At 38.1% G+C, this 130,226-nt stretch overlaps 1 long non-coding RNA gene across 1 annotated transcript; it reads right to left on the bottom strand.

Moving 5' to 3' along the window:
- Positions 1-8,813: 8,813 nt before the first annotated feature.
- Positions 8,814-99,281, bottom strand: LOC129145505 (uncharacterized). The gene is made up of 3 exons (XR_008551174.1): positions 98,956-99,281; positions 12,081-12,399; positions 8,814-9,015 (listed from the first exon to the last, which is right to left on the bottom strand). It is a non-coding gene; the product is annotated as an uncharacterized LOC129145505 (long non-coding RNA).
- Between the last annotated feature and the right edge of the window lie 30,945 nt (positions 99,282-130,226).

The following is a 130,226-nucleotide window of genomic DNA, read 5'->3' as shown; positions in this document are numbered from 1 at the left end:
CCTTTACCCTCTCCCAATCATGGTGGGTCTTCACTTTTGGCTTGGGAGTGACAGAGTTAGCTGTTCTTCCTCTAGGGACCTAGGCTTTTCCTTCTTAGGGAAGAGGGTGTGGGTGATGTTTCATAAGGCATCGGCCTATACCATCCAGACATGCTGTCCTTGGTTCCCAGCTCTCATGAGCATCCAGCAGGTGTTCCAAGTGAAGCATATCTGTGTGGGTGATAATCCTCTAGTGTGTGGCCCCCAGAGGATCTAGCATTCCTTGTAGCCTACACTTGGCCTCTAAAAATTTGTTAAAATATACTAGCCCCCTTCTTACACATAAGTGGGTAGCCCCACCTTCCTTCTGTGCCTTGTCAGGGGACTTAGTAATGTCACCTCACTCTGACACTCCTCACTCAGTGTTCATGTTCTGTCTCTGCTGAGAGGACCCTTCTCCAGTTTAAGTCAGACTAGCATTGGTGAGAACTGAGCCAGTCTTACCCTAGATCTCGTACTTCTCTTATAAAGCAAGATATATTTTATTTTATTTTTTTAAAGATTTATTTATTTATTTATTTATACAAGCACTGGGTACAGTCAGAAGTGCGGGAGGGTGAGAAAATTCACCAGAGCCAGAGCGGAGAACAGAACAGGTAGACTGATGAAGTACATTGCTGAGGGGAGCAGCGGGCGGCAGGAGAGGTCTGTGCGCCATGTGGGACCCTCCTCCGGTGGCCAGGGAGCAGCCGGGGATCGAACTGGCGCTGCAGAGGCTGCGGCAGCTTCGCAACCCAGCGCTCAACCGCTGCGCCACCAGGGAGGCCCTATTTTATTTTTTAATTTAAATTTTATTTTTATATTCCCTATACAATTACAACCCTCTTATTTTGACCCCAATTCCCCTTTCCCTGCCCTCCACCCACATAGAGTGTCTCTGGTTCATAGTTGTTTGTTGATTTTGATATTTTCTTTCTTTTTTTTTTATTTTTTTTTTTATTAAATTTTATTTTTATATTCCCCCATACAATTGCAAACACCCCATTCTGACCCCAATCCTTCCCTCCCGCCCCCCACCCCCCAAAAGTGTCTCTGGTTCATAGTTTTTTGTTGATTTTGATTTTCACTTTCTTATATTCATTTTCCTGGTCCCTTATTTAAGTTTTCTAGATTCCTGCTATGAGTGAGACCATCCGGTATTTTCTTTTTCTTTTTGGCTTATTTCGCTGAGCATGATCCCTTCCAGTGCCATCCATGTTGCTGCAAATTGCATGTGTTTATCTTTTTTGAATGCTGAGTAATATTCCATGGTATATATGTACCACATCTTCTTGATCCAGTCATCTATTTTTGGGCATTTGGGTTGTTTCCAAAGCTTAGCTATTGTAAACAGTGCTGCTATAAACATAGGAGTGCAGGTGCTCTTTGGAATTGATGTTTCTGTGTCCTTTGGGTAAATACCTAGGAGTGGAATTGCTGGATCATATGGAAGCTCTATGTTTAGTAGGTCCAGAAATCTCCACACAGCTCTCCATAGTGGTTGGACCAGTTTGCACTCCCACCAACAGTGCACAAGAGTTCCTTTTTCTCCACATCCTCGCCAACATTTGTTGTTGCTAGTTTTTTTAATATGTGCCATTCTCACTGGTGTGAGATGGTATCTCATGGTAGTTTTGATTTGCATTTCCCTGATTACAAGTGATGTTGAACATTTTTTCATATGTCTGTTGGCCATTTGCATTTCCTCTTCAGAGAAGTTTCTTTTTAGCTCTTCTGCCCATTTTTGACTGGATTATTTTCTTTGTTGTTGCTGAGTCTCATCAGCTCTTTGCAGATTTTTGTGATCAGTCCTTTATCATTAGTGTTGGGTGCAAAAATGTTCTCCCAGTTGGTGGGGTTTCTCTTTGTTTTTGTTATTGTCTCTTTTGCTGTGCAGAAGCTCTTTAATTTGATGTAGTCCCAGCTGTTTATCTTTCTCTTCACTATCACTGCTTTGGGTGATGTGTCTGTAAAGATGTCTTTGATGTGCAAATCACGTAGTGTTTCGCCTATATTTCCTTCTATGTATTTTATGGTTTCAGGTCTTATGTCTAGTTCTTTAATCCATTTTGAGTTGATTTTTGTGTATGGTGTGAGGTAGTGGTCAAGCTTCATTCTTTTGCATGTAGCGACCCAGTTTTCCCAGCACCATCTATTGAACAAACTTTCTTTGCTCCAATGCATAGTCTTCGCTCCTTTGTCAAAGATTAGTTGACCATAAATCTGTGGGTTTATTTCTGGATTTTCTATTCGATTCCATTGGTCTGTATGTCTGTTCTTGTTCCAATACCATGCAGTTTTGATGATTATGGCTTTGTAGTATAGTTTGAAGTCTGGGAGTGTGATGCCTCCATTTCCTTCTTTTTTTTTCAGTAGAGCTTTGGCTATTCGGGGTTTTTGGTGATTCCATATGAATTTCATCAATAATTGTTCTATTTCTTTGAAGAATGCCATTGAGATTTTGATTGGAATAGCATTGAATCTGTATATTGCTTTTGGTAGGATGGCCATTTTAATAATGTTTATTCTTCCAATCCATGAGCAGGGGATGTCTTTCCATTTCTTTGTGTCTTCTTCTATTTCTTTTAACAGTGTTTTATAGTTTTCTTTGTATAGGTCCTTTACCTCTTTTGTTAGATTTATTCCCAAATATTTGATTTTTTTTTGTTTCGATAATAAAAGGGGTGGTTTTTTTGATTTCTTCTTCTTCAGATTTATTGTTTGTGTATAGGAAGGCTACTGACTTTTGCGTGTTGATTTTGTATCCTGCCACTTTACTGAATTGATTGATGAGTTGAATTAGTTTTTCTGTGGAGATTTTGGGGTTCTCTATGTATATTATCATATCATCTGCAAATAGTGATAGTTTGACTTCTTCTTTTCCTATTTGGATTCCTTGGATGTCTTTCTCTTGTCTTATTGCTCTGGCTAGGACTTCCAGTATTATATTGAAAAGCAGTGGTGAGAGTGGACATCCTTGTCTTGTTCCAGATCTTAATGGAATTGCTTTCAGTTTTTCACCATTGAGAATGATACTGGCTGTTGGCTTGTCATAGATGGCCTTTATGATGTTGAGGTATGTTCCTTGTATCCCAAGAATTTCAAGGGCTTTTATCATGAATGGGTGTTGCACTTTGTCGAAAGCTTTCTCAGCATCTATTGATATTATCATATGGTTTTTTATATTTCTTTTTGTTGATGTGTTGGATAACGTTGATTGATTTTCGGATGTTAAACCATCCTTGTGCCCATGGAATGAATCCAACTTGGTCGTGGTGAATTATCTTATGGATACATTGTTGGATTCTGATAGCTAAAATTTTATTGAGGATTTTTGCATCAGTGTTCATTAGGGAGATTGGCCTATAGTTTTCCTTTTTTGTGTTGTCCTTATTCGGTTTTGGTATTAGTGTAATATTGGCTTCATAGAACGTGTTTGGTATTGTCCCTTCCTTCTCAATTTTTGGAAGAGTTTGTGAAGGATAGGCACTAATTCGTCTCTGAATGTTTGGTAGAATTCATTTGTAAATCCATCAGGTCCTGGGCTTTTGTTTTTGGGGAGGTTTTTAATTACCATTTCAATTTCGCTGCTTGTAATTGGTCTGTTTAGGTGTTCTATTTCTTCTTTAACTAGCTTTGGGTGATTGTAGAGTTGTAGGAATTTGTCCATCTCCTCTAGATTGTTGAACTTGTTTCCATATAACTCTTCATAGTAGTTACTGATTATTCTTTTGATTTCTGCTGTGTCCGTTGTGATTTCTCCTCTTTCATTTATGATTCTGTGTATTTGTGCTTTCTCCCTTTTTTCCTTTGTGAGCCTGGCTAGGGGTTTGTCTATTTTATTTATTTTTTCAAAGAACCAGCTCTTGGTTTCATTGATCTTTTGGATTGTTTTTTTAGTTTCAATTTCATTTATTTCTGCTTTGGTTTTTATTATTTCTTTTCTTCTACTGGTTCTGGGGTTTTTTTGTTGTTCTTTTTCTAGATCTTTGAGCTTCGAGATTAGGTTGTTTCTTTGAGTTCTTTCTTGTTTTTTGATGTGAGCTTCTATTGCTATATATTTTCCTCTTATTACTGCTTTTGCTGCATCCCATACATTTAGGGTATTGGTGTCCTCCTTGTCATTCAATTCAAAGAATTTTTTAATTTCTTCTTTGATCTCCTCGTTAGTCCAGTGGTCTTCCAGTAGTGTGGCTTTTAATCTCCATGAGGTAGGATAGTTCCTTGCCTTCTTTTATGATTTATTTCTAGTTGATGCCTTCGTGGTCAGAAAAGATGGTTGGTATGATTTCAATCTTGGTGTATCTGTTGATGTTTGTCTTGTGCCCCAGTATGTGATCGATCCTGGAGAATGATCCATGTGCGCTTGAGAAAAATGTGTACTCCGTTTTTTTTGGGTTTAGTGTTCTATAGATGTCTGTTAAGCCCAATTGCTCTAGGTCCTTATTTAGAGCTTTAGTTTCTTTACTTATTTTTTGTCTTGTTGATCTATCCATTGTTGATAGTGGTGTGTTGAAGTCTCCCACTACATATGTGTTTTCTCTGATGTCTGTTTTCAGAGAGGACAACAGTTGTCTGATATATTTTGGTGCTCTTTCATTTGGTGAGTATATGTTAATGAGTGTTATTTCTTCTTGAAGTATTGTCCCCTTAATCATAATGTAGTGACCATTGGGGTCTCTTTTTATTTTTTTGAGTTTGAAGTCTGTTTTATCTGATATAAGTATAGCTGTTCCTGCTTTCTTTTTGGCCCATTTGCTTGTAGGATTGTTTTCCATCCTTTGACTTTGAGCCTATTTTTATCTTTTGTAGCTAAATGTGTTTCCTGCAGACAGCAAAAGGTTGGGTTTTGTTTCTTAATCCAGGCTGCAACTCTGTGTCTTTTTATTGAAGAGTTTAGTCCATTTACATTTAGAGTTAATATTGATATGTTAGCATCTGTATTTGCCATTATGTTTGTCTTTCCTTTGATTTTATTTATTTATTCTTTTAATAACTTTTTTTTTTTTTTTTGCTCTTCTTTCGTTGTTATTCGTCCCTTTGAGGTTCTGGCTTTAGGATTCCTTGTAGTATTTTTTGGAGTGGGGGTTTAGTCGCAATGAAATTCCGGAGTTTCTCTTTGTCTGGGAAGGTCCATATTCTTTCTTCATGGAGGAAAGAGAGCTTTGCGGGATAGAGTATTCTTGGTTGGCATCTGTTTTCTTGGAGTCTGTTGACTATGTCCCTCCACTCTCTCCTTGCCCATAGTGTTTCTTCAGAGAAGTCTGATGTCAGCCTGATTGGTTTTCCTTTGAATGTTATCTGTTTCTTCCCTCTTGTCAGCTTCATTATTTTTTCCTTGTCCTGGATTCTTGGGAGCTTTACTATTATGTGTCTTGCTGTGTTTTTCCTTTCGTCGTGGAAGTTTGGTGTTCTTCTTGCTTCTTGTATATCAATTTTCAGCTCCTTCTTCTCATTTGGGAAGTTCTCTTCAATTATATCCATGAATATTTTCTCTGTTCCTACATCTCTCTCCTCTCCTTCTGGAATTCCTATAACTCTTATATTTCCTTTCCTCATGGAGTCAGATAGTTCCCGAAGTCTTTCTTCATTCTTTTCCTTCGTACTTCTCTTTCCTTTTCTGTTTTGGTTCTTTTTATTTCTGTGTCTTCAAGATTACTTATTCGTTCTTCCATTTCATCTATTCTGCTTTCATTGCTTTTCCCAGAGTTCTTTAGTTCCTCCATTAATTCTTTGATCTCCTGCATTTCTCTTACTTCCCTCTTTAGGGACTCAATTTCCTTCTTCTGATCTATCACTTTTTTAATCATGGCAATTTTAAATTCTCTTTCTGGAAGGCTCGAAGTTCTTCCAAGTTGCTGTCGTTGCAATCTGGGGAGTGGTTTTCTTTTTGTGGTGTGCTTCTTTCCTGAGGAGTTTTTAGGTTGCGTGTGGTTCTTCTACTCCCTACTGTCTGTTTTCTAATTTGTCGTATGCGTTGGGACACTGTGTTGCTCGGACTGACTGGCATCTTGGGTGAACTTCTCCGCTCCCCTCTGGCTCTTCCAGGAGCCATCTCTGTCTTCTGGGGGAGCTTTCTGCTGGTTTTAGGCAGTTTTTACTGAAGAAATGTCCCTGTTCTCAAATGGCGAAGCGGGATGCAGTCCCTGCGCCTCCGGTTTCAGGCACACTCTTCTGCGCACCCGGTCTGCCCCGGACGTGGGTGCCTGCTCCCTCTGTGGGCTCAGACTGCTGGTCGGAAGGGGCCTGGCGTGGAATAACTTCCCGGCTGGCCACTGGGTCCTCCAGAAACCTTCTGCCCTTTTCAAGCAGTCTTAAGAAATGTCCTGTTTTATAGGGTGTTAGTGACTTTTTTTTTTCCTGGTCGCTAGGTGGCGCCAGAGATCTCTCCTATTGTCCTTGGGGGGCTGTTTTTCGCCTCCCCCCACCCCGTGGGACAGAGAACAGAGCGGGAATGGTAGGGTACACCTCAACAGCTTTGGGGTGCTGTGTCTGCCTTGTGCCCCACCGTCGTGGAGAACCCACGCCCCGAATTTTCGTGCCCCGGGTCTCAGTTCAAAGCCCTCAGTTCCAGGACGTGGGCTGTAGCCCAGTTCAGTGGCGCGGGAATGGCGCCTTTTGCACAGCTCCCATGCCTGGGCGCCTGGTTCCTGCTCACTCAGGGAGGGACCTTCACCTCAGTGAGGACCTCCGTGCGTCTCCCCGCAAGCCTAAGTCGTCTCCCCGCAAGCCTAGGTCGCAGGCGCGGGGACCTGGGCAGCAGCGATCCAGGTCTGCACTTGCTTTTCAAGCTCCCCTAGCGTGCCGCGTTTCCGCGCCCGCTTACCGGCAGCCCGGGCTGTGTGCGCGTCTCCCGGGGTCTTTGTTCTTCTCTAATGGCGCCCGGAGCCGTTCGCTCACCGCCGCGCGGATCCTGCAGGGTTCGCCTCAGCTCCCGTTCACGGGGTGTGGTGGCTGCAATAGTTCCTTTCCACTCCCAGTCCAGCTTGCTGCGTCGTTTGTTCTTGTGGGCCGTTTTGGTTTGTTGTTTCCTCCTCTCTGCCGGTCGGAGAGTGCCGCCTCTGTGGGCGGGGGAGGGGAGCAGGGTTCTGCGCTTCCCTCCCCTCTAGTCCTCTTTTATGGCCACTTTCTTCTTCGGGCAGTTCGCTGGCGTCACCCGTTTATCTTCCGTGTCCCAGTTCTCACTGGGACCTGCCGCTTTTCCTCCCTATTCACTTTTTTTAATGGGAGATCTTACTCGCAGTGTCTCCTCGCCGCCATGTTGCTCCGCCCCCTAGAGACTTGTTTTTGATATTTTCTTTCTTATAGTTATTCTTTTTCCTGGTCCCTTATTTAAGTTTTCTAGATTCCTGCTATGAGTGAGACCATCTGGCATTTTTCTTTTTCTTTCTGGCTTTATTTCGCTGAGCATGATCCCTTCCAGCTCCATCCATGTTGCTGCAAATTGCATGTGTTTATCTTTTTGAACGCTGAGTAATATTCTATAGTGTATATGTACCACATTTTCTTGATCCAGTCATCTATTTTTGGGCATTTGGGTTGTTTCCAAAGCTTAGCTATTGTAAATAGTGCTGCTATAAACATAAAACTGCATGGTATTGGAACAAGAACAGCCACACAGACCAATGGAATCAAATAGAAAATCCAGAAATAAACCCACAGATTTATGGTCAACTAATCTTTGACAAAGGAGCAAAGAATATGCACTGGAGCAAAGAAAGTCTGTTCAATAAATGGTGCTGGGAAAACTGGGTCGCTACATGCAAAAGAATGAAGCTTGACTACTACCTAACACCATGCACAAAAACCAACTCAAAATGGATTAAAGAACTAGACATAAGACCTGAAACCATAAAATACGTAGAAGGAAATATAGGCAAAACACTACATGATATGTACAACAAAGACATCTTTACAGACACATCACCCAAAGCAGTGATAGTGAAGGCAAAGATGAACAGCTGGGACTACATCAAATTAAAGAGCTTCTGCACAGCAAAAGAGACAATAACAAAAACAAAGAGAAACCCCACCAACTGGGAGAACATTTTTGCACACAACACTAATGATAAAGGACTGATCACAAAAATCTACAAAAAGCAAGATGTATTTTAGCCTCTGTGCAGGAAAATTGGGGGAATTTCAGGAAAAGCACACCCAAGAGAACCAATAAGGTACATTTCTTTTTTAAAATTCAAATTCTGAGAATACATATTGTGCAACCTTACTAGGCTCATAGGTTCACTGTTCATTCAGACAAACAGAGAAGAATCTTGTAGACTTCAGGATCTCTAACATGTCTTTAATGCTCAATCAGGGGACTGGATTCATGGGCAGACCAGGAGGAAGGGAGTCAGCAACTGAGCTCCCTAACCTCCCTTTTATTCTTTGTTTCTTGGCCCAGGCGTCTGTAATCATAGGTGTGCATGCCCCACGCTCATGCTCCCACATGCTTTTTGCATTAACATGATATCAAATGGGGGTAACACAACCTGAGAGGAAAGCAAGGCCACCCACAGGTGGCAGCTGTAGAGGCTGGTGTTGGGAGGTGAAAAATAACCTAAGTACCCCATATTCCTTCCAATTCTTTAGCAGAATTTCAACAGATATGTTGAATGAATCAAGAGGAGCCTAATATGCTGACTTAAATACTTGGAAAATAAAGTAGTAGAATGGTTAAGAATTCCTATCTCTGAAGACAGAAAAGCATGGATGGGGCTTGCAGGATCCTGGTTGGGTGATCTTGGGTAAATTATTTAACCTTCCAAGCCTCACTTTCTGCTGTGTGCTAGGGCTCTTTTCAATAGTTATCTCACCTGGTTGTTCTGAAGATCAAGAGTTCCTGGTGTCTGGAAGTGCTGAGCGCCATGCCGGGCATCCAGCAAGGACTCAATCAATGGAGTTATTGTCATTCACTCTCCCGCTTCTGACAGCAGCATCTTCTCACTGTTTGTTGGTCTTCATAGATTCTATAGCTGTCCTTCGTGGAGTGGAGGCCTAAGAGTGAGCAGGAAGGACTGAGTCAATGACCAGTGATGGCCCCAGGACCCAAAGCAAATTATGCTGTCTTAAAACTGTACTAGATTTTGTGCCTGCCCAATTAATTTGCTCTTTTCCTGGCAGAATGTGGCACAAATATAGGAATAGATGGCATTGGCTGTGGAAGTCAGGGGTTAATATTCCATCAAATCTCCAATATTCTCTAAGTCAGAGTTCATTTGATTGCTGAACATGACTCCAAGGCTAACTTAACTAAACCTCTTGTGGAAGAGAAATTCAGGAGAATTAATACAAGGTTCAGACGCTCATGTCAGAGGGAGAAAGATGTAGGGAAACAAAGGAATGTAAAAAACATTTCATGGCCACGGTTGATCAATCACTGTGACCTGGTCTCCCAGAAAGACCACAGAGAAAGTCAGACAATGAATTTGCTAGCATAGGTGTGATCACAATTGCTTTTAATAACAAACCTGCTTTGCAAATCATTTCATGTCAACCAGTTTAATATTCTACTGTGACGGATTGATGGACTACTCTATAGATAAAATAAATAGTAAACATAGCCTATCTTATCATCAATAAGACAGGTGACTCTGAGTAGCAGCAATCTTCTAACAAGTTTGGAAAAAACATTTTCTTGTGATGTGGATGCTAATCACGATCAGAGCAGTCCTGGTTGTGCAGTGTGCTTGTGTGATGGCTGTGGTCACAGCTTGAAGGCGTTGCTAAGAGTGCATGCTTCTCCCTCCAGTGAAGCTTGAGTTATACGGAATGACTAACATCTTGCAGAATAAAATTAGAATTCTGAATAACCTTGACAAATTGAAGAACTAGTCATAAACTGATGAAGCCCCAGACATGTAAGGTCACAATAGTTTATGTAAGAGAATACCTTCATAAATGAATGCCTGAGGAAAAACTACATTAACAATGACTATGTACCTTTTATGGGAAGGTATAGAAGGAACTTTCTTTAGAAGCTGTTTAAAGACTACAGGCTTGGCAGTCAGATAGACCTGAACTGAATTAAGAGTTTCCACTTTGAGATGTGCTTTCTGAGAAAAGTCCTTACCTCTACCACCCATGGTTTCCTCTTCAGTTAAAAAGGAGATCATGGCCCTTACTTTACACCATTTTTAAAGATACATAAAGAAAATCCCGAGTGGTAGACACCGTTGTTTGGCTGCCCAATACTCATTTCCTCCTTCCTAGGTGTTAACAGAAACTTTAAATGCTCATAGGTGACCGCATGCCCTATGGCATGGTAATGCTATCCCAGCACAGGGGTAAATTCTGATGAGCCCTGGCAAACAATTGCTGGAGTCTCCTGTCTATAGATATCTTGATGTGTGTGAAATAGTAAATGTTCTTATTATGTAAATCAGGGCTGTTCTTGTATTATTGCCAAAAATTCCTCATTGAAAGAGATGTGAAGTGCCTGATATAAGACTGCTACTCAAAAGCCAGGTTAGTCATACATTTTAATTATTCATTTCTCTATAGCATTTGACCCTGTTTCTGCCTTTTTATGCAAGTTTATCCTCTTTTGCCTTAGGTGACACTACTTTCTTCTAGTTTTTTTAAAATTTTTTCAAAGATTTACTTATTTATGCATACAAGAGCTGGGGTACAGGCCAGATGTGTGTGGGGGTGGGTGAGAGAATTCACCAGAGACAGAGTGGGGAAAAGAACAGGTAGACTGACTGAAATACACTGCTGAGCAGAGCAGCGGGCAAGTCAGGAGAGGTCTGCTGCACCCTGTGGGCAGGTCCCTGGCCTGGGCTTGAACTCGTGCTGCAGTGGCGGCGGATAGCTTCATATGTTGCGTCTTCACCCCTTGCACCACCAGGGAGGCCCACTTTCTTCTAGTTTTTTACTCAAGTCTCTGGTTGCTGGTTCCTTTTTTTTTTTTTTTTTTTTTAAAGATTTATTTATTTATTTATACAAGCACTGGGTACAGTCAGAAGCGCGGGAGGGTGAGAGAATTCACCAGAGCCAGAGCGGGAAGCAGAGCAGGCAGAAGGACCAAAGAACACTGCTGAGGGGAGCAGTGGGCAGCAGGAGAGGTCTGTGCGCCATGTGGGACCCTCCTCCAGTGGCCGGGGAGCAGCTGGGAATCGAACCAGCACTACAGAGGCTGCGGGCAGCTTTACAACCCAGCGCTCAACCGCTGCGCCACCGGGGAGGCCCTGGTTGCTGGTTCTTAGTCTTAGAGGACAGCTTCCCTTTGCCTGCCCAACCCATGAACACCATTCTCTTCAGGTTTCTATCCTGAACTTTCTTTGTTGACTTCATCTGCTCCTTTGGCTTTGTGATTCTTAAGCAGTTATCTCTAGCTCTCTCTCTTTCTAGATCTTGATCATATAATTCCGTTGTCCATTATTGGACATCTCTGCTTGGATGTTCTTCCCAACCAGAACTCCTATATTCACCATTTCCCCTGTCACCCCTACCTACCTCTCCCCCTGCATCTCCTTTTGTGAGGAATCACACCACCAGCCCCCAATATTTCAAGTTAGAAACTTTCAGTCATCACCTGTAGCTTTTCCCTCTCTTTTGTATTTCACATGCAATTATTCTATTGCTTTGATATCTCCAAATCTGTCCTATTCCCCATATTTTCACTGCTCATGTTTTGGTTCAGTATTTCTAACATTCAGCAACTCTAATATGGATTATTATAATGATCTCTTTGCCTGATTCCTGCTTTCCAGTTTCTTTTATTCTCCACCATCTTCTAGGCTGTAACAGTAGAATAATATTGCTAAAACACAAAGCTCAGCAGGCCACTGCCGTGTTTAAATATCCCTTGATCTTTTCAAAACAAAATGTACTTAACATAGTCAACAAGGCCCTTTCGTGATTGAGTCTAGCAGTTCTCATCCTGACATTTTGGAATCACCCAGAGTAATTTAGAAAATACCAATGTGGAAGGGTTAAGAAGATACGCCCTAAATATTTAACCTTCTATTGATTCTGTTTTACCCATTTACAGACTATGTAATCAGGGCCAAGAACTACTACAGACAGTTAATTCTCCAGTTTCAACTTGAACTACTTACCTCTTAGCATTTGTACTAATTAATTAATTAATTTGCATATTGTCAAGTTGGTGATATTCTCTCAAATTTTTGCTCTTCATAGTTGCTGCAGGGACCGTTCTTCATGCTTCATCACTAGACTTGCCAGTCCATCAGCTCTTGTTTCTGATGTCAGTCCCTCTCGCAGGGATAGGCTGTGTGCCTTTCCATGTTTCCCATGGGCCGCCTCTTTTCTTCCATCACATCATTTATTCAGTTGTATATGATTGTCCCATCCATCTCCACTCATGAGCTGAGGCCATGTATCTTAGTCTTCTCATTCTTGTGTCTAGAATAGTCCCTGCAATAAATATTTGAAAGAAATAATGACATCTTGCCTGAAGAAGGCACAATACTCATCTATTTTACTCTCCCTTTTTCACCACTAACTAGTCATGCAGGCAACCTCTAAGATGATTTCCTGTGACCCATCTCCAAGCATCCCTGTCCCTCTGTCATCTACCCCCTCAAAGGTGGCTAGATTTCCTGACTCCTCTCTAATGAATTGCAGAAGGGGTGGGAGCCACTTTCAAGACTAGGTTGTGGCTAATCTTGTGACTGGCTCTGTGCTGGGTATTCCATTCATACACTTTCTCACTTGTTCACTCTGAAGGAAGCCAGCTGCCACGTTGGGATTGTCCTGTGGAGACATCCATAGGCCAAGGAATGAGAGACACAGTTGGCAAACCTAGTGAGGAACAGAGACCCTTCATCTATAGCCTGCAAATAACTAAATTCTGCCAATAACCACAGTGAAATTGGAGGCCAGTTCCTCCTCCAGCTGATCCCTTAGCAACAGCTTAACTGCAGCCCCTAGAGAGGCTGGGAGCATAAGGTACCCAGCTCAGCAGCATCCTGATTCTTGACCTACAGAAACAGGGGAGGTAATAAATGTGGTTTTTAAACTGTTAAGGTTTGGGGTCATTTGTTACACAGCAGTAGATAACAAATACATCATGTGGATAGCCTCAAGCCATGATTTAATTCATCACACTGTTGTTCCTTCATTGTAAAAATGGGATAATACCACCCACTCCACCCGGCTGTTATGAGACTGAAATTATATGATACAAATAAAAGCTGTTTGCATAAAGTGTGAACATAAAAGTAAAATACCTTCTCCAGAAATATTAGAGGCCTTTTCAGTTTTAATTGTTTAATATAAAGTTTCATGAGCTTCTAGAATTAATGAGTTAAAGGTGTCTGGCTCACGAACGTCATTATATCTTCTGTGATGGGATGACACTGGAGTGTCCAGCTGTGCATTTAATTAATTTAACACTAAATGTCTGTAAACACGTCTCTTTTTCCATATGTCAGCTGATAATTAACCCCTGTAAAAAATTACAGCATCCTCCTTGCTTGTTTTAGCTCTCTATTTACGTTAAACCCAAGGACTGCTTCTTTTCCCAAAAGAATTCAAAAATGTAGAAAGGAGGAGAGGTGCTATATTCAAAGACATAACAGATGTCTCTGCCCAGATCCCAGGCCATGGCATGGGTAGAGCCATTTGGCCATTTGGTGAGTACCTTGCCATACGTTATTACCCCAACCTGTGAGACGGTGAAGAAGGTGGACTCAGCTCCCAGGGAGTCACCATGGAATGGGGGTGATGGAACCTTGAAAGTTTCATGTGCAGTGGGACTAATATGTGTTATCTGGACAATGGATCCTGTAATCCTTAAGAAGTAAAATAGATAACTAGGATGAGCCCCAGGATTTGAGATCTATTTTCTCTGAATAATACTGAGTTTGAACCCATGAATAATACTTAGTTTTTAATCTGCTTTTGATACCGATACTGAGATGGTGTCAGCTTGTACTTGGGGGACCCATTTGGGCCTGGGCTGCATCTGTCATATAGTCACATGTCACCTTGGGCAAGCCGGGAATCTCTTTGAGACCATTCCTGTAAATTTACATGATCATATGTAACTAACAGTTTTGTTAGAACTACAAAGTGAGATTTTATTTACAAAAATTTATAACTCTTTAGATATTTTTTAAGGGTAGTTTTTGTCATTAATAAGATTTAGACTTTCAGCATGTTGTAGAACATACGCCTTGAGATTGGAAGGACTTTCAGATGCCTCATAACCTTATGTAGGAATCTTCTTGCTTTGCCAGTGAACAGTACTTTGGAAAAAATGCACAGACTTCAGTCTTTTCATGAGCACAGCTCTCATGAGGAAAATTTTGTCCAGTGAAACTTCACATCCAGCTTGGCAGTACGGCAAGATCTAAAACACATTATACGACCCTCCTAGATAATATTCCACCTTGTGCTCTTGAAATCCTCCTAAAGTTCTGGACATCTTATAGCCAGATCAAAAATCAAAGACCAGCACAAAGACTTGAGAATGACCGAGAGTGTCTAGCTTTTTTCCCTCTTGAACTAACAGAGGCATGAAGAGACAGTCAGTGTAGCCTCTGGGTCCTCCTTAAAGTTTAGGGCTCTTCAGCTGTGGAATCCAAATTACTCGTCTGGATGCTCGCCCAGAGCAAGGCTCTGGCTTCGAATTCTCTGGACAGCAGCCATGCCGAAGACGTTAGCCAGGCCAGCATGTAGAGGAGAAACATGGGACACACTTCTCGGGTAAGGACACAGGGGAGGTTTCTAGAATATCTCTGGAGGGGGCTTAGTCACCAGCTTTGCAGACTAGAGAGCCATAGCCTCCACTCCCCAACTTGAGTAATAATTATCAGTCCTGCAGAATGGAAAAGTGCTTCAGGAGGCTGGAGAACAGCAATGGCTGAATTCTGATCAGGGGAAGTCTTTTCTTCTAACAGGAAACTGCCAGCCTTCACATTAAACTTTTCCCCATTTGGAAAGAGAAATTAGTGGGTTTGATTATGACAGTGTCTGAAGCTAAATTATGAGGTTATTGAAAATGTCAATGAAGCTGCCCTATTTAAAACACTAAAGCACAGTATTTGAACATTGATTGAAGTATTTAAGGCTGGCATAGCTGAGCATGTATAGTAATACTGAGATACTTCATCAGATATGTGATATCTGTAGAGAACTATAGAATAAAACAACTTTTAAGATTAAGTCTCTTAGAAAAAGTTGTGGAGGAAAGTCTCACAGACCATTCAACATGATAAGTGATTCAATGAAATTACAGTCCGGTTGGTTTTAATTTTTTTAAATATCTGACTGTTTTTGAGTATTCAATGTTACCATGTTTCAAGCATAATAATCAGTAGAACTAGCAAAAATACCATGTTTTCTACATTTGGAATTTAACTTGTTTGTCACTTGTACAGAGATTTTTGTAACAGCTCTATTTAGCTCCTGAAAAATAAGTGGGAAAAAATCCAAATACTTAAACAATGGGAGAATTTTTAGCAACTTTGTAAATATAATGAAATGCTTATTGCAAAATCTTTTAAAAGAAGTAAGCAGAATATATCAATATATAACAATGGCTCTACAAAAGAGTATTGAGTATAAATCACAAAATAGAAAAATGAAATACATACACAAATTACAAATGCATAAAAATATGTTCCTGTGTTCAGCGAGAGAATTGGAATTTAGCCAAATGGAATTTGTTGTATGTTTTTTATCTGTGAGGTTATGATACAAATATTTTTAATAATAAAAAATTTTTCTGTTGCAATTTCAAGAAACCACATGCATGTATAGAGAGTTTATGAAAATTCAGGGACTTTCATCATTCTCAGAGAGTGGATAGAGAGAGCATGAAAGGAAAAGTAGTATCTTGAAGAGTCATCTGGATGAGGGGTCAGCAAACCACAGCCTGAGTTATTGAGCCTGCTGCCTATGTTTTTAAGTGAAGATGTACTAGAAGATAGTCATGCCCATTTATTTAAGCCCTGACTACATCTGCTTTTCAGTTACAAGGATGAAGTTGAGTACTTCTAACAGAGACCATTTGGCTGGAAAAACTTAAATATTTAACTATGTGGACCTTTACCAAAAAGGGTTTTGACTCCTAATCTAGATTATTGCTTCAGGAGATATGAATCTATTTTCATTCATGGGATTTCCATTTAAATAACAGATATGGGTAAAAACCCCAAACTGCCTCAAATTATTTATTTATTTATTAATTTTATTTTTATATTCCCCATACAATTGCAACCCCTTTATTTTGACCCCAAGCCCTCCCCTCCCCGCCCTCCACCCCTCATAGAGTGTCTCTGGTTCATAGTTGTTTGTTGATTGTGATTTTTACTTTCTTACAGTTATTCATTTTCCTGGTACCTTATTTAAGTTTTCTAGATTCCTGCTATGAGTGAGACCATCCAGTATTTTTCCTTTTCTTTCTGGCTTATTTCGCTGAGCATGATCCCTTCCAGCACCATCCATGTTGCTGCAAACTGCATGTGTTTATCTTTTTTGAATGCTGAGTAATATTCCATGGTGTATATGTACCACATCTTCTTGATCCAGTCATCTATTTTTGGGCATTTGGGTTGTTTCCAAAGCTTAGCTATTGTAAACAGTGCTGCTATAAACATAGGGGTGCAGGTGCTCTTTGGAGTTGATGTTTCTGTGTCCTTTGGATAAATACCTAGGAGTGGAATTGCTGGATTACATGGAAGCTCTATGTTTAGTAGGTCCAGAAATCTCCACACAGCTCTCCATAGTGGTTGGGCCAGTTTGCACTCCCACCAACAGTGCAGAAGAGTTCCTTTTTCTCCACACCCTCGCCAACATTTGTTGTTGCTAGTATTTTTAATATGTGCCATTCTCACTGGTGTGAGATGGTATCTTATGGTAGTTTTGATTTGCATTTCCCTGATTACAAGTGATGTTGAACATTTTTTCGTATGCCTGCTGGCCATTTGCATTTCCTCTTCAGAGAAGTTTCTTTTTAGCTCTTCTGCCCATTTTTTGACAGGATTATTTTCTTTGTTGTTGAGTCTCATCAGCTCTTTGAAGATTTTTGTGATCAGTCCTTTATCATTAGTGTTGGGTGCAAAAATGTTCTCCCCGTTGGTGGGGTTTCTCTTTGTTTTTGTTATTGTCTCTTTTGCTGTGCAGAAGCTCTTTAATTTGATGTAGTCCCAACTGTTCATCTTTGCCTTCACTATCACTGCTTTGGGTGATGTGTCTGTAAAGATGTCTTTGATGTGCATTTCATGTAGTGTTTTGCCTATATTTCCTTCTATGTATTTTATGGTTTCAGGTCTTATGTCTAGTTCTTTAATCCATTTTGAGTTGGTTTTTGTGCATGGTGTTAGGTAGTAGTCAAGCTTCATTCTTTTGCATGTAGCGACCCAGTTTTCCCAGCACCATTTATTGAACAAACTTTCTTTGCTCCAATGCATATTCTTTGCTCCTTTGTCAAAGATTAGTTGACCATAAATCTGTGGGTTTATTTCTGGATTTTCTATTTGATTCCATTGGTCTGTGTGGCTGTTCTTGTTCCAATACCATGCAGTTTTGATGATTATGGTTTTGTAGTATAGTTTGAAATCTGGGAGTATGATGCCTCCATTCCCTTCTTTTTTTTAAGGAGCCTTCCTATACACAAACAATAAATCTGAAGAAGAAGAAATGAAAAAAAAATCCCTTTTATTATCGAAACAAAAAAAAATCAAATACTTGGGAATAAATCTAACAAAAGAGGTAAAGGACCTATACAAAGAAAACTATAAAACACTGTTAAAAGAAATAGAAGAAGATACAAAGAAATGGAAAGACATCCCCTGCTCATGGATTGGAAGAATAAACATTATTAAAATGGCCATCCTACCAAAAGCAATATACAGATTCAATGCTATTCCAGTGAAAATTTCAATGTTATTCTTCAAAGAAATAGAACAATTATTGATGAAATTCATATGGAATCACCAAAAACCCTGAATAGCCTCAAATTATTTATGTCCAAGTGTGCATATGAGGGCAAGTGATTGATTAGAATCCAAGAGGGCTTGGGAAACAACCACATTATATGCAGGGTTGAGAAACTTTTGAACATAAGCTTTTATTCTAAACACAACAGTCAATGGCAAGGGGAGCAGAGCTTTGAGATCTGAGTGTGGGGAAAGTGAAGGGAGCAGATAACCAGGGCCACTTGGGCCCCTGCAGGTTCCTTGAGAAGCTCCTTTTGCAAGGCTGTACTGCAGGAGGTGTTTGATTTCTAACATAGGTATATGGGATTTTTATGATGGCATCAAATTAAAAAAGAAAGATTTGATATAAGAATTTCATGATGGTATAGAGCAAGAACGAGTCTCAGGAGAAGCTAACAAGCAGGAAGAGGGCGATGGCAAATTCCACTTCCATGGACAATCTCTTACTTTCTCTTGCAGGTTGTGCTTCTGCTACATCATCCATGTCCTCCCCACCTTCCTCTTCGTCATTCCTGGAGAGATGTCTTTCTTTCTTGGGCTGTGGGTAAGTGCCTGTTCCAAGTGGGTTTATAGTCTACACCCTGGAATAGGCCATTCAGAAACTTCACACCTGACTGACTGTCCCTTTGTTTTAGAATCTGTCATCCTGCTTCCAGAACAACATGTAACTATTTTGAGGTCACCTCTGTGAATACAATTTTAATTTTTTGTGAGAGAAATTATGTTTATCGCTTTAGTAGCTGAGAAGAGAATTAGCAGTTTTTAGTAGTTTCTGCAGTGAGACAAAAGACACTTTCTCAGCTCTTCCTTTTTACAGATGTTCCCCCCAAATGTTCACAGGTGAACTTGTATTCATACGAGACAGAATTCTAGAATGCTTCTTATGTACTATATGCTAGAATACTAGAAGACAGGATACTTACTAGACACATTCTCTCTCTCTCACTCTCCCTCTCACTCCCCACCCCATCCACACACCCAAGGTTAATGATGTCCCTCGAAAATATGGCACTGAAGACAAGAGCAAAGGGATCCGAGAGGAGTGACTGGGGTGGACTGGTTGTAGTGAGGATGTTTAATGTCTCTTCTTCCCTTTCTTTGACTGTCCTTTGACTGGACAGAATAAATGTTCCCAGAGGGACCATCACTGGGCAGATGAAGCTCCTTAGGGGAACTCCAGTGAAGAGAAAGCAGGAGGGAGCTGGAAAGTGAAGAACCTGCTAGGGAGAAGGTTCTGGGAGTCGGGACTGGTTCAGAGACAAACCCTAAAATGAAATTTGTTTGCAGACCTTGCCATTCTTAAGCTTTACTGATCCCTTAGGCTGGGAGGGAATTCCTCCCCAGTGCTACCATTGACTTAGCCCCCCTTGTTCCAGACCTTTCTTCATTGCTGCCTTCAAAAAGATGCCTATTCTGCTATAGTGGTTACTGGAAAGTAAGGGGGAACAGGGTATGTTGGGTAAAAGAGGTCAATTGTATGGTGATGATGGAAACTAGTCTTTTGGTAATGAGTATGATGTGGTATATAAGGACATTTTTTATATATAAACCTGCCCAATTGAGCCAATATAGTGTTATAAACCAATATTACTTCAATTAAAGAGAAGATAGCTGTTCTGTGATCATCTTCACCATCTGTTTTTCTTTCTCCATTCACCTTTCTTTCTTTCTCTTTTTCTCAGATCCTAACTCTTTCTTTAAGAAAATAATCTGTTTGTGACTTTAACAAATAATAATGAATTAATTAGTTGAATTTCTTAAATAAAATATTTGCATTTTGAGAGGAACCAAAGAAAAGGTAGAATTTCAGATAAAACTAAAAATCACTGCCCGCTCCCAAAGTGTACCAAAAGGAAGTTCTGACCCTAAGCCCATCTTGCTTAGAAGTATTCCCTGCTCTTCCTTTCAAGAATCTGTTTAGGGACCACAATGATTTAAGGTGATAGAATTACAAATTGTCTTTGTAATTGTCTTTGTGTATGTTTATGTGGTACTCATTTGTGCCAGAAGAAGTTGAATTTTAAATTTATAAATAACATTAGAGTTATATTTTTAATAACAATGAGTGATACTTTGGTTTTGGCTTTGTTTTTTGCTTTGGATCTTTGATTCAAATTCTTTAAATATGCAGTTACCTGAGTTGGTTGGGAACAAGACTAAGAGATACATAAAGGGGCCTCCCCGGTGGCGCAGCGGTTGAGCGCTGGGTTGCGAAGCTGCCCGCGGCCTCTGCGGCGCCGGTTCGATCCCCGGCTGCTCCCCGTCCACCGGCGAGGGTCCCACATGGTGCGCAGACCTCTCCTGCCGCCCGCTGCTCCCCTTAGCAGTGTACCTCGGTCCTTCTGCCTGCTCTGCTCCCCGCTCTGGCTCTGGTGAATTCTCTCACCCTCCCGCGCTTCTGACTGTACCCAGTGCATGTATAAACAAAACAAACAAACAAACCAGCAAAACAAATAAATAAAGCATGCCTCTATAAAAAAAAAAAAAAAAAAAAAAAAAAAAAAAAAAAAGAGATACATAAAGGATGGTTGAGTTTACTTAACAAGTCTCCTGCACCAGAGTTTGAGGGAATAAATTACGTCATTTGCTGTTACTTAATACAGATGGCTTGTTAGACAAAGCTTATAAAGACTGTTTCTTTTCTCCTAGTTACCACTATCCTCTTGATGGCAACCACTATAATTGCAGGAGTTTTTCCCATGAAGAAGTGAACACAGTAATTGCGAACACATTGGGTAAAAAGTTGTTTTTTCTATAACAGTTGGAAGAGCTTCCAGATGGGAAAAAGTTAGCTTGGAACCTTTTTTCCTCATACCAAATCTGAGAATTTTGTACCAAATCTCCACACACATGCCCATGGAGGGAGATACTATAAACTGTTGAGATTTATTTAGAAGAAAACTAAAGTTATTTTGAGAGGGGAAAAAAGTTAGACAATAATTTGTAGAGCTTGTTTTATATTTATAAGAGTAATAGAAATATACATGAAGAGGCTTGCATCTGTGTTTCTGGCCCTTTGCACTCTGCCCTCTTGTCAGTAATACCTTGTTTCATATTAGGTCATCAGTGGTCCTCAGCCTCTGAGCTGGGCCACATGAAGCCCTCCCAGTTGACAACACAATTGAATAACCAGTTCCTCACTGTATGGTGTGAAGTCAGGGTACACTAGCAAATTAGAAAGTGTGCTTAATATACTGGGAACATTTTTCACTAGAAGATAAAACAAACCTTTGTTGATTTTCCACATGACCTAAGATTTCTGATTATTTCTCTGTACTTTCCTTCCAGTTTCAATCTCCAGAACTGTCCCACTGTGAAATCAAGTCAATATTTACCTCCATTCCATGCTTGGTGCCCTGAAGCTCACACGTTGACAAAGTGGAGAGATGAGTTATTACCGTCAATCTATTTTTTTCAGGAGCAGACATAGTAATAAGACCAGCAAGTTCTCCACTTAGAGAGTAGAGAAAACCTTAACCTTATTAAACATCAAACATTTTTTGATTGCTCCTAAAAACCTTCTGGAGTCAAACCATCTACAAAAGGACAAGAGGCCTGCTTTCTTTGAAAGCTGTGTCTTGACAAAGGAATTTGTCACCTGCTTGTGGAGGTCACTGAGTTCTGTCATACAACTTCTTCATCAAAAGCATGCCTTTTCTCATTAGCACAGACTGTAAAGATATTTCCTTTGATGTAGTCACTTCTCTTTGCAACTTGTTTCAATTTTATAGTCTCTATTTGCTGTTTTTTTTTTTTTTCATAGCAGCAAAGTAAATCTAATGGCTGTGTATGTATAATCTCTAGATTGTTGGATTAATTCATGCATCTTTTCAACAATTCATTCAATAAATATTGATTAAAACCACACTTGTGGCACATGCTATGATGACAAAAATACAAAAAATTGAACAAGATATGTCTGGTAACAACTGCAGAACACTGAATGTAACAAAAGTCACTGAATTGTATATTTTAAATGGTTAAAATGGAAATGTTTACATTACATCTATTTTATTGTGATAGTAAAAATGTCTTATAAAAATTGAATAAGATAGTGTTGGTTCTCTCGTAGCTCAGAATCTAGTAGGAAAAACTGACACCTGCAACAAAATGTCATCGGTGAGAAGATAAGGAGGTAAATGCCTCCGTGAATTCGAAGGAGGAAGCTGTGATCCACATTTAACTTTTTATTTGTTTTTGTTTTCAGTGGCGTGTTGGTCGGGTGGTGGTGATGGGGGGCTTCTAGAGCTGAGCTTTCAGAGAAATGCAAATCTTCCCCAAAGCCAAAAGCTCAGGATTCTGTCAAATACTGAATTCAGACATGCAGCAGAAACATTTGAATAATAGTAGAAATCTGCGGTACTTTAGTCTTACATTCAGTACTTATTTTTATTTTCATTAACATACCTTAGCCAGCCTCTAGATTGGAGTGAGACAAGAGAGGTTCTTGGATGCAAAGTTTAAGGAGACACTCACTGTCAGGAGCAGACAAGTGCTGACTCTGGGCTTGCATGACCCTGAGAAGGAGGATGCCCTTAAACACCCACAGCTCCACCACAGTGCTTACCCTGTGCTACAGTCCCCTGCCTACTTGCCTGCCTTCCTATACAGCCTTTAAGCTTCTCCTATACATCTTCATGACTCCCAGGGCTTGTAAAAAGTATGGCATGTAGCAACCACTAACTAAATGTAGCATGCTCTGGAAAACATTTTTTTTAGAGATTTATTTATTTATTTATACAAGAACTGGAGTACAGACCAGATGCGTGGGAGGGTGAGAGGATTCACCAGAGACAGAGCAGGGACAGAACAGGCAGACTGACGAAATACACTGCTGAGGGGAGCAGCGGGCAAGACAGGAGATGTCTGCTTTGCCATGTGGGATTCTCTCTGGCTAGCCGGGATCGAACCCACGCTGTGGAGGCTGCGGACAGCTTCACAGGGAGGTGCTCAACTGCCTGTGCCACCAGTGGAGGCCTGGAAAACATTTTTAAAATAAACAAATGAAAGGACACAACATACCACATAGCCTGGGGACAAGCTCTTCAGCCCGTGTCTTCTCGGTTCCTCGGTTCCCATTTCTGACTTGTGGCCAGCATTTGTTCAAGGTTCATGATTCCAGAAAGCATCCCAGTTGATAGTTCTCAGTGACTCTGGAATCTTTCACCCTCACCTTTACCCAGTTTTATTCCTCCTTCCCTGTGATTGATTTTGAGCAGTTGCTGTGTCTTCAAACCCAACAAGCTTCCCTTAAGTGTGCAATCCATACTAAATCTCACTCAGAGTTTCATTTTGAATATTGCATTTTTCATCTTTAGACGTACCACTTGGGTTTTTTTTTTTTTTTTGACATGTTCTATTAATCTCACTCTGTATTTTCTTTACATCCTTGAGCAGATTCAGCATATTTATTAAAATCTTCCAATGTCCTCATTTTCTAAGTTTATCAGCTCTGTCATTTCTCTACTAGTTGATGTTTCTCTAAGTCATGAGTCACATTTGCTTACTTCCTCGGGCTGTAATAGAAGACAATCTTCACTATTTCCTTCATATACTCTCTTCGACCTTGTTCTTTTAAAGCACATCTGACTCCCTCTTCATGAAAGAATTTTCCTCCCCCCCAAAGTGTGTCCTTTTCTCCATCCATTCCTCTCCCAGCACCAGGAGGAGGGGTTAAAATTGACTTTGCCACAGGAGACTGCGGATAGTGCACGGGTGCCTTGGGGAAGGAAATTCTATGGGGACTCAATCTGAGGGAGGGGGAAGCAAACATTGTCTAAAAATGTAAAAAAAAATTGATAAATGTTAAAAAAATAAAAAAATTAAAAATAAAGAAATGAAAGTGACCCAAATCAGAAAGAAAAAAATAATTGACTTTGCCACACTGTTGTCTCTGGTTTAGGATTCACCAGCAATTTTCCATTTGACCTGCACAAAGTGTACTTCCGACACACTCTCCTTTTCTCTTTGATGTCTCTGCCTCCCGGACACTCCATCTTCCTTCCTTGCATTTAGCATCTGATTTATTCCTGATTCCTGCTTCCTTTCCTACTCCTTTCTTGACAAGCTCCAATGCTAATGTCAGCCTCTTTTGCACAGGGATCCTTTCAGTATCCTGGGACCACATCCTCTCTCTAATAAATCCCAGAGTTTATCCTCAGATATCCTTTTAGTTGTTTAAGATGGGAATTCATTGCAGTGGTTGTGGCACCCAGGCTGAAGCATGCATTCCCCAATGGCTGGAATGTTCCTGGCAAACAGTCCCAAGCTATCAAACCTCTTCAGAATGGCCCGAGATGAGGAGAGCTGTGTTGGCAAAGGGTCATGTTGCTTTCTGGGGCAGACCTCATTCAATAAATGAATGACACAGAAGTGCAAAATTCTCCCCAAAACTTGGACTCAGTCTGAAGGCCTCCTCAACTTCAGAGTGACCAGCAGGGATTCACTGAGACTGTACAAGAGCACATCTCCTTCTGTCAAATCCTGCTCCCTCTTCTTCCCTAGGCATTAATGCCTAGAGCTTACCTTCATACACCTCCTGCACACTAATCGATGCCCCAGAGTCTGGTTCCTGGAAAATCCAACCTCCCATGGTCATCATAGACATCTCAATTTCATGTCCTTCCTTATCCAATTGAATAGCAAGTCTTATAGTATCCATAAATCTGCCTATTCAATAATAAATCTATATTCTGCTTTGAATTTATTTCCCAGTCATTCCCTCTGACATTTCTTTACTTCAGACTCTCATGTAATTCTCGGTGGCACAACTCTTATAGCCTTCTATCCCTCCTCTCAGGCTCCTTGCCTCTGGTGACCATCTTGCAATTTATCATCCAAGACTGCGCCCAGCAGAATCTTTTAGAATATAACTGTAATCTAGCAAATTATTGACTTTGTAAGTACTTTCAATGGTTCTCCATGGCATTCATTTATTCATTCAGTCAGCATTTGTTGAATGTCCACCATGTGCCAGGCACTGAGTAAGTTCTGGGGAAAAGTTCCAACAAAATAAACAGAGTCGGGCCTCCCTGGTGGCCCAACGGTTGAGCGCTGGTTTGCGAAGCTGCCCACAGCCTCTGCAGCACCGGTTCGATCCCCGGCCACCAGGTGAGGGTCCCACATGGCGCGCAGACCTCTTCTGCCACCCACTGCTCCCCTCAGCAGTGTACTTTGTCCGTCTGCCTGTTCTGCTCTCTGCTCTGACTCTGGTGAATTCTCTCATCCTCCTGCACTTCTGACTGTACCCAGTGCTTGAATAGATAGATAGATAGATAGATAGATAGATAGATAGATAGATAGATAGATCTTTAAAAATAAATAAACAGGGTCCCTACACTCATAGAGCTTACAATAAAAGAAACATCATAAACAAAGGCATTTGAGACAGATAAGCAGAGGTACATAGAGCTTGCAACCGGGAGAAGAGGAAAGACACAAATCAAACAATTGATCATTTAGGTAAACCAAAATAATGTACCTGCAATACACTCCACACATAGAAAATAGGTTCATGGTGCTATAGGCACTTAAAAGAGATGTTTTACCTGAGCACAGGAGCCAGGGAGACCTTTCCAAAGAACATTCTTTTTGGGTAAATTTTAAGGGATTTAGACTGAAACAAAAAACTCTTCGTGAACTTGTCCCTTTGTTTATAATACTGCCTTCCCTGTCATTTTCTTTCTCATTCTGCTCCAAATCCATTTAAAAAAAATTAAAAATAAATTTGTATAGATTTACAACTGTTTCACAATTATATATAACTTTGGGGAGTATTAATATATAAGTTTGGGGAGTATAGCTTCACACCTCAATATGTGTATATGCTTTACCACATCCACCACCATAGTGCCATCCTCACTATTAAATTAGACCCTTGCCCCATCCCTCCTACCCTCTTCCATTCCATGCTGGTAAGTACCACATTTTCTCAGAATCCAAGAGTTATTTTTTTGTTTCTACCACCTTCTTAAATCCAGCTATCTCCTACTCATCCTTTAAAAAAAAAATCAGTATAGGGCCTCCCACGTGGCACAGCGGTTGAGCGCTGGGCACGGCCTCTGCAGCGCAGGTTCGATCCCCGGAGGGTCCCACATGGCATGACAGACCTTTCCTGCCGCCCGCTGCTCCCCTCAGCAGTGTATTTCATCAGTCTGTTCTGCTCCCTGCTCTGGCTCTGGTGAATTCTCTCACCCTTCCCCACTTCTGACTGTACCCAGTGCTTGTATAAATAAATAAATAAATAAATCTAAAAAAAAAAAAAATCAGTATAGCCATTACTTCTCTAGGAAGCATTTCTTAATTCCTCAGTATGATTTTGATATTGTTCCTCAGTGACATTTCTTTTCCATATTGATGCTATTTTCAAGTTTATCATGACACAATGCTATGTATGTGACCTTCCACTTATTTTAGTTTCTTGAGATATAGGGTTATATTTGAGTAGATTCTCCTTACCTAATGTGATGTGTGGCAAATAATAGGAAAAAAATTGTGACTGAATAAATGAAGTGATGAATGAAAGAAATACATACACATATATGGCCTCACATGTCCCTTTATAAACTTAATCTAAAATTAAGTACTAAATTAGTTACACATCATGTATGATAAAGTCTTTACATAAGCAGGCTTCAGGCATCCTTTAATCATTTAACTAAGAACTGATTATGTAGTATTAAATTCAATTTAGTCAGTTAGATAGTCAAAAAAAGATGAACTATCCATTTTCCAGTCTGGTTGTTTTGGACACCTCATCTAATGGCTATTTGATGATTCTTTCTATTTCTGCAGTGTACCAGCCAGCAGTTAATCCAGGGACTTATTGCAGTAGAGTCAAGGTTCATGTTTCCATTTTCTATGGATCACAACTTAATGGGATCCCAGCTGCTGCATCTCAGCCACAAAATGATGTTAATTTTAAGCAGAAGGGAAAATATAATCTACATACTGTTTGGTGCTCAGTTAGAAAAAAGAGTGGGAATAAACAGAATTCTCTAGATCAAATTGTCAAATGAAATGTAGATAAATCACTAAACATAGATGGAATTCACCCAAGAATTCAATTGTGACTGGAACTCTTTGGATATGTAGCATTAAGGCATTTTGGGTCTGTGGGATGAACTCACACAAACCCATTATGTTTTCTTCAGCCTGTGGATTGTTTGCATGACTGAGAGTCTCCCTTCTGGGGTTAGACACAAGTGGTTATTTCCTTGGCATATTTTCATAGTATCCTGCAGGCATATAGAATATTTCACTGAAGCATAGGGTTTAAGAACAGGTATAGAGTAGCAAATCTGATTTCTCCCAATTGTACATTTTCCTTACTTATCTCTCTCTCTCTCTCTCTGTGGGGGGCGGGGGGCTATGTGTGTAAATGGTAAGTATACAAGAACATAATTTGGGCAGCTCTGTGACTAATGCAACTTTACTTATGTTTTCCCTTTTTTGTTTTCATTGAGAAGACTCTTTGTGCCTCTCACTCACATTCTCATCTCTCTCTCTCTCTTTTCTCCTTCCTTCTTATCCCGTCCTCTCCGGCACCCACTCTGTCATAAAAATGATGCTTTCAAGTACCTGTCTCCATTATTTGCAAAGAGAAAATGTCTGGTCTGTTTCCACTAACCATGTACCATGCACAGTGGTTGCTATGGAAATACTCAAAGAAAACACCTGAAAAGAGATATCACAGTGAAAAAATAATCTTTTGTTCAAGCAAAGTGTATGGGAATGAAATCAGTTAATTTATGAAGCAATGCTTTACAAGGTGCTAGAATTGTATAGTAAGTCATCAGTTAATGTCATAGGTGGGTTCTTGGAAACTGCAACTTTGAGCAAAACAACATAATGAAAGCAGATTGTCAAATAATATTTCAGATAATGCCCCACCATAGGCTGGGATTGCTGCTGGGACTGTATTTTTTTTTTCTAATTGACTTATAACAAAACAACATCAAATGAAATGATCTTATTTGAAGACCTGCTGTATAGCAGAAATATTGGATTTTCTAACCATTCCAGCAAAATGCCTGCAGACTGGCAACTGTACTTTGTGAATTCCTATTTCTACTTCCTGATCACACCCTGAATGTACAATGGAGAGTAGGACATGAACAGCAACGCTATATACTAAATTTCTCACAATGTTCAAAGAGAGGGAAATAAATAGGACTTATGGTACTAAGAACAATTGAGATTTATTTCTTGAAAAAAAATACTACTGAAGTAAATGTGAAAATCGTTAGCATTTAAAAGTTGTTGATTATATGAGTACTTATATTATTCTTGGTTCTCTTTAGTATTTTTCAATTAAAAAATAGTTTGTCCCTTATACCTATGAGAATGGCTCATATCAAAGACCAAAAACATCAAGTGATGGTGTGAAGAAAAAGAAACCACTTACACAGTTGGAAGCAATGTAAACTGGCCCAGCCCCTATGAAAACTGTGTGGTAGTTTCTCAAAAAAGACTAAAAATGGATCTGCCATATGACCCAGTTTTTCTACTCCTAGGAATCTACCCAAAAGACACAAAAACACTAGTTTGAAAGGAATCTTGTGCTATTTGTTCATTGAAGTGCTATTTGCAAGGCATTGAAACAACCTAAGTGCCCTGAAACAGATGAGTAAAAAAGATGTGGTACATGTATATACAATGGAATCTTATTCAGCGATCAAAAAAGTAAATCAATAATCTCATACCATTTTCAGCAACATAAATGAAGCTGGAAGGGATTATGCTAAGCAAAATAAGCCAGAGGGAGAAATGTTACCAGATTGTGTTACTTATGCGTGGAATATAGAGAAACCAAACAAAAGGCCAAAGACTTACTTTTAAGCCAACACTTGAACACTGACCATAGATCTCACTGACATCTGGAGGGGGAGGTAGAGGGGCAACAATGGGGTAGGGAGAGAGCACCATGGACTATGGTGTAGGACTATGGGTGCTTTGGTGGTAGGTGCAAAACAGGAACTACCTGAAGGGGGAGATACTATAATATAGTATCTATAATATAGTATAATATATAATAATATAATAATATAGTATAATACAGTATGTTATAATACTATATTATACTATAATATAATAGTATAATACTATTATACAATAATACTATAATACAGTATAGTATATTATAGTATATTATATATACTATAATTATATAATATACTATAATATAATAATAATATACTTATACTATATAACATAATACTTATAATAATATAATATAATATAATACTTATATTATATATCATAATATACTTATAATATAATATAATACTTATAATAATATATTTATAAATAAATATAATATAATTATAATATTATATAATTATAATATACTATATAATATATTATATAATATACTATAATATAATAATATACTTATAGTAATATAATATAATACTTATATTATATATTATAATGTACTTATAAAAATATGATATAATACTTATAATAATATAATTATAAATAAATATAATACAATTATAATATTATATAATTATAATATACTATATTATATAATATAGTATATTATAGTATAGTATAATATGGTATTATAGTATTATATAATATAGTATAGTATATAGTATAATATAGTATTTTATATAATACAGTATATTATATAATATATAATATAGTATCTATAATATAGTATAATATAGTATAATATAATATATTATCAAAACACTAGCAAGGAGAGTGCTAACTAACGTACCTTCCAATTTCCAATCCAGTTTTCATAGTGACACAGAATTCTATTGCTAAAACACAATTCTATGAAAAGGATTTCTGCGGTTAAATCCCTCCCTAGCTTTTCACTCTTTGAGGTGAAATTCAGCCTCTCACAACCAATGTACGAGAGGCCTGATACTCTGGATCCATCCTGACACTTCTCTCCTTATCGCATGCTCTTCTCCTAAATACAATAGTCCCTATCTCCTCTGTGGGCTTTTGTATTTGTTCTCTCTGACCCATTCATGTCTTACCATTTCCTAACCTATACCTCAATAACTGCTAATTTATTTCTCAGGTCTTCTCTTAGCTGACATTCTTTTGAAGTCTTAACCCCTTACAACTGGCTTATTGTCCCTCACAAGGCAACACAACTATCTTGCCCACATCTTGTCATTGAATCATTTATCTCTATGTCATCCTAGGTAATAAACATATTTTAAAACAAAGTTTGCATCATGTCTAACACTGTATTTTCCAACATCTTGCACTGTCTGCCTTATAACAAGCATTTAGGAAATGGTTTGCTAACTAAATGAATAAATGAAAATTTTGCAGAAGATAAAATTGATGTCCGAAGTCCCCCACCAAGTAAATAAATGGTAAATCTTAGTCTTGAGTTCCCTTCCCTCCCTTCATTTCTTCTTCTCCCCATAATCTCTTACCCTGGGAAATTTCATCCACATGACCAGCCATCTATATGACGAGTCACAAATGTATGTTTAGTTAATCCTCAGCTCTTTTAATGGCTCCAGAGTCACATCCTAGAGTCTAGTCAACACTTCTTGAAGGGATAATGGGAATTTGAAGCTTAAAACCATCTGATTAATTCAGAATGTAGGTTCAAAACCTCATATAATATCTCATTGGCTCAACATGAGTCAGGTAGCCATTCTTATTGCTCAGAAGTATGTTCTGTGCCAAGTAGAGTGAGTACAGAATGATGAAAACATGAGCAAAAGGGCCAAACTCTGCTACAAAGGGCAGATAAAACCTCCTAAATATGTTATACAAAGGGGCAATGTTTCCTTCCATCTTTGAAACTAGAAAGTCAGTTGGTCAATTAAGAGTGTCATCCCCTCCTTGGTTGGAAAAGACCCCTGACTTTCAATGTAAATATCTGACATTCCAATTTAGACTCCTCCACAAAAGCTGGACTGTCATCCTCTGCTGGGTCCTGGCTCAGTCCCTCTGCTGCAAGTCCTGACTCCAAAACCCTGTGGAATCATAAAAATACAAAATCATAGCTTGAAAATAGAGTGTGCATCTGGTGTGGATTGTTGTTTGGGTTTAATTAGGACTTGCTGTTTCCTGAATTCCTATAATCTCATTTGATGAACTGTGTTCGTTTCTTGCTCTGCAGGCTTTGAACATGTGGCACTTATCAGGGGTAATGAATCTCTTTTTCCCCTTTGAAAATCATTTTTGGAGCAGGAAAAAAAGCAAATATGTTTTTGTTTTGGAAGGTTTTTTTTTTTTTTTTTTTTTTAATGGGGAGGGAACTATCTATAGAATTACAAATGCTGTGATAGACAATTGCTTCTCTGCAGGAAGAAGGGTCTCCAGGCTTCAGAATGCATTCAGCACATTCAGTTCAACACATCCTAATATACAGGTGTGCAAGTACAGTGGGTGCTTGAGTAAAAGTCTACTCTCCCAGGCTTTCTCAAACCATATTTGACGACAAATCCCCTGGCAAGTAAGTGCAATGCTAGGCAGACCAAGATAAGAGCCATAATAGAGATAATAGAGATAATTATCCCCTTCATTTGTTTACAAAGTTTACAGAGAAATTCCACATACATTCCCTCATTCCAGCCTCTATGAGATAGGTGTTATTATCCTCATTTTAGAGTTATAGATAACCAACGCTCAAAGAGATTAAATGTTTTATCCGTGTTCCCAGACCTGGAGATCTTTTACTGGAAAGGGCAAAGCGGGGACAAAATAATTGAGTCTGAAGTAATATGGGAAGATCTTTTGGAGGTGGGGTGATCTGAATTTCACCTCTACCTTCTGGAAAAGAGGGGAAGGAATAGGAAAGGAATTCCAGAGAGAGAAGAAATATCCAAGTAAAGAAACCGGAGGAAGTGGGAGAACAAAAATGTGTCTGTGTATCTATGAACCTCCAGTTGATAGCACAAAATTTAATGAAATAAATATAAATTGAGTACTCTATTAATTACTTTTCATAATTCAAAAGGAAACTGTACTTGCTATGAGGATGATACAGGTTGGGAGAAAACATAAACACAAAACAAATGAGATTAATACAAAAGCATATCTAAATAGTAGCCTGGCTGTTAGGTTCAGTATAAGCACTGTAGGAGCAGGGCTTTGATTTTTATTTATATATTATTTTATTGATACATTGACCACAAGTAGGTAGTTAAAAAAATGTGGAGATTAAATTGCTTTAAAGAAATCAATGATTTAGGGAGACATTAGACATTAAGTTGGGCCATGAGAGTGAGAAATATTTAAAAGTTCTGAGTAAGCCAGAGTTGGCTGCCACACTTGGTGCTTTGCGAATGTTCCATGCTGGATGTGGGGGTGATCCTGCTGCCTAGTGATGCTTGTTGGACTTGAAAAGGGATTGATGGATTTAAGGGAAATGAGGTGAACTCTTTGTGTGAGGTGCTGAGCTATGCTGACTCATCCCACTCTGAAATAAAGTGAACCCCTTGCAGGAAAGAGGAAGAGAGAAACTGGAGGAAGATTGTGTCTCAGAAGCCAAAGCAGGCAGAAGTGCACATTGGATATTGACTGTCTAATGCATTCCTGGCAGGGTGCTGGCACACAAAGAGACATGACTTCACTTAATTCTTACATCATATTTTGAAATAGGTCAAACAGGTATCACAAATGAATCTTACAGGGAGTAAACATTCTTAACACAATTAAACTACTCAAAGTGACAAGATCTGGGGTGCAGAGAGAGCTGGAATTCAAATCAAGTCTGTTTGATAGTTAATGCATCAACTGTGTATTGACAAGAGTAAACACATCATATAATTTTTCATCACAGTTCATTAGTTTAATAAATAATGTGGCAGCGATATCATGTCCAAATTTTAAAAGTTTGGAGAATTATATGTCCTCTTGACAAAAGGACTCCTTTATTTGGAAATGGAACTTTTCATCCTTACTAATATTCATTTCTCTGAATTCTAGTATGTCTTATGCTAGTAAAGTCACCCCAGTTTTCTTTGGAGCAGTAGATAAGATATAGTCTTTTACTTTGAACTTGTTCTAGTCCTTAAGTTTAAAGTGGATTTCATATAGGAAACACAAAGCTAAATCTTGCTTTTTATTACAAACTGACAATCTCTGTTTCTTAATCAGGGTGTTGATGTCATTTACATTTAAAGTGATTATTGACAAGGTTGGTTTTAATTCTAATATAGTGCTATTTGATTTCTTTTTGTATGATTTGCCTTTTTTCCCCTTTCTCTATTTTTTCTGTCTTCCTTTAGATTGATATTTTATGATTCTATTTTATCTAACTTGTTGCTAATTAGCTGTAACTATTTGCTGTTTTTTTAATTGGTTGCTTTAGGGCTTACAATGTACATAGAATAAATGATAAAAGTATATATTCAAGTAATATTATACCTTTTCATTTGGAGTCTTAAAGTAAAACCATACTTCCACTTCTCCCTTTCCCATCTTTGTTCCGTTTTATTTTGTACTATAAAGATTGGCTCTACTATTTTTTCACTTACATTGTTTCCAAATAGAAATCTGCTGTCCTTCTTATCTTTGTTTCTCTACACATAATATGACCCCCTGCCTGTGCATATCACTGGTTTGAAGCAATTTGATGGTTAGGACTTCAAGCAGAGAGGAAGTCTGTGAACAGGGAGCCTTGATAAGAGGCTGTCCATGATGCAGTCCCTATGTGACACAATGAAGGTCACAGTGGTCATGTGGAAAAAATGACAAATGCTGCCAGCAAAGATTTGGAATAAGATCTGTCATAAGGACAAGGATAATGAAAACAGAAAAAGGAAATGGAGAATTATTTTTTCTCTCCAAAATATAGAAATACTGATGTTTCAGTTCTTTGTTATGTCAGCAGTACAAACATGAAAACAATATGCATAAAATCAAGATGGATTTTCATTTTATACAGAGAATAAGTTCTTAATAATCAGTGTGATAAAATGTTAGCTAAGCTCTTGGTACCTAAAACTTTCAACATGGAAATGAGTCACTTTGATGGATTTGCAAATATTCACTTTCCAGGATATGTGGATTATATAAAGTTAAACTTTTCTCTCTGAAAATCTATCAACTTGGAAAGACAAATACATATGAAAAAATATTTCTTAGTGTACTTTGGATGCTCTTGAAAGTTGATATAAACTTATATAGAAAGTGAGTTTCAGGAGAATAAGATCACAGGTATCAAAATACAAAGGATTTTCATTTCAGTTCCACTACAGTCTATCTTTGTGAACTTGAGAAAGTCAATTAACCTTTGAAGGCTTACTTCAACTATAGAATGAATGTAATAAAATTACTGCCCCTTATCCAACTAATTAAAGTATTACAAGTACCAGATAACATAATGGCTGTAAAAGTACATAGTCAACTATAAAGGACTGTGCAGCTGTCAATTTTAATTTTTCTTAAATAATTTCATATGATTGAAGGGGAACTGAATGCTTATGAAGGCACTGAATTTATACACACACACACACACACACGCACACATAAAACAGAAAGGAATTAAAAGAGAAGTAGAAAGGATTGAGTTAACTGCAGTTTTTAGGTGGCAATCTATTTAAACCATCCCACAAATGGATATAGTCTGAATTGCCAATGATACCATCACCCATTTCTGGTAAGAGTGGAAACAGAACATAGCATAGAAGGAAAACCACTTTCTTGAAAAAGTTTGACATATTTCTACTCCACCAATTATGAAAGGAGACTGGTTGACTATGTAATCCACACACAAAGAGCAGCAATTTTTATGGAAACCATGAAGGAAATAAAAGTGTTTCCTTAGGTTGGCAATGCCATTGCCACAACATACAGTTTATATAAAAGTTTGACCCCAGTGGAATATACAGGCATAAAATTTTAGCTATAAATAAAGGCAGACTTGATGAATGCCAAGAAGTTTGGAAGGAGATCCACTTTGGGACAACGTATACGTCACTTTATTTGCAACTGAAGAGTTTTCATAAACTTACTTGGTGATACTGTCTGTTGTTTTCTGTGGGTTACTCTTAGTATCCTCTGCAAGACCAATGTAAAATATCTTCAAGTTTATTAATTTCTTGGCATTCTTCCTGTTCTGTATGCCAACCACTATTCTGTACTCTTTCATGTATTAACTCATTTAATCATTAAATCAATCATTCACTGATGAATCATTTAATTATTCCAATAACATTGGTAAGGTTTATACTGTTCTTATAATATTACAAAACTCTGTGTTTGTTTTAAAAGTCATTTCCTCAAGGAACTCATAGTAAATTTGATGAAATAGACATATAACAAAATGAGTTAGAGTTATCCATCTAAAAGCAGTGATTAAATATGCAGAAAGAAGTACAGAATTGTCAAGGAATAGGGAATGGGGTAGGTGTCAGGGAAAACCTCCTTTAGAAAAAGTTCATGAACAAATAGTCTTAAGTGCAAGTTAATTGGTGAAGCAGGACTGAAGGTTGGGGGAGAATGAGCCAGTAGAGGAGGTTGGGGCTGAGGTCACAGAGAGGACATTCCAGGCAGAGGGGAGAGCAGTAACAAATGCACAGAAGTGATATATAATATGCTATGGAGGGAACCACAACCAGCTAAGAGCTGCTGAAGAAGACTAAGACAGACAGTACAAATGATGAGACTGAAGATATGGACAGGGCTAAGTGAAGACATTTAGTCCTTGACTTGTATGGACAATGGAAGCTCAATGAAGAATCATCATCAGGAAAATAAGAGGCCAGATTTATATTTTATATAGTTCACATAGTTTAGATAGTCTGGTGGCAATAAGGTAAACACAACTGCTAATATACATCTAGTATCGGCCCTATTAGAATTATAAATATAAGCCCAATAAATAACCATTTTATCAGTGTAATAAGTGACTGTATAACTTTCTATAGTGTACTTGAGTATATATTAGTAGTGAATCAACTCTACCAAAGAAAATTTCACGTTTAAAAAAAAAAATCTCCATTAAATTTAAAAATTTTCTCCTTTTTTATCTACTAGAACAGAACCTGGTTAGGCCAATTTCTGGTTGGAAAGAGTCAAACTTTCTCTCTCCTAGTCTTTCTAGCCATTGGAACAAATCTGTTTCCTCAACCATAATACAAATGGATTGGAATAGATGGTACTTAAGTTCCATTTAAATTCAAAAGTTCTATGAAGCAATTTTTATTCTTTGTAACATTTTCTTAATCTTCAAAGAGAACTGGAGACAGATACATCTTTTCTCTCTGAGTTTATGGGTAGGACAAGTAGTGTGAATACATATGATAATTAAACCTCACAGATCTGCAACATGAAATTCGTACATTTAAACACACATACGGTACTCATACTAAATAGTACATAATACATTCCTGTATGTGCCAGGATACTAAACTAACTATCCAGCACACCCTTATGTGCCAACATAATCAAGTCTAATTTTTTTAACTTTAAATTTTTTTAATCCCTTCTTTACTTATTCTTGAAAGCTGCTCTGATTAAACAAGTTATTTGGGATATGAGGGAAATTATCTAAAGGCTTTAAACAAGAAAAAGTTCAGATTTTTCAAACTAAAAATTCTATAAACATTTAAATGGTCAATAACAACCTCTTGAAATATTCAGTTGGGTCATTTCTATAAAATGACACAGTGTTTCAGGAGTGTATCTAATTTTTATGACTTCAAATTTTCTAGTAGGCAGTAAGAGTTAGGATGTACTTTACTTTGCTAAAAACTGGTTGGCACAGAAATGCAAGAACTTGCTGAAGCCAACAAATGATAAACTTTTATATTGAAATGTAAATAAGTCCCTGATTTTTTATCTATTTTGAAGGATCTACTTACTTTACCTAGATGGTAGAACCAGGCCATCTACAATGCTCATAGTCTTCGGCCATGCTATTGGATGATTTCAGCTCAGCCAACTATCTCTATCTACCACCCAAATCACTAAAATGGACCAAGTAAATGATTAACCATGACACTGTCTTATGAACAGGGATGTGCTTTCTTGTCAATGACTTGGTGTATATGTTCATCTTATAAGGGGAATTCAATTATTTCATCACCAATTATCTAGGTTGTCCATGTGCCTAAAGTAAATATATAATCATTGTTTTCTAGGTGTCAACTGAAACTTAAAAGCAATTTTTTCTTGAATAACAAGAATGTATGTAAGCACATATGGTCTGACGCACACTTACACTATCTCCATGGGCAAAGGGTGAAATCCACATGAGGAAACCATGGAGGGAAATGGTAAAGTAACATGGACTGATGTCATAAGACTGCCAGGATCTTGCAGGTGATCAAGGGGGAAAGCTTGCCTGAGAGAGAATGCCTTGCAAGGTTCAAAGCATTGCTCCTGTGAGGGGTAATTTTTATATTGCAGTTGGCAGGGATGGATACTTATTCAAATCATTCAAAAGCCTTACAAAAGGCTTGGCATATCCTGGACTTGGCACAAGCTAGTTGGGACTGTGGCACTTATAATTTTCCAGTGCTTTAAAATGTCGTGATGCCTCCCTGTGTCCAGTCTCAGACTGACCACTACAGCTGGTTGCTTTCAGATCATTGTGGCAGGAGTAGAGTGTAGTGGTTTTGTGTCTGGTAAGGCAAGGCAGGCAGTAATCAGAGACTGAAACACAATGGGAAACTGGACAGAGAGGCAGTCTCCAGTTGAATAGTTTCTACAGCACACATTGCTATGCTCAAGGGGTTCTCAAGTGGGGTACCTGCACTTGAGAGGTGCAGGATGATATTATTATAATGCTATATACATTCATTTATATTTAATTTGTTAGTGTATTGTTGATAAAATATTACTATATTACTATCACTGTATATATGCATACATTTAGTTATAAATAAATACATTTAGTTATAAATACATACATTTATTGGCAGCACAACATCAAACACTTTTATAAGAGGGATACATAGTCAAACTTGGAGATCACTGGGGTTTGTTATCAGGTTAATGCATGCATTTCTTGAAGAGGGTGTTTCTTTGCCTCTAAGATAGTTCTTTGGATTCTGGAGTCCTGTTTTTTTAGCCACCCTTCCTCATTGCTACTGATCGTCTGTTTGTAAAGATATGCAAGTATTCTGGATATGTACAAGTATTCTATAATCTGTCACTGTTTTTCTAGGAACTATTCACATGTTTAGTTTAAAATGATATAAAGAAAGGTACAATTTAGCTGAGGCTCTTAGTGCATATGGATAACATTAAGAATTTATGTGGGAAGTGAAGAATGATAGGTATTGCAGGGTGCAGTAGTTTTTGGACTATATTAAGGGACTTTATTTGATCTATATGAGCTGTAAATATAAAATCAAAAATGAGATGAGAATATGTGAGTATGTATAGAATAGTTGGGTAGTCTTCAGAATTAAAAAGTAAACAAAGCAAGCAAGCAAACAAATCAAAACCACTCAAAGCAAATAAATACAAACTCTCATTAACTGGTACTATTTTGGGTGAAAGTTATATCAGGACAATGACTCTTCTATTTATTGAAATTACTTAAACAGAATAATGTTCCAATGAAATTCAGTTCTATTTACCTGTAATGTTAGCTACAAATACCTCTATGGCTTTGTGCTGCAACCTGCCACACTTTTCCCCAAAGGCCTCTCTTAGTTGTCAGTGCAGTGAGGAGTCCTACAGTTTAAAAATATCCTAATCAATAACCAGTGCATGTATAAACAAACAAACAAACAAACAAATAAATAAATAAAATGCGTGCCTCTTAAAAATAAATAAATAAAAATAATTTAAACAAAAAATATCCTAATCTATAACTTCATATAAAAGTTGGAATGGAGTGTGGAAAAAGACATTTTAATACAGTGATAAGATTATGCATATTTTTGAGTATGCCATTAAAGTAGTTTGACCAAATAAAAAAAGCAAGAAAGTTGAGATCCTTGAGGTACAAATTATATCCTTAGGGTCAGACTTTAATCCTTATGGTAAAGGGAAGACATTCCTTACAGTAACTAGGCCATTAACATATCCTATGGAAACCTGTATCTAAAGTAATTATAAGTGATGATTATGTGTTTTAGAAATAGACAAGTCTCTTGGTCTTTCTGTTTACTGAGATTTCTTCTGGCAATAAAACCAGAAATTAGATGATTTTAGTAATTAGAAATTTCACCACCTTTCATCAGGAGTAACTGCCAATTAATGGAGCTAATCCCATATATGAGGCACAGGAATACTCCAGGGAGACTCTGAAATTTCTCCTGGGGTTATCGACTCTACACCTGGTACTCCAATAAATATCTCCAGCTCAACAAGTCCAAAAAGGAACTCTCAGTGTTGCCCACTCCCCCACAAATGTGCTGTGTCAAGGCCTTCCTCTTTTCACTTTTGATAACTTCATCTTTCCAGATGGATGAGCCAAAACCGTGAAGTCATCCTTAATTCCCCTTTGTTTCTCACACTTCAGTCATTCACCCTATGGAATCTAATGTCAAAGCACATTCAAACTCTGACTTCTTACCACCTCCAGCTACCAACCCTCTGATTCACCAGCATTGATTGTTGGGAAACCTAAAATTGCCTACCAACCATTCCTGCTGCTTCCTTTTCTTCTGTATAGTCTCAACAAAGTAGTAGCAGTAATTGTTTAACAGTGTAAATCAGATCATGTCAACCCCCAAATACAACCTTCACTGGGTCTGCTCTTTACTCAGAAGGAAAGACAGTCCTTGCCATGGCCTGCAGCCCTATATGATCTTCCGTACCATCAACTGAAGGACTCTTCCATTATTCTCTCCTTGCTGTCCTACTCCATCAACTCTCACTTCTTTCTTTGTCTCAAAAATGGATGCACAATTGCTCCCTCCTTAGGAACTTTGTATTAGCTCCTCCAGAAACCTTTTCCTAAGATATGTACTTGGATCCTCCTTTTTCTGACCTGCTAAGTAAACTCTGACATAGCCACCAAGTTATACTACAAATGGTCACCCAACCTCCCTCTATCCCTCTGTACATCCAGGTCCTTATCCTGCTCTATTATTTTTCGCCTTATGTATGGTGGATTGATTGATTGATTATATTGTGTATTGTCTGGATCCCCCAGCTAGAATGTAAGCTCCAATAGAGTAGAGTTCATTGTTGGTGTCATTCTCTAGTATATTATAAGAGCCTGAGAAGTGTCTTTCATGTAGCATATGTACCATATTTGCTGAATGAACGAATGAATAATGAAACCCTATAACCAAAGGCTTTATTTCACCCCACCTCACATCCATAATCTATAAAGGTGGGAGTTTAAATAGAAAATATTCAGTAAATTGATTAGTTCTGAATGGTTTTCAGGATTCTAATTATTAGGGATATTTTCCAACATTTGGCTTACTGTTTTGTATTTCTGAAACCTTCTTGTTAAAATGCAAATGGCAATGGAGAGGTGACACATTTAGGCACAACTGTTCCTTAATTTGCTTTTCACTCTCAGGGAACTGCAAGTTCCTGTGCAAAGAAGTTGGGGAGAGAGAGTAAGGATGGTGTATTTATTGTTTTTGATGCTGTTGTATGCGGGACTGCTTTCTTAATTTCTCTTTTAGGTAGTTCACTGTTAATGTGTGCAGACACATGGCTTCAATATATTGATTTTGTATCCCTCAGTTTTACTAAATTGGTTGATTAGTTCTAACAGTTTTGTGGTAGAACCCTTTGGATTTTCTATTTATAAGATCCTGGCATCTGCAAAGAGAAAATTTAATTTTTCCATTTTGATTCAGATGCCTTTGATTTCTTTTTCTTGCCTAATTGCTCTGAGTAGGGCTTCCAAAATTCTAAGAGGGTAGAAAGGTAGATCCAGAATCTGAAACTCAATTCAGAATAAGTGAGAAAATAATGAGACACTGTTGGGAAAAGCAAGTCTCAATGAGAGAACAGTCATTCATGTACACATTCACTTGCTCATTCAAATAACTCCTGTGGGCTTGCTTATTGGTTACCTCTCAAGAAATATAAGGAATGCACAAACCAGGGAAGAGCCACAAGTAAATAATGTTCCAATCTGCAGTGAGCACTACAATTCTAGATGCTGTGACTGTCAGTTGGAGGGGACATGCTTACTTGAAGGGGAGCAGTGGGGGTCAGTCTATCTGGGGAGGGAAAGGCATGAAGGGTAAGCTACAAGGAAAATATCACTGATCTTACAATTTTGCTTTTAGCTTTCCAGACTTGTCGATAAACATCCTCATGGCAGGCGACTTCTTCATGCTATATGAGGGGGCTGGGGAGTTCTGTCACATGCAGACATAATCAGAGATCACTAGAGACTGAAGAAGCTTCAGAATCCAACTGTGTTAGACTTTCATTCCAAGGGTTTTGTACTAGGAATAAAAGGCTCCATTAGGGTCCTGTCTTTTTTATCCGGGGCCAAGTGCAATGCCTGGTCCCTCTCCTTTTGAAAGGTTTCAGTGCTCAAACATCCAAACGGGAAGGAAGAATTTTTTCATGTCCAATCAGACCTTCACAACACAGTTTGTACCTTGTTTTTCTCATCTTGTTCTGTAAAGACTCGGAACAAATAACAGATTTCTTGCCACCCTACACACATCAGCAAGGAAGGGGGATTAAATCATCCACTCTTTCCAAATGAACACCTGCAGGGTTTTAACTCTCCTTGGCAGAGCTTAGTATTTATTTCCTAAATTATTATCACTGCTGGTTGAATTAACTCCTTCAAACTGAACTTTAAAATTATTTGTAGCTGTAGAATTTATTGCAATTGAAAATAATTGCTGATTTTGCCACAAAGCCATATTTCAGAAGAGTCTTCTCTATGTAAATTTGCGGATAATGTTAGGGTGTCTTATCACTTGAAAAATTCTGGTTTAGACCTTTTAGTGATTCACAGATTTAAAAATAATACATATTTCCTTATGCAGACAGAGGGTTAGCCTTCTTTAAAAACCCATTTACTGTAAGATAGAATTTGCCAAACAAATGACCCAGCTGAAAGAAGAACATTTAATTTATATGCAGCTCCCTGAAACCTCTTCCTTTAAATACAGAATGCTTCCTTCATGTTAACAATTAATTTTACACCTTGATTTTTCAGGGGCATAGTGACTGAACAGACGCACAGGATCATGGTCTTCTCACTCTTTTCCCCCTTGGACTCTGTTTATCACCATCTACCTAGAAATAAATTCCTTTTTATATTCTTCATTACAAAACCATATTCCTTTTTTCCTACCAATATCTATGTAGCACCTGAGGGCTCATTTTATTTTTCCTTTCATTTGAGAAACATTCATCATTTTCTTCCCTGTAACTCTGTGCATTTGTTTACAGGCATAAAATTCACTGTTCATGTTTGTCTTGCTCAAGAAAAACAAGCTAATCGCTCCTCTTTATCCATGGGATCAATGGATGAGTGAGGTTTTTGTAACCCAGTTTGGAGTATTGATAAATTGAGAACTGTCATCTTGTGCTGTGTGTGAAGAAGACAGTGAAGGTTTTCCCAGCTTCATAATCAGTGCCATTACCATCTGCTTCTCAGCTTTGAAATATAATGCAATTAAAAGTAAAAAAGCCTGATATGGCCAATGTTTATTGACCAGCTACATTAACACTGGCTCCAAGGCTAGACACTCTCACATTTTAATTAGAGTTTAACCCTCACAAATATTCTGGGGGATGCCCACAGGGTCTTGTGGCAGAGACAAGACTCAAACCCAGAACCTCTGACTGCAAGTCCAAAGTGCCTGGTATCCTGTCACATGCTGCCTGTAAATCTCCAACCCAGACTGGCTTTCTATGCTTTTCAGAGACCCTCAGGCAAGGCTCCCAGCTGGCCTATTGATAGAGCTAAGTTAATACACATCATTTACTTAGGCGTGGCCTCAGGGGCTGCCTGCCTCAGATGAAGACTTTCTTGTCATATACCTTAAATAATTGGATGTCATTTCCCCTCCTCAGGGCTCTCAGGTTGCACTAAATAGGGAACTTACTCACTTGCATTCACTAGTGCATCTTTCATTCACGTCCATGCTCAGAAGACATCTGCCTGCTTTAGGCTTCAAATTTTCCCAAAGTTGATTTAGGATCATGGACAACAGTTATGAGAAGCAGAAATGTTTCAGTACAGGAAGTTTGGTACAGTCCTGTGTCATTTAAATACAAGGATACTTTTCTGAGAAATGTGTTCACAAAGTGACTTCATCACTGTGCAAATGACATAGAATATAACTACACAAACCTAGGTGGTCTAAGCCTACTATGCCCAGGCCACATCAGGACCACCATCATATATGTGGTGTGTCCTTGACCAAATGTTAAGTAAAACATGATAGTAATACCACTGAATACAGTATAAGTACATCAAACCTATACAAATACTAAGCTAAATGAATGAATTTAGTAAATGAATTATGTTAATTATATAATTACTTCTTTAGTTATATTATTACTCTATAAATTACGTAAACAATATCTTAATAATCTTAATAAGCCAGCTGCTAGCAAGGCTAAGAAGTAATAATTTGTACATCACAAGTGTTTGTTATTCCATTTTATTATTTTAGAGAGTGGGCCTATTTGAAGCATTTAAAGCTGGTATTGAGTTCTGAGAATCTTAGGCCTTCCAAAGTAGGATCCAGAAGTAACCATAACCCCCCAAATAAGTCAATAATCAGAATATTCAAAATCTGTTCTCATGGAGATTTCATCTTGCTAGGGTAAAGACATATAATAATGAAAATGAATATATAAGTCATATATTTATACAATAATTTATAATCTGTACATATGCACACATGGTGCGTTAGAAGGTAAGAAGTTCTATGGAGGGAAATAAAGTATGGATGGAGAAAAGGAGTACTAGGGGCATAGCATCTGAGTCAATCGTAAGAAAATTTGTATTTGTGGGCCTCCCTGGTGGCGCAAGGGGTTAAGACACAACCTATGAAGCAATCCACAGCCTCTGCAGCATGAGTTCGATCCCCAGCCAGGAAGCTACCCACATGGCGCAGCAGACCTCTCCTGTCTCGCCTGCTGCTCCCCTCAGCAGTGTATTTTAGTCAGTCTGCCTGTTCTGTTCCCCACTCTGGCTCTGGTGAATCCTCTCACCCCCAGCATCTCTGGCCTGTACCCCAGCTCTTGTATGCATAAATAAACAAATCTTTAAAAAAAAGAAAATTTGTATTTTGAAGACAAATTTTGGTGATTTTTTAACAGATAATCATTCATTTTATCTGGATATTTAGATTTATTATGATGTCAGTGTGGTCAGAGAGGGGAAAGACTTGGGAAGAGAGGAAGCATGGGGCAGATTTTTACAACTTATTTATCAATCTATATAGATTCCCTTATTGCATCAGTTCTCCTAATTACTAGTTAAGTTGCCCATGTCCATGGAATCTGATAATGAGGTAGAGCCACAATTCAAGTTGGCTCTTAACATTGTCTACATCATACCGATTTCTTGAGGTACTCCTGTCATTTTATATCTCCCTTCAATCATAACTGAGTAGAAATAAAAATTGGGAGAAAATGATTCTCTTTTATTTAGTCATAAATATCCAGTTATTTGGGTGCAGGGATGCTCAGTACTCTGCTCTCCATTCATGGGAAGTAGTTACAAATTCTGTTAGCATTTATGGGAGACAGGGAAGTAGTAGAGAGTAAGTCATCAACACTATCTTTGAAGTTATGGCTGTTAGTGACACTTTATTATTTTTTCAGTCAGTAAACATACCAAATGCATCCTTCTTTGAAAGCATCATAGATATGACCTGTCTTCAGGTCATATATATGTACACATAAATTTTATTAGGTGGTAAATATTATAGCACCTCTTTGAAAGCAGGCACTTGGTATTAGGGATCCTTTGGGAAGCCTCAGTCATAACACCCCCCTCCATGATGCTCTACCCCCTTGCTTGCTTCTGTGCTTTGTGGTCACAAGATAACAAATGTGTTCTGTCTGTTTCCTTTGCTCTGGAAACTAGGAAGATAGGTGTCTGTCTCTCCCATTATTCTATAAAGTCTTTGCAGAGATGAACTGTAATTTATTAATCTTTGCAGCATAGAGTCTAGGAATAACAAATAAATGAATGGATGGATGGATGGATGGATGGATGGATGGATGGATGGGTAAGTGAATGTGAAACCATTTTGGAGATTCTTGCATTATCATCTCTGGCTTGATTGGACTAAGGCAGGGAAAGACACTGCAGAGTGAAACTCCTTAGAAAGTCACTAAGGAATATTTTCTATCAAAAAGGAGAATAAAATAAAAAGTAAGGTGGGGGCAGAGATTTAGTATCCAAGAGGCAAGATCCAGCTTAGGAAAAAGACAAATGATATTTTTAGTATAATGATGAAAAGAAGAGCCAAGAAAACAGCTATTTTGTAGGTTAGAGGACAACCAGCACAGACAGAAGCCTAAGAACAGATGTTTCCAGAGGGAATGTCTTCAAGAAAAAAAGAGAAAGAATGAATAGATTTTGTGATATTCTTGGCTATGAGGAGAGGAGTCTTATAGATCTGATAGAGTTTAGAAGTAAATTAGTGTGAGAAGAGTAAACTCTAAGCAAATAACTGCAAAAGCGATGATTAATTCCACTGACATAGGAAAACTGGATGAGATGTATAATGTGATGACTCCATGTGGCCCAGCTGTGAAGTCTATTAATATAATCATATTACTGCAAGTCCTGAATATTGATAAAATCAAATCTGTGACATAAATATATATGGAATGACAGGGAAGGGAAGTAAGAAAGTTAGATTCTCATTTTCTGTTGTTGGAAACCAGCTAAGTAAGACTGAAAAATCAAGAAATAGCAATGCAAGTATTTATCTAGCATGATGGAGGTAAACAAAAGAAAGAACTGAAAGGATTAAATGGCTACATCCTTGGTGTAGTAATCAGGAAAGGCAAGAAATGTAATTAAGAGTTACTATTTTCTATTTTAAACACTGCAGCATTGCTTGAATTTTTAAATTATGTATACATGTCATTTTGACACATGTTTAAAAAATTTAAAATTGTGTAGCAAATCAAATACATTATTAAATACTTTATATACTTATATGTCTTATATAAATACATGTTATGTATCTATATTTATATATACTTGAAATACACCTAATTTTCTTTCTTTTGTTAAAAATATCATAAATCATGATCCTTTCTTTCTTTGCCTAGTGGGATATTTTTGATGATTCTACTAAATGCTTAGCTTGGGAAACCAGAACATCAAAGCCCTCCTGTTGGCAAGCATCAGGATATGAATCATCAACATAGGAGCAGAATGTTCTGAGCTAACCCTACCTCTCCACGAGCATTTAGCATTCATTGATGTCATCACCACCGCCAAAATGACTATAACCAAGAGATTACATTAACCCAGAGCAAAATTAAGGATTACTTGGTATGTTTTAATTAGATTTATTGACTAGAGACAACAAAATTTCTACCTATTCTGTTAGCACATTTTCTCAGGGCATGTCTGTTGAAAGGTAATCAGGAAAAGAAGGCCATTTCTTGCATTGCTACATTTCTGAGTTTCATATGTTCCTTGGGAATCTTGGGAAAAGAGGAGAAATAAGAGGCCAACAATGAAAATAATCTATCAAACTAATTTTCTAGAGAACTAGAAGAAAGTACTCCTAGATTAACCCAGTACCTCTGTAACCCAGTACCGCTGTTGTACATTTATGTTGAAAACAAGTGGATGTTGTTATTGTCTGAGGACTTTGTCTCAAATTGGTAGAGCAAAAGGAAAACATGCTGGGAGACTGAAGAAAAAAAGGGTGAATGAAGGGCCTCCCCGGTGGCGCAGCGGTTGAGCGCTGGGTTGCGAAGCTGCCCGCGGCCTCTGCGGCGCCGGTTCGATCCCCGGCTGCTCCCCGGCCACCGGCGGAGGATCCCACATGGCGCGCAGACCTCTCCTGCTGCCCGCTGTTCCCCTCAGCAGTGTACTTTGGTCCTTCTGCCTGCTCTGCTCCCCGCTCTGGCTCTGGTGAATTCTCTCACCCTCCTGCATGCTTGACTGTACCCAGTGCTTGTATAAATAAATAAATAAATCTTAAAAAAAAAAAAAAAAGGTGAGGGAAGAGTAATGCAGAAGGAAGAGAGAAATAACAGGACTACTAAAGGAAGAAAGAATGAAAGGGTGGGGTGGGGAGAGATACAGGGTGAAACTTGTACAGTATGTGTGACCATGTCATCCAGCTCCTATGTTACTTAACAACCCCAAAACTCCTTCTAAATGGTTCCTAGTCTGTAGTTACTGGGCCAAAGCAATCTAGCTCCACTTTAGACCTTGATCTCTTTACCTACTGCCAGAAGATTCTTTTTCTAGAACTCTAAGAACCTTTACTACCTGACCCCGGGCCAAAGGACCTGGATTTCCAGGCTGATTGGGCTCCCAGCTTCATCTATTCTTCAATAAATAAGTGGTTATGGTCTTCTATTTTCATGCTAGGGAAAAAAGAAAATATACAATGAACTCTGTTCCTTCTAGATGAATCCGTGTGCCTAATGAGTACCCATGCTCTAGGCCATGTATGGGGATGAGGAGGAAGTAAGTAAATGTGGACAGGTGTGGTGTGGTGTGTGCATGTGTGTCTGTATGTGTCTCTCTAAATTCTGAATAGTCTCTAAAACCTGGTGGTCCTTGGTTATGAGTTCAGCCATAAGGTGAGGCTCTAGTAAGCCAATTTGGGGCTCTTTGCTTGCGCAAAACTTGCAAGTCTGTGGACCTCACTCACAGGGTGACCAGACTAGAACATGATGTTTCTTTGTGAGAACTAATCGCTCCCAAAGATGTCTGTGTCCTAATTCTGAACCTGTGACTACATTAGGCTACATAAGAAGATGAAAACTTAAGGTTGTAGGTGAAATTAAGGTTGTTAATCAGATGACATTAAAATAGGGAGATTATTCTGGATTATCTGAGTGGGCCCAATGTAGTCACAGGGATCCTTTTTTCTTTTCTTTCCTTAACTTTTTAATTTTCTTATACCATTGTTCATTTTTGTACAGTATTTGATTTCTCCCCTCAGGTGTAATCCCCATAAATCTCCAACCACCACATCACCTGTGATCTGTCACCATGGTCCCTTGTGCTCTTCTCTCTCCTGTTTTGACCTTTTGTTTGGTTTCCCTATATTCCTCCCCTGTATTCCTATGAATCCCAATATTCCTTCCCCTATATTCCTATGAAAAAAAATCATTATTTTTCTTTTTCCTTCTGAATTATTTCACTGAGCATAATCCCTTGTAGCTCCACTCATGCTGATGCAAATGGAATGAGCTTATCTTTTTTGATTACCAAGTAATATTCCATTGTGATTATATGCTACATCTTCTTGGGATCCTTAAAAGTGGAACAGGGAATTGGAAGAGAGGACCAGACAGAACTTGAGGACTTGGTCTGAAACTGCTGGCTTTGAAGATGAAAGAAGAGGGCCTCAAGCTAACGAATGCTGTGAGCATGTGGGAAAAGGCAAAGAAACATCTTATCTTCTTGAGTCTCCATAAAACCAGCACCTTGAGTTTAGCCCAGTAAAAACTATTTTGAACTACTAACCGGAACTGTAAGATAATTTTTATTGTCTTAAATTGCTAAATTTGTAGTAATTTGTTATAGCAGCTTTGGACACCAATACCCATAGTGGCATGCAAAGTGTTTTTCTTCTGCCCAGAATTTTCTCCAAAGAGGAGAGAAAATAATTTTGACTTCTTAAAAACTCGGAACCAAGTAAGGAAAGGAAGCAGGGTGTCTCACTATCTAGTTTCTAGGTTTTTCTTTCAGCCCCAGGTTTTGCAAGGTATGTGCGCTCCATGACTCCCAGGAGGCTCATAGTCAATCTCTTGCAATGCTTATGTCAGATGTATCTGATACTTTCAATCCTGAGGCTTCCTAGGTAAGTGTAAATAAGGGTGAAGATAAATCAATTTGCTTACTGTTGATTTTCTTCACCCCTGTCCTACTTTGGAGTATTATTTTGGCTTGGTTATATCAAATCAGCTATTCATGAATCCATGGTCCATCACCGAAATTGTATTGACATTTCTAATCCGCTGTCACTGACCTTAAAGATTTTTAGATTATAATTTTTTTACATTTTATCCTTATTCTACTAAGATTTCAGATAGGAACAGAGTCAAATCATTCAATTCATTTTGCTTAACTGGAATTATTTTTATCTCTATTTTATATTTTGAGATAATGAGTAGCTAAGCAATTTGTGAGGTTTTTAAATATAGTCCTGACTGACTCCCAAGTCTGTGTTCATCTAAATGTATGGCTTGAAGCAGCTGGCATCTGAAAAGCAATTGGAGCTGAGCCTTCCAGACTGGCCAATTGCAGCTCTACAGAATTGCTGTGTACAAGAAAACTGTACAAAGTTACCCCAATTTGTTCAAAATGAATTTTATTAAATCATTAGGCACAGAAATCTCCTGTATCACAAACCAGACTTCCCAATTCTCCTCTGCTTCTACCTCAGTAGTTCCAAGTGACTGATTGATATCAATGGAACATGAACAGCAGTGAGGTATCTTTAGGCTGAAGAGATTGAGAAACAGGGTGGCTTTCTGTCTTTCTCCATCTGCCTTTTTGAGGTTGATGAGTAAGTAAATTTAATGTCAACTCAAGGCCAACATTTATTGTAATAAGCCACTGGTAATTTTGAGCTTGTTTGTTCCAGCAACTAGTATTAGTTTAATTATCACTTCTGTGCTTATTATGCAGAAAGCACAGACCTGGCTTAGGGCAACATCTCTTCAGAGTGTCTTTTTGTTTCTGCTGGCCAAGTTCTCAACATTGGGCTAATCTATTCAATGATGGATCATTTTATTTTGTCAAGTTGCAAAAAGGTGATATATAGATTATGGTGCCCTTGAGGAGTTGGCCATCAGTTATTCTCCATGAATGAGAATATTTAGTAAGTGTAAACAATATGCCTCTCTTCTTTTGGCCTATCATCCACAGTATAACAAATTGGATTGTTGAAACAGTTCATTATAATATTCAAAAAATGAATTTGATCATTAGACAAATCAGTGATGTTTTGACATCAGAAAAATGGTTTAAACTAGTGGTTTCAATGTGAGAAAGCAAGGTTTCCCATTCCCTTGTTTAAAAGCTAATTTTCTGATAAAACACTCAAGAGCCAGGAAATGAATCTGGTCACAAACCAAAGCTAAATTTTTCATCCTGATGTAATTCTTCCAAGAAAAGTACAAAGCCATGGGGAAATAAGGAATGGCTTATTGACAGAAAATTCAATTAGCCTTTTGCAAACTGAGTTTACTTACATGTTTTAAGCTAAATTTAGTTTTTATTTATCCTTTCTCCCTCTTATCCAAAAGTATGGTCTGCTGGCTACATGGCTAAGACACAACTTCATATGGTCCTTTTTTAAACTGTGAATTGACCTGTTGGATGCTCAATGGATACTAGAAAACATTACAACGTACAGGGAGATTATAAAGAAAATGAGGAGGAAAAAAGGAAGAACTGAAGAGAAGGAGGCTGAGCTATGAGTCTATGACTTGCCCAAGTTTAATGGAATGCCCTGCCTGAGAATACAGTTGATTTTAGTGATATATATAATAGGGTCATAATTAATCTTTGCTTGACTGATCTAGGGGCTGTATTCCCACAATCAGGCTGTTGGTTCAGTTTTCAGAGTTAATACTACTTAGAGAAGGAAGTTAGAATTGATTGATAAGGGCTCTTCCAAACCTAAGACTCAATATCAAAACGCCCCCAGCATGTCTCTTACATCTGGAGACCCAAATTGGCAGACAAATTTTCTGAGTTTTGGCAAGTAAACCCACAGGGTTTACTATATCTATATCTATATCTATATCTATATCTATATCTATATCTATATCTATATCTATATCTATATCAATACATACACACACACACAGTATAGAAGATGGAAAACTTCCTATTTAATATGCAATCTGACTGCGATGGAAGCACAAGAGGTTCTTTGATTTAAAACAGTAATTACTTGGCTTGCCCACATCAGGCTGTCAGCCTCTGAGCTCTGTTGCTGCTGTGTCATTGTCAGAATCAAATTACTAAAAAGGTCAGATTCATTAATATGTGGTTTGAAAGGAGTGAAAATGCCAGAGAGAAAATCTGTTTCTGGTGCCTTCACTGAAAAGCTCTGCACTGGTTCATTTTCTTGTTATTGTTATTTGCCCCAAGGTGTACAGACCAAAGATCATAAGTCTACAACTGCCTGTGGATACTTACAAATCATTGATCATTAACCCTCTTGTTCTGGATGGAAATCCCTCCCTGCCGCCCTCCCCACCCTGAGACTCTTCCCAGGTAGAGGAACCTCCTTGTTGGGAGAGATCCTCACTCTTGGGATCTCAGATTGCAGTTACAGAAGAATGGTCATAAATACTTGATCATGAATTAATTTGCTAGTTTAAAACTTAGGCACAGGTAGGAATGTGTACGAAAATCATTTCCCACTAAAGAACTCCTGGGGCTCAGGATGAAGACTTAAGGATAAGATGAACAACCTGAGTCCTGATCCTAGGTGAGCCACTGACACTTTGTTTGACTTTAAACTAGTCACTAGACTCCTAGATTTTCTATTTTGTAAAATGAAATTGCCTTCTCATTGACATAACTCAAGAACAAATTGTAATATATAATAGGTTCATGTTTAATATTCAGGATTTTTTCCTTCATATAATGAGTCCCATTATAATAGTTGGACATTAGTTCTTAATTAAAGATTAAATTATCTCAGAACAACAGATAAGTGATGATTCTTAAAATTGTTAAGAACTCTCACTTACACATCAAAAGAACCGCATTTTAGTTTCATGTAATTTGGTGTTACTAGCTTGCTCCTAGCTTAATTCACTGACTTTGGATAAGTTCTGTTTACTTGAATAGTTGCTTACTTGTTTTATTTTTTTTATTTTATCTATTTTTTAATATTTTATTTTATATAATTCTTACATCTTTTTTCATCTTTGCACAATGTATGCATTTTCGTTTTGGTTATATTCCCCATACAATTACACCTCCCCCTTATTTTGACTCTAGTCCTTCCTTTACCCGCCCCTCCCATCCCCCCCTCCTGCCCCCGTAGGGTGTCTCTGGTTTATAGTAGCTTGTTGATTTTGATTTTTACTTTGTATTGATTAGTCTTTTTCCTGGTCTCTTATTTAGGTTTTCTAAATTCCTGCTATGAGTGAGACCATCCGGTCTTTTTCTTTTTCTTTCTGACTTATTTTGCTGAGCATGATCCCTTCTATCTCCATACATGTTGCTACAAACTGCATGTGTTTATCTTTTTTGAATGCTGAGTAATATTCCATTGTGTATATGTACCACATCTTCTTGATCCAGTCATCTATTTTTGGGCATTTGGGTTGTTTCCATAGCTTAGCTATTGTAAATAGTGCTGCTATAAACATAGGGGTGCAGGTGTCCTTTGGAATTACTGTTTCTGTACCATCTGGGTAAATATCTAGGAATGGAATTGCTGCATCATATGGAAGCTCTATGTGTAGTAGTTCAAGAAATCTCCACACAACTCTCCATAGTGGTTGGACCAGTTTGCATATAGGCGAAACACTACATGACATGCACATCAAAGACATCTTTACAGACACTTCACCCAAAGCAGTGATAGTGAAGGCAAAGATAAACAGCTGGGACTACATCAAATTAAAGAGCTTCTGCACAGAAAAAGAGACAATAACAAAAACAAAAAGAAACCCCACCGACCGGGAGAACATTTTTGTGCACAACACTAATGATAAAGGACTGATCACAAAAATCTACAAAGAGCTGATGAGACTCAACAAAAACAAAGAAAATAATCCAGTCAAAAAATGGGCAGAAGAGCTAAAAAGAAACTTCTCTGAAGAAGAAATGCAAATGGCCAACGGACATATGAAAAAATGTTCATCACTTGTAATCAGGGAAATGCAAATCAAAACTACAATGAGATACCATCTCACACCAGTGAGAATGGCACATATTAAAAAAAAATAGCAACAACCAATGTTGGCGAGGTTGTGGAGTAAAAGGAACTCTCCTGTGCTGCTGGTGGGAGTGCTTACTTGTTTTAAATCTCTCTAAGCCTTAGTTTCCTTATTTTAATAAGAGAATACCAGACTAGGTTATTTCCAATATGCCTTTCAGCTTTAAAATTCCATGACTCCAAAGGAGACAGTGTACATGTAACAGCATGTAATATATTTTGACTACCAGCTTGTTATGGTGACAAATGCCTGCTATTCACATCAATGCATGTGCCCATGAGTTTCAGATTGGTTCCATGCTACCATTTTTAAAGATGTACCAACAGAGGAAGACAACTTACAACAATATCACTTTTAGCCATTTTCATCACTGTATTAGCTCTGGATTAGCAAATAGGGAGCTGGAACCTAAGAATGGTCTATATTAACGTAAATACAGTTGACTCTTGAAAAATGTGTTATGGATGTCATCAGCTCCCAGACAGTTGAAAATCTGTGCTTAACCCTTAACTCTCTAAAAACTTTATTAATAGTCTACTGTCAACCAGAGAACTTACCAATGACATAAACAGTCAATTAACACATACTTTGTATGCTATATGTATTACATGCTGTGTTCTTATAATAAAGTAAGCTAGGGAAAAGAAAATGCTATTAAGAAAACCATAAGGAAGAGAAAATACATTTATTGTACCATGCTGTTTATTGATACCATAAGTTTACATTATCTGTTCACAAGATGATTCACCTATCAGTACCTATATCAATATTGTCTTATATGATATAAAACACTATAGATGCTATCCATATTACCAACACTAGACATCAAAAGTAAAAAAGTAATGTGAAAAAGAAATTTATATTTATTTACAGATAAAACAATTTGTGCTTTGATGACCTATATAGAAAAAAAAAAAATCCACCTGTAAGTGGATCTTTACAGTTCAAACCTGCATTGTTCAAGGGTCAAGTGTATTGTGCTCCAGAATGGAGGTATTGCCTTCGAAAGAAATGCTAATACAAACTCTCCTTGCTTCATTGTTTTGTCTAGAGCGGCCTTGGTTCTCAAGTTTACTTGAAAATGTCTCTGAAATCTTCACAGCATTTTGTTTATACCAATATTTAACACTTTGTTTATACTCAAGGCATGTGTTAATGCTCTAATTTGATTAGGATGCACTTGTTTGCCTACTTTACTACTTTAGTGCAAGCCTGATACTACACTTTGGACATAATAGGTGCTCAATAAGTATTTGGAAAATGAAAATGAAGGCAGTAATTACTCCCTATTTAGTGCATTAGGCAATGAGGACAAATACTATTATCTCTAAAATTATAATGTAATCGAATGAAAAAAATACAATTTGTTCTATCAAAATTCAATTACATAAGACCTTTGGGGATAGTGTTGGTTGCATGCACATTAGTAATATGAATAAATAATTACATCTCTTTAAAAATATACTTAGGGCCTCCCCTGGTGGCGCAGGCGGTTGAGCACCGCTTTGTGAAGCTGTCCGCAGCCTTTGCAGCGCAGGTTCGATCCTGGCCAGTGAGGATCCATATGGCACGGCAGACCTCTCCTGTCGTGCCCACTGCTCCCCTCAGCAGCGTATTTCATCAGTCTGCCTGTTCTGTTCCCTGCTCTGTCTCTGGTGAGTCCTCTCACCCTCCCACACATCTGGCCTGTACCCTGGTTCTTGTGTAAATGAATAAATAAATCTTTAAAAAAATAAAAATATACTTAGGTTAATTCAGGCAAAATAGCAATCTGGGCCCACTAATACTGATACTCTAGCATTAGCTACATCATTGCCCTGTGAATCAAATGTTCTCAAGATAGCCGAGGAGCTGCTTCCAGAGGCAAAGTCTTGTCATATGAAGTTATCATTTCCTTATCATGTGAAAACTCTCTCCTCTCTCCTGCCAGTCTCCTTAACTCCACTTCTTAGTTCAGGATTTATACTCTTTTCTCCATTCCAAGGATGGGCCATGCATAATCACTGCAGCTCTGATGAATGCACATTATTAAATTGATTTTCCCTTTGCTATCCCATCTGATGCTGTTTTGATTACTCATCCAGCTGGAGAAGAACCCAGAGGAGTTGGGGGAATCCCCTCTGTACCCAACAGTGCATGTCTCAGCTATAAGAGGGACAGCAGGAAGAGGCAAGAGGCCTTCCCCACCTGTTCAGGTAGGGATAAAATATCCTGCTCTCCACAGGCTGGACTCAGAGCATGGTGCCCCACAGGATGATGGTATGAGGGAAGAAGCAGCTTTCCTCCAGTAATACCTTGGTGGAAAAGGCCTGTTGTCCCCAGTCCCCATGCTAGGAGCCAAGCCTGCATCTATACACAGTTTCTGGTGCATGGTAAGTGCCTTGCAGATGCTTGTGAAATTAAATGAATATACCATTATAATTTTCATAGTTATTTTGAAGTATTTGGCATAAACTCGTACATCTAAATCAGGCAGTAGCTCGAAGCTGTTTTTTCCTCCTATGGACTCAATGGGAAAAGTTGTTTTGTTTTGTTTTTTTACTGGCAGTGATTGCCATGGCAGCATAGAAACTAGTTTCTGTGTTCTTACCATCAAACCATAGAACTTGTGATAGACAAGATCTAAACAACATAATCTCTGGTGACATTGCTAGACAAAAACAGCAAAGTAAAGCTTTGGGAAATCCAAAACAAGAGGCAAGTCAGCCTAAAAGATGGCTGCAATGAATTAGTATTTTCCTTTGAAAAGCATTACAATTTTACACATATTCCACTGATGTTTTCATCTGCCATTTACTGTCACTGCTTCTGGCAAGTTGGGATTAGATTGTTTCTTCATTAAACAAATCCGAGGGCAAACTAAATGTCCAGGAGGGGGCGTGGTGCTGCACTCAGACCTTCTGCATCCCTTGCAGAACGAAAGTCTATGGAGAGACAAAGTTGCAGGCCTATGATGGTGACACATGTGGGGAACAGGGCAGCCCAGAAGAATGGGGATCAGTTGTCCATAAAGGTGGGGGTGGGGGAGAATTGGGAAGTGCTACAGGTATCATGTGACACTTTCATGACCTGCATCTTGAATGAAGTTTGTTTCCTTTGAGGACATGTGCAAACATAGGCCAGACTTACCCTTTTCAGGGAGTTTTTAATATGGTGGGAGTGGAGGATGTGGGGGAGAGTAATGTGGAGATGGATCCAGCAAGAGAAGAGACTGTAGAATTAATCAGCAGGGTTATCACTTCTCAAATATTCATAAAGTAGTCATGCAATACTGTTGTTCTGGATGAGTTTACCAAGTACATTCCCTGTCTTTATTTGGTTACAGTAAACATTTTATGAATAAATCAACGTTTCTGCTGGAAGAATAAACAAATGGGTGCATATGTGTGATCTATAAATATGTATGCATGTACATACAAACACATGGACAAATATACACCTATGTACCAATATACATCGTATTGTAACAAGTCAGTAGATGTAATTGCTACAGAAACTAGATAGATTTCAACAAAAGGATTTTATGTTTTTAAAGTTTGGTAGGGGTTTTACTCACTATAAATATTAACATGCTTTTATATTATAAAAAGTTAGAAAAAGCAGAAAGATAAATAGAACAAAGGGAAATAAAGTGTGTCTATTTCCCAGATAGTTATTAATATTCTGGTTATTTCCTTCCAGAATTTTTGATTATGCACAAGGTTTATAAGTTCATTTATTAACCAAAGCTTAAGTGTGAATAATCTTTAGAAAGTAGAGAAGGAAATGATTTGATGGGATGTCACCTCAAGTACATATATCATCATATAGATCATTTAACAATATTTATTGATTCTCTATTTCATGTCAGGCACTGTACTGAGTCCTTCAGTAGGGCAGTAAACACAATAGGCACAGTCTCCTATGCAGATGACTCTGGAAATGTGAAGACCTGAAGGGAAAATGGGGTGTTATGGGGTCATGCAGAAACTGACCAGACTTTTGTTTCTCTTTGCAAAATCATCCCCACTACATTCATTTTACCCCTTGTTTTCATAGTCATGAAATCACTGAGTGGTCCCTTTGGAAGGATATTTGGGCCCCTCTATTCCAAATAATATTACCTGTGAGTTGAAGCAAATAGGGCATGTTTATGGCTGGCCTTTTTTCCTCCTAACTCCTGGACAGAACTTTATTGACTTCTTTAAGCTCCCCTTCCTCTGGCAATCATTGCCCCCCCCCCCCCCCCGCCACCTGGCCCCTGCCATGGTGGCAGCCCAAAGAACAGGAAACCGGAGGTGGCACTGCCAAATTCCTCAACCCCAGCAGGTTTCTTCCTTCCTGCCACAGGGGTGAGAAACCTAAGGCAAAGCCATCACCTCCTTCCTCACCAAAACAGTATCCCAGCATGGAACACAAGCACAGTCAGTTACTTCTGATGTTGGGGGGGGCCAGGATTGTGTGTGCAAGGAGTAAGTGGCTTCTAATCCCCCACTATCCCCCACAAATAGTGTTTCTCCCCTTGGGCAGCACAAGATCTCAAATTGTACCTTTAGAAAACCATCTCTTCTGGTTAAAGAATTGTAGTTTTTATAATTCCCACACTAAGATGGGGTAAACACTGCCTCCATTAAGTCACCTCCAACAATTATTAATCATCTATCAGATCATGGTATCATTCACCAGATTCCTCTGCAACATGATAAGTATCGTTACAAGCACCAGGCAGTGCTGGTTGTTATCACAATCGGGATTTTGAGAAACAGAGACAGCACAGGGAGCCCTAAAAGGTTTGAGGGAAAATATTATAAAAGCAAGCTTTCCTTACTTCCCTATTTTGCACCGTGTACACCCTGATAAATCAAGGTTATTCTCACAGTAACTGGTAAGCCTGTGAACTTGAGAGTCCATCCAGGCAATCACCTTTCTCCGTTGGCTGTACTAAATGTCTTTGAAGCTAGGAAATTCCTTTAGTTCGGGTTAAACATTATATAACACATGCCTGGTTTGAATGGGCAAACCATAAACTGTACAGCACAGGATGGGAGAAGGACCTTGTGCTTGAAGTCACAATCTATGAGGTGAGTCATTTGTAACGGCCTGACCTTGAGTAAGCTCTGTGTCTCTGAAATTTAGTATCATTTAAAATTATACTTGATTATAATCTTCAATATAAAATATTCCCTAGCTCTTCTTTCTACCAGCTCCAGACAGAATTAGTTCCCTCCTTCTGTGATCTTGCTGTACTTTGCACAGATTTAGATCATGGAGATACAGATACATATCATTTTTATCTCTCTCACTAAACTGCATTTCCTGTGGCACTGACAGCTTTGATCCCCCAAGGTCTGCCCAGCATTTGGCTGATATACATGCACAATAAATGATCACCACACTTGCCTGATGAACTACAAATCAGAGGTCATAATAAACACTTAATAAACACTTCTTTTGAGGCTCTTTGGAGGCTCAAAAGAGAAAGAAACAAAGCAAATGTTCACAAACTATGCAACTCTGTGTAATTCTAAGGTGTGGTCACTATTTGTGTAGCAATATTCTTTTGAGGTAGGACATTTTTTGAAAATCAAGGAAACAAAGGAAAGAAAATCAGAAGCCATTAACAATAATTAACTCTGGAAGGGATCATGCTCAGCGAAATAAGCCAGAAAGAAAAAGAAAAATACTGGATGGTCTCACTCATAGCAGGAATCTAGAAAGCCTAAATAAGGGACCAGGAAAAAGAATAACTATAAGAAAGAAAAAATCAAAATCAACAAACAACTATGAACCAGAGACACTCTATGGGGGGAGGGGGGAAAGGGGAATTGGGGTCAAAATAAGGGGGGTGCAATTAATGGGGAATATAAAAATAAAAAAAGGTAAAAAAAAATAAAGTGTCAGTTTGAAAATTAAAAAAAGAAATTAACTCTGGGGAAGGCACTGAGAAGCAATAGGGAAGGTGGAGAGGAGGGTGGGCAGGAGACTTTACATTTTTACTTTATACCAAGTTTCAAAGTTAAAAATAGGATTTTTATATTAATATGTTTTACAAATTAGAAAAATAAGTGGGTACAATACCAGTCAGTTCCTTCAGTTTTTATCCATGGATGTACATCAAATGTTAACTAAAACCAAAGCCTGCTATGCTGTTTATTATATTATTTTGATAAGAATAAGACTTTTCTCACTTTTCTACTGCATTTTAAGCATGCTGAGATTTTTTTTTTACTTGATTCTTACAACAATTCCAATACTATTAGGGTAACCATTATTAACTGCATTGAATGACTAGACAATCTGAGACCAGGAAGATTTAATAAGTTGTCCAAGATTTATGTCCAATAAATTGTCCAAATCTTTGTCCAAGATTACAAACTACAACAAGAATTCAAGAGACCGCCGACGAAACCCTGGATCAAGAAGATGTGGTACATATACACAATGGAATATTACTCAGCATTCAAAAAAGATAAGCACATGCAATTTGCAGCAACATGGATGGCGCTGGAAGGGATCATGCTCAGCGAAATAAGCCAAAAAGAAAAAGAAAAATACCGGATGGTCTCACTCATAGCAGGAATCTAGAAAACTTAAATAAGGGACCAGGAAAATGAATAACTATAAGAAAGTGAAAATCAGAATCAACAAACAACTATGAAACAGAGACACTTTTGGGGGGTGGGGGGCGGGAGGGGAGGGATTGGGATCAGAAAGGGGGGTTGCAACTGTATGGGGAATATAAAAATAAAATTTATTATTAAAAAAATGCAAAAAAAAAATAAAAAAAAGACAATCTAAAAAAAAAAAAAAGAATCCATAGAACGGCCTACGAAGATTGTTTCTGTACTCTCTGTCCTTGGCAAGGACTGTTATCTACAAAGAGATGGCTTCTGATATCTTCTCCACTGCTACTCATTGTATCATTCACTGAGTTCCAATGAGTGGCAGAAAAAAACACTGAATTTGTGATCAGCGCACCTGTTAGCTTGAATCTGTATCCTGTCATCAAATGAGTTGTGTGACTTTGAGCAAAGTCACTTAACCTTCTGAGAGTGAGCCTCCTTCCTACAAGTGGGAGTCACACCACCCCTGCTCTTGGAGATGTTGCGGCCAGCTAATGAGATAATGTATGTGAAATTACTCTGTAAACTGTAAAACATTTTGTAAATGTCGGCTATGTTATTTGCTTACAAGTTTTTGAAGGTTACTTGCAGAAATACATTTTCCCAAGGCCACTAGGAAAATAAGAAAATCTAGGAATAAGTGGATAAAATCATTCTCAAGAGGAGAAAAGAAATAGTCCCATTCTGTGAGCCACCTCAGTCTGCAGAAATTGGATCCCAGAGTTTCTTTACTGTCTATTTACTTTCCCTCCTAGAACAGTGTTGTTTCCCTCCTGCGTCTCACCCCCGCTGACAGCCATACATTCAATCAGAACAGCTCTGGGAGCAAATAAATTTCACTTTCCCGGTCCTTTGCCTGAAGCTTCCCAGTAGGATACAATGTGTTGTAAATGCCTCCATCTTTAGCTGCTAAAGAGAAACATGAAAATATTGAGCTTTTGACTAAATTTGGTAAAATTTCTTTCACTGAAGAATATAGGAACCTAAAATCCTCCAGCGTGTTGACTAAAAGCATGGACTAATGAGACACGAAATTCTGCTATTTACTTGATAGTGACTTAAAATATAGCCAGTAGCCCACACTGCCATGACATCATCTATCTGTAAGTAAAAGTACAGGGAGAGCTGTATTGTGGAAAGATACAATTCTGACCCTAAAAGAATCTATCACAGAAAATGGTGGACTCAGAGCAACAAAGCAAATGTAGGTCTGGAGTAGAAATGGGTGGTATGGGAGGTGTTGTGGTCTTTCCACACTCACATAATGAAACCCGCAACTTGAAAACTGCTGCCTCATCCTCCAATAAATGTCCTAATATTGACCTTTACATAATAAAGTATGTCAAATATTTGTCCTAATCTTGTCTGCAGATTAGAAAATGTTGTTTTCCCCAAAGTGATCCTTAATTCTTCCTATTTCATTTTCTTATCTCTTCATATTGCTTAAGATCTCCAGTGCAATCAAGGATCAAAACAATATGAGGCAACCATGTTGTATTTTCTGACTTTATAGAAGTGTGGTATTCATTTTATATATTTGTTCAATTCTCTTAATCAAGTTAAGAATCTTCCCTTTATTTTTATAGTTTGCTCAGTATTGTATTTAACCAGACAGCAGTCAAATTTTTATCCAGTGTCTTCTATTTGTTGCTTATTTGATTTTTCTCTTTTAATATTAGTAGTTGCATTATAGGTTTTTGAAATGTTAATATTTCCCTGGATTTTTAGAATAAATCCATTTTGATCATAATGGACTTTTACAAACACAGCAAAATAAGTAAATAAATAAAATAATAAATAGGTTTCATTTCATTGTATTTTATAAAAATTTTCATTTCTTCTCATCATAATTGAGAATTTGCCTTGAATTATCATTTCTGGCATGGTTATTTTCTTGATTTGCTATCATAGTGAAGATAGCTTCATAAATTGTGTTGAAAAGTTTTGTCTTGTTACCTTTTCCCTGGAAAAGTGCTTAGAAGAAAGAATGAATTCTCTATTTGATGGATGAAGTAGTTCTATACTTGTTCATTAAATCACACTTTCAGTTCTAATATTTAAATGTTTTTCTCTTCACCAGCTATTTGCCTGGTTTTGTATTTGTCAGTTTCTCTTTGTAATATGTAATGATTATATTTTCCTAATGAATTATTCTTGTAATCACTAAGAAAGAATTCATTTTATAATTATTAATGGACAAACCTAGATTTGCCTGATATTATCAACTGCAGCTTTGTATTATTTTGATATTTCTATTATTTTAATCATAAATTCATCTTTACTCTGGTGTTTTTCAGCAGAGATTCTACTGTATTGAATCTTATGATTGGCATTTTTTCCCAACCCAGTGGATCATTAATTTCTTATAGGTTCCTTAGGTTAGTATATGTAGTTTTTCTAATCCCTTTCCATGGATGGTACATGTTTTCAACAGGCTCCACAATATCTAGGACTCCATTGGAGCTACTCATTTCATGTGGCCTCAGAGTTCATAGCTAATCCTCTCTGAAGATGAAAAACACAATATCCATCTTGTAAAACTTACATCCAAGACAAGTTGTGACATGAGCCACATGCTTCAAGCACTCACTCCCCTTCTTAATTTTGAAGTTCTCTGTCTTTTGCTACTTGTGGATTTTTCCTTCTATTTTACTTCAGCACCATATTTAATTTTTGTTTGCATATTTTATCCATTTTTTGGTGTGTATTTGGAGAATGAAGTTCCCTCAACTGAATTTTTGTCTTCACAGTAGAGTTTGGACAGCACTCTACATCAGTGCCTTTGTATACATAGTAAATATACCCATACATAGTAAATATATCCATTTCACAGCAATTCTACAAACTAAATATGTACAGTTGCTATGAAATGGGTATATTTACTATGTAGGAAGATGTTCTACTTGATTTACTTTGTATATTTATTGAGCCTATGCTTTAGGAAGACATTGTATTTATGTTTAGTGAATAAAAATACAAGGCACTAATTGATATTAAATTTGAATTTCAGATGAACAATATTATTATTGTAAGCATAGCCTATGCAATGTTTGGCCAACACAATATTTGGTGCATCATGATATTAGAAGATCATGTTTATCTGAAATTCAAATGTAATTGGCATTCTCCATTTTATTTGGCAAAACTACTTTGGATCTGTTACTAGAGCCTGGGTCTGGCTGCTCACTGCTTGAAAACCAAAACTCAAGACATAAGAGTTGGTGGGAAGAAAGCAGGTTTAATGAAGAGCTGGCAACCTGAGGAGATGGTGGACTACCTTCTCAAAGGCCAGCATCTTGAACTGGGGTAAAGCAGTGGCTTGTGGGGGTGGGAGGGAGAGGCTATTGGGTCTGCATCAGCAGAATTTCAGAAAGTTAGGCAGGGGTTTCTAAAAATTGCATCAAGGAAGTTTTGATCTTAACTAATCTGTCATGGCACTGGTGTGTATGCTTTTTATTATGGTTATGAGGTTGTACCTTAACCCTTGCCTTCCTTCTACTTCCATCTTAGTCTCAGACAGTCTCGCCTGGATTTTTGTTTTTATGTGAGAAAAGGTAAACAGGACAAACAGGGTGAGGACAAGGAACTTACAGTCATACCAAGTCAGTGACAGATCCTCCTACTCTAATTTAAACAATAATGGTCATTTGTGAAAGGCCTTCCCACACATGTGTTCCAATTTTGCCAGTGTCCTATTTAAAACCAGAAAGAAAAGCTCAGCTATATTTTTACATAGAAATCCTTGCTCAAGGCATAGGGATTTTTTTACTACATAGTTTATTCCTGCAATTAAATTCCAAACATTATTTTGGAATTCCAAGCAGTATTTGTTCCTCCTTTGGATGTAATCAACCATGCTTGCAATGACATCAGCAGAGTATAGGATTTTCAGACATCCTATAAATCATCTGAGTTGAAAATGACTGGGCTTTCAGCACATGGTAAATATTCAGAGGTCATTTTGTGGTCTGTTTTCTGACAATCTGTGGTCTCTGGTGGTTACAGATTTTAAGTTACAGATATGTTTTTCAGATGAAAAGCCCTGAAAAATAATTTTCTCCTTCAAGGGTCTGTTTCCTTTCATAACATCTATGAGTAATCTTTCCCACCCACTTCAGGGATTGCAGTCCTGGGAAATAGAACAATGCTCTACATACAATAGGTGGTTCTCTAGGACCATAATTGAAACAACAAAGATTCCCAAAATAAAAAGCAGATCTGGAACATGCACCACCAGACAAATTGAGCTGAGTCTGTACCCTCTTGTAGGATCCTGAAGTGGTCTTTCTCAGTCTGAAAATGAGAGTACGGTCCGACTACTCATTAAGGTCTCCACCAAACACACACCCCCTTCCTTTGTTCCCTCATCCAGACCCACTGAGGGGAACATTTCATGACTCCCCACTCTTGTCCCTTGTCAATAGGAAGTGCCACTTCTTTAAGGCCAAGGCCAGAGGTGCTATGCTCTTCACATAAACAGGAAATCATGTTTCCCTATAGGTTTTTCCATTTCTGGTGTTCACATCACTGCATCCCTGTGGAGCTGCTACCCATTAGCAGAAACAAATTAAATTTCTAGAACATGAGAGAGAAATGACAGAAAACCATTTCCTGCTTGGCTTTTCTTTCCTTTATTTTCTTACTTTTGGTAACTAGAAAATATCAATACTGAACTTAATCATAAAACTGAATACAACTCAGTTGAGACACCATGGTTCCCAGAGAAAAGCAACAGAACTGGAGAAAGGGGGACAGAAAAGAGGGAGGAAAAAATTTCTCTATGAAATTTCCCTTATTTGGGAACTACAGTGGATTTTCATAGAACCGCCTTGTTTTACGTTATAAGCAAACTTAAAAAGTTGTGAATAATGAAATGCTTAGAAAAATGACTTGCATCTCACTGCTATTACAATTGAAGCAACATGGGTTCAACATGGGTTCTTCATTTGTGTTTTCATTTACAGTGACCCCTGGTGCTTGGTATTTCTCTGTCATGGTATTTAAAATGAATTCTTTTAATAATGAGTCTACCCATTATTTCTGCCTCCCAACCTCCCAACATTTTCCATCCTTGGTGGCAATTGTACAAAGTGGGGAAAGACACCCAAGGACAGATTGCTTAGCCATTCTATGCATTCAAGTCCCCCATACATGGGAGAATAATAGTAATGACCTGAAGATTATGTTCTTCTGCTGCATGTTCCTGTGGCAATCCATATTTCCCTTTCATTACACCCATCACTCTTGCAATGACTAGAGTAGAGCTCCCACACTCCATGAACTATAAACCCCTTGAGAGAAGGAACTGTGTATGTGTCTGTCTCTCTCACCATTGTATCACTCACACTAGCACAATGCCTGATATATAGTATACAGCAGTTTAATGTAGCTTTGATTAAGAGTATTGTCTAGGGGCCTCCCTGGTGGTGCAGGTGGTGAAGCAGTCCACAGCCTCTGTGAATATGTACACAGCCTCTGCAGCATGGGTTTGATCCCCAGCTGTCCAGGGAGATACCCACATGGTGCAGCAGACCTCTCCTGTCTCGCCTGCTCCTCCCCTCAGCAGTGTATTTCAGTCAGTCTGCATGTTCTGTTCCCCACTCTGTCTCTAGTGAATCCTCTCACCCTCCTGCACCTCTGGTCTGTACCCCAGTTCCTGTATGCATAATTAATCTTTAAAAAAAGAGTATTGTCTAGCATAGTTTTTGCCCCATAGTATTTCCTAGGATAAAAGATGTTACCATATTTTAGCATTCATTAATTGTACCCAAGTTATTTAGATGTGTTATTGATTTCAATCTTATGAAATATTGAAGGCAAAGACCATGTTCTTTTTACCTCTGAATTTCTCAATAACTCCAGCATTAATTTTTACACACAGGTGATCAGCATTTACTTTAAAAAAGTGAATTCAATTGTTTTTCTGTTAGTCACTCCAGGGCTGAAAGAGAACAAAGGTAAAGGAGGGATCCCCAAAACTGCATACCCTCTCAACTATCCAACCAGATTATCTCTTCTCAACAGAGCCAAGATGCCTGGGCTTCTGATTTTCGCAACTCCCCACTCTCAAGACAAGAATAGAATGGTCCACACAGCAGAAATGAAGATTTGCCCTTTGTAAAACATGAGATCAAATATTAAGTCCTTTCCTTATTGAAAATTCCTGCTAAACTAGTTCTCTTGGCTGCACATAATCCTTTCACTTTGGGAGGAATAAGTTCAGGAAATTAAATGTTAGTCATTCAAAATGTCCTCCCTCCGGCCTTCATCTGGGTGATGGTATCATGTGGCCCTGGGTCTTTCTGGATCATGAGCTCAGCCTTCTGAGTATAGTGGCTTTGACCTCCAGGGGACACTTGCTAGAGGATGGCAGAGGACTTTCCCTAGAAGATTTCAACCATATTGCTTGGACCTATTTGTGTCAATGCAGATGTTTATGTTCTTGGTCTGTTTTTTCTCTCATTTGGCAACTGTGAGAGGTGGAGTGAGTGGGGAAATTGGTTCAAGTAGACATGAACAATATTACCAAGAAACTCTTCTAGATGCTTAATTATATCACAGAGCAATGCCTCTGGGCTAATAAGAAATTATCTCTAAAATACTCCCATATAAATGCAAGTAAGAAATGAGACACTCAGCTAAAGCAACTGAGCCCTCAGGTGTGACTTGTGGAATTAGCTTCACTGCTTTCCAGCTGGTAGGTTATCTAGACTGCAGAAAAAGACATCAGTCCATAAAAACATGGATTTTTTTTAGGCATACAAGGTGGCACTGGAAAGGATGATCATCAGCTCTATAGCACACAAGCAAACCTTAAGAATGTCTAAGTTTGCCTGATATTCATTCATGAATATGTCAATGCTCATGAAGATGTCACTCTTCATCTCAAGGGACTGATTTCCAAAGAGCCATATTTCCAGAACTATTAAGCGACTTTAATCACAAGATAGTTCAGTCTAAAAATTAAACCTTTGTTGGGCCTCCCCTGGTGGCGCAGCGGTTAAGCACTGGGCTGCGAAGCTGCCTGCAGCCTCTGCAGTGCCAGTTCGATCCCCCCACCAGCGAGGGTCCCACATGGTGCACAGACCTCTCCTGCCGCCCGCTGCTCCCCTCAGTAGTGTATTCATCAGTCTGCCTGTTCTGTTCTCTGCTCTGGCTCTGGTGAATTCTCTCATCCTCCCGCACTTCTGACTGTACCCAGTGCTTGCATAGATAGATAGATAGATAGATAGATAGATAGATAGATAGATAGATCTTTGGGGAAAAAAAAATTAAACCTTTGTCAATATAAAAGCTGAGCCCCAGAGGAGACAATCATGAGTTACCCAAAGGCTCGCAGGATGTCAGATACCCCAATATCCAAACCTGCATTTTCCCCAGCATTCCTCCCAGGCTTGTATGCCAGACAGTCTGTTGCTGACTCTGTACTATTTTTCTCCTGCTTCCTGCTGCCCACCTCTATTTCCCTCTCCCCACTCCCCAGAGTCTGGAAGCCTGAAATCTACGTTGCTCAGAATTCCAATCAGTGAGGTTCTAGGTTGGTTCCAACAATAAGAGACAAGTGCAAACTTTGGAAAGCAGAGAAACAGAGCCATCAGGATTCCTGCAGCAAGAGTGAGTTGTGTGAATGTCAGAAGATAATAGTAGAAGCTATCCAGAAACTTCCAGCTGCCTCTCCAAACCATGCCCTTGTGCAGCAGCAACTGGGCATACCAGCAGTGATTTCCTGCAGTTTAAGCTTTCTGATTTCTGGAACTCCAAAGTTAGCTTTCCCTGACCTTTGTTCTTTCCAGGCCGGCACCTATTTCCTATATAAAATTACTTCCTATGTGAAAGACCTAGAATGTTTTCAGACTCATGGCTTTCCTGCCCAATATTTAATTCTATAGGGTTGTTTCTAAATGATTAATAACACACGTGACTTTCAAAATCAATTAACAAAGTGAAGAAAGTGTTCCAAGTGATGGTATCCATAGCCAAAGCTCCTTCAAAAAAGGCCATCTGCTCTCAAAGGGAGACAGGGCTTCCTTGATCAGGTCCAAATTATGCTACTAAAAAACATGATTCGATGTATAAGGAACCTTATTAAATAAAATGGAGAAGGCGCGTCAAAGGACTTATCCTTAAGACTGTCAAAGGACTACTTCCATAAGACATAGTCACAGATACAGAGATGTAAGTAGATTGCAAACATGTATTGAATAAATTAGAAATTGTTAAATTGATGTGTGCTGGGGATATCTGTATCAGTCTAGAAAGCCTGTGGACTTTCTTCTCAGAATAATGCCTTTATGTGCATAAAATCTATTACCAAAAAAGCAATTGAAATATAATTCTCAAAAAACTAAAAATCAAAGTTGTGATATGAATATGCATGTATATATAAATATATATATTCTTTACCAACTCAAGAAGTAATAAGGTTGGACTGTTTTGTAGATCTAACAACTGCTATAATTTCAAAGAAGTGATATGTATGCCCAAAACTTTGATATATATTTTGTGATGGATGTAATGTGATGGATGTTCTAGTGATGACTTTTGGTTTACTATCTACAATCATACTGGCACAAAATGATAAATCTCAGAAGTTAACAAAATGATGGTGACATTTTTCCATCTAAGTTCCTGGAGCTAAGGTTAAGAACTCCTTGTCTAAATGTGAGGGAGATCCAACTCACACTGCAATGTGCTTGACAGGAATCTGGAGGCTGGGACAAGCCTCAGAACCTCAGATACTAAAATAGAGACATGTTTGCAATCTACAATCTAGAATATGCAAATGCAATAGTCTTGAGGCTGAAAGGAATATGCACACACAGCAAATGCAGTATCTATAATTTCTCTAATATAAAGAAAGGTCAAATGATTGAGCAAAAGCTAGTTTTTGATCTAGCATCATCTGGGCAAAGTTTGACATGGGAAGGATGGTATCTCATAATTGAAAGGCTGATGAAGATACTTCTCCATGCACTTTCTCCTCCCAAGGAGGGAAGAAATGATCTCCCCACCCTCATTGTCCAGAGTACTCATGATTAAGATCTTCCAAAATATAAAAAGTGGGGGAATGGGAGCAGCACACACTAAAATTATTCCTTCTTCTCCTTTCTTAAAAGGATTACCATGTTTGATGTAAACATGAATCCTGACCTCCATCCCAACCCTGGAAATGTGTGAATACTATGGGGATCCTTAAAATAAAGGAGAGAAAATCCAATTCCTTTCATATGCCCTGAATAATATGCTTGAAATTTCAGTTCCTTTGAACAACAGAAAATTGCTTGAATATTTAAACATGCATTTGTTCTTGGGAGACAAAATGTTCAGCTCTAGTGGTTGCCACAGCAACTGCCTAAGCTAAAAATATAAAATCAGCCATAAGAAGAAAAATTATGTACCAAACAGGAAAGGGGAGAGAAACGGGAAGTCTCCCAAAGGAAGCTCATTGGCAGAATCAACCTACAAAGTCAAGGAAGGAGGTTGATACTGTGAAAAACCTTTTCCCATGGGACAATGAGCTCAGGTAGACACCTACATCCTTCCTCCAGCCCTCCCCAAGCATCCTATCTCCTGTCTCTTATCTTCCCATGCCTCTCCCTTTAAGAAAAATCACATCCACATTTGAGTGTGAGCAGCCCCCCACTCTGAGGCCCCTCCTGGTCAACCCTGCAGCTACAGCTAAGAGGTGTAGAGTCCCTACTTGGCCATCTCTGAAACTAACCCTCTCATGGCTCCACCTTCTGGTTTGGCCTGGTCTTCAGTGTTTCTCTTTTTAAATGGAGACTGAGTGGGTTCCCTAACTTCCTGTCCTAGTCAAGATGGTTCTTCACTATCTCACACACTACCCAACCCATTCCAGCCTCTAAGCTTTCACTCACTCTGTCTCTCCCCTTGGATACATGTACCTCTCCCTGGAGTCTATTTCATTCCTCATTTCCAGCTTCAATGAGAAGCTTCCTGCAACCATAATGCAAATGCTTAGCACATTTACTCCTTTTTTCTACCAATAGAATGTGCATATTACATTCTATCAGCAGTTTGAAGAATTTACTTAAAATTTACAAAATTTCAAAAATTCTCTCACTGGTCTCTCCTCTCTCAGAAATGGCACTGAAGGAGAGTTGACCCCACACAGATATATGTGCATGCATTTTTTTTTTTTTAGTCTAGATTCCCACCTCCAGGGAGCACATTTTTGTGGTGAACTTCTGCTCTTTTCCCAATGATGCCCCAAACAAGCTTGTTAACATCTGCTCCTCCTCTGTGTGACAAGAAGGGTAAGGCTGAATTTGGCCCTGTGGCAAATCTGCAGGGCAGGGTTTTCCATGTACCTACAATCCCAGGGATGACTCCATGTGACTCTACATAAGAACCCATCCAACTGCTAAAGTCTCTCAAATTCACCAAGATATAGCAAAGTGGAAAGAAATTTGACTTAATGATGAAATCATATTCTAAGTACATTTGGGGATTTTATATCTTGCTTCTACTGTAATGAAAAGATAACAAATTTGGGACCATAGCAAGTCTCAGGACCTAGCCTTATCCAGACACAAGGAAACGGATAATGGACAAACACTTGGATGTCTATTTCCTCATTTGAACAAAAGGGTTAGACTGTAACCTTCTTTATAGTAATGGTTCCTGTGAAGATCAAATCAGGTGAGGGGTATATTAAAGAGCTTTTAAAAATACAGTGAGTTAGTGCTCTCCAACAAATAAAAAACAAATGCCTTCCTCCTGATCTTCAAACCTATTTTTACTCCTGTTTCCTTTAGGGTCAGCCTCAATTTCCAATTCTCTTCACTCCTCTCAAATTAATAGGAATAATGGATGTCATTGATTTTGTCACAGGCACCATTCAGGGACCCAGGGTCATTTCTTTGCAACTCATCTTTCCTCTTCAAATAACAACATATAGGAATATTTTATTTTGCATAGCATCTCTCAACATATGCAGAAAGCACTCTCAAATTCATATCTGGTGAGCAAAAGCTACACAACACATAAATAAACTGCAATTCCCACCTGTACCGTTCATCTACTCCCTTTTTGATTGAGGAAGGTACTATTTCCGAGAGGTTAGAACTGAAAGAAATTGAATAGTAAGGAGTAACCTATGAAGTCAAGGAAAAAGAAAAGGCTATCACCCAGTGGCCCTTCCTACTTTAGTCCTCCCCCTCATCTTTCGCAGCTAAAGCTGTCACAGGTGTAAGCCCATTAAAAGGAGGTGCCATTTTCCTTGCCTCCACTTACATGCATTCACTTGGGACTACAGGTCCCATGCTGCTAATGGGAACAAGGGGCAGGACTGGGCAGCCAGGAAAAGCTATATAATAACATGGAAGTCAGGTGGGCTGGGTGGGGAGAACTCTTCTTTCTGCAGCCAGACTTGCACCCTGGTACTGCTGGGAAAGAGACATGGAAGAAGACACATGGAGGAGAGGCCAGTAGACACTTGAAAGAGACATGTGGGAGAGAGACATGTGGGGAGGCTGACAATGGCAGCTGTTATCTTGATTTGTGCTTTAATTTTTCCTACTTTTGTCCCAGATATGCCTGGCCCTTTTTGCCTTTCTTCTGGTTCCCTGCCGGAAGATGCCTTAGACTCAGCAGCCATGCTTTAGGCTGACCCTATTTAGCTGGGCATTTGCCCATGAGGGGATGGGTATTTTAGGTATTTTATTGGGAAACTCTTTTCAGGAACTTTCTTCTCTCTCTCTATGCACACTAATTCTGTTAAAGATCTATCATACTAAGAGTATGGTTCCTTTGTCTTCATGCAGTGGATAGCAAGACCCTGATTTAGACCATGCATCCCATTTGTTTGGGGTTTGCCCTTCCTTGGGTGTTTGCTAGTGAAGCTAGGCTGCAGGATGAGGCTACATCAAAAGGCTACCCAAGGACAGGGCTGTCAGTGTCTGCTGAGTCACAGGTGTATATCATGTACATATTTTCCAGTGATGACAGCTCCCACTCAGCACTAAGAAGTACATACTCTGGTCCATAATGCAAAACACAAGGCCCAGAGGAAAGAAATTTTGCCCTGGGATTCAGCATTCTCTTAGAGCTACTCGGCACTCTGGTTGCAAATGAATCAGCTCTGGAAGATTTGCTAATGTCTTCAGAAAACAGTGAACTTGTGCTTACAGGTTTCTGCCCATATTATCCTTTCAGAAAAGGGAGACCACCTTGCTTAGCACATTTGCTCCTTTTTTCTACCAATAGAATGTGCATATTACATTCAATCAGCAGTTTGAAGAATTTACTTAAAACATCCTACACAAATAGCCAAAAATAGTGCAGGTTCTGTCTCTAAGAGTCTAATTCACACCTAAATCTTGAGGAGAATTTGAATTAATGTTTCTTTATTAAGTCTCACAATGCTCCAGTGATACACGATGACTCAAATAAGCCTACTAAATTCAGACATGGTGAAAATTTTATTTTCTCATTTATTTTTTTTAATGATTTCATAAACATTTTTTGAGGGCTAGATGACCCAGTAACAGCCTTGTATTGATGACAACACTGTAATTAGTGTTAAAATCTAAGAACTTGTTGGTGGGGCTGGGAAGGGGATGCTACTCTCAGAAAGTAGTAACAGAGAGTCAGTCCACAGTTCTCTGTGTAAGTCTGTGTTCTGATTTGGATTTGAAACTTAGCTTTTTCTATACTAAAATTGAAAGAGCCCAAATTAGCTAAAATAATCTTGAAAATGAACAAAGTTGAAATACAACATATTTTGAAGACACTCATAATTGGTACAGTAAGCTGCAAATACATTAATTGTAAAAGTTTGAAAGTAGAGATAAGGATAAATAAATAATAAGAAATGACAACTATTTTTAACAATTAGTGTGCCAGAAGTTACCTTTAAGACAACCATTTTCAGGAGAGGGAAAATGTAATATGATTGCTAGAAATTAAAATATTAACTTGCAGTAAAATATATAGCATGTTTTTTTAATGAAATAATGATGGGAAAGATAAGAAGAAGATAGGATACTTTTCTAAGGGGTAGTAGGGTTGCTTTTGTAGATTAGAGAGTGCTAAATCATTAGGTAGAGTCCCTCAGAGATGAACATGCAGAATGAAAAATGAAAAATTGATAGGATTAAGTCTGACAGATTAAAGGGAGTGAGATTAATGTACAAGCATAAGAAAAAAGGGGAGGGCCTCCCTTGGTGGCGCAGTGGTTGAGCGCTGGGTTGAGAAGCTGCCCGCAGCCTCTGCAGTGCCGGTTCGATCCCCAGCTGCTCCCTGGCCACAGGAGGAGGGTCCCACATAGTGCACAGACCTCTCCTGCCGCCTGCTGCTCCCCTCAGCAGTGTACTTTCGTCCTTCTGCCTGCTCTGCTCCCTGCTCTGGCTCTGGTGAATTCTCTCACCCTCCCGTGCTTCTGACTGTACCCAGTGCTTGTATGAATAAATAAATAAATCTTAAAAAAAAAAAAAAGATAGCTCCATGCAAAAGAATGAAGATGGATCCTTATTTAAAAAAAAAAAAAGAAAAAAGAAAAAAAAAGGGGGGAAAGTTTTGTTCTTAAAACTAGCAAAAAAGAGAAAGAGAAGCAAGATGATACAAACATTTTGAAATCAAGAGCAAGTTGAAACCCTCATATCGGATGACCCCCCCACAAGATTAAAAACATAATAGACTACGTAATAGTTTATCAGGAAAATGCCCTGAATTAACAAATGAATCATTTAAATTGCCTATATAAGCATACATTAAAAGTCATCTACCAAATGACTTTTGAATAGATGGGGTAATATAGATATAACAGGAGAAATATAGATACCGGAAAAACGTGCAGAGGGTATCAACTGCAGATAAGTGGAAAAATTGCTAATTTTTATAAATAATTAAAATTGTAATTTTAATAAAAATTGCAGGAAACCTGCTGAGTATAGAGAATAGAAATATTCAGAGGTTACAGCTAGCTTGCATTATTTTACTTTATTTTGCACAACTCACTAGCTAAGGAATAAAAGTGGAAAACATACATGCTGATGTTGTTTAACCAGATGTAGAGATATTCAAAATAGAAGACAAGTAAAAAAGACTTTGAGGGATCCCTGATGGTCAGGAAAAGAGAAGGTGACCATTAAGTCCAGGCTCAGACAGATGTCAAGTGAAGAGAAAAGAGAGTGAAACTGAGAGAGACAGAAAAAGAAAGATGGGCAGGGAAAGACACCTAGGGCCCAACAACTGTGATGAAGGCAAAGCCAAATGGTTTTTTTTTTTGAAGAAGAATAAGATGAAACTGTCAACATAAAGAATTCTATAGTTTGAATGTGGGAGGTAGAGCAGCAGGAAGTAATCCCATGGACAGTCATGGTGTCTACTTTCTAAGTGGCAAGAACACTAACAGAGAAAAAGAGACCTGTTATGTGACAGTCACCATGGAAAGAGAAAGATAGATTGTGAGCTACATAAAGTCAGAATGATTCAAAAACAGCAAATTGTCCAAATGAGACAATCCAGAGTATTCCCATGAGGTTATTACAAAGGGGTTATGAGGAAATGAGAGAACAGGATGATTGGGTTAGGGGTGAAACTGGCGGGGGTGAGGGGGAGTTGTGGGAATTGAGCATACATTAAAGCACATATCCCAGTCCCTCTTGTACCTCGCAGGTTGGCATGGCACTTGACTCGGTCCTAACCAAAGAATGTGGTGGGAATAATGCACTCCATTTCCAGAGCTGCCTTACAAAGATCTCCTGTATGATCCTCCACTTCTTCCCTACCTTCATTTGGTAGGTCAAAGCAGAGTGTTCAGCAGAGAGTGTGTTCTAGGGCCCTAGTAAAGGAGTCATTAAACTTTTTCTTCAAGGGCAAGACAGTAGTGTTCGCAAGTGTTCGCAAGTCAAGAAACAAAATTACGGGGATTGTATATGTACTTTTATAATTTTTTAAAATACGATAATTTCTTTTTTATTTTTTTAATTTAATTTTTTTTATTTTTTAAACAATATTTTCTTCCCCCCCACTGACTCAGGTTGAGTCCCCATAGAATTTCCTTCCCCAAGGCTCCCGTATACCAACACCACAGTCTCCTGTTCTACTCCCTTTCTTCCTTTGATCCCTCTCCCTCCTCCTCCCCAGCAGTATGTCTCTGATTTGTAATTGTCTGTTTTTGCTTTGTTGTGTTTTGTACTGTTATTATTTTTTTACACTGATGTCTTATTTGGTTCCCCTATATTCCTGTTATAAGTGAAACTATATGATATTTTTCTTTATCCTTCTGGCTTATTTCACTGAGCATAATTCCTTCCAGCACCATCCATATTGCTATGAATGGCATGACTTTTTCTTTTTTGATTGCTGAATAATATTCCATTGTGTATAAATACCACATCTTATTGATCCAGTCATCTATTTTTGGGCATTTGGGTTGTTTCCAGGTGTTACCTATTGTAAATAGTGCTGCAATAAACATAGGTGTACAGGTGTTCTTTTGAATAAATGTTTTTGTGTTCTTTGGGTAGATCCCCAGTAGTGGATTTGCCAGGTCCTATGGTAGCTCCATTTTTAGTAGACTGAGGAATCTCCAGACAGCTTTCCATAGTGGTTGGACCACTTTGCACTCCCACCAGCAATGTAGGAGGGTTCCTTTTTCACCACATCCTCGCCAACATTTGTTGTTGCTTGTTTTTTGATATGTGCCATTCTTACTGTAAAATATGATAATTTTCAATAGGCAAAGTCATTCTTAGTTCATGGACTATATAAAAAATAGGCAATAGATTGACTTTGCTCACAGGCTGTATTTTCTGTTTCCTGCCATGGGTGATCATGGAGATCCAAGACGGGAGGAGTCTAGATCTCTGAATTACTGCATGGAGCAGAATTTCTTCCTAGCCCACTGACTGGACTTTACATAGGTGATAAACTTGTCATGCTGAGTCCCTGAAATTTAGGTGTTGTCCGTGATAGCAGCTACACCAATCCTAACTGATAAAGAGAGAAACATAGAAGGGAAGGGGACGGTATGCACTGAAATAAGATTCAATATTTACTGAGCATTTGCAATATGTCAGCCACCGTCCTGAGTGCTTTATATGCACTCTTACTTTAAATTTCACAAAAATAAGAGCTAAGTGCTATTATATTCATTTTACAGATGGAGAAACTGAAGACTAAGTGAATTGTTCAAGTCATAGAGCTAAATAATGATGAACCTGGACTCGAACCACAGTTGCTCTGCCTCCAAACCTTGTTCTCTTTAACTTCATACTATGCTATCTCCCAGAAATGGAGTGGGTTGTGGGAGAATGTGCTGTGTAAGGTTGAATTTTGCTTACTTAATTATTTATCCACTCATTCATAATGTATCGCTTGTCTAACTCTAAGAATGACATCAATAAGTTTTTGTTATTTAGGTAAATGTAAGCAAACTGACCCAAAATTCCAATTAGGAAACTAATCTATGGTTGTCAACCCTGGGAGAAATGTCTCCCAGAATTTAATCATTGCTAAAGTAAATAAAGAGCTCTTTCAGCAGTAAAATTCCATGGACTAAAGTCCCACAACCCTGTCTTAGATTTCAGTCTCTTTCTTTCGATGGTTATAGCTAGTTTGGTCACCTGGTTTCAAAACCCAGAGCAATATGTTCTCAGGTGACTGATGGGCTAGTAAAATTTGGCATGCTATCCATGATTAGCATGGATACCCATGCTATTCATGTGGTCTTTAGTGCAAAGACCATAAAAAACAAATGTGCATTTCTGAACACAAGCTAAGGGCCCCATGCACTTCCATATCTCTTAAGGCTATCACTGTATTATCAATGATAATATTATATATCATTTTACACAATTATTGATGTTCATATAAAATAATCATTTAGAAAATGTAAACATATCTATAACTCTAACTCTAAAACTAGAAAATAGAAAACATATTTTATCAAATATTCTATCAAATAGTATCAATTTAGAAGTAGGATTGTGATTTTCATAAAGATGCCAACTATTTGTTTGCTGGAAAACTCTGAATCTAATGTGACCATAAACCAATCTAAAATGACCTGCTAAAGCACTATTTACAATAGCTAAGCTATGGAAACAACCCAAATGCCCAAAAATAGATGACTGGATCAAGAAGGTGTGGTACATATACATGACAGAATATTACTCTTCAATCAAAAAAGATAAACTCATGCAATCTGCAGCAACATGGATGGAGTTGGAAGGGATCATGCTCAGTGAAATAAACCAGAAAGAAAAAGAAAAATACCGGATGGTCTCACTCATAGCAGGAATTTAGAAAACCTAAATAAGAGACCAGGAAAAAGACTAATTATAATAAAGTAAAATCAAAATAAACAAGCAACTATAAATCAGAAACACACTATGGGGGGTTGGGGGGGAGGGAAGGAGGGATTAGGGTCACAATAAGGGGGGGTGGGAATTGTATGGGGCATATAACCAAGATGAAAATGCATACATTGTGCAAAAATGAAAAATGATGTGAAAAATATATAAAATAAAAAAAACGACCTGCTAAATTTTAAAGAGTTGTCTTTATTGTCTGAGGAATATTGCAAGCAGATAAAATTAGGATGGGATACATAAAAAAACAAGGCCTATATTCCTGTATTCTTTTATGTATTGATTGTATATAAGCTTCCCAAAGTCAAATGTCCTGATTACTTATTTTTCCAAAATAAATTTAGTTCAGCTATCCAGTTACTTTGGGTAAAGGTAATCTTTGGGAAATTGTGAGAAGAAGGTATTTTTCAGGTTTGCATACAGTAGCTAATTGGTACATGTGAACCAATGAAATGGGATGACAGACATGAATTCATTGTGGCCTCTATAAGATGGTATTTTATGTACTTGAATCCTTCTAACATTTGTAGCACATATCATCTGCCATAGTGTTTCTTGGTTTATGGTGATAATCCTAATGGGAAAGAGAAATGATGGCCAAATGGGGTTGTTTCTAACAGAGAGAACTTTTAGAAGCTGAAATTATTCAAAACACGATGCTAGGAACTTTTATTTAAAGAATCCTTCTGGAAGACACAAAGAAATGGAAAGACATCCCCTGCTCATGGATTGGAAGAATAAACATTATTAAAATGGCCATCCTACCAAAAGCAATATACAGATTCAATGCTATTCCAATCAAAATCTCAATGGCATTCTTCAAAGAAATAGAACAATTATTGATGAAATTCATATGGAATCACCAAAAACCCCGAATAGCCAAAGCTCTACTGAAAAAAAAAAGAAGGAAATGGGGGCATCACACTCCCAGACTTCAAACTATACTACAAAGCCATAATCATCAAAACTGCATGGTATTGGAACAAGAACAGACATACAGACCAATGGAATCGAATAGAAAATCCAGAAATAAACCCACAGATTTATGGTCAACTAATCTTTGACAAAGGAGCAAAGACTATGCATTGGAGCAAAGAAAGTTTGTTCAATAAATGGTGCTGGGAAAACTGGGTCGCTACATGCAAAAGAATGAAGCTTGACCACTACCTCACACCATACACAAAAATCAACTCAAAATGGATTAAAGAACTAGACATAAGACCTGAAACCATAAAATACATAGAAGGAAATATAGGCGAAACACTACGGGATTTGCACATCAAAGACATCTTTACAGACACATCACCCAAAGCAGTGATAGTGAAGACAAAGATAAACAGCTGGGACTACATCAAATTAAAGAGCTTCTGCACAGCAAAAGAGACAATAACAAAAACAAAGAGAAACCCCACCAACTGGGAGAACATTTTTGCACCCAACACTAATGATAAAGGACTGATCACAAAAATCTGCAAAGAGCTGATGAGACTCAGCAACAACAAAGAAAATAATCCAGTCAAAAAATGGGCAGAAGAGCTAAAAAGAAACTTCTCTGAAGAGGAAATGCAAATGGCCAACAGACATATGAAAAAATGTTCAACATCACTTGTAATCAGGGAAATGCAAATCAAAACTACCATGAGATACCATCTCACACCAGTGAGAATGGCACATATTAAAAAAACTAGCAACAACAAATGTTGGCGAGGATGTGGAGAAAAAGGAACTCTTGTGCACTGTTGGTGGGAGTGCAAACTGGTCCAACCACTATGGAGAGCTGTGTGGAGATTTCTGGACCTACTAAACATAGAGCTTCCATATGATCCAGCAATTCCACTCCTAGGTATTTACCCAAAGGACACAGAAACATCAATTCCAAAGAGCACCTGCACTCCTATGTTTATAGCAGCACTGTTTACAATAGCTAAGCTTTGGAAACAACCCAAATGCCCAAAAATAGATGACTGGATCAAGAAGATGTGGTACATATATACCATGGAATATTACTCAGCATTCAAAAAAGATAAACACATGCAATTTGCAGCAACATGGATGGCACTGGAAGGGATCATGCTCAGCGAAATAAGCCAAAAAGAAAAAGAAAAATACCGGATGGTCTCACTCATAGCAGGAATCTAGAAAACTTAAATAAGGGACCAGGAAAATGAATATAAGAAAGTGAAAATCAAAATCAACAAAAAACTATGAACCAGAGACACTTTTTGGGGGGTGGGGGGCGGGAGGGGAAGGATTGGGGTCAGAATGGGGCGTTTGCAATTGTATGGGGGAATATAAAAATAAAATTTAATATTTAAAAAAGATAAATAAATAAAGAATCCTTCTGAGTAGTGACATAAAGAGTCAAAAATAGCATCAAGTCAAGGTAATGAAGAATCCACAATGACTTTTTGTAACCAAGTTAGGCAAGTCATTGCACCTCTTCCTGCCTCAGTTTCCCCCTCTACAAAATGAATGAATTATATGAAAACCTCTACTGTTCCTTCCAGCTCTGACATGATTAAAGTTTTCTACTGCTCCCTAATATAACTGTAGACTTGCTAATTGAGGGAGTATTCCCTTTTTATTAAGTGTGTTGGAAAATTATGAGTTCTAAAATAAACTCAGTAGCTATGTTTTGACTTATTTGTGGGTCTTGGAATTCCACTCAGTTTCTGTCAATTGAATCATTAAATCTTAGAGTTTCCAGAAAAATTAAAAATATCCTATCCCCAATTTATTAAGATGAGGAGGCTGCAGTTTAGAGATTTGCCCAAAGTCACACCTAGTAGCAGAGTAAGGACTAGAGCCCAGATCTTGATGCTATGATGCTGCCTTCTTACAATACACTTGTAACAATGTCCATCTTAAAATGTTACAAGTCTACAAGCTTATGAGTCAGTATTAGAAGCAAGAGAGTCAATTTATTTATGATGAAGTGGAAGTTGTTTGAAAAAAAATTAATACAACATTGTTTAAGAGATTAAGTGCCTCCAGGGATAAGGATCTGGCTTCCTTTGCCAATATAGAACTGAATGAAAACTAAGTCTTATGTGTAAATGTGTTTTTGTTGAAGTTTTCCCATTGAGATTAAGGGAGGGCAAACTGATTTAGATAAAATGAGCACTGACCTCAGCTGACCCAAGACTTTTGCCCAAGGAACAAAACAAAGCCCCAATCAAAGTCTAGTCTAGGTTCAGAGAAAGGGCAGGAAAAGGGAAGGAGGGTGCGGATGGTGACTGAGAAATAAAAACATTCGTATGAGTCTCATCTTCCTGATCAGGAGTCATACTGCCAAATTGTCCTAAGAAAGGCTGTTTATACAGACATCCCAGCCCAGCTAGAAGAAAAGCGAAGTCAACTCATCAGATTTTTATTCCCTCTCCTCCCACCACCCCCCAAAAATAAAGAACAATTCAGTGAAGCTTCTAAATTTCTGGTCCCTCAGATAAGCAGGATTTTCCTACATCAGGAAGGTATGTCTTGAGTGAAAAAGGTTTGTGCCTCTTTCCCAGGGAGGCAGGGCCTCATAAAGTTATTGAAGTTCAAGTGTCCCAATGATTAAAAGTAGGAGTCCCACATAGCCCAGTGAAGCCACTGTAGAGATCCGGCTTCTTTGACCTGATAACAGGGAGCCGAAAGTAGATCAGCATCTACAAACCAAGTGAGGATACAAAATTTATCCCAAGAATTAGGGCCAGACCTTGACAGTCCCTGATTGACACTCAAAAAATGTTAAGATTAACCCTTAACGGTGACTGCATAAGTGGTACTGAAGAATTGTTTCTTTTTTATTTTTAATTATGCAGAAACTCTTAGACTGGCCCAATCCTTACCTTGAGATAGTAGCAAATGAATTGATCACTAATTTGATTTAACATGTCTTATGCCATATTCCATATGACATTTGAAGGGCAAAAATAAGTGATTTGGGCAAAGCATGTTTAGGAACAACAGTCATCAAACTTTGAATTTAGTTAATCTACTTAAAACAGTATTCATATAATGCCAACCTGCATAGTGAGCTGAAAACATGGCCCCAGTCAAGGTGAAGGAAAGCAGGGAGCAGAAATTGGAGATATTCAATCCTTCCTGCCCACTGTGATGGTGGTCGTGGCATTTTGGAAGATGAAAAGGACACCAGGTTCTGGTTAGGAAGAAAAGGGAATAGGTATTGCAGACTTCTAGACAAGTTAATTCAGTTATAAATTAATATATAGTATATAATATATGTATTATAAATATGAGCACTAATTGAGCAAGAACTGTGCACAGAAGGTAAAAGGATGAATAAGATTTGGCCCTGTCTTGAGAAACTTATGGTCTAGTTACTCAGAGTCTTGAATGTAGTGAGAACCCAGAACAACAGATTTGCTCTCTGTAGAAACAAGGGATCCACAGAGAAGCTGTGGATTCACAACCCCTTCCCATCCCACCCTGCCTCCCCCGCCCCCTGCCAATCCTGTCACCTTCGCTCTTCTAGCATCTTGGGAAATGGGAGTTAATGGAACAGACTATATTCACAGGACAACTACTAAGTGAAATGGGAAGAGAAGCTAAACCCTTTTGAGTTCTCTGTCTTCATGGCCTCACTTAATTATTTTTAAAAACCTCAGAGATAGGCATAATTATATCCACTTTACTCAGTATCAGAATTCAATTTTTTTTCATAAATCCTCACAGCTAATTTTAATAAGCTGAAGCATCATTTATTGTCTCAGTCCTCAGGCTTTATATATACTGACTCAAAGAGATAGCACTATAGGACTTATTTTGCAGAAAAGAAAAAGGAAGCCTGGGTTGGGGAAGATGAATTATGTGATTTCCTAAGGTTACGATTGGTAAACAGCACATGTGGGAATTGAATTCAGATAGTCTGGCTCACAACCCTATAACCAATCATTGGCACACTTGAGATAGCAACCTTTATCTGATTCCAAAAATGTGGTTTTTTTTTTTCCCTACACAGCACATTTCTGTCTAAGACATTATCAGTTATAGCAACTTCCACTTAAAATAAGAAATAACTTTTGAACAAAAAGAATTGTCCCAAAAGGGAATGGACTGGAAGTAGTGTTGTAACACAGGCTAGAGAGCCAAGATGGTGTGGAAGGAAGCCAAACATTGTTACAGGGGACTGACCTAGATGACTCTAAAGTCGTTTAAAATCCACCATTAGATAACACAAGTGGCTCTTAATCTGTCAGAAATTGAAATATTTTGCCATGTGGTTTTCACTAACCAACTTGGAATCTTTGTACATTCAAAATAACACCCTAAAACAATGTGAAAATTCCTTTCCCAAACACTTTATTTCTTTAACAAGACTCATAGCAAGGTTGAGCTCATGGGAAAGCAGAAGACTGGCTCTGAATGTAAAAGCTACTTCTTCCCTTCTTGGGGGACAGCAATGTCATAAGAGGTTCAGTCCTTATTGGTCTAAGCTAAACATGGTGACTCCATTACTCTTGGAAAGTGATTAGTTTAGGATGGTAATGTTGCACAGTTTGGGCTGGAGAGAAGTTAAAGGATGTCTGTTGGTAAGATTCTGGGAACCTTTCCTCACTCTTACAAAGGGGCACACATTTAGAACTTTCACTTTTTGCCTCTGGATATTGCACTGCAAGAGGTGTCTCGAACCATCAGAGGAGCCAGTCTAGGAGCACACGCTAAACTGCTGTAGATGACAGAGTAGAAAGATGTATGGACACAGGGTCCTGGATGACATTGCCGAGCTACTGAATAAACAAGCTTTGGAACTTCTCCATCTCTAGACTTCATCTTAAGAGAGAAAATAAATATTCTGTTGTTTGCTCATTGTTTATGCCATTTGTCTTGGAGATTTTAAAAAACTCAGCTGAAAGCATCCAAACTAATAAAATTGAGCTACCACATTCATCGGGTTTTGTTTTGTTTTGTTTTGTTTTAAACAATATTTGCTTCCCCCACCCCCTCAGATTGAGTCCCCATAGAATTTCCTTCCCCATGACACCTGTGCACCATCACCACAGTCCCCTGTGCTCTTCCCTCCCTCCCTCTGTTCCCTCGCCCTCCTCCTCCCCTGCAGTATGTCTCTGATTTATAATTGTCTCCTATTTTAAAGGGAGGTGATATAATACTATTTTGCAAGACTGTAACATAAAATGTGATCATGTATGTAAAACATCTGGCACATAGGAGGTGCTTAGTATTGGTAGCCTTATCTGTTTGGTCTCAATTTTCTCACTTAATATAAGAAGTTAGTTGATAGTTTATGTGAAGAGTAAAAGAGACAACAAGTATACATAATCAGCACTCTATATGTATGACTGTAGTAGTCTGTGTGAAGGAGATGAAGTGATCAGACTGACCAGAGAGTGGAAGGAGGGTATCACTGTTGACAGGACTGGAGACACCAATGGCACTCTGCACATTAGGAGAACTACACCACAGAAGGGGCAGATGGCCCAAAGGGGAGTCTTTGCCTTCTACAATATTTGGCCAGGGACTGTTCTCCTTAGAACAGAAAGTTCTAGAAACTTTCTGTGTGTGCTCCTAGGCTGGCCTTTCTCCTTCATATTCTCCTTCTTCCTGTTCTTTTTATCCTTGTCTTCCTCTTCCTCTTTTCTGTCTTTCTCATTAAATGTTCACTCTGTGCTCTTTAGACATTATTGTTTTTCAAGGTTCTGAAGAATTTCTTTAATAGTTTTTCTATAAGTTCCATTAAAAAAGTTGAGATTGATTATCTTATCTTTGGTCTCAAAGTAGTGTCAAGTAAGTTTTTCTCCCAAGAATGCTGGCACTTGTGATTCTATTGAATGAATGCTTAAGAAGGACACTGACCAAAGACTTTTTACTTCAGCTAAGCAGTTGATTTGTGATGACTTGCAGCAGTGTATTTTCCTTATAGGTTCTACCATTTCCTTGTCTATAAAATACCAGAGTATATCTTCCCATTCACCTTGGAGCTCCTCACCGAATATGACACAAGTGAGAAATATACTTTTATTGTATTATGTCACTGAATTTAGGGAGTGGTTTAGTATATCATTCAGTCAACTCAGATTATATTACCTGGCTGTAACAAGTAGTTTTATTTTTTTTTATTTTTTTATTTTTTTTTGTGGGACCCTCGCCGGCGGCCGGGAAATGAACCGGCGCTCAACCACTGCGCCACCAGGGGAGGCCCAACAAGTAGTTTTAGACACCAGGCTCATATCACCTTCCTTTAAGAAAAATAGATGACTGCATCAAGAAGATGTGGTACATATACACCATGGAATATTACTCAGCATTCAAAAAAGATAAACACATGCAATTTGCAGCAACATGGATGGCGCTGGAAGGGATCATGCTCAGCAAAATAAGCCAGAAAGAAAAAGAAAAATACCGGATGGTCTCACTCATAGCAGGAATCTAGAAAACTTAAATAAGGGACCAGGAAAAAGAATAACTATAAGAAAGTGAAAATCAAAATCAATAAACAACTATGAACCAGAGACACTCTATGGGGGGTAGGGGAGGTGGGGAGGGGAGGGCTTAGGGTCAAAATAAGGGGATCACAATTGTATGGGGAATATAAAAATAAAATTTATAATAAAAAAATTTCTTTTAGATGTAAAAAAAAAAAAAGAAAGAAGGCAGATTACAGTGTCCCATTAGATCACTTGGCCTCCACAAAAGGGTTACAAAGTTGTATTTAAAGAGACAAAAACAAAAAGGGAAGAAAGTAAATATTAGGTTTCATAAAGTGAATTTGGGAGAAAATTTTCAGATTATTTATAATTGAGGCAGCATTGGTTTATAATAAGTTTCATACCTCAACATCTGTCTACAACGCAAGATGGATAGACCTTAAGGGGTTTAGCTAAGGACCTCTTTCTTTTTAATGGTATTTTTTTTCTTTGCAATTAAAAGTACATACAGTCTGGAAATACAAAACCAAGATCTAGAAGGTCATGTTCCTTCTGCCACTATCTGCTAACACAAATACTCCATAGAAAATTAGTGATATTACTAATGATAAAGGACTGATCACAAACATCTACAAAGAGCTGATGAGACTCAACAAAAATGAAGAAAATAATCCAGCCAAAAAATGGGCAGAAGAGCTAAAAAGAAACTTCTCTGAAGAGGAAATGCAAATGGCCAACAGGCATATGAAAAAAATGTTCAGCATCACTTGTAATCAGGGAAATGCAAATCAAAACTATAATGAGATACCATCTTACACCAGTGAGAATGGCACATATTAAAAAAACTAGCAACAACAAATGTTGGCGAGGGTGTGGAGACTTGCCTGGCTGCAGTGTTCCTCCCTCTGCATCAAAATGATTTGTGCTCAGAATAGGGAAGCTAAAATTAATAGGCTGCTTTGTATCCCCTAGGATAGTTACCATAAAGAAAGAAATAACTAGTGTTAGTTATAAATATGAAGCCTTGTACATTGCTGATAAGAATGTAAATTGTTGTGGCCATTGTGAAAATTGTTTGGCAGTTCCTCAAAAAAGCTGATCATCCAATCAGCATGTGATCCAGCAATCCCACTCCTAGGAATGAACTCAAGAGAAACAAAAAGATATGCTCACACAGAAACTTATATACAAATATTTATAGAGGCATTATTCACAATAGTCAAAAGGTGGAAAAAGTCAAATGCCCATCCAGAGATGAAAGGATAAACAAAATCTGGTAAATGCACACAGCAAAACATTATTCAGCTACTAGAAGTAATGAAGTGCTAATGCAGGCTACACATTAGATGAGAACATTATATAAGTAAAAGAAGCGAGCTACAAAGATGACATATTGCATGATTCATTTTGCATGAAATAAGTATGCAGAATAAGCAATACTTGTAAGAATAAGCATGAGACAGAAAGCATATTAGTGGAGTTGGGAATAGATGGTGGTTACTTAATGGATATGGTGTTTTCTCCTAGGGTGATAAAAATGTTTTGCAAGTAGAAATAAATGGTGCTTGTACAACACTGTAAATGCACAAAATGTCTCTGAATGATACACTTTAGAACAGCTAATTTTATGTTATGTGTATTTCTCTCAATTTTTAAAAGAATGTGTTAGACTCAAAGCATAACATAAATTTAATCCTTTCCTTCAGAGGCCTCCCTATAAACAACAGGACAAAATCCCAACTACTTATTTTGGCCTTTGAGGCACTTTACAACTTGCCCTAAATTTACATCCACCCCCCCTACCTGATTGCCACTGTTTACCCCAAATTCTCTACTCTCTAGTCACACTGAGTGGCAGCTCAGCATTGCCTATATGCCTAGTTCTTCCATACCTGCTTTGAGGTACACCTTCATAACAGATTGTATGTGCTGTTCTGCTTCCCAGCTAGACCATGAATGTCCCAAAGGCAGAGACATCCCATTCATTTTTGCAGTCCCACAGTCTAAACCAAAGTCTGGTATTTAGTGGGTACTTAATGTTTGTTGAATTGAATTGAACATGCTTGGAAACCCTAGGGAAAATCCTAGAGTCTGGCAATTATTTGATTGATTATAATATGGCTGTGGCTATGTTCTCTTTTTTAAAAAGCAAATATTCACTGAAACATACCATACAATTTATTTCACTCCCTTGCAAATTCTCTTCTCAGCTGTTTTCTCATTGAGAAAATCAGCTGGATCAGCATGAGTTAAGATGAAGATCAAAAGGAAGGATGGATATCAGGTCTAGAAGGGGAGAGGTTCTGAAAAAATACATTGCTTTCTAATTCTCTACAGCAAGATAGAAAAACATGAATTCTATGCTTCAGCTATGCAATCAAATTTGACTCTAAGATTTTGGCAGAGGACTTGATAGGGTAATTTAGGACTTGTGGTAGGTAGGATTTTAAAGTGACTCCGAGTGACCCTCATCCTCATATAATTCCCTTCCTTTGAGTGGGGTGGCAACCTGGGACTACAATGAGATACACTTCCCTTATTGTAGCACATTACATGACAAGGAGATCTTGCAGTTGTAGTCAAAGTGTAGTCAAGTTGACTTGACCCAAAGAGGGCTGACTCCATCAGGCAAGCCTCTAAGAGCATAGAGTTTTCTCTAGCTGACTTTGAAGAAAGAATTCAAATAGCCATGGTGGGAATTGCTTACAAGGATGATGGTGCTGAGTTGCTGAGAGTGGTTTCTCACTGACAGCTAGCCAAGATACATGGGCTAGGGTTCTAGACTGACATGGACTGAATTCTGCCAGCCACCAGAATGAACTTGGAAGAGGACCACTGAGAGGAGAGTTGCGGTCTCTGCTGACACCTTGATGACAGTCTCTGAGGTCTGAACAGAGACCCCAACAAACCTGCACCCAAACTTCTCACCACAGAAACTGACCTAGCAAACAGTGAATCTTGCACAACAATGTTTATAGCAATTTGTTATGCAGAATAAAAACTAAGCTTAACTAAAACAGGACCAATATTGTCAAATTCTGCATAGTACCTGAGTTTTGCTGAGAACTAAAGCATGCCAAGTTAGAACTTTCCATGGGAAGACAATATTCAAATATTTGAGTATCCAAAGCATAAAGCACTTAAACTTTTTTTTTAGTAGCAGTAAGTCATTGACTTTACTCACTCTAAAAAGTCAAAAATAGCTGAACAGATTTTCTTTAGAACTTTCTAAAAATAAAGGTTTCCTTCAGGGCTGAAATCAGTCTGGAAATTGGTAATAAGGAAGGAAAGAGGAGCATAAATACCATAAATAGTTCAAAATGGGCTACAGGGTTCCAACCTTTAGGGGCCCTGAAGAAAACTGCCCAATATTTAGAATAGCAGAAATGTTTGATGGCGGTAAACTTGGTACCATCCTGTTCATGCCGAAGAGTAGGGGTAGGAGCAAAGTTGAGCCAGGATTATGAAGTCATTCTTACCAAATGTAATTCCAAAATATGCTATCATACCCAGAAAGGGTTTTGTAAAATTACACAGTCCTGATCAGTTTTAAAGCAGGATAATGATTAAATCAAAACAAGAATGTTCTTTTACAACTCTTTAGGTAGAAAATCATGTAACTTTCCTGGGTCCATATTTTTTTGTCTCGAAAATGTATGTTTGGCATAGTCTCCACGGTTCTTTTCATCTGTGTGATTCGGTGACAAGATTCCACCATGATGTTGTTTATAGGTCTGTCAATGTAGGAAAAACATCCAGTATATTGCAAGCACTCAACAAATGTGAATTCTTTGTAGTAAAGTATTTAATTGATGCTGGCTGCCACAGCAGCTATTGTTTCAAAGCTTTGCCTTATGATTTTCCAAAACTTTTCGTCACCATTCCAAAGCATTATACTTGACTTCTCTTTCATGATATGGAGCAATTAAAGGCAGGAGCAATTAAAGGCAGAGCCAATCCTTTAGAAGGATCAGGCATAAAAGGAGAATTCCAAAAAGAGTCTTAACCTTGACCTCTACTTACATATTCCATTCATGGATACTTATAAATTTCAACACTATACTGAATTCTGTGACCTACTATTGATAGTGATTCCTGCCAGATACTTCACCTGCTCTTCAATTTTAATTTACCCAATGTTAAACATATTATTTTTCTTTCTCAATCATCCCATCCCTGCCAAATTTTTTTATTTCTGTATTGTGTCATTGTCTCAATTGTCCACTATTAAAATATTTAAATCAACTTTATCCTTCTTTCCCTCTCATTCTTTTTATCTACACACAAAAAATCCTCCCTATTTGTCTTTTTAAGAGCAATAAAATCTCAATTTTGTAAAAATGTTTTAAAACCAGGCCTTTCCAAGTTGACTGGCCAAGTATTTTATACCTTCTCCGTTTCATTTTCGGTGGTTCTATTCTAACAGAAGTAACCTTATACAGGAGTGAGCATACAACCCTCCTCCCTCTTTCCTTTTCCCCTCTCCAATTCATCCTACAGAATTCTGCCCAGATCTCTCATTGTGCATATCCCTCCATGTGTTCAAACCACCGGTGTTCCTGTATTGCTCACACAATAAAACCCAATTCTTTTAGGTTGTTTTCGCAAGTGTCAGACCATATGATGACAGCTTGGAGTTGAATTGAAAGACTAAAGTTGCCCATTTGTGATTCTGAGCAAGTCCTTTCCTTCTCTGAGTCTCCACTTTCTCTGCTATAAAATTAGTATGATAATCCCTGCACCCTAACAAAGACACCATGGGCCCAACAATTATGTGCAAAGTAGTGCAAACCACTTCACATAAAACACACTTTAGGGGGTTGATGATTTCTCTCCAAGCATTTTCTTTTACTCCATTTTGCAAACTATAATTGTGCTTATTTCAAAAGTGCATTACAGGCATTCTTCCTTTTGCATATTTCCTTATTCTGATCCCTCTGGCTGTGTTTATATTTTTTTCAGTTTTTCCTTCTGTAATTGGACTTTAATATCTAAAGAAATTTCCTCTCCCTTGTGAAACTCCCTACAGCCTTGATCTGTGATCACTGCACTTATATTCTGTGATCTTTTGAGTTTCTAAAGTTCTATACTACCCATTGGGCACCTAGCTTGTGACAATTTGCACCCCTTACCTTCATATTCATGTGCACTCAATCCCCAATGAAGATATGAAAACTTGTGGAAAGCAGGGACCTCTTTGTTAGACTGGTGCCCTGCACAGGAGCACATTCTACAAACACATGTTGCTTTGAAGAATAATGACAACATCTCAATTATGAAGCATAATCATTCTTAGGTAAATGGGGGACTCTCAATGTTAATATGTTGACACTCTTGATGCTTTCTTAATTAGCATATTGCCAATTACACTTCACCGCTCTATTCACAGGGCACTTCACAATTGTTCATCAGTTTTTGTCAAGATATTCTCAGGAGGTGAGCAGTAAAGAGCATTCCTGTCATTCCTTTTTTCCTAATTTGAAAAAAAGTTACATACGTTTATGAGACATACTGAGAAGATGCAATATAAAAAATTGAATTGAGAAAACAAATACATTCTTTTCTTGGCCCTTTGTGCCAATGACAGTTACTCTGGTAACTTTTTTTTCCAGAAGAAACCAAATGTGTCTGATTTAATTGAACCGCTAATGTTCTTGAAAAAACTTCTCAGTTTCTCAAGACTTATCTTTTCAAAGTGAAACTTTTTCCTTTAGTAACCTCAAAAGAGATAGTCTTAGTGTGCCTCAAATGTGAAATTTGTTTATTGTTTATTGAATTTTTTAAAATTTATATATTTATCTATATTTTACATAATTGTTCCTTTTTTGTACAATGTTTACTTTCTCCTCTCAGGTGTAGTCCACAAAGAATCCCACCACCGATTCACCTGTGCACCATCTCCATAGTCCCTTGTGCTCTTCCCTCCCCTGTTTTGATTCCTCTCTTTCCCCCTCCCCTGCAGAATGTCTCTGATTTACAGTTGCCTGTTAATGTTGTTTTTTATTTATTTTTTTTTCTGATCCCTTATTTGGTTCCCCTACATTCATCTTATAAGTGAATAACCATCTGATATTTTTCTTTTTCCTTCTGGCTTATTTCCAGCTCCATCCATGGTGCTGCAAATGGCATGAATTTATCTTTTTAGATTGCTGAATAGTATTCCATTGTGTATATGTACCACCTCTTCTTGATCCAGTCATCTATTTTGGGGCATTTATGTTGTTTCCTTATCTTACCTATTGTAAATAGTGCTGCTATAAACATAGGGGTTCAGGTATCCTTTTGAGTTAATGTTTTGTGTTCTTTGTGTAGATTCCTAGGAGTGGAATTGCTGGGTCATATGGTAGCTCCATTTTTAGTAGTTTGAGGAAACTCCACACAGCTTTCCATAGTGGTTGCAACGGTTTGCATTCCCACCAGCAGTGTAGGAGAGTTCCTATTTCTCCACATACTAACCAACATTTGTTTTTGCTAGTTTTTTTTTTTTTTTAACATGTGCCATTCTCACTGGTGTAAGATGTTATCTAATTGTGTTTTTGATTTGCAGGTCCCTGATTATAAGTGATGTTGAACTTTTTCATTTTTTTGAAATGCCATTTGCATTTCCTCTTTAGAGAAGTATCTTTTTTAGCTTTTGTGCTCATTTTTTTCATTGGATTGCTTACTTTATTTTTGTTGAGTTGAGTTTTTGTTTTTGTTGAGTGAGCTCTCTGTAGATCTTTGTGATCAGTCCCTTATCAATTGTTTACTGATATTTTTTAAATAATGCAGAATAACCCAAAAGTAGGTAGGAGGAATGAAATAATAAGGAACAGAAAACAGCAAAATAGACAATACCAACTTGAAAATACCAATAATGAAAGAGGAAACAGTTCCTCTATTGTTCCTACAAATATATTAAATGGATAATATGGAAATGTTATAAACAGCTCTATGGCAATAAATTCAATAACTTAGATAAAATGGGAAGACAATTTTTGAAAAAAGAATACTATCCTAACTCACAAATAAAAAAGATAAGGTGAAAAACCTTTTACCTTGAAAGAAATTGAATTTATAATTTTAAAAAACTCCCTCCAAAGAAAATTCCTAATTCAGAGAATTTCATGGTTTAGTTCTACCATTTACCAAGAACTAACATCAAATTCATACAATCTCTTACAGAAAATAAAAGGAGCATATCCCAACTCATTTTTAAGAAGCTAGTTAACCTAAAACCCAGACCAGAAAATTATACTATGAGAAAAATAACTAAGATTTCTATTTTTCATAACATAGATGAAACAGTTCTTAACAACCTTTTAGCAAATCAAATTTGAAATCAAACACACAAAAAAGACATAAGCAATTCAAAAAAGCAATTTACCATGTTAACTGGTTAAAAAAGAAAAGCCCAATAAATGATTATCTCAACAGTTGCAGAAAAAGCATCTGATAAATACAACACCCACTTATGACTTTAAAAAATCCCCCCAAAATGAAGAATAAAATAGAACTTCTCAACATAATAAAAGGCATATAGAAAAATCATTATGTAATTTCATATACAAAAATTACCTTAAAATAGATCATAGATTTAAATGTAAGAACTAAAATTTTAAAATTTTCCAAAAGAAGTTAGAGGGTAAAATCTTGATATCTTGGAGTTAGGCAAAGATTTGTGAAGTAGAATTTAAAAAAAAACATGAACTTAAAGAGAAAAGTTGATAAAAATTAGGTTTTTTCCCTTCAAAAGACATTGTGTTTTTTTTAATTGAAATATAATTTTATTTATTTTTTAAAATAAATTTTATTTTTATATTCCCCATACAATTGCAACCCCCTTATTTTGACCCCAATCCCTCCCCTCCCCGCCCCCCACCTCCCATAGAGTGTCTCTGGTTCATAGTTGTTTTTGATTTTGATTTTCAGTTTCTTATAGTTATTCATTTTCCTGGTCCCTTATTTAAGTTTTCTAGATTCCTGCTATGAGTGAGACCATCCGGTATTTTTCTTTTTCTTTCTGGCTTATTTTGCTGAGCATGATCCCTTCCAGCGCCATCCATGTTGCTGCAAATTGCATGTGTTTATCATTTTTGAATTCTGAGTAATATTATTGTTTAGGGCCTCTCCTGGTGGCGCAGCGGTTGAGCGCTGGGTTGCGAGGCTGCCCGAACAACCATTGTTAAGAAAATTAAAGTCACAGACTGAGAAGAATATTTGCAAATCACATATCTAATAAATATCTGTACATATCCAGAATATACAATGGTCACTCACGACTATAATAAGACCATCCAATAAATAGAGCATGAGGTTTGAATACTGTTCATCAAATAATATACCTAGGTCATATATAAGTTTATGAGAAGATACTCAAAAGTCCTGAAGCTAACACACTTTAAAACTACATTGAGGCCTCCCTGGTGTCGCAAGGGTTAGGACTCAACCCATAAAGCGATCCGCAGCCACTGCAGCATGAGTTCTATTCCCAGCCAGCCAGGGAGCTACCCACATGGTGCAGCAGACCTCTCCTGTCTCACCTGCTGCTCCCCTCAGCAGTGTCTTCGGTCAATCTGCCTGTTTTGTTCCCCACTCTGTCTCTGGTGAATCCTGTCACCCCCCGCATCTCTGGCCTGTACCCTAGCTCTTGTATGCATAAATAAATAAATCTTAAAAAAAATACATTGAGTTTTTGAAATCTAGAAATGACTTTGAACTCACTAGAAATGACTAAAATTAAAACAATGAATAATTCCAAGTATTTGTGAAGATGTGAAACAACTGAACTCTCAAACACTACAAAAGATAAAACCACTTTGTAAAAGAATTTGAGAGTTCCTTATTAACACCAAATAATTCCAAGAAAAATGAAAACTACACCCACACAGACTTGTGCACAAATGTTCATAGCAACTTTATTCATGAAAGAAACTTGAAACAACCCAAAATTCCAATAACTGGTGAAGAGAAAACCAAATTATAGTCAGTCTGCACAGAAGAACACTACTCTGCAACATAAAGGAACAAAATATTTTGTTGGTCGAAAGAATCATAAAAGCATTAAGTTAGACACAGAAGCCTACATAGCAAAGGATTCTGTTTGCACTAACTGTTGGAAAGCAAACTGACAGAAAACAAATAGTAGTTGTTCAGGGGAAGGGAAAGCAAAGGGGGACAATGTAAAGTTTTAGGGTGATAGCAAAATTTTATACTTGATTGTGTTGCCCAAGTCTAAACATTTGTCAACTTGCGCATTTAAATTGATAAATTTTATTGTTCACAAATTAAACCTTGACAAAGTTCCTAAAAGTAATACATGCTGATTCCAGATAGTTTTGCTGAATTTCCCTTTTTTCAGGTAGACTCTTCTATATGTCATTAAAAACTGAAAAACCATATACTTTGTTTTCTACTTTCTAACAATCTCAAATAACAATCTAAAGAGCTTGTGAACATTTAATTCTTGCATGACATTCTATTTATAAATATGCCACTCCTAATCATTCCCTTACTGGTAGAAATTTATGTATTTTTAATTTTTCTCTATACTAATATTCAGATATGCTATATATAAATATACAAGAATATATGCATATATTTTAAATATTTTGTATGTATATGTATATATGTGTATATATATATTTTTTTCCTTAGAGTATACTTTGAAAGATGCATTTATTAGTCCAAAATATAAGAACACTTGAAGGTTCTTAAAACATATGGTTCAATTGTTTTCCAGGAAGACTCTACTTCTCTCACTAGTGCTATATAATCCTCAGTTAACATATTTAATAGGTTCTTAGAAACATCAAATTTAAGAAATGACATAATGAGACCAATTTGACCATAGGCTAAACAAGAGTGACTATGGCATATTTCTTGTCACAAAAACACCACGAAAGATCTAAATAAAGATACAAAACACTACTATATAAAATAATCTTTGTATTCATTCATTTCCCAACCTGCTTATTCTAGGTGAGGGTCCCCAGTGGCCACAGCCATCCCTATAGCTGATGGTCAAGGTAAGAGCCAGCCCTGGCCAGGTTCGACCATTTCAGGGTGCATCACACACACACACCCAAAACTCACTTCAACCAGGACCATGAGACACTGATGACACTATGAACCTAATATTCACATCTTTGTGATGTGGGAGGAAACCTGAGTCCCCAAGAAAAGCCATACAGGCACGCGGAGGGCATGCGAACCGTAGAGAGAGTGACCCTGGCTGGGAATCAATCCTTGGTTAGCTGGGGGTTTTTTTTGTTTGTGTTTTTTGGCATTTCCAGGTGATCTCTGGTGATTATGGTTTTCTTATAAACATTCTAATGAGACGAGTTGACATTATTTGGGGACCTGTAGTCTAAAAGGACCAGTTTAAAACATCCCTGCCAGAACTGAATGTTATCGTTATTACTTTAAATATTTGCTTAAGTGTGCCACTTCAGCTTGGCACCCTCTGGTCTGTGACAGTAGCTCTGACATCATCTTCCCATACTGCACCACCTGAATTTTTCTGTCTTTCTTACTTCTGTCTGGCTCCTTTTCTCTTAATGTGTTTTTGAATGTTCTATGTTACCTCATCTCCAGTGATTTAACACAAGCACAACACAGCGCATCTAAACACTTACACACATCTCTTTTCATATAAGAGGTGTGTGGCTCAGAAATAGCATAAATCATGTTCTGTACAGCACAACTGGGATTTTTTTCCCTTCATATCTATTTGGCTTCCTTTCCTCATAGTTCTTGCATCTCTCCCTCCTGGCACTCCTTTCCCAGTTATGAATGATGTTCATGTACATAGAAAAATTAAGATATCCTCTTTACGCAAAACTGGGTCAAATTTCAGTTCATCTTCTCAGTCCCTTCCCTGCTGGATTCAAAGTTCTCATTCTGTTCCTGCCAGGTTAACTCTGCCCAGGTCCTGAGTGAGTATTGACCACCACTGCTTCAGCTCTGTCAGACTCCAACTGTGTCTGGGATTGGGGTAGAAGTTTTTCTGTCTCTGATTCAACCTGTGAGACTCAGATTGAGCGCCATCCCTTGTGGACTAAAGCTCCTGGGGTAGCCTGCTGTGTCTTCCAGTAGCTTCCAGTAGCTTCCAGTAGACATATTATTATATATGTTTCACTTGATTGCAACTGGTCACAAGACAAACTACCCCACTAGAGATGTAGCTCCAGGAGGTCACAGATTATTAGCTCTCTGATCTATTTACAGGCATCCCTTGCCTTATTGCCCTTTGCCCTTTGGCGATATTCACTTTATTGCAATGAGTATCTGCAGAACCGATCCCACAATATCTTGAGGTGCCTATAGCCATAGTTGATCTTAGCTCTCCTCCCTAGATCATCCCCTTTATGTCCATCAGCAAGATTCCAATTTCTAGCCTGACAATTCCATTTACTGACAGCAACATAACCCTATAGGGAAGGAGTTATTTAAAGGTGTAAAACTGAGGGCCTCCCTCGTGGCACAAGGGGTTAAGTACAGCACTATGAAGCTGTCCACAGCCTCTGCAGCATGAGTTCAATCCCCGGCCAACCAGGGAGATAACCACATGACACAGCAGACCTCTCCTATCTCACCCGCTGCTCCCCTCAGGAGTTTTTTCAGTCAGTCTGCCTATTCTGCTCCCCACTCTGTCTCTGGTGAGTCCTCTCACCCTCCCACACCTCTGATCTGTACCCCAGTTCTTGTATGTATAAATAAACAAATCTTTTTTTTTTTTAAAGGTGTAAAACTGACTGGACGTTAGCATCTCACCTAGGACTCCCTATCATTGTCATTCACATAGCACAGCTGTGTGACGCTGGAACATTAGAGACTTTGTTAGAGCAGGGAAATACAGGAAAAGGAAAGCTGTATAGTTGTGAAGTTAAAGTTCAGAATTTCCTTTTCAAAGGTCAGTAATTTTAACCTTCATCTCAACTAAGCCTTTTTGGCTAATTTTATTTGCTGTTCATTTGGTTTTCCACACCAACCTTTTCCACCTCCTTCATTGTTTACCTGTCTTTTTCCACTCAGATTTTGATGCCCTCAAGGTAATGCCAACTCTGTGTCAGGTGCTACACTTACATTCATGAAAGCAAAATAGACATATTTTTTGCTCCATAGAGTTTGCAAGCTAATTTTTCAAGAAATGTTGTTCTTTTAAACTGAATGTTAAACTGACATATATATTTAATATATAAATAGCTGCTATGTTATAATTGATAATAAAGTTGACCTAATTTCAGTATCAATAACTTTGATTCAACATCATGTTTTAATTAATTCAGCTTAAGAGCAAAAACAATTAATTATTATAAGAATTTACTGATCAGTGAAACAGAAACAAAGGGCCATTTCCTATAATTGTCCAATTACGGAAGCAGAGTGGAAACTATTAAAATGCTATGATCCTTATAACCAAATTTTAAGGTAATGTTACATAGTAAGAAAACAAACAAAAAAAAAAACAAGCTAGGCTTTCTTTGATTTTTTTTCTTTTAACTGAGGTAGAATAAAATAGAAACTAAACAAGAGAATAAAATATACTCCTGGACACATGCTAAAGTAAAAAAAAGTGAAAGAAAATAAAAACATCCATTCAAGTAAAGTTATTGACCACTAACTTACACAGTGAAAACAAGAATTACATGATATCAGACAAGTAATTTAAAATCTCTGAACTTCAGTTTTCTCATCTGTCAAATCATGAAAATAATAACTATACTTTTAAAGAGTAATATGAAAAAAATTAAATTATATTTTGCATATTTATAAGAAATTACTATTTTAAAAAGAAAATAAATGCCATAATAAAAGTCTTTAAAACAGCAGATTTAAAAAAATTATTATTATTAGAAAGAATTGTATTTGTGTTTGAAATCACAGTAAAAATGGTAGCTATGAAGCACTCAAGATATAGCAAATTCTAGGAGGTGGGAAAGCATTCAAGGCACCTACAGTATATTATAAACACAGGAGAAACCAGACCATTTTCTCAGTTTTGTTACGACTTTCCAATATTATAGAATCTTTGTCTTTGGGATTTTGGTTAGTCATTTGAGTTGTACTTGTGTCTACCACTATGATAAGGATTTAGGTTTCAATATAGGAAGAATTTAATTAACTTAAAGGGGTGTAGGGGAGGATGGTCATGATTAGCCCGTTGTTGTCTCTGTGCTTTTGTGTGACTTTAAAGAGTGATAATAAAGAATGGAGGTTGATGGAACTCAAAACAGACCTGCAACACTGCCTGGGAGAACTTGGCCATGCTAATCGTCACAGATCATGAGAAAGCATGGAAAGCAGTGATTATTGTCCCCATCACCACTGCCTCAAGAAATCACCTCTTTATGTTATAACTGCAAACATCAGTCTTGTTCATAACTATATCCCCAAATCCTACCACAGTGCTTGCACAGAGTAGGTCTCTACTCTCTATAGGTTGAACAGCCTACAATAGATTGAATCTCTGACTGAGTCAGCTTTTATTCAACTATTTGTTTTAAACAAATATTAAATATCAAAAAAACTAGCTCAGCTGTGAGTTGTCTTCTTTGCCAATATGGTGACATGACTGATCAAGTTTGTTGACTACGTGGAACAATACATCTACCACCATGAGATTCTAGAACAATACATCTAAACCCTTAGTCAGCATCTTTACAAAAGGGAAATATTTTGTTGCTCAATCAGACCCTTTTCTGTGTCCACAGTTTTCCCAAGTAAAATGTCTTTAAATGGGAGGAAAGGAAGGAAAGGGAGATAAAAAGAGAGAAACTCTCTAGTACTGGTCCTGTATGAATGATTGACCTGCTATGTATAAAAACAAAGAGTCCAGGCCTTATTTTACATATGCTTTTCCCTGTCATACTTTAACAAGATTTTGGAAAGTCCTCTGAAGTTCAAGCAGACCTAAGTCCTGCAACTTGCCATTTTGTGCACCAGGGTGAGTGATTTTTGGGCTTCAGTTTTTTCATAAGTGAGATGAGGTACTCAAGTGTGACAGGGATGGGAAGAGGCAAAGTCCCAGCCTGATTGATCCTGTGGGCTCTGTGATTGGGGGCTTGTGGGGCTCTGAAGTGCATATCATCCTGTCATCAATCAGTCTTTGGCAGGAAGGGGTAGGGAAAAGTTACCAGGTTTTGGTAACTTGATGTCAGTCCTCTGAAAAAAAGCCTTAAGTGCCCAGTTTATACACCTGCTTATGTAGAAACTGGGGTGTGGGATGGGGGACATAGAACTAGTAAGAAAGGTCTAAAGGGATATGAACAGCAGAACCCCAACCAGCTAGGCTCTGCCTGCTTTAAAGTTTAGATGATAGATCAAAGCAAACTCTTAGGATAAAATCTGCTAAAGTCTGCTACTATAACTGATACTATTATCATCATCTCCAAAGCATTATAGTCCCTCTTCCCCACGGCTTCCTCCAGAGCACAGGATATACACCCAAATACTTTCAGGTAATGTGAATTAAAGAGACACTGCAGGGACAAAGATTAGGGAGAGGTGGGGCACACCTGCATCATAGAAAACAAAGCACTTAAAATAAGGTGTTTATAAAACACCACATACAGAGTCAAATCAAACCAAACCAAAACAGAAAACACATCTGGTTGCTGCACTACCTGTTTGCCATGGCGGGTGCTAAATCTCCCTCACAACCACAGGAAGGGCCTGTGTGGATGTTTAGGAGTAGGCTCCCACCTGGGAAGGTAGGGGATGTTGAAAGGAGACTTACCTGCGTGCACTGTCGGCTCCACCCTGGCCACAGTGAACTTGCCCAAGAGAGGCCTCTGAACTGCCTGGTCATTGCCTCAGTGCTTTGGTCTGCGTCCTCCAGTCTGACCCGGTGTCGTGGTGGCATGGTGCCTGGACAGTGAGAGGTTGTGTTGTTCATTTGGTGCTGCAGGGGGCCTTGTTTCCCCAGCCAGATAGAATACTGACAAGCAGCTAAGAGAGGGGGCCTCACACCGTGGGGCCGAAACTAAAGGGCCTCACACCTTGGGGCTGAAGATTTGGCATCCCTTTGCTTTTTGTTCTTGGTCATAGAGAGAGAAAAATTTATTAGAGGGTATATTGGGCAGTGGATTGTAAGTTTTTAAATGAAGCTATTTGAGTTAAGGAGTTTCTAGGAAGAAAAAGTTCTGATAGCTGAGTAGCAGCCGGTCCCCGGCTGAAGGCCATGCGTATAAAAAAAGTCTTTTCTTGCTTAGGCTTTAGCTGATAGGGATGTACCAGCGGCTATCTACTGTCTTAGGTTATTGTTTAGCTGAAACAGTGAGTTCTAGTGTAAGGCTTAGTTTTTTATTAACCTTGAAGGTTGCCTTCTTGCTGAAAGCACATAGTGGCCAAAAATCTATGGGAAAAGGGATGCCCTGATTGTTTCTGCTTTGTTTCTATGCACATGATAATGTAATCTTATGGCTTGCTAAAAAAAAAGTATAAATAAAGAACCTGCTGAGCCCCTCAGTAGAAGATACTTGCACCTCATCGAGTGTCAGTGTCTCCTCACTACCTCATCCCCTTCCCCTCAGCCCCTTAACGTGTCACCTAGGCCGTCTCATCCTTTCAGGGACTCCTGACATGACATTTTGCCAAAAGCTGGTCTCCAGCAATTTGGGACTATTTACTGAGTACTACCGATTCTCTACCGGATACGAGGGAGCCTAATGAGATGTGTGTGTAAGAGTGAGAGAGCAAGCCAGCGGAATTGAGAGAAAAAGAGAGACACAGAGAGAATATTTCTTTCAAACTGAAATGTGATTCAGAGGATTCCTTTGCTTCTTCTCTTCTAGGGAATACATAGAGTGAGGAATGAACAAATTTACTTATAATTCCATATTTCCTCATCTTGGACAACATGACTCACCCCTCCCCCAAAATTTCTTAACTCCTTTCCATCCTCACATTGCCCCTTGCCCTGGTAGACTGACCACTCCTCTTCCTGTTATGTCTACAGCTTTATGTCTGTGGTTGACCTAGGTGGGTGGGTGGGGGGTTAGATGCAAAAGAAAAATAAGATACAGTCCCTAGGAAACAACCTGTCTTCAGAAAGTCACCAAAGACTTAGGACAATGTTTAATGATATGTCAACTTGTAAAGATGTGACTAAGTGCTGGAGGGTAGGGAGATGAGAAAAGGATGAGAGTTCAGGGAAAATTATATGGTTGGAACCTGGCTTTACTCTCACACATTTTATACATTATATATATTTTTATTTCTATTTTTGCTACATAAATATCCCTTTTTATTAAAATTTAATGTGTTCATCATAGAAAATTTAAAAGAAAGAAAAACAAAGAAGGAATTGAAAAATAACCATAGTCTTATTACCCAGATGTAACCACAAAGAACACTTTGTTATTTTCCTTCTAGAAACACGTATTTTTATGGACTGGAACAAATCTATTTTGGAATTTGGTTGTTCTTTTTAAATTTAATACTCTGAACTCTTCATCTAATTTATTCTCATACAGCATGCTTCTTAATGGCTGTGTAATATTTTGTCACTTAGATGTGCTATAATTTATCTAAGCAAACTCTTACTTCCTCCCTAAGAGTTGCCTCCTTGTCTCATATATCAACTAAAGACAGACTTTTAAAGCTACCCTCATAGCCCCAGAAACCAACAATGGTGATTTGCACTACTCCTTCCCAAGAACTTCAAAGGAGAGACATCCACAGTCAGGTGCTATGTCCACAGTCACTTGAGAACAGCACAGCATGAGTCTACTCTAGACATGGGGCTAAAATTGAGGTGGGGCAGTTGGGAAACAGGGCTTGGGATTAAAGGATTTCTAATGACCAGAGAGAGAGCAGCAGCAAATCCCTCCATTACAGGCTTCTTTCAGAAAGCAAAAGATACCAGCAGAACCCTTAGGATTGTTTTGAAAAGCAAGTCAAATGGCACATTTGAGAACCGAATTTGGCTCCATTTGTTCAAGGGAAGGTGGGTGGCTTCAGCTGCCTAGGAAACAGACTTTGAATATGTGCTTCCTGGAATTCTTTATGCTTCTCTCCTAAAGGGTTCTTAATGTTCCTGATAAAGGATTCTTATTATTTGGCATTTACAGGCTTAGTTTGGGCCACATTCTGTTCAATTCTTTATGTTGGTAAGCTCTTGTAAAGACATGTCTTCTCAGAGCCAGGCAACAATTTGCCCTTCTCCTGCCTCTTTCTCCTCCCTGCCCCCCCACCTCCCTCCCACCTACTAACCTCATGTATACTTGTGGTTTATTTTCAATTTGAGAGCTGCAACCCTCGCACAGTTAGGTGAAGCTGCACACAGAGCATCTGCTTCAGTGTTTCAGGATGCTGCTCAGGGGAGTAAACAGCATATGCAGAACGTGGGTGCTGTATTGGAAATGAAACAGATAACACCATGATTGCTTGAATATTGACCATGACATAGAACACACAGTCTCAAACTCCAAGACCTTGCCCTAAAAGAAGCAGAAATAAACATTGGTTTGTCCCTTCACTTCATCCGGATCTACAACTAAGGTGTAGAAAACAAAGAGGGGTCAGGGGGAGAAGAACAACTTCATCATTCATTCACCTGTGTGTTTAGTATTACTTAATTCAGCCTCTGTTTCAGTGTCATTCGCCTATGAGAATCCAAGTACTGGTGGGATATATTTTGGTTAAATAAGATATTATATTGAAGATATTATATTGCTTATGTGCACTGGGCACTTGTAGGCCCTCTGTACTTATTAATAGTTGCTAACATATTCTGACCTTTCTATTTGCCAGACACTGTTCTAGGCATTTAATGTATAATATACTTAGTTATTAAAACAACCTTAGGGTATGGCATCCAAAATTTACATATGAAGTTAAGTAAAATCCAGTACCATTTGCTTGAGTTGGTTTTCTGATCTATATGTAGTGTATAGCTCATGAATTCTGCCCTTCTCAGCAAAGATTAGCTCAGCACTGGACCAAATGGGGAAGTAGAGCTTCTGTAGAAAGGTTGGGACTTTTATCTTGTTGGGAAGGATGAGATGGGGAAACAGAGCTGTAATCCTAAGAGAATATTTCAGCATAGGATTCTTACAATAATAATTCTCACTGTTCAGCATGCTGGAGGTGGACAGTGAGCCAAGGTAAATGGCAATAGGCGCCAGGCTAGGCAGACCTGTGTTTAGGGAATTTTACACTGTTTCATCAAACGCACACACACACACAGAGAGAGAGAGAGAAAGAGAGAGAGTGTGTGTGTTTCTGCATTCAAGAATCTTGAAATCTTCTGTGAATCTATAAATCACAGATACTAAAAAACATACAGGATAATACAAAACAACAACTAGATTTACCATGCAAAATTCTGTAGGGAAATAAAAATAAATGTTCCTTTCCTCAAGTATTTTGTGATCTTGCCAAGAAGATAAGACAAATACGCAAATAACTATAAATAACCCTCCATTATAATGTAAAATCTATGAAAGCAGGAACTTTACTAATTTTATTTATGACTATATTCTTAGGTTCTTGACAACTTGAGTTGGCACATACAAATTGACATTCAATAAACAATTGTTGAATGAAAGAATTAACTAGTAAATCTCTGGTGAGTTTGGGAGAAGCTGTGGAGCATAAACAAAGAGGTCCAATATACCTATTTCTGTGTAATAAATAACTCCAAAATTTAGCAGGTTAGGAATCTAACCTGGTTAGTGGTCCTAGTTCACATTGTCATATCTTATTCTAGCTGGGTGGTCAGCTAGAGCTGAGGTCATATGAACACTTGACTGAATTTGGGGATGTGCTTCCAAGATGGCTCCCCTATAATGCTGTTAGGTAGAGGGCTCAGTTCCTCACTGGTTGTTGGCTTGACAGAACATACTTCAGTTCTTTCACCATGTAGGTCTTCTTTACCACTGTTCAACATGGAAACTGGTTTCTCCCAAAGGAAGAACAAACAAGATAGATGCTGCAATATCAATTATAATCTAGTCTCTGAAGAAACATGCTATTAACTCTGCCCTAGCCTAATAATTACACAGATAAAGTTTGGCACAATGTGAGAGAAGTCTACCATGAGCACCAGGGAGCAGGAGTCATTGAGGGCCATCTTAGAAGCTGCCTGCCTGAAGTTTTCCTATTTGGGCTCAGTTCTCAAAGATAAAATAGGCCAATATTGAAATTCAACCCATTATTTCATAAGCATGAGACTCATTTGAACTTGAAAGAGCTGTATGTGTTTTGATTTCTGGTAAACTGAATGATATTTGATTGAACCCAGGGAGTTTTCTAGATGTAGAAATATTATTTTAACTTTTATTATTAAGTGAAAAGTTTGATATTTGTTTACCAATAATGTTCCCATACAATTGCCACCATTCACCAATTTCTAGGACCGCTTATAGCAAGTGGGATGCTATTGAGAACTGGAAATCCTGGGAAACATAAAAATAAAAGGTCAACTAGAGTCTGACTGATGGACTTGCATGCCATATGTAAGAGCTAAATATTTTCAGGCTAGTTATTAAGCTAACTTAAAATTAATGGAACTAATATTATTATCTATCTCACAGATTTGTTATGAGGCTTAGTGGCATGAATACATTTAAGTATTTAGCACCTGTCCTGGAATACTGAGAGACAGCAGAAACACACACACACACACACATACACACACAAACAAAACTCCATCACCCATCTTTAGGGACACCAAAATTTTTTGACAATATTGTTGAGGTGTCAAAAGTCAGAAACTTAAAGCTAAAATACAATTTCAGAATCCCAAATTTTCACATCTGGCTTTCATTGCTGTTTGCTTTCTTAGTAGGTGCTTAGTTCATGCAAGGAAATTAAGGAACAGTTTTTTTCACACCAGTCTGAGAAGTGGCTGTACCCAGTAAGTTGTCTTATCGCTCTTCAGCATCCCTTCAAGCTAGTATGAAAGAAAAAGAACAAAATCGGCTCAAGAAAGTGATCTTGGCTGGGACACCCATATTAGCTGTTTCATCCCACTGGGATGAGGAAAACCAAATTTTGGAAAAAACAACTTTTTTTTTTGCTGCCTGCATATTTCATCTTATGATAACCTACTCACACTGCATCTGCATTTAGAGAAGGACTTGAATTTACAATGCCCGCATAAATTCCTGCTTTGCTTTTCCTAGGGCACCTTTTAAAGGAATCACCTATAATTAAGTCCAAGGAAAAATTAGCCTCTTCCCTATCACCTTATATGAATAGGTACTTGCCACCTGACTCTCTGTCTCCTGCTCACTGGTGGTCCTTTCTGGGGCTTTTCCCCCCAACACTTTCCTAAGCTTACTTCCTTTCTATGGGTGTCTTGAAACTATACCTTCAATCAAAATGACCTCATGAATATCACCTCCCTTAAGGGGGGAGCTCAGGTACTGAAGAAACCACCTGTGGATAAATTTTCCCCCTCATCCAGCCGGTCATAATCTGTATATCATTAATTTACTATATCAGCTCTGGCTTTTCCAAACACCCATTATGAGAGGGTTAGGAATTACTATTCATCAGTAGGTTCCTAAATATTAGCATTGGCCCCAAAAGGGCTAATAATCCAACTGCAGACCCAATTCTGATGGTTCTCCTGTCCCAAATGGAAGAACGGAGTCCATTCTCAAACATAGCCATGAACATTCCTCTCCAGCTTGTCCAAGGCACTTATTATGTGGCTGGTAGATGGCAGGGAATCCAAACACTGGCTTTTGTCCCTCTTTATTACTTGTGTGACAATTTTGAACACCTCATTTCAGGGAAAGTTTATATCACCTCCTAATATGACATCTTTGTGTTCTTTGGAGCAGTGTCATGTCACTCCCAGGGTGACGGTCTGATAGGAATAGGGTCAAAGGCATAATTTGGACAGTGTTAGGGCCAGAAGCATGACACTATGTTTGGCAGATTGACTGCAGGTCAAAAAAAAAAAGAAATTTCAGCAACCTAACTCAGAATCTCCAAATTCCAAGTTGGGATAAAATTCTCCATGAGGGATTGTGTTTTGGAGATAAGGCATGAAAAATCTTAACATAAATAAACTATTTACAAAACCTTATTGTGGGTCAGTTGACGAGAAATGATCACTCTTCGTGCATGGTTCATAAGTCTGTCATTGTGTAGACTTGGTCTCTGAAATGACAGAAAGATTCCAGGCAAACAGCACAGGCAGAAAGCCCACAGAAAAGTCAGTCCTTGGTCTACAAACTCTGATGGGGTCATTCAGACCCAGAGATGGTTTGAGAGGGACTCATGAGGCCCAGATAACCTACACATAACAGTCCATCAGGTTAATTAAGGAGAAATGCAGCAGATGCAGTTTTAAGAGGAGGACACTTAACACCTCTCTGAGTTCTGCCAGTTTAGTAAAGAAGAGCAAGGAACTGCTTGGAGATAAAGTTAAATCATGCTAAAAGGCCCACTGATTGTTCAAAGGGGTGGGGGAGGAGGTGGAGATGTGCAGCGAAAGAGAATGGAGGAAGGAGAAGGAACAGGAAAAGGGAGGAGGAGGAAGGAAGTTTTATGTTAAGCCCTATCAATATCTAAATTTGGTATCTATGTTTAAACAGCCAATAATTTTTTTTCAGGCCGGTGAAATCACTTATTCTGCCCTGCTGTCTGTGTGAAATCTCATATATACTTCACAGAAGCAGATTAGTTTACTGGGGGGCGGGAGTAGGATTTAACCCACGCTCCTTGGCTATGGCAGCGCCAGTATTTCTGTGTAGGAAGTACTCGGCATAGTAATTTAACTGGAAAAGGGTGGTAGGCAAGGAGACTCACATTGAAATTGTGCTTGAATCATGAGAATACTTATTTTAACTTATATTTTTTGCTTACTTATAATGGGTCGGAAGGGATCTAAAGTTCCTCAAGTCTCCTAAATCTCTTCCCCACCGAGTTCCCCCACCTCCATCCATGTACTTCTCAGAATGGACAACTGCAAATGCCAAATCATGACAGCAGCCCCCTGGGTCCATGGCTGGCTGAGCTGGCTGACAAGTTAGATGAATAAGCTAGCTGACCACAGACCACAGTCTTTCTCCCTGGAGCCCCAGGATCTTCATGGGCTCATGAAATCCCCTTTCATCAAGTCACAGGGTTATATTCAAGTCACCTACTTCATTTCTGTTTCCTCTAGTTTCCTTAAAAATCTCCCCACTGCAGGAGTGTGGAAAGCCTCAGATTTTTACACATTTCACTTATTGATTTTTAAAAGGCCCCACATCTCCACTGTGTCTAAGAGAAGAGATAATTTTCATCAACTTGATTCCATCCTTCTGGCATCCTATTCTAAAGTAATGCTGCTGGAAGTATAGCTGCAGGGCCTGCAGCATCAACATCACTTGGTTGCTGGTTAGAAATGCAAACTCTGAAGCCCCACCCCAAGTGGACTGAACCAGAATCTCTGGGTCTCAGACTCAGGAATCTGTGCTGTAACAACTCAACATTGTCAACTTAAAGTTTGAGAAAGACTCCATTTGCCAGTTTGTATTTTTTCCTTTCTCTATTGATACCATTTATTGCTGACTAAAATTTAATGTTTGAATGTAAGCATAAAAACTAAATATCTGCTCAAGTAAGGTGATTTGACACATGCTACAGAACTGTGCATGCCCAAAAGATATCCTTGAAACATGATGCTATGACACAGTCTCTGACCTTGTGAGATTCCAGATTAAGAATGAAAGTAAATCTTTAATATGATTTAGGTATCAAGTCCAGAGAGAGAGTAGATTATGTTATTTGGGATTTTGCTTCAATTGCAGTAATATATTCAGTTATAATGGAAATGGATTAATTATAGTAAAAGTTCATTTCTCTCTGGTATAGAAATCTAGACAGATAGCACTACAGCTCCACAATCATCAGAAATCTAATCTCCCTCTGTCTTGCACTTTGCTATCCTCAAACTGCATCATCTATTTGGTGGTTCAAGATGGCTGCTCCATCATCTCTGCATTCCAGCCCAGAGGAAGAGAATAAAGAAAAAGGAAGGGTATTACACTTAAATGAGTAAGTATGAAACTATATTATCAGATCCACAGAAGATGCATCTCCAAAGTACACTGGGTACTGTGTTTGTCTTGGGTCTCCTTAATCTTAGATCTACTCATTCCTTTTTCCTGCTCTTCTCTATTTTGTCTAAGGACTGACCTTTGTAAGCTGCATCTCCTAGGATACCCTGCCATCTGTCTTTCACTTGGATTCAAGTCAATGGAAAATGCTGGTGGGCTGGAGGAAGGCAGAAGATAGATATTTCTTCTATCTGCTTCTGTCTCATGTAGTGACTATCATTTCTGTGGCTCCAACTCTATGGCCTCTAGTAACACTGAGTCCCTTTTCACTTGTTTTGTTTTGACTCATTGGATGGTAGTAGCTTCTTGCTGTTGTTAATCTCTGGGTTGCTTTACCAATTGTTTTTTAGCTCTTCCTTCTCCTAGAATGAATTCCTGTAGCACTGAAATCACCCAATTGTAAGTAAAGAAGTCAAATGGTCAAATGCTGGCCAGTATAAATGTAAAAATAACAATCATACTGGATCTTCAAGTTTTGCTGCCTAATTTCCATTAATTAATGGCAATTTGATCATTTTAGATCTTGGGTCTAGAGAAAATACAAGGGGAAAGATAGTTGGGACTTAGATCACTCAGCACAGGATTAGTGGAATTCAGGATTATGGGTTAGAATTATTTCTAATACAGTGTTTCTCAACCTCAACACTATTTATATTTGGGACCAGACTAATGCTTTATGGATTTTTTTTTGTAAATTATAGGATATTTAGCTGCATCCTTAGCTTGATTCCCTAGATACCCCATCCTACTCAAGTTAAGATGACCCAAAACATCTCCAAACATTGTCAAATGTCTTTGGGGATGGGTGAGGGGAATTGTGGATAAAATTGTTCCATTTGAATCCACTGTTCCCGATTGATGGCTCAGTATTCAAGCACCAGATTGAAGAACCTTTCTGAAAGGTCAGTAAGTTTTCACCTTCCAGAAAGGTGAGCTAGCAATTTTCCCCTTTCTTTCATCTCTTCTTCCCTCAGCTGGTCAGTGTCTTTATTCCTCATGAATATTGTCTACTAGAAAATATTGATCCTATAGTCTCTAAAGGGTCCAAACCACGGTCTTCTTGCCCTAAAATGGTGACACAGGAAATGGGGAATCATCAATTCATCACAATATTATAATTCTCTGTCTTTTGAGATGAAAGTTGCAGAGATCTGAAGGATGTGTAACTTTATCTTTTATTATCAACCTTACTTCATAAGACAATTGTTCTGCTCCTTCCATCCAAAACATTTACCTCTCCTGGTCTACAGGAAATAAAGGAACAAGGAAAAATACTGTCAGATATTTTATATGCATATCAATATACTTTATTAATGTTCAAAAAACATGCAATGAAGTTATAGATTTTCTGTATTACATCTATCTGTATAGCATCCATCCTTAGCTCAATCCACTAGATACCACAAAAGTCCCCATTCTACACAAATCCATAAGATATGGTTTTCTTGCATTATAGCTAAAGAACCAACTTGCCTAAAGAAATACAGTTAGTGTTTGTGAAGGTATCAAATGTTCTCTTACCAATTAAAGATAATAGCAATACCTATTATTATAATACCTATGTTTGTATTATATTTTCTAATTTCATTTATTTTTATAAATATTATCCAATTTGTAATTATAGATTAAGTACTATGGCAATTTAGAGAAACTAATGAACATGAATATGGTTGGAGAAAGTTTTATGAAGATTAGGAAATGAATTGATCCCCGAAGGCAGTAGGTCTGAATGTTGCCACTGATGTTATTGGTGATGTTATAGGTGGTGGTTTCTTTTGAGACAGAAAACATGAGCAGAGATCAGAGTCAAAGATCAGGGCCTAGAGAACCAGACAGATGTGAGGGGTTAGAATATTATGAAACAGTCATTGTGAGATGGCTATTGGAAATATGTAAGCTGTCATTATTTTGCATCAGTGTCACCTGCTCAGAGAAGTCTAATCTAACCCCATCCTTGAGTCTCTGCTTTGTGTGTCATCTTACAGTCTTCCCCTGATCATGGTTCTACAAGACAGAGCTTTGATTTCCCCTCCCAGTGTTCCCAAACATGTGGCACATAGAAGGACCTCACTGAATGGACTTAAGAATAAGTAAATGGACACTGACAGAAAATCACATGCTTCTCTGACACCTTGGTGTCATTTCGAAGATTGAGTCCAAGAAGAAAAAGACCTCTGGACTGATGAGAACACCGATTCTGAATGCCAGAAGGTACAAAGATGGAATCTCAGAGCTGCCTCAAAGGGGTCACTAGAGAACAGTGGGAGGGAGATGAGTTAAGGAGCCTCAGCTGGTGGAGGACAAGGAAACATGGATAGAAATCACCAAGGTAATCAAAGTGGATTTAAGAATCACGGCTATCTTCACCCATCCTGAAACATGACATATTTCAGACATCGTATTGCTATAAATAATATCCACTGATCTTCTGTAAGAAATGAAGAAGTCATGTTCTTAACCTAAAATTCTGAAAAATGTCTTCCAAATGCTCCCTTCTTCCTGCATCCTCCACCTCCATCCACTCACACTGGCATGTGGACATGTTCCCACCAAATGAGTCAGTCAGATAGGAACATTAGTCTATTTGAGCAGATGTCACTTAAAAAAAAAAACCAACAACACAGCACCATTTCACAAAGCTTACCAATAATGTCTGTCATGTACTGATGGTGCCGAAATAAAGAAAAGGGATAATTTTGCTGAATTCAAGGGAGAAAAGATTACTGTAATTATGGGAGACTGCTTCTAAATAATGCCAGGAGAAATAAAGGCTGTTTTGGATCTTGTGGAGATATGGGAAGGAGGAGAGGAAGCCTGGCAAGGAGGTGGTTGTCAGAGGGGCGGGGGTGGGAGATGGCAGTGTTTACTGGTGGTATTCTTGTGGCTGACTTACCCTGTTTTGAGCTGAACATTTCCCTATGAATAAACAAGATCTTTGAAGTTCACAGAGGAAGAATCCAAAGGTTTTGGCTCGGAATAAACTACAATCCTCACTCCTTGCAGGGGCCTAAATCGAACCCTACTTTTTCAAAGCCCTGCTCACATCATTTTTCTTCTGTGAAACCATCCCATTTTGCCCCAGTTGCAGAACTCATTACTCCCAAATGGCATTATAAGTCACTAGGCAATTAATTAGGGTGAGTTACATGATTTCAGTGTTGCTGACACAACATCTTCTATTGTTAATCTTTCATGTGTTCACATATAGATTCCAGAAGCAGGATGGCATCTTCTTGAAAAGAAGATATGGTAGGCTATACCACCCTAAGTTCCTGAGCAGCCATCCATTACGCAGCCATGTTGGTTGATTGACTGATGAAGTGTTCATGGAAATGAACCCTAAGGGGTCAACCTATGTAATGTGGGGTCTGATGAATTAAATAGATAAAGGAAACATATGGATTACTATGAATCAGCATCTTTTTCTAGGATTAGGTTATTTCAATTTAACTATCTGAAAACACAGTGAAGCACATATTCTCAAATTAAGGGTGAGCAAATGAAGGCTCGGGGAAATTGAAGTGAGTTTCCCACAATCACAAAATTCATGAGTGGTAAAAGCTGACATTTAATATTAGTTGTCTGACTCAAAGTTTACGTCCCTTTCAGATGAAATTTTAATGGCTCCAATATGCTGCCTTATCATTTGGCAAGAAAAGAAAATTTGAGGGTTCTATCCTGCTCACTAGAAACTTGGATACCTGTCAAACTGAAAAGGGTGAGGTGTGGTAGGCAAAATTCTTCCTCTCTCCCAGCGTCCATAATCAAATCCCAGAAACATGTGAATGTGCTTGGTTACACAGCTAAGGGTAATTATGATTGCAGACGGCGTTAAAGTTGCTAAATAAAATAGATTATACTAGATTATGTGAATGTGCCCAATGTAATCACAAGGGTTATTAAAAGATGGGGAAAGGGAAAGGTAGAAAATCAGAGTGAGTAATACTCTATATGAGGACTTGATGCACTCTTGCTGACATTGACGATGGAGCGAGTGGGCAGTCTCTAGAAGGCAGGAAAAGATATCAGTCGTCCCCTAGAACCTCCAGAATGGAATGAAGCCCTTCTGACACCATGGTCCAAACCTCTAACATATATAGAGAGATGTAAGATAAGGCATTCGTATTGCTTTTAGCTACTAAGTTCCTGGTATCTTGTTACAGCAATATGAAACCAATACACAAGGCAACAATAAATCAGTTGACTTTCCCTGTTAAAACTTAGGGGGAATTAAGAATAGGTTTGATGGGTTTGAAGAAGAGAACAGGAGTCCACTGAACTTAGACAACAGGCAGAGAGGAAAGAAACGAAAAGTCTAGACAAAATAAGGAGTAGAGCAGAGGTTGAGGGTAAAGATAGAAACTTCTGGAAAGTAGAATCATCCACCTTGTCAACCTCTTGTATGGATGGGACCTGGTAGATAGTAGGTGTTCTCTTAAAGGTCATTGATTCGACAGAATGAATGAATGAGTAGAAGTGATAAAGGAAGACAGAATGATTAGAGGAAAAAAGAAAAAGAGGAAAGAAAGAGGTAATTTTATGCAAGGATGATGGATCACAAGAGGGGCTAAGATGGGCAAACAGCTACACTGAAGGTTTTGCAATACATTTGTGTTAAGGCCAGTCCTTTAGTGAAGTATGCAACCTATTACTGAAAATCAAAATTCAGTAAAATCCTAGCAAGATTCTCACCAATATCATCATTGGCTCTATTCCTCAACCTATTATTTCTCATATATTATTAAACAAAAAAATTAATTTAACCCAAAAGATACATAATCCTACAATATGACAGTCAAAGGGGAGTGAAGCAGTTTTGGTTAAGAAAAATGGTTTTGCTGATAATGGATTTGAAAACCTTTTTTTCCCTAATATTTTAAGTTTTTGCCCCAATGAAACTTCATTCATGACATATACTCTGGCATCAAGGGATAATCTTTTCCTTAGACTATTTTCATTCAGTTTATCCTTCTATTGGAAAGCTTTAATCATGATGTTAAAAGCAGATTCCTCACTGTTAATTCTTAAATCCTCTCAGTTCCCATAAAACTGGAGCCAAAATCTCCAAGCCTGACAATATCCAAATACAGGTTTCAAGTTACTGGCTTCTCAACAGTACAGCCAATATTAAAAAAAAGAAAAGAAAAGAAATAGTTATTGGCTTGGCTTATAATATTAAAAGAGCTAGCCACAGACATATTTTCTCTACGCATTGGAAATATTGATTATGTCAGAAAAAGAGTCTCAAGTTCAGGGGATGGAAGATGTTAAATACTTATTCCTTGTTGCTGTCTCATTCTGTAATTCTTTTATATTCTTATTCTTCTTTTCAAAAGACATGCGGGCAAGCACATGTGCAAATGAAAGCATGCGTGCACGTGAGCGTGCACATACACACGCACACACTCCCAACACCTAAATTTTAATCTACTTACTTTATTATTATTTTTTTTAATTTTAAGATTCATTCTTTTTTTTTTTTTTAGAGGCATGTTTTATTTATTTATTTATTTGTTTGTTTGTTTCGTTTATACATGCACTGGGTACAGTCAGAAGCGTGGGAGGGTGAGAGAATTCACCAGAGCCAGAGCGGGGAGCAGAGCAGGCAGAAGGACCGAAGTACACTGCTGAGGGGAGCAGCGGGCGGCAGGAGAGGTCTGCGCGCCATGTGGGACCCTCCTCTGGTGGCCGGGGAGCAGCCGGGGATCGAACCAGCGCCACAGAGGCTGCGGGCAGCTTCGCAACCCAGCGCTCAACCGCTGCGCCACCGGGGAGGCCCCTTAATCTACTTACTTTAAATAATCCATAGAATAACTACAATTAGGTCATCTTATCCAATCCCCTTCAACAGATATTTAGATGAGATTTGTACAGTTAGAGGTAACCAGTTACTGAAAGCAAGACACTCAAATCCCTGATCTGATTCCCCTCAGATCTGTTTTTGTCTCTGTACCACCCCAGTTCTAAGAGCAATAGATAGATCTATGATAGCACCCAGGGCATGAGTAGTGCACCTCTTCCGTCCCCTCTGCTTATATTGCATTCTTTGTTTACTATTCAAGTCAATCACCACTTATCTGGCTTGAAAAGATGTTTTACTCTTGGTCTTATAGTAGCCATCTCAATCGGATGCAAGATGGTGACTAAAGAAAGCTGGGTTAGTAGATTTTTTTTTTTAATTTTAAATTGAAATATTCATTAGTTTGGAAATGGGTGTATAAGTTATTATACCTATACTGCATTATGAAAATGGGTACATTAGTTAAAAGTAAAGAATTAGCTTTACTATACTGATACAGACAATGTGTCTCTGGTATATTTAATGAGAAAATCAAATTTCAGAACAGGAGGCAGAGAGGCATTATATTTTCTTAAAATATGTGGGGAAATGTGTGGTAAGATACACACCAAAATGATTTGGTTGGTTACATATGTGAAGTGGGATTGTGGGGAATATGAAGGGATTCTTTTACTTTTTTTTACTTTAGGAACTTCTGTTTGAAATTTTTGCAGTAAGCACTTCTTCCTTTTATAATTTAAACAACATCAACTGAGAAATGAGTTAACCTGGGCTGTGGGTCCTAATTAGACAAAAGACAACTGCAGATTCAGCCTTGGAGCTGCATTCTTGGTGGCCACAATGCACAGACTCATCCCATGTCATTTCTCCCCTTTGCCACCTGAGCCAACTCTCACATGGTCAGATCAAGGTCTTTTTTCAACCCTTAGCCCCCAAATCCTTTCCCTTTGCTTCCTGTCTCCTCATGCACTGCATGGTAAATGAAGTCTTGTTCCAAAATGCAGATTCAAGTAATACCTAGTTTTATATTGCTGTTAATAAGATACCAGAGGTCTGGATCTTCCCATTGCTCCACAAATCTGCTTCCTTGATATACCAGCCACTGGTTTTGTGTGGTGATTCAGGACAGGTGTGGGGACTTACTCAACATAGTGGGGTATTACTGGTTATTTTTCTTCTTCATAAAAGTTATACTAATAATCAAAGCAAAATATCAATAATCATTTTAAAGTACCATAAGTAATGAGAGTAAGCTTATCAAGGGTAACCCTAATTCTTGGAGCATTAGTAGCACCAAGAATGACTTACCATTTTAGTTGGGACTGAGAAGGTTCCTGAGGTGCAAGACTTTTAGTGCTAATACAGGTAATTCCAAGTATACCAGAATGAGTTAGTTGGTCACTCTAATGTTCCTACTTGGATGTTGACCCAAATGTGTTCTTCAGCTTCTCTAAAAATAGTGTCAGCAAGTAGAGCAGTTGAGACTATTGGTATGTTTAGCAAACTCAGAGCCTGTGAAAAAGAAGCTGGACTTCCCAACCTAACCATCTTCTCAAGATTGCAAAAACTTGATTAACAGAACCAACTAGAGAGAAGAAATCATACATCTTGAATCCTTTGAGTTTCACCCAAGAGTTCAGCCAAGATTTCTGTAATAGGTTAGTAGAGCTCATTGCAATCACAGTGCTAAAGATTAGAGATCCCACAATGCTAAAGCTACAGAGCAGAGATCCAAAAGAACCTTACCAATGCAGAGCAGAGATCCCAAAGAACCTTACCTATGCAGTGTGAAAAGGCAACACACAGACTAGGAATCAGAGGATCCATATGAGAAGGAGCTGTCCTTCTGATCAATTTCCATGAAGTTATCAGTTGGTCAATAAAACAGCACCCTTGTAAGAGTTGAAAATGGGCTCTGGATCTTTCTTACACCTAGCAAATAACTCCTTGAAGAACATTTCGCTTGATGCTGGAGAGACCATGGTATTAACTAAGTTCCATGGCAGCCCCATGCAATTTCTTCAGGTCCCTATCCTATGTGGGAAAATAGCATTAGCAAAAGTGGAATCCATCAAACCAATAACAAACCCTAGAAATCTGAGACTACCAGAGTGGGAAGAAGTGGAGAGGAAAGTGGGGCAGGCACACAGTTAACTATGATGGATGACTACTGGTGCCTTCCTGGTTGGCGTGGTGTGGTAACGTACAACTGAAAGATATGATCCTATACTTTGAAATCATGTATGGTGTTATAAACCAATGTTGCCAAAATTAAATTTTTTTAAAGTAGTGCGATTCATGACCCATGCTGATGAATCACACTACTGGCATCATCCCTGAGTGATTTTTACCAAACTCTTTTCCCAAAACTAGTGCCTATATGTGTGTGTGTATTTTATTTAGATAAAACTTACATGCATTGTAAAATGCCCAACTCTTAACATTTTTGACAAATGCCCATACTCATGCATTATCACCAAGATCAAGATATAAAATATTTCTACCACCACAGAAAATTCCTCTTTCAGTCAGTACAACACTCCTTACCAGAGGCAACCGCTATTTTGATTTACATTTTCATAGACTAAATTTGAGTTCGATATTGCCAGAAATATAGTTACAGAACTAAGCAAAGAACTTGAACTAAATGAAAAAAATCTGGTAGATTTCCTGTCCTTGAGTTCATCCATCACCTGTGACACAGTAAATACTTAAAAATACTTTAAAACTGAAGAAAAGAATAAGACAATAAAGAAGGCAATGTAAAGGAAGGGGAAAAAAAAGAAAAAAATGTAAACTCCCTTCCAACCCTGAATCAATGCTCCTGGATATGTTTAGTGAAGAGATGTAAGTGTGCTATCATTGTGTCTGGAACTCTATAGGTCATAGGCACTAGAAAATAATTTGCATTTTTTAAAAATAACATTTCCTAAGGCAGTATAATTCCCTAGCATACTAGGTCTACAGTGGAATTTGGGTTGGAATAGTGTAAGAAAATGCTTTCTGTTTATAAGAAAGGTTTTGTGATCCCTGGCTGTGTCCCCTGCATGGATAACAGTAGACTCAAGGCACTGATGGATACTCTATCCCTTCTCTCAACCCATAAAATTCCTATCTTAGTCCTAACTGCCTCTTAAAGAAGTTCCACCCACATGCTAACATGTGTAATGGTGATGGCTTTTTGCATCAGTTCAAAATGAGAACTAACATGAGACCCTCATCTCTGTTTTGCTTCTTAAGTGGAGTTGGCCACCTGACATGGGACATGCTTCGTCTGCTTAGAATTTGAACCTCTTGGACAGTCTTTTCAGTTGCTGCAGAGTTCTTTTCTTCTTTTGTCTCCTTTTCTTTTCTATTTTATTTTTTAAAATAATTTATTAAATTTTTTTTCTTACATCATTGTAGTCTGCATAGGTCTCCTGCCACCATATAACCTGTGAGCCATCACCACAGTCCCTCTCCTGTTTTGGCCTCCCATCCAGCTCCTTCTTTGCTGTATGCCTCAGCTTGCTAGTTTTAACCTTTTCTTGACCTTTTGTTTGGCTTCTCTACATTCCATGGGTAAGTGAGACCATCTGGTATTTATCCTTTTCCTACTGACTAATTTTGACTAGCATAATCCCTTCCAGCTCCATCCATGTTGCTGCAAATGGCATGAGCTTATCTATTTTGATAGCTGAGTAATATTCCATTGTGTAAATATACCACAAATTTTTGATCCATTCATCTATTTTGGGGCACATGGGTTATTTCCATATCTTGGCTATTGTAAATAAGTGCTGCAATAAACATAGGAGGGCAGGTTTCCTTTTGAATTAGTGTTGTTGTGTCCTTTGGGTAGATTCTTAGGAGTAGAATTTCTGGGTCATATTGTAAATCCACTTTTAGTGTTTTGAGGAAATTCCATACAGCTTTTCATAGTGGCTGAAACAGTTTACATTCCCACCATCAGTGTGAGAGGGTTCCTTTATCTCCACATCCTCTCCAGAATTTGTTGTTTCTGGTTGTTTTTTTGTTTTTATTTTTTTAATGTGGGTCATTCTCACTGAAGTTGTAACAGGGTGGTCCCCAGGAAAGGGGGAGGTTTCCTGCCCCACCCAAGGGAGGGTGGAGCTAAGCAGGGAGAGAAGAAGCTGCAGAGGAGACTGAGGAAGGAAGGAAGCAGGATGGAGCCAGAAGGAGACCTGGAGGAGGCACCTGGAGCCTAGAGACACGTGAAGAAACTGCGCTTGTCTTTTGGTCATGGACTGGGTGACACAATGTGGGTGAGACCCTAGGGGAGGTGACAATGGCAGCTTTTATCTTGATGTTGATTTTGCTCTTTTCCTTATGGGCTTGTCTGGTTGTTTCTGACCCTTTTCTGTGGGTCCCCACTGGAAGATGCTTTGGACTTGTAGCAGGCTTTGGGGCCTTGCTCTGGGCCAATTCCATTTGGATGGAGTTTTACCCACGAGGGGACGGGTAACTTTGGGTGCTTGATTTAGAAACTAGATTCTTTGCCTTTCCTGTCTTGTTTCCTAGTTGTATTAAAGTTCCTTCCCATTAAAGTCTCATATGTTTTGTGTTGATGCGGTGGATAGCAGAACCCATTTAGAGCAGGCAGGTTTTGGGGGGATCTGGGGTACACCTCTCCCTGCCCTGTAACACACTGAGGTAGTATCTCGTAGTTTTGATTTGCATTTCCCTGATAACTAGTGATGGTGAACATTTTTTTCATATGTCTTTTGGTCATTTGCCTTTCTTCTTTGGAGAAGTGTCTTTTTAGTTCTTTGGCCCGTTTTTTGACTGGGTTATTTTCTTTGCTTTTGTAGAGTTGTGTAAGATCTCAATGAAATCAAGTTGAAAGCCCAGAAATAAAATCACACATATATGATTAACTAATCTACAACAAAAGAGTAAAGAATATACACCACAACAAGGAAAACCTCCTCAATAAATGGTGTTGGGAAAACTGAACTGCAACATGCAAAAAATTGAAATTAGACTACTATCACACACCATATATGCAAAAATCAACTCAAAATGCATAAAAGATTTGAATGGAAGATCTGACACCCTAAAATATATAGAAGAAAACATAGACAAAACATAAACCTCAGAAACATCTTTGGGGATTCTTCTCCAGAAGCAAGGAAAACAAAGGAGAAATAAACAGCTGGGACTACATCAAACTAAAACAATACTGGGCCTCCCTGGTGGCGCAGCAGGTTGAGAGCAGCGATGTGAAGCTGTTCGCAGCCTCTGCAGCACAGGTTCGATTCCTGGCCAGCCAGAGAGGTTCCCATATGGTGTGGCAGACCTCTCCTGACTCGCCTGCTGCTCCCCTCAGCAGTGTCTTCGGTCCGTCAGCCTGTTCTGCTCCCTGCTCTCTCTGGTGAATTCTCTCACCCTCCCACACCTCTCTGACTGTACCCCAGCTCTTGTATAAATAAATAAATCTTAAAAAAAATAAAAAGACAATACTCAAAACAAAGAGACATTTTACTGAATGGGAGAAAATATTTGTACACCATATGACAGACAAAGGACTGATACCAAAGATCTACAAAGGTCTTTTGTCTTATTTTCTAATGGTCAACTAACTCCTGCTCAGTGAATTTCCTGCATTATGATGACATTTTAGAGTCTTTTTGAGAATGGGCAATATGATAGATAGAAAAAAAGGTCAGCCAGATCTGCATTCAAATTCTGGCTCTACTGTTTGTAAAATACAATATATATGTCAGTTCCAGCATCTGCTTTAAAAATGTAGTAACAGTAACAACCCCTTGGGAATGCAGTAGATGTTAACACAAGGTAACCCATATGACCAAGCCTAACAAGTAGTTAGTGCTCATTAAGTGCTGGTTTCTTTTCTGACACCAGATGGGCTGTGGGCCGATTGATCTCTAGATGAATCGATGTTTATGGGATGACAATATCTGTGCCATCTGTAGTGATTTAGTGCTGATTAGAAGCTCAAACAAAATGAAAGACTCAAATGTATGGTACAGATTTGGTCTGAGATTTTTGATATCCCCATTTTGTTTCAGATTTTAAAATTAAATAGGTTTTATTCAAATCTATACAACTTTTTAAATAAATAAAACCTTCAAATTTTTCATTTAGGTGGTGGCTCAGGAAAAGAAAAATGCCTTATTTTTATATAAATATTTCTTTAACTTACTTTTTGGATCCCATGAAAGTTTTATTTTGTTTTTTTTTTAATTTTGTTTTGTTTTGTTTAAATTTCAGTATATTGCCAAAAACACACTAACGTTCTTTTTGAGCTGTCGTCTCTATACAATGATCTCTAAACCAAAATGATTAAGTATTTTTGAAGAAGAAAAGCCTGTAAATTTTTCCTACTATGTTTTAAAAGATAAACTAATCAGAATATTGCTGTTTGGGGACTCAGTGAAAGGAGTGGTCAGATGGCAGCTGTCAGGATAAGTCAGCTTTACCAGAAAATAAACAACTTCCCTATGACAGGGAAATAGGTTGATACTATTTAAAGACATCTAGTTCTGCTGCTATTTCTATGACCTTGGACAAATCACATTTCTTCTAGAAGTTTTAGTTTCCCATCTATTAAATGAGGCATTTGTAGTAAATAATTTCTAGAATCTCTTCCAGCTCTGAAATTCCATGGTTCCTTGACTACAAAATGGTAAGGCAACAGAAGTCAACAGCCAGGAACAACAACGGAGGTCAGATGAGTTAGCCTGAGAATACTAATGCAGTGAACTTAAAGTGGATCTATAAATGAAAGAAAAATGTTCTCTGGAAACTGAAAATGGGTAAGTTCTGGAATGGGGGAGATACTGATGTGAACAGAACAATGCATAACTGATGGGGTGTACTCTCTCTTCTAGTTTTCCTTTATGTATTTTATCCTTATACTGCTTTTATAGAACCCAGAAAAACTCATGGGTTGCATTTGAGGGTAAGCCATTGACATGCTGGTAAGGTAAAATACCATAGAGTGAAGAGTATAGGAGCAAAATCAACACCAAATAGGATAATTGGAAGAGTCATATTGCAATCCAAGTTGGGGCAGTTACTGTGGATAGTAAAGAGACATTTAATAGGTAGAGAAAATCAGGAAAATTCATTTTCAGAGCATGAAGCAAATGCTACAGATCTTTTCCTAGGGAGAAAGATGGAAGGCAATAGAGAGAATTACAGAACACATGAATTACATGTCTTCATGGAATTCATGGCAATGACAATTTTATTGATTAGTGATTTTTGTTTGTCTTGTTTTTTACAGTGAGGGATAACATTTCCAGTAATTAGGATCTTCCTACATCCCCATACAACTTGTTCCATCTTCAGTTGATTCTGATTATTAGAAATTATTGCTTGTATGGACTAAAATGTGAATCTCTACAGCGTTTAATCATTGGTTCTTGTTTTATTTCCAGGGCTACCAAGGTTGCAACTCTGAGTCCCTGACTTGAAGGCAGCCAGTATACACCTTTGGAATTTCTTTTGATCCTTTGCAAATTCATTTCTTCTTAATGGCCTAAAATCCAAATCCTTCACCTCCCTTTTATCAGAGTTGCATCCTTAAAAGCTGGTCTTCTGCAGTAGTTCTGAGTTTCCTTAGATCTGTCCTCACAGGTATGTGTGTCCCAGATTATCCGCTAGGTATGCATTTCCTTGTTTGACTCTTTCAACATATGATTAGACAATTTTATACATCTGAACATAATGCAGGCTTCTTCCTGAGGTTCGTGTAGGTAAGGCCCATGTCTCAATGCTCAAGGCAGTTACCATAAGAGAGTTGATGAGATCTAAGTGTTTACCCACAGCTTTATTCTTGAAAAGTTCATGGACATTTGCAGCTCTGGTACCACTTGGCAATTGACGACCTTCCCATTCAATGCTTATTCTTTTACACTTCACAGACTAATTTATCTCTGTAACCTCATACAACAATCTCATAATATAACTGATGTAGCATTTGCCTCTGAAAAGGAAACTCAGAATGCCTTATTAAAGGCAAATTTTCTAATGCATTGCCTAATACATTAAGCAGTTGAAGATAGTAAGATTGCACATTTGGATTCATGAAGAACTGAGTTCAAATTGCAATTCTGCCACTTACTCTTTAGTGACCTTTGGCTTTAGGAAGATTAAATTAGACAATAATGTTAAAATGTCTGGTATGGTCCCTGGGAGTTGCACATTAATTATTATCATCTTTAATCCTTTTCCTGGAAGTCAATCTATATAACATTTCCTGAGACTCCTCAGAAATCTCAAAGCAATAGATTTTTATATCTTCATTTGAAATATAATTTCCTGGCTATGAAATAAGTCCTGTTTTCTAGGACACCTGCCTCTTTCTGCATTTCCTAATCACTGTAATTACTGACCCTGGGCCCCTTGCAGTGTTTTTATTTATTTATTTATTTATTTGCTCTAGGCATGCACTCAATCCAGTTGCCTCATTGCACACATCACCAGCTTCTGCACTTAATCATCTGTGTCACTCTCATGACTTTGAATTGACTGCAGTGGAATAAACAGAAGGTTCCTTGGCATCTGGCCAAGGCTGAGTGAGCATTTCCAATGAGGTTTCAGTTGGGACTGCCGAACTTTCTATGTTCTTACAAACAGAAGAAAGAAAGCAAATGGTGCTTTTTGATAATATCGAAATTTTGGAGGAAACCAAAAAAAAAACACCCAAATTTAATTTTAATTTTTCTTTAATATTTTTATGGACAAAGGATGTATTTTTTCATATATTTTGCAAATTGTGTTGTGGCACCTTACAAGCTTTGTTTATTATTTAATTGTCTCTAATATAGAGATTAAACTAGCCAAAAATAAGGTGGGTGATAGGACATCAATAAAACTGAACTGATATCCACCATGATCTGAAATGCACAGAATGTGAGAGAAGAACATACAGTTCTCACATGGTAATGAACTCAAGTTTAGCTCTTCTCTACCCGATGATTAAGGAAGTGATTGAGACCTACTCAAGAACAGGTTTACTGATCTCCAATCCTGATTCTACCACTAATCTTCTGTGTGTCTTTGGACAAGTGGTGTAATGTCTCTGTGTCACAGTGGCCTCCTCATCTGTAAAATGGAATTAATAATATATCCTACTTCATGGGGTGATAATGAGAATTAAATGTAATATGTGTAAGAAATTTTGAATAGTGTGTGGTACATATTCAGTTTTACATATAAGATTGCCATTTTGGTGAAACCTCTGATAAAATACATAAATTCAGGAGTCATTAGCTCTTAGCCCAAAGTTATATTACTCTAATTGCTGAACAGTTCTTTCATATTTTCACTAATTAATTTAACCAACATCATTGGTAACTTAGAATAATCCACCTAGAATGTAGCATTCTAGGTGATCAGAGGCAAATAATTCTAGCAGTTAGTTCATACTTGTAGTGCTCAGAATCTCTTTCCTTATAATTTCCACATATTAGTTCTAGTTCTGCCACATGGAACAGTATGAACTAAACGTGCTCCATTTCCTGCAATCCTTTCATGTGAGGATGTTTCTAACTCTTTAGGTTTGTCTTTTCTCATTAAACATTATAATTCTTTCAACTGCTCCTGATATGGTAGGTGATTTCCAGCTGTGTTCCTGGAACCCTTTCAGGCACCATGGCAGGAAGGAGTGAACTATGTGGAATTTCAACCAAAGTGACATGGGGCTCTCATCTAGTTCTGGGCAGTCATCCAAGTTCTACCTGACTCCACTCTTAACATTCTTGCTCCTGCTCTAGAATTAGCTTTCTCAGTCTGTGCCTTTAATAGGACTTTAGTTGAGGCCCATCTTTGGCTCTATATCTTCCTGCTTGCTTTCATGCCATCCTGTCCCTGCTCAGATGGGACTCAACTCTCTTAATTGGGTCCAGTACAGTCCCCATTCTAATGAGTTTTAAATCACTGAAATTTTCATTTGTTGTAAATGCTTTGTTTTAATTATCCTAAACTCCTTGACCTCTGTGCTAGATTTTCTCATTAGCATGAATGAAATAAAGGAAATGAAATAAATGACCTAGCATGTTAATGAATTCAAAATGCCTTTGACTATAAGAGACACCAAAATGTTGTCTACCATGAACTCACAGAAGGGGTGACCAAGTAAACTATGACACTATGCTTGTTTATCACCCAGAATTTTCATTTGTACTTATTGGAGGAGTTTTTTTTAGACTTATTTAGCAATAAACTTTCTTATCCCATGTCACCACCAAGCCCCATCATGTCTCAAAAGTTCATGTTTACATATCCATGAAACGCTTCAAGGGGCACATACTTAGAGGGCCAGGACTCTTACAGTCAACTAGAGTTTTAGAGAACAAAACCTTAGAGTTTTCAATTACACTCTTCCACACCCTCACAAGTAATCAAGTACTTACATGGTTGGATTTATTTGAGAATCTTGGTTAGAACTTGCCACTATTCTACATTTGGCCCCTATTATGAAAACAGGTGCTCCCTCCTACCCCAAGTTCTGATAAATTTTCCTTCTGGGCTCTTATGCCTGAGACCATGGCTTGTTGGTTTCTGATTCCTTCCTGTCCTTTGTATTCAATAATATATTTCATTCTATTGTTCACTTGCAGCTCAGTCTTGACTAGAAATCCTAGCGACTTCTTTGATTCTAGTAAACAAAATAGCCCCAAAACAAGGCTTTTGTGAAAACAATGTTATAACACAGTCTCCAATAAATTTTTCTCTTACAATAAAGAGGAAGGACATGTCAATATTTACTGGAGGCAGAAAACACTCCCCAGCAGGTGCATAATTACTTCATGAAGAATGCCTGTGACTCATTCCTGCCCAGCCTATTCAGGATTGCCACTCCTCATTAGCTTGTGATCTGTCCTTGCATGAAGGTGATTTTGAATTTAATGACTATGGATAGCAAATGAAAAATGGCTGATAAAACTCCCCACTCATGTCATTGTTTAATAATAAAATTTCAAATTAGATATCAAATAGCACTTCAGTATTTTGTTTCTTAAGATAATGTTAACTTGAGGGCCTCCCTGGTGGTGCAAGGGGTTAAGAAATGGCACTATGAAATTATCTGCAGCCGCTGAAGCATAAATTCAATCCCTGCCACGGAGGTGACCCACATGGCCCAGCAGAACTCTCCTGACTCACCCATTGCTCCCATTAGCAGTGTATTTCTGTCAATCCACCTGTTCTGTTTCCCACTCTGTCTCCGCTGAATCTTCTCTTTTATGCATAAATAGATAAATCTTCTTAAAAATTAAAAAAAATATAACGTTAACTTGTCTTGTAGGAATTATAGCATATATTTTCTTAAGGTGACTCTCCCATCTTTAATATCTCTTTTCACAAGGGACTGTCTTGAAAAGTAGAAATTAATGTTCAAAATATGTGGTAATGGTTTTGAGACCACCCAGGCAATTCATGTGCATAGAACATTATACTGCAACATCAACTAAGTGGTTTAAATGCAGGTTGTTCATTGGTAAGTGTTCTGCTTCTGATAGCCATCAAGAGAACTAGCATTACCTTAACTATAGAGTCCCATGCTTTGATCTTAAGGACTAATTCTCATCCTCTCCTCTGCCATAGAGCCATACATGTGTCTTTGGGGCAATACTTAGAGTTTGAAAAAAATATAATCAGTATTAAAATGTCACTTATTTGAAAAATAAACATTTTTATAACACAAAATGAGGGGAAAAGCCCAATAAGATGTTTTAACTGTCAATATGACATCAACCCAATACTATATATTTATGTCCATGATTTTCGTGGACAACAGGAAATAAATGGTAGTTTATTTATAATTTCTATTCTTAACTACCTCCAGCAGATTTGTGGTTCTGATGGAGATTTTACTAGGTGGTGAATCTAACCTTTATTGCTTACCTTTAATCTAATCATTATTGCTTTGTCTGTATATAATAGTTACTAAGAAAACTTAGTAATTTTCTGGTAACATTTACTAGGTCTACATTGGTGCAAGCAAAAGAGTGGTGGTCAGTAAAAACAAATTAAATAATAACTCTAGTGAAGTTAAATTGTTTCCCCTTCCGTGAAAAATTGAGTCCAATGTAATCAACTTGCTACCAGTTATCCAACTAATTGTCACTGTACCACACTATAATGAGTACTTAGAGTTCAACAGAGTAGTTGGAAAATTGGACATTCAGCTATGGGAATAAGTGGGTAAAATTCCATAAGAAATTCCTGTCATGGAGACTTTGCCTCCCTTGTAGACAAACAGCATAGGTAGTTTATTAATAAAATTGTTGAGCAACCTCTACCATACCTGTAGAAAAGACTGACTAGCATCCACAGGATATTTTCCCTGTTAAGAACATTTTTTAAAGACTATCCTCAATGGGGAGCTTTTTTTTAAGTTTTTATATCACATGAAATACAACTATTTTTATATTCTGGTATAAATATATATGCATATGTATATGTGTATAACTCTTCCCCAAGATTCTTTGTTATTCATTTTCAAAATGGCCATCTTACACAAAGCATACATAGATTTAATGCAATCCCTATCAACATTTCAGTACCTTTATTCAAGAAAATAAAACAAATACTGCTGGAATATCTGGAACTACAAAAGGCCCAAATAGCCAAAGCAACCTTAACAAAAAAGAAAAGTGGAGGTGTTATAATACCAGACTTCAAATTATACTACAAAGCAATAATAATCAAGCCAGGATGGTATTAGAATAAAAATAGACACACAGATCAAGGTAATAGAACTGAGATCCAGAAACAATCCTACACTTATATGTACAGTTAATCTACAACAAAGGAGCCATGAACATACAATGGAGAACAAATGGAGTTAGTAAAATTGAACGGTCACATGCAAAAGAATGAAATGAGAGCACTGTCCACACCCACACAAAAATTAACTCAAATTAATTCAAAGACCTGCATACAAAATTGAAACTATAAAACTGATAGGAGAAAATATAAGCAAAATACTCCATGACATGGATTTCAGGATACTTTGGGGACTTGACTATAGTGGCAAGGAAAACAAAAGCAAAAATAAACAAATGAGACTACAAACATAAACTACAAAAATAAACAAATCAAACTAAATCAAACTTTCTCCACCATGAAAGAAGCTATCATTAAAACAAAAAGATACCCTACTGAATCAGAGAAAATATTCGCACATCATATATCTGACCAGGGAGTAATATCCAAAATCTACTAAGCACTTGTAAAACTCAAAATAAACCAATCAAAAAATTGGCAGCAAGGGCCTCCCTGGTGGCGCAGCAGTTGAGCGCTGGCTTGCGAAGCTGCCCGCGGCCTCTGCGGCGCCGGTTCGATCCCCGGCTGCTCCCCGGCCACCGGAGGAGGGTCCCACATGGCGCGCAGACCTCTCCTGCCGCCCGCTGCTCCCCTCAGCAGTGTACTTCGGTCCTTCTGCCTGCTCTGCTCCCTGCTCTGGCTCTGGTGAATTCTCTCACCCTCCCGCGCTTCTGACTGTACCCAGTGCTTGTATAAATAAATAAATAAATAAATCTTTAAAAAAAAAAAAAATTGGCAGCAAAGTTAAATACACAATTCTCCAAAGACTTAATTATGGCCAAATGCCATATTTTAAAAAATGCTTATCATCACTTATCATCAGGGAAATGCAAATCAAAAGCACAATGAGATACCACCTCACACCTCACAACTGTCACCTGTTAGTGACAGTACTCACTGTTGGTGAGACTTTAGACCAGTCCCAGTTTCTTCAGAAAACAGTATTAAGGTTTGTCAAAACATTAAATATAGATCTACCACATGATCCAACAATCCTTCTCCCCAAGAATGCAAAAACACTAATTTGAAGGGACTCTGCACCCCTTTGTTCACTGCAGCAGTATTTACAATAGCTAAGTTATGGTAGCAACCTGAGTAGCCAATAATAGATGAGCAGATATGTACCCAGTGGAATACTACTCAGCTATAAAAATTATATCTTACCATTTGTGACAACATGGATGGAACTGGAAGGGATTATGCTCAGTGAGATAAAGAAGATGAAAGATTTCACTCTTATGTGAAATATAAAAAGCAAAACAAAGAAGCAAATAAAACCCAACTAAAACAAACCCTAAGTTTTTTATTCCTGATTCACCTTTTCACATAATCATTTAGGTGGCCCTTATCCTTGGGGGGAAAAAAAGACAACTTGGGGAAGAAATGGACTTAACTTACTACAAATAAGTATTGTCTAAACATTTTAATGAGATTTTGTTGAATCATTAATGTCAGACATGAAAAGCTCACTATACATTTCCTTACACCTTTGTTGAAAGGGAACATATCTTAAGATTTCAAAGCCGTGTTTTATTTATTTATTTTGGGAAACAAAGTAAAGTGAACTAATACCATTTTATTTATTTAGAAATAAAATATTGTGACTGGTACTACTATGGTAAGTGGACAGTTTAACTGTCAAAATATTTGTTGTACTGATTCGATTCTTTTGAAGAAAGTATATATTTAAGTGTAATTAAGTGAATTTTTATATTATATATTATATATACATGTATTGTCACAAATGGCAATAATATAATTGAATAAAATGGATGATATTTTTAGTGTTAGTAGATACTGAACACTTACAACGTACTTGGCACTGTAAATGGATAAGCTCTATGCCTAGGAATACTTGGAGCAGACATAGATTTAGAGAATTTTTGAAACATAACACAGGGAAATGACAACTTTTGCAATTTGCAACAACATATGAACATGTGAATATATTTTAAGGTCTTTCTCAAGGCTTTGGAAGAACCTGTGAAAATGTGGGAACTGACATAAAGCCCCACACTGCTCCTAGCAGCCCTCTAAGAAAGTTACAGTATCAGTTATATCTGCAGGACAGAAAAAGAGAGGTTCTGAGGATTTTGAATTCTAGAGGCCTCCACGGGGAGCCTGTAGTTTTCATATGTTCACATGTCAGGGTGAACAGAATGTCAATGAAAAATTGCAAACCATGACTTTTACTCTAGAGAGATGCTTTGGGATCCTTTTATCCTTTCCCTAAAGTTTATATTAAAGTAAACTGGTCACCCCTCTCAACTCCTTGACCTGTACCCAATTCCTAATCTTACCATGTTTCTCACCATTTTGCTGGGAAGAAGCAAGCAAGAAAGAAAAACACAGAAAAACAGAGACTTTCTTCCTAAAACTTAAGGGATAACTGCCTTAATAAGGCCCCCTTCTTCACCTTCCCTGGCAAAAGGAATCTTTTCTCAAAGGGCGGTAACTCCAGGCCCATTTTGTACAAAACACAGAAAGAGAAAAAATATCCGAAGACGGTGACTGTGAGTAGGAACCCAAAGAACAAGTTTAAAAGAGATCACGCTGAGTATGTGATCGCCCTTCTATAGTCTGCTCTCTAGTTTCATTTCTTAAATTGGTTTAAGTTAATTGGTTCATATTTTGTCTCCCTCACCAGAATGTAAGTTCCATGAGAGGAGACCTTTCCTGCCTTGTCTACTGACGTCATCCAGATGCCTAGAATAGTGCCTGGCATATACGGACCTTCGTGTATAAGGTTAAGTATTTGAAAATCAGGTTTGCACGAACCCTTCCCTTTGCTGAAATGGTGGGAAGTGAAGAAGCAATTACCATTCATTTATATGGAAATACTTTCCAGCGTTCCCAGAATCAAAAAAATAACCTATCAAGTCATACCAAATAACACATCAAGCCCCAAATCACACTCACATAGAGTAAAAGCAGGAATGCTCTGATACATACCCCGCTGCAGAGAGCAGTTCCTGCAGGACTCTTTCCCACTGCCCTCCCTGCTCCGGCACGGCCACCCCTGGAGCAAACAGCTGCCCAATGTCGTTGTCATTTTATGCCTTTTGTCGTAAAAGCAGAACTTTTTTCAGATTATCTTTAGTTAATGGACACAGGTGCTCGTTTTAAGTATGCTGGAAGAGAAGTGACCTAATGCAAACTTTTGAAAAGGGGGAGATATCTGTACCCTAATGCTTTTCTGGGAAGAGAAAATCTTCACACAACACGAGACCTTAGACGGCCACATATTCGGTCTCACTGGAACTATGCAATTGACTTTGGAATCACCAATAGGATCATAGAAAACACACTCTGGATCAGAGAATGGTAAGAGATTTTATCAATCGCATGTTCACTGTTTCCACTATTTCAAGCCCAATTCTAGAAGTCATATTCCTGAAGGTGTATGGTATATGTTTTTCCACTTAATATCTCCTTTAGTCATCTCCTGATTGTGTTACTTTCGTGACACTAAGTATTTGCATCCCATGATGAACTGAGATTTTTACTTGGTAGTCCCTCAGCCCCCTAGGTCTGCTATGGATGCACCTCTGGGGCTACCAGGGAGGATGAGGATAAAGGTATGGGGACCCCCAAGCCAGACATCTGTCCTCACTTTTGCTCAAAGCAGTTCCGCTCTGAATTGTTTGTTTTATCCTAATGTCTAACCCAGTGCCAGCTGATCACAAAGTTTAAACAAAAAAATTAGATACCCTTCATCTTTGACAGCATTGTTGGCTATGAAAAATCCCGGATGTTTCTATGTAAATTCTAAACATCTGGTGTTCTAGAAGGCACTTCAAATTTGAATGTTTCCTCCCACAATGTTTGGCCTATGTATATTAAAGTCCAGTTAATTATGTAACTGGAGAGACAGCATACTTTTGCTAATTTGTACCATAATCACAAAGGAGCTATGGCTCCCCCAAAACCCCGGAAGTCTACATGCTTTCTTAAAAATTAAAAAAAAAAGTGCAGAATGTGGAGTTTCCAGCACAAAAGTTTCAGCTAAGAAACAAAGACAACCAAGTTAGATTTTGGTTGGCTTTATTTTTATTGACCACGGTGACTTTTAGCATAAGTAGATACTGAGGACACAAAAGGAGAAATTCTGAACTATTCAAGTCCAAGTGAGGTCATTGTAATTCTGATTAATCATTTCCCCTTTGAAATACTCCTCAACAGGTGCCAGGTACTACATGAATATTATTTTGCTACAGATCCCATATATGCAAAATTGATGTGCCTTCTTAATTTACCAGCTCAGTTATTTGAATAATATGGCTCGTGTTTTATTTGCATCCTAGAGAATGCCATTATCCAAATGTTAACAACTTGATTTGTTTC

This window comes from Talpa occidentalis, unplaced genomic scaffold (assembly GCF_014898055.3).
Source record: "Talpa occidentalis isolate TD23 unplaced genomic scaffold, MPIMG_talOcc4v2.1 talOcc4.12, whole genome shotgun sequence".
NCBI lineage: Eukaryota > Metazoa > Chordata > Mammalia > Eulipotyphla > Talpidae > Talpa > Talpa occidentalis.
The sequence above is the reverse complement of the archived record's forward strand: the minus strand, read 5'-3'. Positions and strand labels throughout refer to the sequence as shown.